The sequence below is a fragment of the Oryx dammah genome, unplaced genomic scaffold (genome assembly GCF_014754425.2).
Source record: "Oryx dammah isolate SB20612 unplaced genomic scaffold, SCBI_Odam_1.1 HiC_scaffold_2, whole genome shotgun sequence".
NCBI lineage: Eukaryota > Metazoa > Chordata > Mammalia > Artiodactyla > Bovidae > Oryx > Oryx dammah.
This window is the reverse complement of record NW_024070186.1, coordinates 15561896-15705508: the sequence shown is the minus strand read 5'-3', so window position 1 is coordinate 15705508 and position 143613 is coordinate 15561896. Positions and strand designations below refer to the sequence as shown.

General features: G+C 46.5%; 3 protein-coding genes across 5 annotated transcripts in view; 2 read left to right on the top strand and 1 right to left on the bottom strand.

Annotated features, from left to right (window-relative positions):
- Nucleotides 1-18996, top strand: part of MX2 (MX dynamin like GTPase 2) — a 39214-nt gene extending 20218 nt beyond the window's left edge. For both annotated transcript variants that reach the window (XM_040232165.1, XM_040232156.1), the window contains exons 9-16: nucleotides 4258-4336; nucleotides 8417-8539; nucleotides 8761-8902; nucleotides 10048-10206; nucleotides 11800-11876; nucleotides 12952-13206; nucleotides 14836-15071; nucleotides 18576-18996. In XM_040232165.1, coding sequence (XP_040088099.1) covers nucleotides 4258-4336; nucleotides 8417-8539; nucleotides 8761-8902; nucleotides 10048-10206; nucleotides 11800-11876; nucleotides 12952-13206; nucleotides 14836-15071; nucleotides 18576-18582 — 1078 coding nt within the window. In that variant the 3' untranslated portion in view covers nucleotides 18583-18996. The remainder of the gene's footprint in view (nucleotides 1-4257; nucleotides 4337-8416; nucleotides 8540-8760; nucleotides 8903-10047; nucleotides 10207-11799; nucleotides 11877-12951; nucleotides 13207-14835; nucleotides 15072-18575) is intronic.
- Nucleotides 18997-33793: 14797 nt separating this feature from the next.
- Nucleotides 33794-66667, top strand: MX1 (MX dynamin like GTPase 1). 2 transcript variants are annotated; one of them, XM_040232187.1, is made up of 15 exons: nucleotides 33794-34459; nucleotides 39738-39814; nucleotides 40570-40666; nucleotides 44472-44664; nucleotides 45182-45319; nucleotides 47617-47771; nucleotides 48372-48510; nucleotides 50580-50778; nucleotides 53193-53271; nucleotides 53584-53706; nucleotides 54098-54239; nucleotides 57995-58153; nucleotides 61413-61489; nucleotides 62821-63060; nucleotides 66065-66667. In XM_040232187.1, exons 3-15 carry the CDS (start codon nucleotides 40577-40579, stop codon nucleotides 66293-66295), a joined length of 1965 nt encoding a protein of 654 aa, XP_040088121.1. In that variant the 5' UTR covers nucleotides 33794-34459; nucleotides 39738-39814; nucleotides 40570-40576; the 3' UTR covers nucleotides 66296-66667. The 2 variants fall into 2 exon arrangements, with proteins under 2 accessions (XP_040088121.1, XP_040088113.1); XM_040232179.1 differs by lacking the exon at nucleotides 33794-34459 and adding an exon at nucleotides 37012-37101.
- A 5033-nt stretch (nucleotides 66668-71700) lies between these two features.
- Nucleotides 71701-117643, bottom strand: TMPRSS2 (transmembrane serine protease 2). Its single transcript, XM_040232193.1, has 14 exons — nucleotides 117444-117643; nucleotides 107955-108025; nucleotides 103025-103247; nucleotides 97032-97118; nucleotides 96269-96382; nucleotides 93671-93797; nucleotides 92699-92809; nucleotides 84325-84368; nucleotides 82812-82983; nucleotides 80819-80994; nucleotides 80057-80152; nucleotides 76183-76325; nucleotides 75838-75990; nucleotides 71701-74111 (listed from the first exon to the last, which is right to left on the bottom strand). Exons 2-14 carry the CDS (start codon nucleotides 107967-107969, stop codon nucleotides 74100-74102), a joined length of 1473 nt encoding a protein of 490 aa, XP_040088127.1. The 5' UTR covers nucleotides 107970-108025; nucleotides 117444-117643; the 3' UTR covers nucleotides 71701-74099.
- Between the last annotated feature and the right edge of the window lie 25970 nt (nucleotides 117644-143613).

Genomic DNA, 143613 nt, shown 5'->3' with positions numbered 1-143613 from the left:
TAGTAGATATAATGGTCATCTGAGTTAAATTCACCCATTCCAGTCCATTTTAGTTCGCTGATTCCTAAAATGTCGACATTCACAATTAGCATAACCAACTGTTTTCGTTAGTTTGGTATTAAATGCATTGGCTTACTTAAATCGTTTTTTCTTGAATTCTGATGATGACATTGATTAAAAATTGAAGTCGAGTATTTCATAGAGCAAGGGTCCCCAACCCCCAGGCCATGGGCCATTGCAGGTCTGTGGCCTCTTAGGAACTGGGCCACATAGCAGGAGGTGACTGATGGGCAAGTGAATGAAGCTTCATCTGTATTTACAACTGCTCCCCATTGCTTATGTTACCACCTAAACTCCATCTCCTGTCAGATTAACAGCAGCGTTAGGTTTTCATAGATGCACAAACTCTACTGTCAACTGCAGATATGAAGAATCTCGGTTTCAAGATCCTTATGAGAATCATCCCCAAACCATTCCCCTCTGTGGAAAAATTGCCTTTCAGGAAACCAGTCCCTGTGCCAAAAAGGTTGAAGACCACTGTCATAGGGCATAGCACACTTTGGTTTCCCAAAATGTTTTCCCTTGCTCTCTCTTTTGAGTCCCACAATATCTTGAAAGACATTGGGATTTTTTTCCATTGAACTGGATACTTTTTTCCTTTCCTTTTATTTAGGAACTTGCTGTTCCTGAACCATGGGGGAGAGGGTAATAATATATAGTGGTCATTCCTACTTTAAGGAGAGACTGGGAAAATGGTGAATTTTTGCAGACCTGGTTTACTACTTATTCTGTGCCTTTAGGAGATGGCTCAACCCCTCTGAGCTTCTGCTTTTTCACCTGCTCAGAGAGTCCTGCTACTGCTTCATGGGATTAGGTTTAGGATTAAATAACATGGGACATGCAGATGGTCTGGCCAGCACACCATAAATATCACCTTGGTTCCTTCTTTCTCTCTGCTCTGGCCCTGAATGAAAGAAACAGAAGGGTTTTAGAAGTATTGAGGGTTATAGCAGAGAAGACTGCCTTCAAGCAAAGAGAAGATTCTGTAACAATCACACACATGGTTTTCAACCTTGAGCAAGCAACAGAATTTGTGGGTTATTGTTGTTCAGCCACTCAGTTGTGTCCAACACTATGTAACCCTATGGACTATAGCATGCCAGTCTTCCCTGTCCTTCACTATCTCCCAGAGTTTGCTCAAACCCATGTCCATTGAGTCAGTGATGCCATCCAACCATCTCATCCTCTGTCATCCCCTTCTCCTTCTGCCCTCAATCTTTCCCACCATCAGGGTCTTTTCCAGTGAGTCAGCTGTTCATATCAGGTGGCCAAAGTATTGGAGCTTCAGCATCAACATCAGTCCTTTCAATGAGTATTCAAGTTTGATTTCCTTTAGGATTGACTAGTTTGATCTCTTTGCTGTCCAAGGGACTCTCAAGAGTCTTCTCCAGCATCACCATTTGAAAGCACCAATTCTTCAATACTCAGTCTTCCTTATGGTCCAACTCTCACATCCTTACATGACAAGTGGAAAAACCACAGCTTTGACTCTACAGATTTTGTTGGCAAAGTGATGTCTCTGCTTTTTAATATTCTGTCTAGATTTGTCATAGTTTTTCTTTCAAGGACCAATTTGTGGGAGAGTTTGTTAAAATTCAGCTACCTGTGCCATTCCAGAGTTTCTGAGTTCTAAGGTAGGCCCCTAGACTTTCTAACAAGTTCCCAGACTTTCCTGGTGGCTCAGCAGGTACAGGATCCACCTGCAGTGTTGAAGACGAGAGACTTGAGTTTCATCCCTGGGTCAGGGAGGTCCCCTGGAGGAGAAAAAGTAGCAACCTACTCCAGTATTCTTGCCTAGAAATCCCATGGACATGGGAGCCTGGCAGGCTACAATCCAAGGTGGCTCAAAGAGTCACATGCAGTGACTAAGCACAAGCACAACAATTTCCCAGTTGAGGTCAACATTGCTGGTCTTGGGACCACACTTTGAAAGCCACTGTTCAAGGTCTTTGGGAAAGTTAAGGCTTGGATGAAAAAGTGTGCTGAAGTGCTTTGTCACTGAACATCTGTGTTTCAATCCTTGTGTGCCCAAGTGCTGGGACTCAGCTCTTTTGCAACAAAGATGCTCACAGTAGTACTGGAATAAATGATCCTACTGCGTCCTTCATGAATTTATGTTAAAGGTGAACACCTTGCAGCCAGACCACCTGGTCTGTGACTCTGGGCAAGCTGCTTAACGTTCCTGTGCCTTTGCCTTTTGCTCTCTAAAACTGATTGTTCAATGATTAAATATTTGTAAAGCCCTTAGAATGGAGTTAGGCACTTAGTATGGACCATGTAAACATTTTTTAAATTTAATTTTATTATGGAAAGAACATTTAACATGAGGTTCACCCTCCTAACAAATATTTAAGTGCACAATGTGGTATTGTTAACTACAGGCACGATATTGTTCGGCAGCTCTCTAGAATGTGTTTGTCTTTCATAACAGAAACTTTTTGCCCTTTCATTAGCACTCTTCATTTCCTCCTCCCCACAACACCTGGCAACCACCATTCCACTCTCTGATTGCCTGAGTCTGACTGTTTTAGATAGAGCACATAAATTGAATCATGTAGTATTTGTCTTTCTGTGACAAATTTCACTTAGCATAACATCTTCAAGGTTAATTCATGTTGTCACATACTACAAAATTTCCTTCTTGTGAAATGCTGAATTATATCCTATTGCATGTATCTACAATTTTTAATCCATTTATCTTTCCGTGAACAGTGAGGTTGTTTCCACATCTTGGCTCTTGTGAACGGTGCTGCAGTGAACAGAGGGGCCCTAATAAATCTGTGAGATCTTGATTTCAAGTCTTTTGAGTAAATGCCCAGAAGTGAGATTGCTAGAGCCATTTTTAATTTTTTACAGTACTTCATTACTGCTTCCCATAGAGGCTGCATCATTTTGAGTTCCCATCAACAGTATACTAGTGTTTCAATTTCTCCACATCCTTGCCAACACTTGTTTTATGTTTTTTTTTTTAATGTCATCCTAACTGATATGATGTGATATTTAATTATGGTTTTGATTTGCATTTCCCAGATAATTAGTGATGCTGATCATCTTTCCATGTGCCTTTTGGCCATTTTTATGTTTTCTTTGACGAAATCTCTATTTGAGTCTTTTATCCCATGTTTACATTGGGTTCTTAGGGTTTATTTGCTATTGAATTGTGGAGTTCCGTGCATTTTTTAAAAATTAACCCCTTATCAGGTACATGGTTTTGCAAATGTTTTCTCCCGTTTTGTAGGTTGCCTTTTCCTTTGTCGATGGCTTTCTTGCAGTACTGAAGTTTTTAGTTTGGCATCGTCCTGCCAGTCTATTTTTGCTTTTGTTGCCTGTGCTTTTAGTGTCATATTCATGAAATCATTTCCAAGATCAATATGATGAAGATGTTCCCCCATGTTTTCTTCTAGGAGTTTTACAGTTTGGGGTTTTACATTTAAGCCTTTAATCAATTTTCAGTTGACTTTTGTGTCTAGTGTAAGAAGAGGCTCCATTTTGCTATGGATATCTAATTTTCCCAACACCATTTGTTGAAGAGGTTATCCTTTTCCTATTGTGTATTCTTGGCACTTTTGCAAAAATCAGTTAACTGTATATGCATGGATTTATTTCTGGGCTTGCTATTCTGTCCCATAGGTCTATGCTGTTGCTGTTTAGTCACTAAGTCATGTCCGACTCTTTGCAACCTCATGGACTATAGTCTGCCAGGCTCCTCTGTCCATGGAATTTTCCAGACAAGAATGCTGGACTATATCTGTCTTTATGCTAGCACCATACTGCTTTAATTATAGTAGCTTTGCAATATAGTTTAAATCAGAAATATGATGTCTCTAGCTTTCTTCTTCTTTATCAAGACTGATACATCTAATCAGGGATAAATATTTGCTATAAGAAATAAAATACTACTTTGGGCAAGTCACTTAACCTCTATGAAATTGTATTGTTTTGCTTTTCCTGAAAAAATGACTTACCACCTGAGTTTATTGGGGCACAAAAAGAAAAAAAAGTAACCTCTCTAGTACTATACTTGCCCAGGTATGATCTTGCTCCTTAATTATCAACTGTCCTCATGTACCACCTGGCTTTTCTGATGGTGTCTGTCACTCCAAGGAACTGAGCTCATCTACCCACTTATAAGGTGCAGAACTGGAAAGTAAGCCTATGGGCCCTTCTTAAATTCATGTGTGCTCCGTCTTGTTTCAGAGTTCTTTTGAATGAAGGAAAGGCCACGGTGCCTCTTCTGGCAGAAAGACTTACCACCGAGCTCATCTGGCACATCAATGTGAGTCAGTAGTTTAAGCTGCAAGCTATAAAAAAAAAAAAAAAAATGACAGCCTTGGGTACTTCCCTGGTGGTCCAGTGGTTAAGACTTAACCTTCCAATGCAGGCGATACAGGTTCAGTCTCTAGCTAAGATCCCACATGCTTTATGGCCAATAAGCCAAAACATAAAAGAGAAGCAGTATTGTAACAAATTCAATAAAGAGTTTAAAAATTATCCACATCAAAAAACAAATCTTAAAAAAAAAATGACAGCCTGTCCAGGTCACTTTCTTAGTCTTGGGTTGACTAGGACACTCCAGTGAAATGTCCAAACCAGTAGATAAATAAGAACATTTTGAAAACCAAATCACTCCTGGTCAGAGGCTCACAAAAGAGCTTCTGAAACAGAAAAGCAGTAACTGCATAGTGTTGAAATAAAGAGTTGAATCTGTCAATTTGGGGCAAGCAAAAAGAGAAGGAAAATGCTAACACCAGGTTAGCAGTGTAAAAAAGAGTGAATATAGAGTTAGCAAATTTTTAATAGTTTGAAATGGCAACCCACTCCAGTATTCTTGCCTGGAAAATCCCATGGACAGAGGAGCCCAATAGGCTACAGTCCATGGGGTCGCAAAGAGTCGGATACGACTGAGCGACTTCACTTCTAACAATTCACAGTATAAAAATCACTTTCCTTTGAGACTTCCTGATGGAACACTGGTTAAGACTTCACCTTCCAATGCAGGGGTGCCGGTTGGATCCCTGGTCAGAGAACTGAGGTCCCAAGTGCTTCGAGGCCAAAAATCCAAAGCATAATACAGAAGCAATCTTGTAACAAATTCAATAAAGACTTTAAAAGTGGTTCACATCAACAAGTCTTTAAACAATAAATTAAAGATATAAATATAAAACATTTTCCTAGCTTCAAACTTTTAGGAAATAAATGTTGTTTTCAGTGATTCTCAAAATAAGAAAACCACAGACAAAGTTCTCATGATGTCATTGAAGGGGGACTCTGGCTTAGTGCTTATTGAGAAATAGAATATTTATAGCCATCACCATCACCACTGTGGGCTCCAGGACTGGGCACCAGCCACTGCACCTGCACACCCCCATCAAGAGGATGACTTGAGAGTTGGACCATAAAGAAGGCTGAGCACCAAAGAATTGATGCTTTCAAATTGTGGTGCTGGAGAAAACTCTGGAGAGTCCATTGGACAGCAAGGAGAGCAAATCAGTCAATCCTAAAGGAAATCAGACCTGAATATTCATTGGAAGGACTGAGGCTGAAGCTGAAGCTCCAATACTTTGGCCATCTGATGTGAAGGGCCAACTCACTGGAAAAGACCCTGGTGCTGGAAAAGATTGAAGGCAAGAAGAGAAGGGTGCGACAGAGGATGAGATGGTTGGATAGCATCACTGACTCAAGGGACATGAGTTTGAGCAAACTCCGGGAGATAGTGGAGAACAGGAAGGCCTGGCATGCTGCAGTCTGGGCAGTTGCAAAGAGTCGGACACAACTTATAGACTAAACAACAACAAATCAAGAGGATAATGGCCAGAACATGCCGAGGAAAGAAGTGGCAGGTGTCCATACTAAAAATAGTCCTCCTGTTAAAAATATTAAACCCATGCAAGCTACTCAAGGACCTTTCACATCAAAATAGCCCTCTGAGACCACAGTAGATAATCATTTCTCCTAAACTCTCTGAGTAAGAGAAATACTAGTAAAATGAAGATGCAGAAGAGCAACTCTCAATTAAAAGGCCAAGAGAATGCCCCTGAAAGAACAATGAAACAGACTTCTTTAGTCTGACGGATGCCGAGTTCAAAAGGGAGATAATGAAAATACTGGAGGAATTAAGAAAGGCTATGGATAGAAATGCAGGTTACTGTAAAAAAAGGAACTAAAAACTATAAAGAGGAGCAAAAAATAAAATTCATTTGCCAAGATGAAAGCTGATCTAAAGACAGTAAATAGCAGAATGAATAATGAAGAATAAACAAGTGATCTGGAAGATAGAATAACAGAAATCACTCAGTCAGAACAATAGAGAAAAAGCCAAATGATAAATGGAATATTTGTCATGCTTGCCTGAACCATTGTACATGAGAAGATGAACCTTGAGAGCAGAGCTGGAACCTAGGGGGCTGGATCCCAGTCCGTGCTAAATTGCATGTTGCATGGAAACAATGCATTCTTTTGAACCAAAAAACGCATACTCAAAATATTTGTTTGTAGAGGGGCAGCATTTCTCAAACTGTGTATGGTGCTTGTGGTAAAGAATGTGCTTGCCAATGCAGGAGACAGATGTAAGAAATGTGAGTTAGATCCCCGGGTTGGGAAGATTGCCTGGAGGAGGGCACAACAACCCACTCCAGTATTCTTGCCTGGGGAATTTTTGCCTAACACACAGTTAAGCAAAAATGTTACCTAGAAAAATTTTTTAAATTCATATTCCTGGGCCCTGGCTGAGCTTCTGAGTCAGTAGGTCTGGGGTGGGGACCATGAATTTGTTTTTCTCAGGTGATCTTTGGGAACATACTTGGAGAAGTACTGATTCTGGTGAAATCCCTTCAGTTTGCAGCAGAGAATTCTAAAAGAAATAACCCTGTCTAAAAACTATGCTGCTAGTACTAAATCACTTCAGTCGTGTCCAACTCTTGGCGACCCTATGAACTGTAGCCCAGCAGGTTCCTCTGTCCATGGGATTCTCCAGGTAAGAATACTGGAGTGGGTTGCTGTGCCCTCCTCCAGGGGATCTTCCCAACCCAGGGATCTAACTCACATTTCTTACATCTGTCTCCTGCATTGGCAAGCAGTTTCTTTACCACTAGCACCACTGGGGAAGCCCGTCTAAAAGCTATATCTCCTATCTAATTGAGAAAAGCATCTTTCTTTAAAAAAGATGTTATATTTTGATGATTTTTTCATACCAGTTCTCAACATTTATATATTGCACTTTAAATTTTGAATTTCAGTTTTGTACTATTTTAAATTAATTTTTAAAATTTATGTAAAGACACAATCATGACCATTTGAAATACCAGGAACAAGATTAATACGTTTCTGACTACAGATACAAACTGTCCAAAGAGAGAGAGGATGAGACCTTATCAACTTTTTGGTACGCTACTCCACAAACTTCCTCTAAATCCCAATAGCTCATTCTGCCTGGCTGACTACGCTAACGTCCTTCACTCAGATATCTTTACCTGCAGTTTTTACCTGCTCGGGCTGTAAAGGTGTGAGCAGCTGTGAAGTGAAGTCTGCGGCTTACCAGTGATGATATCAAACAGTTTGTCTCTCTGAGCCTTTTCCTCTCTTGTGAAAAACAGGCAACGAAGTCACGTCCTTTGTACCACAGCGCCGGGCTTCACTAAGACGTAAAGGACTTGGAATGATGCTCAACCCAAAGACAACCCTCCTTGGTGCCCCTCTCCATCGTTCCTGCTCCTCCATTTTGTTAAACTGTCATCAGCAACATTGACTGCTTTGGACCTTTGCCAGCTGACACCACCACATAGGCATAACCTCTTCCAAAGCACCATTTATCAGTTTATAACAATCAAATGTTATAGGGAACATTTCATTAAAGAAACCTTCCATTACATTCAAAGGTACTTGTTATCTCAACGAAAGCTCTGAGTCATACAAACAAAAAAAACCCAAACTGGTCACCACCGGATTCCCTCCCGACTCTGGTCACATGACGGAACTGCAGAATTCTCAACACCAGATCATTCAAACATTGCATCCCAAGTCCTCCTTGAGTTCTTAGCAGGAATTGCGCTCAACAAGAGTCACAGGATAATCGAAACTGAATGCTTTCAAGTGGGACTCTGCCCATACCCCTAAGAGACCTGTCAGCTAATTTCAGCAGGTGGCAGCATTTCGTTGTTTGCCCTTATTTTGTTCAGGGAAGATCCGCTGGAGAAGGAAATGGCAATACTCTCCAGTATTCTTGCCTAGGAGATCCCAGAGACGCCTGGCGGGCTATAGTCTCTGGGGTCACAAAAGAGTCAGATAGGACTTAGCGACTTAAAAACAAAAAAAGTTCATCAAGCTGTAGCCTTTCATTGCTTGCTCTTATTTTGTTCAGAAATCGCTCCCCTTGTTAGAAAACCAAATAAAGGAGAAACACCAGAGGGCGACAGAGGAGCTGCAGCAGTACGGGGACGACATTCCCAGCGATGAAGGGGATAAAATGTTCTTCCTCATTGAGGTGAGGATTACCCAGGACTCCCTGCTGCCCTGCCCTCCTCATTTCTCAGGAGGTGGCGGGGGTGGGGAGGGGGGTGGGGAGTGGGGGGTGTATGAGGTGGCTGGGGGGTCATCTCACCCCCTTGGAGCCCCAGCCCCCACAGCACCATGTACAGCTGATCCGGATCCCTGCTCTTTAATGTAATTACAGCACAGATTGATGATTTTATCTCATCTTTTCAGAAAATTAAGGTATTTAACGAGGACATTGAAAAGTTAATAGAAGGAGAAGAAATTGTAATAGAGACAGAATCTCGCTTATGTAACAAAATCAGAGAGGAGTTTACAAGATGGGTACTCATACTTACCACCAATATCGAAAAAGGTAAGTCCTGGGACAGGGCTTCTCCAAAAGCAGCATCACGTTTACCAAGACCAGAAGCTACTTCTGGCACATAAAAATTGTGTGAAAAGCCGACTGTGCCCACACTAGGGGCCTCTTAGTATCTATAACAGCTTCCCAGCCATTCTTGTGGAGCACGGCCCTCGCCAATTCAATAGTAGACCATTCCACCACCTACTTCCAACTACCTCCTTTCTTCTGTGTTTTGAGGCTCGGCAGTTTCACTTACCCTGTCTCTTTCCTCCTCTTTACCCCCAGTCCAAATCAGAAAGGTCTATGCTTTGACAACAAACTCCTTACTTCTTCTGGCAGAGTTCTAACTTCTATCTGCTCCAGCCCAAAGGCCAATAGGGTGTGTGCCTGTGTGGTGTTGCAGTGTGTGTATGTGTGTGTATCTTTGCTTTGACACTTTAAAAAATATATTTACTTACTTATTGTTGGCAGCACTGGGCCTTCATTGCTGCACACAAGCTTTCTCTAGTTGCAGAGAGTTGGGGCTTCTTTTGTTGTGGAGCACAGACTCTAGGACACTCGGGCTTCAGTAATCGCTGCATTTGGGCTCAGCAGTTGTGACTCGTGGGCCCTAGGGCACGGGCTCAGTGGTTGTGGTGCATGGGCTTAGTTGCCTTGCAGCATGTGGGATCTACCTGGACCAGGGACCGAACTAGTGTCCCCTGCATTGCAAGGTGGATTCTTAACCACTGACCCACCAAGGAAGCTCTGTTTTAACACTGAGTAAAAGCAGCACTATTCCTTCCATGTTAAGAGCCTTCCAGCTATATGTAGTCTTGGAAGAAGAGCTATAAGGGCCACAAGAATTTTTTGTTTCTATTTTCATTTAATTAATCAGATTTTTTTTTCCTACCAATTATAAACACTCAGCTTCTCTCCTGGCATGATGACTCTCAACTGAAACACATTGAAGTAGAAAAAGATTTTTGTGTCTTAACAGTCAATATTTCTGTGTATTATCAGGCCACAAATAATTATTTTCATGATTAAAAGAAACTCTATTTAGAAACATTGCCATAGGATTCGTTGGGTAAACAAGACTTGAAAAAAGTCTCTATCTTTAAACGGTCTGTGAAATTATTAGAATTTATCCTGGTGGTTTGTTTTTGTTGCAGTTAAAAGTATCCTTAACGAAGAAGTCTCAAAATATGAAAAGAAGTATCGAGGCAAAGAACTTCTCGGATTTGTCAATTACAAGACGTTTGAGACCGTCGTGAAGCACTACCTGGGACAACTGATAGACCCAGCACTCAAGATGCTCCAGAAGGCCATGGGTGAGGAACTCTCAAAAACCTTTCAGATTGTTACCCTTGTACCTCCCACAGGTCTCAGTGCTTGGAGGCAGAGATTGGAATGGAAGTATCAAACACAGCCTGCAGATGTTTGTCCACTTAAGGGGAGGGGGAGAGTGTTGTCAAGGCTGTATGTTGTCACCCTGCTTATTTAACTTATATGCAAAGTATATCATGTGAAATGCCAGGCCAGATGAAGCATAAGCTGGAGTCAAGATTGCTGGGAGAAATATCAATAACCTCACATACACAGATGACACCACCCTTATGGCAGAAAGCGAAAAAGAACTAAAGAGCTTCTTGATGAAAGTGAAAGAGGAGACTGAAAAACGTGGCTTAAAACTCAATATTCAGAAAACTAATATCATGACATCTGGTCCCATCATTTTATGGCAAATAGATGAGGAAACAATGGAAACAGTGACAGACTTTATCTTGGGGGGCTCCGAAATCACTGCAGATGGTGACTTCAGCCATGAAATTAAAAGATGCTTGCTCCTTGGAAGAAAAGTTATGACCAACCTAGACAGCGTATAAAAAGCAGAGACATTACTTTACTAACAAAGGTCCATCTAGTCAAAGCTATGGTTTTTCCAGTAGTCATGTATGGATGTGAGAGTTGTACTATAAAGAAAGCTGAGTGCTGAACAATTGAAGCTTTTGAACTGTGGTGTTGGAGAAGACTCTTGAGAGTCCCTTGGACTGCAAGGAGATCCAACCAGTTAATCCTAAAGGAAATCAGTCCTGCATATTCATTGGAAGGACTGATACTATAGCTGAAACTCCAATCCTTTGGCCACCTGATGTAAAGAATGGACTCTTTGGAAAAGACCCTGATGCTGGGAAAGATTGAAGGCAAGAGGAGAAGGGGATGACAGAGGATGAGATGGTTGGATGGCATCGCTGACTTGATGGACATGAGTTTGAGCAAACTCTGGGAGTTGGTGATGGACAGGGAGGCCTGGTATGCTACAGTCCATGGGGTTGCAAAGAGTCGGACATGACTGAGTGACTGAACTGAACTGAACTGAGAGTGTGTATGAGCTTTATGTAATTCTTACCTAAGCCTGGATGACATGGTGTGTGGAATAATTAGCTGCTAACCCTGCAGAGAGGGGCTCCCAGGTGGCACTAGTGGTAAAGAATAAGCTTGCCAGTGCAGGAGCCACAGATGTCATGGGTTTGACCCCTGGGTCAGGAAGATCCCCTGGAGGAGGAAATGACAATGCACTCCAGGATTCTTCCCTGGAGAATCCCACGGACAGAAGAGCCTGGAAGGCTACCATCCATGGGGTCGCAAAAGAGTTGGACACGACCGAGCGACTAAACAGCAGCAGCAATCCTGCTGAGAATGCATACCCAGGAAAGCACCAGAAGTTGACAGGGTCTGCTTAGGATGGGGGTGGATGTGGGGTCTCCATGGTATTATGTGCCATCCCTCCTTCTCTCTTGGTCTATGATCTGAAGAGCTCAGCACCAGAATGGGGCCAGTATATCATGATTTATCCTCCTGTGTCTTTAACCCATTTCATTCCTGCTTGCATTTTGCTAATGTTTCATTCTTTCCTTGATCAGAAATTATCTGGCAAACTTTCAAGGACACAGCCAAAAAGCATTTTGCTGAATTTTGCAATCTGCATCAAACAGTCCAGGTAAGCACCCACAGTTTGCTTGCTTATAGTCTGCCTGCCAGTGCAGGAGACATGGGTTTGATCCCTGTCTGGGAAGATCCTCTGGAGAAGGAGATGGCAACCCACTCCAGTATTCTTACCTGCTACAAGCATTGGCTGTTATGGGGCCAGGAAAGTTCAAGGGCCTCTGTCCCCTATAGCATCCTGGGATGAACAGAGGTCTGGGTGAGGGATAAACAGAGGTCTGGGTGCAGCTACCTGGCTCCCAGCCAGCCACTTCCCTCCACCATCTGTACCCTCTTCTCCTGAGCCGCCTCAGAAGCCAGGATCTGTGTCCTCCCATAAAACTCCTCTTAGGAAGTGATGCACAGCCCATTTCTGCTCTCAGGGCCCCAATGTGCAAGGGGAGTGGGTTGTCACATACGTGTTTGTGGCCACATACACTCCAATGAAGAACCTGCCGTTGTGAAGCTCTCACTTTTCTCTCTTTTCTGCCTTCAATGCACAAAAATCCCTGTGAAACTCAAAAGTCAACCCAGTTTCACTGAGTCACCTCTCCCTTTCCTGGGATGCCTTTGACCATGTGCATGACTCGGGAGTCACAGGATTTCTGGGAGGCACAGAGATGGAGCTGTTATCCCATGGTGCTCATTAGCACTGGATGCATTCTTGAATGCTTGGATTCAAGCCAGCAACAGAGACAAGAGTGATGGGCTTGAACATGTAGATTAAACCGTAACTGAGGAAGCAGAAAGGCAGTAATGTGTGAGGACGCAGGTTGGGGCCAAGAGAAAGACAGGTGCTTGCTTCGGCAGCATATATACTAACACACAACAGGCAGGAGAGAGGGTGAGCATGGCATGTGCAAGGCGGGAAGCCACAAGATGCAACAGGCGAGGACACAGCGGAGGGCGAAGTGGGAGCTTCTGAAAACTGCTCGAAAAGTCTTAGACCTTCGTTGACCTCAGATTATTTTTAATTCAGTGTTCAACATCATAATACCGTACTATAGTAATAGTAATAATACTTCCTAAGCTGTTTAAACAGCAGGGGAAGAAAAGGAAAAGTAATGTATTTCTCTTCCTTATTCGACCAGAACAAGATCGAAGACATAAAAACAAAACAAATGGCAGAAGCAGCAAATCTGATCCAACTTCAGTTCAGGATGGAGAAGCTGGTTTTTTGTCAAGACCAGATTTACGGTGTGGTTCTGAACAAAGTCCGAGAAGAGATTTTTAATTCCGTGGGAAAGGCTTCAGAGGATCCTCAGTCGAAGCAGCCCTTTTTAAATAATCAGTCTTCAGTTTCCTCCATCGTTGAGATTGGGGTCCACCTGAATGCATATTTCATGGTGAGTATGTAGGGATACAAGTCAGTATGCTCTGGTCCCTACCGAGCAGAAAGCCGGTGTCCTGGTTGACAGCTGCTTAGCTGAGCAAAGAACAGGGCACTGCTGCGTACAAAGCCCTTTAGGCTGTGAAAACCTACTCATTTATCATCTCATCATAGTTTTACAGTAACACTGAAAGGGAAAGAGTTAGTTGCTCAGTCAGGTCCGACTCTTTTAGACCCCATGGACTATAGCCCGCCAAGCTCCTCTGTCCATGGAATTCTCCAGGCAAGAATACTAGAGTGTATAGCCATTCCCATCTGCAGGGAATCTTCCCCACCCAGGGATTCCGCATCACAGGCAGATTCTTTACCATCTGAGCCATCAGGGACAGTAACCCTATCAAGACACTTTTAATTAATTTGCCCCAAATCAGATTTTTCCTCTTAGCAGAATATGTACTCAAAATTGGATAAGGCAATGGCACCCCACTCCTGTACTCTTGCCTGGAAAATCCCATGGATGGAGGAGCCTGGTAGGCTACAGTCCATGGGGTCACTAAGAGTCAGACATGACTGAGCGACTTCACTTTCACTTTTCACTTTCATGCATTGGAGAAGGAAATGGCAGCCCACTCCAGTGTTCTTGCCTGGAAAATCTCAAGGACGGGGGAGCCTGGTGGGCTGCCGTCTATGGGGTCGCACAGAGTCAAACACGACTGAAACGACTTAGCAGCAGCAGCAGCAATACTCAAAATTAATTCCAACTCCAAAGTTAATTATATTTTATTTTCTGCATAAATTCCAAAACTACTATGATCAGAATACAGCAAAACATAAGCACTAACTTTACTGGCTATGTTTTAGCTTTCCTGCGTGTTCTCAGAGGGTACTCAGAGTGCCTCAAACTCAAACTAAGTCCGACAAAGTGGAAGTGAAAAAGCCTGTCCCTAAATTTTGTGGCCCAGCTGACTTCATGGTTTCTAAGGCTTCATCCATGGATTAAAGTATTAGGGTACATGGAAAAGAAGGTAGCTTTTTATTTAGTTGAGTTTTTCTTTATTTATTTGGTTGCATGGAATCTTAGTTGTGACATATGGGATCTAGTTCCCTGACCAGGGATCGAACCCAGGTTCCCTGCATTGGGAATTCAGAGTGTTAGCCACTGGACTACTAAGGAAGTCCCAGAAGGTAGCTTTTAAACTACCCAACTCCTGAAGCCCTTTCTTGATTAGGATAGAAAGTAGAGTGACCCAGATGTGGGGTCCAGCTGTCAGGCAAACTGGAGATGCTGATGAGAGGAGTAAATGAAATAAGCATTGAAATATATCCCGATCATCTCCCAGAAGGGACTCGGGGTTCACTGCCAGGAGGTCCCTCCAGGGAGGAGAGTGGAAATGAGGAAGAGATCCCTTCCAGGAAGGCTGGTATGTCCAGAAGATGGCTGGTTCTGCTAGCCTTCAGGTGGATCTTAGTGTCAGAGGGAATACCTCAGTAGTGAAAATGGGGCAACCCAAATAGATCCTTCCCTTGGTTGGTAGTGACCACTGGAGTGGAAGTGGACAGGACCCCAAGACTTAGCATGGATCCAAGGAACTTGTCTCTGCAACCACAGACCCCTCCAGCTGACCCCTCTTACCTGCTCTTCCAGGAAACCAGCAAACGTCTCGCCAATCAGATCCCGTTCATCATTCAGTATTTTATGCTCCAAGAGAATGGTGATAAGGTGCAGAAAGCCATGATGCAGCTTCTACAGGAGACACAGCACTATTCCTGGCTGCTTCAGGAACAGAGTGATACAGCTACCAAGAGGAAATTCCTGAAGGAGAGGATTTTTCGGCTGACTCAGGCACAGCAAGCTCTCTATGAATTCCCTCATTTCAAAGGGTAAATGCCAAAGGAACAGCAGTACTTCTGGGTTTTGCTTACGTGCATGGTCATTAAGGGGGGTGGTCCGGGAATTGGCCTCTTGTTTGAGGCCAAACCTTTCTGCTGCTGTCTGCATCCATCTCTGCTGTACTGCACTCAAAACAAGAGTTTATACCTGAAGTCCTGAGCTGCTCAGAGCTGTCACCTCCTCCAGGAGGTCTTCCCCGTCCTCTGTGAAGAGGGGTCTTTCCAGTCCTTGGGCCCCGTAGCCCCCAGTTACAATATTCTTAAATACTACTGTCATTCTTTGTTCACTTGTCACCCCTCCCCATTAGATTAGGAGACCTCAGAGATGAAAGGTCACTTCTTATTCTTTTGTATTTCCAGAATCTTGCATGGCCTCTGGAGCATAGTAGTTCACTTAATAAATATCTCATTGAACAAATGAATGATGGGGAATACTTGAGGCTGTGGCTTAAATCCAGTTTGGTTGTTTGGAATGGTGTCCCTTAGCTGGTCCTTTTCTTACAGATTCAGTCGTACCACCTGCTTCCCATCATTTGCTGTGATGGTGTTTCCCAGCCCCTCTAGAGGAAACCGGCTGAGTGATACCATTTTTAATTTAGTTTCTCTGAATGCAGTGAGCTCCATTGCTGTATTGTCTTAAACATTTTTAAAAAAAATATAGAGCTTCATGACAGTGGTCATCTCTAGATTGGGGGATTATGGATAATTTTATTTTCTTCCTCAAACTAAGCTAATGACTTCACAGCAATTTTAAGAGGGTTAAGTGAAACCATTTTTACAAACTATGTGTCCCAAAGCAGGTGTTCAAAACTGCCAGCAATTTTTCCCTCTAATTTTTCTTTACCTCTAGGTCTGTAGAGAAGCCCTCAGCTCTAAGACTCTTCCAGTCAATTCATACATTTAGTTCTTTGATATTTTTTTGACAATTTTTGTATATGATGTTAGATAAGCATCCTTTTGCATGTGGATATTCAGTTTTCCTAGCACCATTTTTGAAATGACTGTTCTTTCCCTATTGATCTTGGTCCCCTTGTCAAAAACCATTTGACCATATATGCAAGGACTTGTTTCTGGGCTTTCTGTTCTATTCCATTGGTCTCTATGACTGTCTTTATGACATTACCATACTGTTTTGATAATTGTAGACTTCTTGTAAGTTTTGAAATCAGGAACTCTGAGACCTCCAGCTTTGTTCTTTTTTCCCATGAGTTTTGGCTGTTCAGGTTTCCTTGAAATTCCCTATGAATTTTAGGATGGGTTGTCCTATCTTTGCAAAAAAAAAAAAAAAAGATCATTGGGATTTTGATAGAAATTGTAATGAATCCATAGATTGCTTTGGGTAGTACTTGCATCTTAACAATATTAAGTCTTTCAATCCATGAACATAGGATTGAAATTTATTTGTGTCTTCTTTAATTTCTTTAAGCAATATTTTATAGTTTTCTGTGTACAAGTTTTTCAATCCCTTGGTTACCAAGTATTTTGTTCTTTTTGTAAATTGAATTGTTAATTTCCTTTTCAAATCATTCACTGCAAATTTACATATATGTAAATTTACATATATCATTTTTATGTGTTGGTTTTATATCTTGCTACTTTGTTGAATTCATTCTTAGTTATAAGTTTTGTGGTATATTTATGGGTTTTCTAATACACACAAGGTCATATCATCTGTGAAACAAAATTATTTTGATTCTTCATTTCTGACTTGGATGCCTTTTATTTCCATATCTTGCCTAACTACTCTGTCTAGAACTTCCAATACTATGTTAAATAAAAGTGGCACAAGTAGGAATCCATGTCTTACAAATTTACTCTGATTTTAAAGAAGTATAATATCAAAATTGAAGATTATGAGAAAATTTAAGAGACAAACATTGGTCTCACTTTAGGTATCATACTTTTCTTATTTTGGGCTTTTCCCCCTCATTTTATGAATTGGATCACAGGTACAAATAGTAGCAGCACTAAAGAAAAGAGAAGAATCAAATCCCTTCACAGTATAAATGCAGTGGTGAACAATGGAATCTGAGAAAAATGAAATCTGGTGTTATCATTTGTGTCATAACTTGTATAGTCAAATCTGCCCCTAAATACTTTGTACATTTCACACATGTGTACACATGCGTTCACACCTGTGTGCACATGCACATAGCCTCAACCAAGCTTTCTCACTTACCACCTCAGGACTGACCCGAAAACTTAGGTGTGAGACATCTAGGGAAGATGCTTAGTATCAAGTGTATGAGTTTCCGGGGACTGCAACACAAAGGCACCACAAACTGGGTGGCTTAAAACAACAGAAGTTTGTTCTCTCACAGTTCTGGATGCCAGAAGCCTGAAATCCAGGTGTGGGCAAGGTTGGGTCCTTCTGGAGGCATTCTTAGTCCACAAGGACAAGCAAAGTTACCCATTTACAGATGCCTGTAGCAAGTGGGTCAGCCACCATTGCTTACATTTTGGCAGAAACTCAAGGACAGGCAGAGGAGTGGGAAAGCTTTATAGTGGGAGGAAGAAAAAAAAAAAAAAAAAAGAAGGCTCAGCTTGCACTGAGAAGCTGCTCCAAAGAGAAAACAGAGAAGCCAGGATGTTTGTGAACATTTTTGCTAGGAAAATCACGTGCATGCGTGCTCATCATGTCCAGCGCTTCGTGACTCCCTGGGCTGTAGCCCATCAGGCTTCTCTGTCCACGGGATTTCCCAGGCAAGAGTACTGGAATAGGTAGCCATTTCCTCCTCCAGGGGATCTTCCTGACCCAGGGATCAAACCCAGCTCTCCTGCATTGGCACACAGATTCTTTAGTGTCTGAGACACCAGAGAAGCCCGAGAAAAATGTGGTCAAGCATAAAATGATTACTGCTGGTCACAAAGAACAGATATCTCAAGTTAATGATTTCAGTGCTTTTCTAAATAGGAGAAGATGCAAGAATCTGGGGCCGTTGAAGCTTTTCCTTAGTGTCCATCTTCACGATTGGTGTCGAAGGGCTGGTGTATCCAAGCATAGAGTGCTCCTTGTTTTCCCCTCCTGTGTTCCCCTCAGGCACACTGTGGGTGGGCAATGGTGGTGCCCAATGGCTTGATCCTTGTAGAACTGGAATGTCAGGCAACAATTCTTTTTCTTTACAGTCTTAAGTTAAAAGTGGGGACAAAAAAGGGAGACTTTATTTGGTAAGGACAGAGTAAAGGGAAGAAGTAGGCGATTAAATAGTTAATCCCACTAAGGGATTGTAAGTAAAGAAAAAGTATGGGAGACCGTTGTAAGTGAATGATCACTCAAGATAGCACTCAAGAGGTTTTCTAAACCTCAAAACCAAGCAGGCTTGCTTAGCAACAGAAACATGAAACATGCCCCAAACAAAAATACAACGAGACTCATCCTCCCCAGTGAGCTCAGTAAGTTAATGATTCCTAGGATACCATCCTCTGCACCCACTAATATATTATATATGGAAAAAGTGACATAATACTAAACCTAAGCTGATTTTCTATTTTTAGCATATGAGGATGAGATGGCTGGATGACATCACTGACTCGATGGACGTAAGTCTGAGTGCACTCCAGGAGTTGGTGATGGACAGGGAAGCCTGGCGTGCTGTGATTCATGGGGTCGCAAAGATTCGGACACGACTGAGCGACTGAACTGAACTGAACCACCTTTTTGCTCATTTCTGTTGTACATGACAGTCCAGACTTGACGGTGTAGGCACAAGAAAACTCGCCTGCCTGAAGTGGAGCTTATGATGGAAGTGTGGCGTCTATTCAAGAAAGAGGAAGAAGGTCGTCTTTTGCCCCTCTCCACTTTTCCTTTGATTATGAAACTGGAGCCCACTAATTTCTTTAGGTGCAGCACCCTCTTACCTGCCTGCTTATAAGTCATTTAAACTTCATATTCTAATAAATCACTTCATATCTATCACATTGCCTCTTGCTGAATTCTTTCCTGCGCTCAGACATAAAGGACTTGGAGGCCCCAGAAATGCCACCTGGTGGTTACATTACAACCAAATTAAAACTGTGCACCCCATTCCTCCTCTGTCCATGGAATTCTCCAGGCAAGAATACTGGAGTGGGTTTCCACTCCCTTCTCCAGGGGATCTTCTCAACCCTGGGATGGAACCTGGGTCTCCCACATTGCAGCCAGATTCTTTACCATCTGAGTCACCCAAGAAGCCCACACAAAAACCAGTGATAAATGGATTATTTCCTGCCATATCAGTAAACAGTGATGTCACAGTGATCAGTGATCGCAGCCACAGCTGATGGTGAACCGGTGTCCCCGAAGGAACTCAGGAAGGAAAAGAATATCTGCCACCTAGCAGCCATCAGACTACAGCTACACCCTAATTAAGCCCTGAGGAAACAGGATGTGAAAACAAAGAATCCTGGCCCCAGATAGGTGAGGTGTATATCAAAAGAATAAGATTTCAATGAGCCCAGACTCTTGCATCTTCCCATACATAGAAAAGTGCTGAACTCCTTAACTTGAGATATCTAGTTTTCTTTTAGTAGCAGTAATCTTTTGATGCTCCTAGTACCTGCCCTTTGCTGCAAAAACTTCTATACATCCTGGCTCCCCCCATTGTCTCCTCAGAGCAGTTCTCTCAGGTTTACTTGAGATCCTGCCTCCCGGACTTGAAGTCCTAAAAATTCCTGCTGAATAAAATGTAACTCTCAACTTTTAGGTTCTAAATAATTTTTTAATCAATGTATGCAACCCAGATGTGCCTCTGCAGAATGCCAATGACCTCACCTTTTTCCTCCATCTCCATCACCTTTCTCTAAGACCACCCTGCTTATCCCATAAATATCCCAACTCCCTCATATTCTGCGAGGTGGATCTGAGACTTGTTCTCTCTTCCCCACTCTTGGCTGCTTTGTGAATAGACTCTTTCTCTGCTGCAAACACACCTGGTTTGGTAACAAAACCCTGGTCATTTGAATCTAATTGTTTCAGGAGTTACTGTTTGACTTCCCAGACTATTGGAAACAGCAATCTGACTTCGTGCAAGTTGGCCTAAGACAGGCTGGCTTCCTTGGTTGGCTACCACAGAAAATGGATTGGTTTCCTAGACAAGTTGCTGCAGCCTGAAGGTCAGATTTTTCACATGTGGTCTGACCATTCACTGTATGTTAAGCCTCTGACAGCTTACAAAGAAGGGGAGGAGGTGAGGAAGTAAAGTAAAAGAGGCTTAAGTCCTGTAAAGTATCTCCTGGTTTCACCAGTCTTGGGGAGGGGTAGGTTAATTTCTTCTTTCCTGCAGCCATTCAGAAGTGGGTAGGTCAGGGTGTCTCCCTGTGAAATGAACAAAAGCAGTTATGTTTAACATTCAGGCAGAGGGGCAGGGTTCCCTGAGGTCCTGTGGGGCCTTTCTTTCTCCTCTGCCCTTGGACACTGCAGACCTGCTCCTACAGATGAAATCTCCTTTGATCAAAATCTGGTGATCTGCCTATGCTTGAATATGATCTCTCCTGAAGCTGTTTCCAGCCTCTCTACCCCCACACTGAATTAATTTTTGGAGACAGATTTGGATGAAGTAGGAAAGAATAGCTTTATTGATTTTCCAGCCAAAGGGGGCCACAATAGCCTAATGCCTTCAAAACCATGTGTCCCAACTTGGAGAGGGTAGTGAGAAGTTTTAGAGTAATGATTCAAAGAGGACATGGTCAGTTTGTGGACATTCTTCTCATTGGTTGGTGGTGAACCAACCTCTGGTTCCAACTATACTGGAGTCTATGCGCTTATGGGCAACATATCACTAATTTCTCCCACCTGGAAAGAGTTTCAGTATCTGCAGAACAGCTCAAAGATATTGTTTTATACATCCCTTGATGGGGAACCAGGACCCTGGTCCAAGGCTGTACTATTGCCTCTCAACTGTTTCTCCCTTGTCTGAGCATCACCTCCCTTCCCTAATCAGCAATTGCTGAAACTCAGGAAGGGAGGCTGAATGAAGCCTATTTTCTGTAATCAAGAAATAGGGGACACAGAAAGGCTTTTGTGCTCAGGAATCCCACAAGATCCTGCTCAGTATCACTCTCTCCCCTTCCTTCCCTTGAGATTCCATATTGGGGTGGAGGTGGGGAGGGGAAGGAATATTCGCCCCAGTCAATGGGGCAGTGATAATAGACAAACTGACTCCGTGTTGGATCTGTTTCTTTTACTTTGACCTTTGCTTTTCATTGCTTTTCTTCTGTCTATAGCTCTGTTGTCATTGTTTAGTCTCTAAGTTGTGTCCAACTCTTTGTGACCCCATGGACTGTATCCCACCAGGCTCCTCTGTTCATGGCACTTTCCAGGCAAGAATTCTGGGATGGGTTGCCATTTCTTTCTCCAGGGGATCTTGCTGACCCAGGGATTAAACCTGAGTCTCCTGCATTGCAAGCAGATTCTTTATTGCAGAGCCACCTGGCAAGCCCATAATGGCCTGCCTTGGGGACCATGCCCCTCTACCTGAATGTTAAACCAAACTGCCTTTGTTCAGCTCACAAAGAGACACCCTGACCTGCCCACCTCTGAATGGCTGCAGGAAAGAAGAAATTAACACAACTCCTCCCCAAGACTGTGAAACCAGGAGATGTTTTGTAAGACTTATGGCCTTTTTATTTCACTGCTTCACCTCCTCCCCGTCTCTGTTCTATAAAAGAAATTAGCATCCAGACCCTGGTAAGATGGTACTCTAGAACTCTAGTTCACCATTGTTATGCCCAAGTTGCGAAATCTCCCAATGACCACCAGGGAGCCGGTATCTGATGCAAAAGCAAGAGAGTTTTTATTACCAACCTCAAGCTGGGGCTCCCACCGTTACTGACACAGCGGCTAAGGAGAGGAGCCCCGAGTTTGGGTTACATTGCTTATATAGGGAATATTCAGGTGAAAGGGGAACAACGGGGGTGTTCAGGCTGAAGGACTACTGATTGGTTACCCTCTTCTATAGGGTTGTGTGTGGATTTCTGATTGATTTTTTTACTTCCATGGTAGATCATTACTTCCAAGGTAAATCACAAAGGTAAATCATTACTTCCAAGGTAAATCACAAAGGTAAATCATTACTTCCAAGGTAAATCACAAATTCTTGAACTTAAAGTCAGGAGGTTTAACCTAAGGGCTGATTGGCTCGTGCACAGTGGGGCAAGTTTAGGCAATATCCAAAGTCTAAGTCTGTTTGCCCGGTACCTTTGCAAAATGGAGTTCTTTTACAAGATGTAATAGCTCAGGCTCTTCATTCCCCTTTTCTCAAGGACCCAAGACAGACCCAATCATGGGTCTGTAGTTAGCTTTATGTTGTCTTTTACCAGGGGTGGGTTTGGTAGGGCTGCATATTGGGACCTAAGCACCATAAGCTGTACCATGTTGATGTGGCCTTTGATAAAATTTACCAACTTATTTAGTAAACACGATCCGAAGGTGAATAGCAAGAGTAAAATGATCAGGGGGCCCAGCCAGAGAAGATATGAGGGTCGTGAGCCAGGGAGATGAACTGAACCAGGATTCAAACCAACTCTGACTTTTCTCTTTGTCTTTTTTCTCTGACTCAGCCCTTCTCTTATCTTGGCCAGGGAATCCCTGACTACCGCCGAGTGATTCACATAAAAACAACATTTTTCCCCTAACGCAGCACATAGGCCCCCTGAGAGACTTCATACTCAAGATACTTCTTGGGAATTGGGGCAGAGGTCTCTTTCTTCTGTAACTTCTTCCTGCTGTGCATGGGCGTAGGCCAGCCTAGCAGAGCGGAAGTCTCTCTCTACCTGATCTAAGTTGGGGTTTTCCACATCTGAAACCAGCTTCTACCCTTGTAGTAACAGCAATTTAGTTGACCCCTCTCAGAGATGAAATAGACAAGGGCCAAACAAGAGACCTAACAGAATGGTCATCTCGGGTCCCTGGAAACAGAAGGCAACATTTGGGGTGAGGGTTGCAGGGTTTGAGACCCCTTCTGATTGGTTGGTGGTGAGGCAACAGGGCTGTGCTCCAGGAATCTTGTGTTCAGTCTGAAGTTACCATCTTCCACCTGGGTGGGGGGCTCAAAGACATTGTTACACATATTTCTTTGAGTAGGAACCAGGACTCTGTCTGGAGGCTGTACCAACCTTTGATTGTTTCTGTTTTTGCATCCCCTCCCTTCCCTGATTAGCAATTGTTTGAATCCACGATTTGGAATTCAGGGAAGGCCAAGGAGGCTGAACAAAGTCTATATCCTACAGATAAGAAATGGAGAACACAGAACAGATCTGTACTCCAGAGCCCCACAGAGTCTTGCTCAGTTTTAGTTTTAGGGAACTGGGCAACTATGACTCTGATAACTTCCTGTCAAAATGGGGCATAGGACTGCCACAGCTTGGAGTATAGACACTGAATTGGAAATATTTCTGAGTTCCAAGTTCTAGATCTGAGTCTTGTATGATAAAAATCCTAATCCCTTGGTCTGCCATTTTGCTGTAAGAGACCCAGTTAGAAGTAGTTGGAGGAGTGATAACTGGAATTTAGTAGACAAAATAAATCTCATTTCTTTTTAGAATAGGCCTGAAACCCAATCTGGACCTGGCACTTCAGGGAGACTTGTAGCCATGTAGCCAGTTGCCTAATTTTATAAAAAGTAAGGTTACTACTACCTTCCAGCAGACATTGTTTTGAAAATGGTGGCATCCAAGTCTGACACGACTCAGAAAACTCAAGCGTTTAGCAATACAAGGTCTAATCTGAAAATACACCCATAGCATCACCTAGTTATTTCCCAGGATATCTGAACGATAGCTACTCTATTTTGACTTTTAATTGTAAACTTTTCCTTAATAGCCAAAGCAGATTTCACCGTTAATGATGTCAATGTTTCTCTAGGTACAAGAAGATGCAAGAATTGGGATTCATAAAATCTTCTCCTGAAAAGATCTAACTATCTGAAGGCCTGTTCTGCCAGTTTTTCCCAGAGCACAGAGTGCCTCATTCCTGATTTTCACCCTGAACTCCTTTCAGGGGCATTGAAAGTCAGCAGTTGCAGCGGCCATGGTTTAATCTTTGCAGATGTAGATGGCGAGTGTCCGTCTTCAGTTGGCAGAGCCCCTTTTTGCTCATAAGCTTGACCATGATTTTGAAGGGGGCATTCATGACCATTTTATCCCATGGTGCTGAGAATGTCCTTTCTCAGGTTTGGCAAAGATTCTGTTGACAGGCCACTCAATGTACTGTTACTGGACTAGGCCATAAAACAGTATCCAAAATTCTCTGGACCACCTGTCTTACTAGCTTCTTCGTCCAGGAAAATAGTCCCTCTTGTTGCTTCTTCCCATGTCCAGAGTTACACTATTACCATCATCGATCTCATATGGGACTATATATTATCCTATTAGAGGCCTCACACACATATTTGACAGTGTAAGAAACAGCAATTTTGTAAAACAGGTGAAATACAAATAACATAGCCAGCAGTATTAGTAAAGTCACAAGTAAGACTTATGTTAAGAACTTCCACTAAATGTAGCCCAGTATATCTTCAGGTCATCTGACTTAGTCTGCCCTGTAGAATCTTTATCTTCCAGGGAAATTATATATTGGCACCATCTATAAGGCACATAGCCCAGTTTTCTAGTGTTACTAGACTGATTATCTTTAGTATGATTTAATTTTTTTTTTTCCAACACAGAGGAGACTTTAAACCTAAATTACTGTAGCCTGGTGTTATCTATATAAATCCATCCCATAGTTGTGGGAGCTTTTCCTCTCCTTTGTGGAAACTTTTCTTGTTCTATTGAGCTTGGGTAATAGAAAACAGCTCAAATTTATAGCCAGAGTCAGAGCAGGCATTATTAATTGGCCCGGTGAGGGGATCCTATCTAGTAATATCACAGTGACCTGAATATGACTATAATTTTTTAAGTAAATTTTCAAGGCCAATCAGTTAGAGTCTGGTAGTAGAGAGATTTACCAAGGTAACCCAGAACTAGACACAGGTAATTGGCCACAAACCCAACAATTGGATTGATTTTTAAAACTAGCATAGGATCAGGCCTATGATAGAAAAGCATATGACTTATATGCAAAGGTCTAAGAAGTCAAGAAAACATAAATGATCATACGAATCAGGTCCAGTATCTTGGGGAAGCTGTCTACCTCTGATGTCGTCGTCTTCTCATCCCGGTGTAGTGTAGTTTTCCTGATAAAAAAGTCCTTCCATCCATGTTAGAGACAGTCCCTTAAATTATGTTTTGTTTTGTTTTGTTTTTTCCAGTCCTGGTTGCAGATCATGAAGCATCTGATCTTCAACCAAAGATAGATTACTGAGATAAGCTTCAGAAACAAACTTAGAGTGTTCTTCAAGAATTTAATTAAATTTTACATTAATATCACATAATAGCAAAGAACTAGCTAAGAGATGAGTCTTACTAGTTGCAGACCTTCATTAATAAACTGGTATTTAACATTTTGAAATATCTTTTTCTCCTTAAAGTTACCCTTATTTTTATTAAATATAACCAAATTAAGGCTAGTTTGTTTGCAAAATAGGTTTGTCCTCACTAATTTTGGTCTGATGATTTTTATAACCATAATTGATTATAGGCTTTTTATTTTGCTGAAACATTTATAGAGTCTCAGACTGAACTTTTAAAATAAAACAGGGCTGGGAAACTCACACCAAAGGCTTATCACAGATTTTGCCTAACAAATCTAGGTGAATTCTTCCCTTTTTAAGGTCTCAAAAATTTCTTGAGATTTTTGTACCCATGAGATAATCTTCCTAACTCATTTGATAAACTTACTGGAAACCTAAGAACTTCCAATTTCTGGAGGAGTCAGATAGAAAATATAATTGTTTTGTTTATAACACTTAATTTTACCAAAGTATATTGTCATAATTAGTTTGAGGGGAAGATTTTCCCTACTCCCTGAAAACATAAGATTCAAACCCATAATTTTACAGATAGAAACCATAAAAGTTATAAGCATATTTGCTGGTTCATTCAGTCATTTTGTTAACTTTTGTGAAGTCAACAGGTTTTCCATTAAAATACCAGGACATATCAGAATGTTAAACACTCCATATAATTTCTAGGATATCTGTATTAGTAATTTTACCATACATTATAACATGAGCAAAATTATTACTCATTTGATAATCTTTTCCATGCAATTTAACCAACCAAATAAACACAGTTTAATATCTCTCTTTGGGATGTTCCTGGGGCCCTCTGAAGCATCCCAAAGTTAGCTAGAGATCAAAAGAACTTCAAAAGAGTTCTATTTAGGAAGTTTTACCAAAGAGATCAATAAAAGGGTTTAGAACATTTGGTCAGATTTTAAGTTACACTAATCTGGAGAGACTATTTTAGACAGATATTTCTAAAGAATAATTATTCTTAATAGAGTTTATATAAAAGCTCATATCTCATTTACATTTTTTAGATTTTTTTTTTCACTTGAGGTAATTTCCTTGTTGACAAACTTAACTTATATTAAACCTAGGTACAATGAAAATATGTTACTTAATGTTAATTACTCTAAGACATGTCTATATTAAATAGGTCAACAAACAAACATTAATATCAGGTATTCAACATTAAATATTTCCCAGTTCACATGAATCTGGAATTTATTGTTTAATTTAGAATTACTTGATTTGTAAGCGCTTACCCTTTTTTTAAGCCACATAAATAGAGCTCATATACAAATTAACCTCAAAAATATTACCCAGAGACAGAGACATACCAAGACATGTTTAGACAGACACAGTGCAAGATCTAGCTTCAAGTCTTTTTTTTCCTTTTAATTTCTACACTGACGTCATGAGCATGCATCTTGACCTCTTTAAAATGCTCAGTCATCAGAGATAGAGGAGTAGGGCTAGATTGGCATTGCCCCAACGTTCCTGGGTCAATCAGGCATTGGTAAATTAACACAGACAATACGAACAACCACACAGACAGACTGAGAGACAGAAAAAACAAACCTTCAAGAGTCTAGAGGCAAATCTGAAAGTAGGACATGGCCGTTCAGTAGGAGCGACCCGCTATTGTCAACAAAGTACAGGGGCACTCTGTCCCCTTCGGGAGGGTCGGGGACGTCTCCCAACGACCCCCACTGGTGACCTGTCAGCGCGTCCGCCTGAGTCATATACCAGTCTCAGAAAATAGGCCTTATCAAAGACAAACAGGAAAGCAGAAAAAAACTTACCGGTTACAGATAACTCTCCAGATCGGTCTTCCCGTGGAGCTGATGGGAGATCCCGGACGAGCCCCCAAATGTTATGCCCAAGTCGAGAAGTCTCCCAATGACCACCAGGGAGCCAGTATCCGATGCAAAAGCAAGAGAGTTTTTATTACCAACCTCAAGCTGGGGCTCCCACCATTACCGATGCAGCGGCTAAGGAGAGGAGCCCCAAGTTTTGGGTTACACTGCTTATATAGGGAATATTCAGGTGAAAGGGGAACAACGGGGGTGTTCAGGCTGAAGGACTACTGATTGGTTACCCTCTTCTATAGGGTTGTGTGTGGATTTCTGATTGTTTTTTTTACTTCCACAGTAGATCATTACTTCCAAGGTAAATCACAAAGGTAGATCATTACTTCCAAGGTAAATCACAAAGGTAGATCATTACTTCCAAGGTAAATCACAAATTCTTGAACTTAAAGTCAGGAGGTTTAACCTAAGGGCTGATTGGCTCGTGCACAGTGGGGCAAGTTTAGGCAATATCCAAAGTCTAAGTCTGTTTGCCTGGTACCTTTGCAAAATGGAGTTCTTTTACAAGATGGAGTAGCTCAGGCTCTTCACCATCTTCTTGGATGGCTAACTCTTTGATAAAGTCACTATTCTTTGTGATAGCTTACGGTGAATGGTGCCAAGCTTGTGGTCTCTAAAGGAGAAAATTTCACTCCGGGACCAAAGACACAGTCTCAGTCACTCAGAGCTTAATGCAGCATATATTTTATTAAAGTGAAAGGATAGAGAAAGCTTTTGACATAGACATCAGAAAAAGGTAGAAAGAGTACCTCTCTTTTTGAGGTTAAGCGAAGCTTTATACATTTTTCAGTTGGCTACTAAGAATAGGTAAAAGAATACTTCAAGGTTGCAAAACTTTTGCCAGACCTCTTTCCCACAACATATATCTTAGATAAAATCGGCGTAAGATTATCCAAGGAGAATGGGCTCCTGGGCACTGTGTCTTCAAGTGAGAAAGCAGTGATATGGGAAAACAGACTCCAAGGCAAGATTTGTTACAAATATAATCATTAACGTGGAGCCTAAGAAAAGCATTTTCCACCAGTAAGATATATTGTGATATATCATTAACTCTGGCCTTAAAGAAAAAAACAATTTTCAAACAAGATATATTGTTGCAATGCAGAGCTTTAAGAAAAGTATGTCCTTGAGCAAGATGTATTGTTGCTTAAAGGGCCCATTGACTAAGGCAAAACAATGTGGAAAAAAAAAAGAATGTTTACCTGCTCCTCATTAAGGGGCCTTGGACTCTCTATCAACCTGCCTAAGCTTTAACTCTCTCACTTGCCTCAACACCTCGTCTCCCAAATTATTGGTCTGTTGTGTAGTGAGCGCAGCAAGCTTGGACTTAGTAGCTATAAGACAAAGGATTATCCACAAGAGGGTATCTACAGGTGGGATAAAAAATGTGGATTGTCCATCTTGTTTCTACTCCTTGAGGTCCTAAATGCCCCCTTTGTCATGCATAGTGACATGGTATAATGGTTATATTTTTACATAACAAATTATTCCAAATTTTAGCCCTGAAATTTCCTCATCATTTCTTGGCCAGGAATTCACATGAGCCTCAGACTGGTGCCTCTGGCCCAGGGTCTTTCCTGAAATTTCAGTCCAGCCGTGGGCCAGTCAGCTGCACTTGAGGCAGGAGACAGATTGAGTTCCAGGTCAGACATTTGAAGATGAAGTTCCAATACCCTGACCACCCGATGTGAAGAGCCAACTCATTGGAAAAGACCCTGATGCTAGGAAAGCTTGAAGGCAGGAGGAGAAGGGGATGATGAGGATGAGATGATTGGATGGCATCACCAACTCAATGGACATGAGTTTGAACAAACTCTGGGAGATGGTGAAGGACAGGGAAGCTTAGTGTGCTTCAGTCCACGGGGTCGCAAAGAGTCAGAAATGACTTAGCAACTGAACAACAATAGGTTAGACATTTACAGACAGAAATAACTTTCAGATAGAAATAATAACAGGAACAAGGTAAATAGCTGGCTTTGCCTCTAGACAGACAATTAAGAGTAATAGCAATGGCATTGGCAAGAGTCCTGTCCAGATAAGAGATAAAGACCACATATTTCTCATCCTCGAGGTCAAGGCAACCTTCTTGACTGCACGTGCACAGGAAGGCTCCTTGGGGGGCGTGGTGGTGGTCAAAAACGGAGGGAGTTGGCACCCTCCCTACAGGTAGTGATGTCAACCTACTTGGGGGCCTCTTAGCTGGAATCCGACTTGGCTAAGAGATGTGTGCACACACGGGCTATACCAGACACAGCCTCAGAATCAGGTAAAGCAAGATGATTGGCCAGAGGAAGCCTGGAAGAAATGCCCTAAGTCATTCAAACTACTGTAAGGGCGTGACTCTGAGCCCACCCGTGTGTGTCTATTCACACCTACTCTTTTTTGTTCCTAATAAACACTTTACTTGGTTCACTTTTTCTGGAAGTTTATTTCTACACAGCCAGTGGGCCGGGGCCTTATCACCAGCCACTGGCCCTGGTGGTCTAATGGCTAGGATTCGGTGATCTCACTGCCAGGGCCTGACCTCACTCTCTGGCTAGGGAAGCCAACCCTGCTGCAAGCCGCTGCAGGCCAAGGCCACCCCAGATCAAGTCCTTTCTCTGAGCTCCATTTCCCATTTGATTTATTTTTGCAATCTTCCAGATCATGTGTGTAGACAAATTAGCCCAATGCCTGTCGTGGTCACTCCACAGATGCTCCGTGATCAAGAGATGGCAATTTTAGCACAGAAATTTAACTTTATTCCATAAAGCATGGAACTCAGTTGCAGGCAGAGGAGGAACTGAGTTGGAATTTGCAGGAATTTGGTATAAAGAACAGCCTGGATGGACCAATTTCCATTTCCCTGGGGAGAGTTCCCCAGAAGGCAGGTAACCTGCACTGTTGCCTCCTCCATTGGAATATCAAACCTTCACCAAGTGATCACGACGAATGCCAGCTGGACAGCTGGCCCTTATCCAGGAAAAAATGATTTGGGAATGGCCACCAACCGTCCCCAGCCACTCCACACTGAGCCACATGAGAGCTTCCCCAGTAGCTCAATGGTAAAGAATCTGTCTGCAATACAGGAGATCTGACAGGAGAGGTGAGTTTGATCCCTGGGGGTTCCATTCCTGGGTCAGGAAGATCTGGAAGAAGAAATGACAACCCTCTCCAGTACTTTTGCCTGGGAAATCCCATGGACAAAGAGTCCAACTGGGCGACTAACACCACCACCAAGCCTCGTCCCAGGGCCACCAACTCAGCTCCACCAGAGTGACAGACCCTGCGTTTCTAGTAAGCTCCAAGGTGAACCCGATACTGCTGGCCCGGGGACCTTCCCTTGAGAAGCACAGATGTATGTCACGCGCACAGATGTATGTCACGCGCACAGATGTATGTCACGCGCACAGAAGGGAAAACGCGGCAGTGACCCCAGACACTCGGTCTTCAGGGGGGACTGACAGGGCCCTGACCAGCCTCAGAGAGGGGAGCATGGCCCTGGTAGGTCGGTTCCCAGGCCCCCCGGAGCCCCGCGCAACCCCGCGCTCCGGAAGAACCGCGACCGGTCTGGATGCAAGGTCCCAGGAGCAGCGCGGCCACAACGCGCTGCGCAAGAGACAGCCGGGCTGCGAAGTGATCCGGCGGGGCGGGGGGCGGGCCCCTAACTCCACCCCCTCCACCTCGGGCGAATCCTTCTCTGTCCTGAGGCTCCGCCCCCTACCCCCGCGCACGGCCCCCTTCTCTCCGGGTCCCTGGATCAGGGTGGCGCCAGTAGGACTTCCTCTCTCTGAATCGGAGAAGAAGAAAGCGAAACTCAACTTGATAGACTGGGAAACCGGAGATCAGAAACTGAAAAGCTTAGGGGAACTCTCCGGAGGTCATGTAACCTCCGGAGTGGTCATGCAGACCATTCTGCAGGAGCAGAGCCAGTCCTCCGACTCTTCACTCACTCATTCTTTCATTCTAGAAACATTTATTGAAATGCTGTGTGTCAGGAACTGTGCTGGATCACAAGGATAGCAACAAACACCACCGACTTGGCCGCCCTGTTGATGGCCTGGTAGCAGACAGGGCGTTCAAAAAAAGACCAAGACTGTGCGATGAAGCCATGGTCCCAGGAAGTCAGGAGCTGGGGCGGGGGCCTCCCAGAAAGCAAGTCTATTAGGTCTGGAGAAGGATGGAGGCTGGCTGACTTCTAGGAGAAGCCCAGGTGGAAGATGAGAGCCCTGAATTGGAAGTTCTTGTGCAGTGAGGAGGCATTACATTCAGGCAATGGAGGTGGAGCAAGGTGAGGCTGGGCATGCCAAGCTGAGCAGGTTGGAATGCCTCTACCCTCTCCCACCCCCGCAGCAGGGCGCGGGGGTCCGTTTGCTTCCCACCGGTATCTGAGGAAATGCACCAGTCACAAGTAGGCAGTGATGCATAGAAGATGGCTCAGCTTGGTTTCCCATTAACACCAGTGCACCTCTCCTCCGCAAAGCCAGGCCAGCAGGTGATGAGAGGGCTGGACAAGGGCCAAAGAGACCTACAGAGCCCTGAGCACCCAGGACTGCATAGGCAGGAGGGGTTCTGGAGTCAGTGTGATTTTTTCAGCCTGATACGCTTTCCTGGAAAAGACCCTGATGTTAGGAAAGATTGAGGGCAGGAGCAGAAGGCGGAGACAGAGGATGAGATGGTTGGATGGCATCTTCGACTCAATGGACATGAGTTTGAGCAAACTCTGGGAGATGGTGAAGGAGAGGGAAGCCTGGCATGCTGCAGTACATGGGTTGCAAAGAGTAGGGCATGACTGAGCAACTGAACAGCAACAAATGCTTTCCTGTGGATGCTGTGTTTTCGCCAGACACTTTAATGAAGTTAGGAAACAGTGAGAAGAGGGTAGGGGGCTTCCCAGGTGGCGTGAGTGGTAAAGAACCCGCCTGCCAATGCAGAAAACGTAAGAGACCTGGGTTCAATCCCTGGGTGGGGAAGAGCCCCTGGAGGAGGACATGGCAACCCACTCTAGTCTTCTTGCCTGGAAAATCCCCACGGACAGAGGAGCCTGGCAGGCTACAGGCCATGAGGTCGCAAAGAGTGGGACCTGACTGAGTGACTAAGCACACACATGATTACTAAGCACTTACTGTTGGTAGGTAGTTAGGCATTGGAGCATCCAAGCGTGATAGACCTTTATCAAGATGACAGCCTCACTGAAGAGGTGGCCATATCTGCACTATCCAGAACATCCATCTGAAATGCAAAGCATCTTTGCTTGAGCTAATTAGGCCCACGGAAGGGGCAAGGTGGAAGAGGTGCAACCCAGGCTTAGAAGGAGCTGTCCAAGGTAGCTGCAGAGACAGGAAACACACAGCTGGGGCTTGGCCAGAAAGGAGAATGTCCCTGGGAGCCCAGGATGACAGTTAGGTCAGTAAAAGTGGGATCAGGGGTGGTGGGTGGTGAGTGGGGTGCTGAGCCTGGAGGGTAACTCTCAAGGGCTAAGAGTTTGACACTTACCTGGTAGAATATAGTGTCTCTCTAGTAGGGGAAGAATAGTTCACAATTCAGGCAAAAGGCTGTGAACCTCCTAAGAGCTTCATCTTGTCAGCTTTAGCATGGAGAAAAGATGCTAGGGAACCCAGGCTTAAGAATAAAAATCTTGATTGCAGTCTAAGCTCCTCCACTTCCTAGTCAAGGGGCCCAAGAGTAACCTAACTTGTTGGCCTGTCTCCTCATATGTAACATGAGTGTGATGATCTTACTCCCCTCAAAGGGTGGTTCTGAAGGTGAGTTATTTTCTCAGGGTGGCACCCACATACTATGGCCTAGAGCATACAAGCTATTATTGTCTTATTATTGAATTACATCCCAAACAAGCCTCTGGGCTCTTTAGGGAACTACCTTCTAAGGTGCATAGAGAAGCAGCAGGTATCAAAATCCCAGGCCAGGAGGCAAGAGGGGGAGGAGTGTGAAGCATCTGGGCACCAATGTTAAGGACACACTTGCCCTACTGACAGTGAGTGATTCTTTAAACACTGAACTCCAGGCACCTCACTCACCTGTTCCTAGTTCTGGCCCAGGCAGTGACTTTTGCCCTGGCCAATTTTCACTATTGCCAGTGGCTCTTCCTGAGTTCATTTCTGTATAGGAGTCAAGGGGAGAACCTCCTGTGGTTTGAAGAAGTAGGATCATGCCTCAGATTTAAGTCTTCACTCTTCTTTGTATCAGCTGAAAAACTACATGCAACCTAAAAGTTTGGAGATATGTGTTATTCAGCAGAAACTTTTAGGACTGCAAGCCCAGGAGACAGCATCTCAAGTGAACCTGAGAAAACTGCTCTGAGAAGAAGGGGACTGGGGAGAAGCCAGGTTATATAGATGTTTTGCAACAAAGAGCATGTAGTTTGAATGCCAAAAAATTTTTTTTTATAAATTACAGAAAACCAGATATCCCAAGTTAAGGAATTTAGCGGGCTTTTCTTTGTATGCACCTAGTCCAAGCTATGGTTTTTCCAGTAGTCATGTATGGATATGAGAGTTGGACCATAAAGAAAGCTGAGTGCCAAAGAATTGATGCTTTTGAACTGTGGTGTTGGAGAAGACTCTTGAGAGTCCCCTGGACTGCAAGGAAATCCAAACAGTCCATCTTAAAGGAAATCAGTCCTGAATATTCATTGGAAAGACTGGTGCTGAAGCTGAAACTCCAATACTTTGGCCACCTGATGTGACGAACTGACTCACTGGAAAAGACCCTGATACTGGGAAAGATCGAAGGCAAGAGGAGAAGGGGATGACAGAGGATGAGATGGTTGGATGGCATCACCGACTCAATGGACATGAGTCTGAATAAACTCTGGGAGTTGGTGATGGACAAGGAGGCCTGGTGTGCTGCAGTCCATAGGGTCACAAAGAGTCGAATACAACTGAGTGACTGAATTGAACTGAACTTGAACATTCTTTGGCATTGCCTTTCTTTGGGATTGGAATGAAAACTGGCCTTTTTTAGTTCTGTGGGCACTGCTGAGTTTTCCAAATTTGCTGATATATTGAGTGCAGCATTTTAACAGCATCATCTTTTCAGATTTGAAATACCTCAGCTGGAATTCCATCATCTCTACTAGCTTTGTTTGTAGTGGTGCTTCTTACGGCCCACTTGACTTCACTTGTCTGGCCCACTTGTCTGGCTCTAAGTGAGTGATCACACCATAGTGGTTTTCCAGGTCATTAAGATCTTTTTTGTATAGTTCTTCTGTATATTCTTGCCACCTCTTCTTAATACCTTCTGCTTCTGTTAGGTCCATGACGTTTCTGTCCTTTATTGTGCCCATCTTTACATGAAATGTTCCCTTGGTATCTCTAATTTTCTTGAAGAGATCTCTAGTCTTTCCCATTCTATTGTTTTCCTTATTTCTTTGCATTGATCACTGAGGAAGGCTTTCTTATCTCTCCTTGCATTTGAACTTTGGAACTCTGCATTCAGATGGGTTTATCTTTCCTTTTCTCCTTTGCCTTTCACTTCTTTTCTTTTCTCAGCTATTTGTAAGGCCTCCTCAGACAACCATTTTGCCTTTTTGGATTTCTTTTTTGGGGGGATGGTTTTGATCACTGACTCTAGTACAATGGTACCAACCTCTATCCATAGTTCTTCAGGCACTGTGTCTATCAGATTTAATCCTTTGAGTTTACTTGTCACTTCTACTGTATAACTGTAAGGGGTTTGATGTAGGTCATACCTGAATGGCCTAGTGGTTTTCCCTACTTTCTTCAATTTAAGTCTGAATTTGGCAATAAGGAGTTCATGATCTGAGCCACAGTCAGCTCCTGGTCTTGTTTTGCTCAGCTTTTCCATCTTTGGCTGCAAAGAATATAATCAATCTGATTTCAGTATCGACCATCTGGTGATGCCTGTGTGTAGCATCCTCTCTTGTGTTTTTGGAAGAGAGTACCATGATGGCTGCTAGATGGCAAGTATTCTCCTTCCTGAGTTTCTTTAGGGCTCACCAGTTCACCGTAAGCTGTGGCTATAATGGCTGGTGACTGTGACATCCTTGTTTACTGATATGGCAGGAAATATTCCATTTCTCATTTGTAACTAGGAAGTAACTGAGGCCTGGATGGGTAAGCAGCCACGCAAGGGTTCCTTGATAATTGCTGGGGAAGCCTGTGTTCTCCCATTAGACCCTAGCAGAGGGCCCCATAGAACATACCAGACTTCAGGCCAGGGAGCTGCTCTGTGCGGCCCCCTCCCCTTCTTTTGGGTGCCACCACATTGAAACTGGTTCCATCCAAGTTTTCCCGATGTGGCTGAAGAATGTCACCTGCCATATCAGTAAACAAAAGATATTGCAACCATCACACCAGCAGCCACTGCATTTTTTGACCTGTGACTGTACGTCCTTCAGGGATTCAGGATGAGGAAAAGCAGGATGCTGGCCCTAGACAACTAAGGTGCACAACAAAAGAATAATTTCAAGGAGCCCAGACTCTTGCCTCTTCCCATCCATAGAATAAGTGCTGAATTCATGAACTTGAGATGTCTGGTTTTTTTTAAATAGTAACTTTGTTAATATTTTCACTACCTGGATTTTGTTGCAAAAACTCCTATATATTCTGGCTCCTCTCTGACCTGTTTGCTGCCGTCCCTAAGAGCAATCTGAGAGGCTGTCTTCCAGGGTAAGTCCTCAGCAAGTCCACCAAGTAAAATATAATTCTCAATTTTTTTAGGTGTGTAGTTTTTTTTTTTTAAAGTCAACATCTGACCCCAGCACTTGGAAAACGGGCAGTTCTGGGTCTTTGTGTAGGGGGCAGGTGACCCTCTATAACCACAGGAGTCTTTGTGGGGAGGATACTTGTTGTCCAGTCTTCTTAGCTGAGCCAAGGAGAATGGAGGTGGGCTTTCCAAAATGAAATTTTACTCCTCATCCCCAAAGCCCTCCGGGAGGGCTCATCTTTGGGTCTATTTGACCTTGGTCCCCCACTTTCTACTCATTTCCACCCTGAAGAAATCAAATGAGCTAAACTTCAAGGAGGGCTTGGGACTTCCCTGGTGGTCCAGGGAACCCTTTGCTTCCAATTCAGGGGGCACAGGTTCGATCCCTGGTCAAGAAACCAAGATCGCATATGTCATGCAGAGAGGTCAAGAGATTTAAAGGTGGGTGGAGGGGGCGGCCCTTGAACAGGATAAGGAAAATTGAGAAAGGAGCCTGATGTAGGTCTGGGTGAGGAGGAGGCTAAGGGGGTAGCTCCCTAGCATGCTTGAGAATCCCTACAGGTGCTGGAATGTTCCCAGTGAACCTACAGCAGGAGTTTGATATCCAGTTATCAGTGCATCTGTTCGAACAACCAAAGGTTAAGGGAGCAGCTAGGTTCCAAGCTACCTTCGGCTTTGGATGACTAGGGGCTGCTTGAACAGAGGTTCTCAAACTGCCTGAAACTTCAGAAGGGCCGGATAAAGCTCGGGTAGCTGGGTCCTGCTCCCGAGCTTCTGGGGCAGCAGGTCTGGGTGAGGGCCGAGAATCTGCATTTCCCGCAAGGTCCTAGAGATGCTGTTGGTGCGGGGCGCATCTAGATTGCTTCTGGGAGTATACAGCTGAGGCTGCTGGGCGCAGCGACCTCGGGAGGCGCCGGTGCTCAAGTGCGCTACCCGTTCGGTTTCGGTTTCCTTTCCGATCCAGCAGCAGCCCTGAAAACTCCACGAGTTTCGTTTCCCCGAGGCTGGGTGGGAGATGAGGGACGGGGAGGCGGGGGCAGCGAGCTAGGGGCGGCGCTAGCACTGCATAAAAGCCTAGGAGGGCCAGCGCCGGGAGCCTGCCGGTCACTGCGCTGGGGACGGGTAAGTGTAGCGCTCCTGGGTCTGGGCACCCTCCACGGGTCGAGGCATTTGGGCGTTTGACTGGGACTTGAGCGCTCTGGGGTGCCGGTATTGCGCAGACTAGAAGGTGATGGCACCCCACTCCAGTACTCTTGCCTGGAAAATCCCATGGACGGAGGAGCCTGGTAGGCTTCAGTCGATGGGGTCTCGAAGAGTTGGACACGACTGAGCGACTTCACTTTCACTTTTCACTTTCATGCATTGGAGAAGGAAATGGCAACCCACTCCAGTGTTTTTGCCTGGAGAATCCCAGGGACGGGGGATCCTGGTGGGCTGCCATCTATGGGGTCGCACAGAGTCGGACACGACTGAAGCGACTTAGCACGCGATAGTGATGATGACATGATGATGATAATACAATGTTGGCTGGGTTCAGAGCATAATTGATGCTGCTTTCCCACCGACACGCTGCTGAGGCTCTTGAGTGATGCATCAAAAGCAGCAGGACGCCCTTCCCGTCCTCCAAGCACTGGCAACTTTGTGCCTGAAGAAATAGGAAGGTGGAGCAGAGCATGTAAAAAGGGTCTTCGAGGGAGCTAAGGAATGCAATCCAAACAAGTCTACGCCGGGGAGGTATCCTTGGAAGCGCAAGGACCCAGGGATCTTCTCCAATCTCGCTGGAAACAGGGATGGTGTTAGCGGAGGGTCTCCGTGGACAGGTTTTGCCTACGGGAGCGTCCCTATAGAGATGGGGCATGCGCAGAAGTGCCCTGCGCGGAGTACAAGTCACCCAGGGGATGGAGAGCTGCTTCCCCCAGCTTGTGCAGCGGGATGCAATGGTGTGGGGCCGGCGCAGTAAGTTTTCCAGGTGGAGCGAGGTAGAACCGTCCTGGGGGCTGGCGGAAAGCCCAGGTATTGCTGAGACCTGCAACCCGCGGAGCAGCCCGGGGTGGCATTCTCGGAATTAATAAGTCAAATTTTAAATCAAGTTTTTTGTTGGACTTAGGGAAGTAGGAGGGGATGTGTTGATTTCTTCTTTATTGTAGTCATTCACAGGCGGCTGGGTCAGGATGCTTCTTGTGAGCTGAAAAAGTGTTTTAGTTTTACATCCTGGCTTGGGGGCCATTGTGCTTACTCTAAGCTGTAGGGAACATCCCTTTAATGATTAACTTGTGGCGAAAGCAAGAGTGTTGCAGGAAGGGGGACCCCTTCCAGGGCCCGTAACTGAGCGCTTATCTAACACTCGGAAATGGATTGTCCAAGGAGACACACACGTGCTGACAAAGCAAGAGATTTTATTGGGAAAGGGTACCCGGTGGAGAGCAGGAGGGTAAGGGAACCCAGGAGAACAACTCTGCCAAATGGCTCGCAGTCTTGGGTTTTATGGTGATGGGGTTAGTTTCTGGGTTGTCTTTAGCCAGTCATTCTGACTCAGGGTCCTCCCTGGTGGTGCCCACCTTTCTCAGCCAAGATGGATGCCAGTGAGAAGGATTCTGGGAGGTAGTTGGACATGTGGTGTCTCCTTTTGACTTCCCTTGAACTCTTTCGGTTGGTGGTGGCTTATTAGTTCCTGTTCCTTACCAAGACCTCCTGTCATAAAACAACTGATGCAAATGGTTACTGGGGTGCCTGGCCAGGGTGGGCGGTTTCAGTCAGTGTCCTTCGCCTAACAATAGAATATAAAGGTAAAAATAAAAGAAACAGATCGAATATGGTGTCAGATTTGTTATTCCCGATTACAATCGTAAACAATTTAAATGTCAGTGAGTTTTTGGAAGGCGAAACACTTCCATGAGAAAAAGCAAATATAAGTTCTTAAAGGATTACCTGGACTGAATTATTTGGGCTGTTCAGTTCTGCAAGTGCAGCCAGGTGCTGAATGTGACGAGTAAGTAAAACACTGATTTTTATTACTGAGATGGCCTTGCCCCAGAGATCCAAATTGATTTTCAAAGACTATCTGAGGTAGGTACAGATAGTTAAGATGTACAGACAAAACTCACAAGACTTGGTTTTCAGAGAATGTCACTTTATGAAACACAGAGAGAGATTTTTTTGTTCTCAAAACACCCATGGTCATCGAGTGCTAGCCCTGGGGATCAATGATGCCACATGACTGGGTACAGTAAGGTCAGCTGAGGTTGTGGTCTTTAACCCGGGGCCCCAGCTCCAGCCTAGGAGTCCCTGGGCACACGAAATCTTTCCAAAGGCATGGGGGTGGTGGTTAGGAAATAAATTGCCAGATTCCATAAGTATTCTTTAAAGTTGATCACCTTTCAAAATCACCTTTCACTATACAATGAATAGAATCCATCCCTCCCCGACAGTTTTTTTCTTTTTTTTTTTTTTTTATGCAAGCTTGCCCTTTCAATGTGTATCCAAAATCCACATAGGCCTTGGGGGAGGGTCCCTAGAGAATATACAAGAAAAGCATCAAAAAAAAAAAAAAAAGTATTGATTCAGTACACTGTCAGCAAGGCTCTATGCTTTATCCTTCAACCTTAGAATTTAAATATTTAACGTTTACAAAAGGACTCAGGGAACTGTGAACTTCCCCTCTGCATCTTCACCATTCTCAGCAATGGGATGTGTGGCGATGAGCACTGTCATGGATTGTATTCATTGGGTTTTGTTCTAATTTGTATGTTTTGCCTAAGGCGGTGTTGGAGGAGAGCTCTGCGTTTCTGCCCACTAGTCAGCACTACATTGTCAAGTAAAAGGAAGGTATATTGAGGTAAGTGCTTTATACTTTTTATAACATTTATTTCAAGTCCTAGGAGAAATATATTTTCATTTACTTTTATCCAAAACTATTACATATTATAAGTCTTAATATTTAGAAGTTTATGGTCCCAGAAAAAAAATTATAATTTTTTAACATATATTCCAGTGGTTAGGACTCAGCACTTTCACTGCTGGGACCTGAGTTCAAGCCCTGGTCAGGGAACTAAGATCATGCAAGCTATACATAGCTTGCATGATATATGTATATATATATATATATAATGTTTGATATATGATATATGTATATATATGATATATGTATATATATGATATATGTATATATATGTGTATATATATATATAAAATGTTTGGGTATTATCAAATATTTAGAGTCCCTCATCTACATTGGAAAGAGTCTTACAGTAATTTTATTTTTAAACATAAATTAAAATGCAGAAATTTCATTCTTTGTTGCTGTTTCAATTTATGGTGAAAAAAATTTTGATGTTCACCGTATAATCATGATGGGAAATACAGAGTTTTAAAAAAGCTTTTGGCATCCAGAAGCATGTCTTTGAAGACCACTGAGCTGGGATGGAGCATGTCTTCATCTGACATTTGGTTCCTTGGAGTTCTCCTGTCGTTTCTTTCTGAGCTCCCACTGTCTCAGTGTGTCTCATGGTGGGTTTGGTTCCATGATTGAATGTACCCAGCTCCTGAATTGTGTTAATCCTTATGTGCTTGATTTATGCTGAACTGATAAAGGAAGAAGATGGTTCTTTCTGACTTGGATATCGAAGAAACTGATTCACCTGAGTCCAGTCTAAATGGAAGTGACGACATGGTGAGGGAACATGAAACTGTAAGTCGATGCCTGAAAACCACTATCCACATTGACGTGAACTGTGTTCACCTGTGGGCTGCCCATTGATAACAGTGATGCCATTGCTGCCCAGGGATGCATGCTTCCTCATCTCTCCAGGGGCTGGATGTGGATGCAAAGATGTGACTCATTCTGCTTGGGCCCTTCTTGCAGCCAAATGCCATTAGTGTTTTGCCTTAGCTGATCCTGAAAGTGAAAGTGTTAGTCACTCAGTCATGTCTGTCTGTGACCCCATGGACTGTAACCTGCCAGGCTCCTCTGTCCATAGGATTCTCCAAGCAAGACTACTGGAGTGGGTAGCCATTCCTTTCTCTAGGAGATCTTCCCAACCAAGGCGTCAAACCAGGGTCTCCTGTATTGCAGGAGGATTCTTTACCATCTCAGCCACCTGGTTGGGGTGCAGTTTTGGTCTGGAAAATCCAGGCAAGAGGCCGATGGGCTGGTGTAAGAATTGGGCCCAGGCACTGGGCCCAAGGAGCCCTGTGAGATCACTTGCCCACACCTTAGTTCAGTCTCGAGCTCAAACCTCCTAAGTGTCACTGTGATATCTCCAACAGTGAAGCCATGTGGTGTCTTTTCTCCCAGGAATGAGACATATTTTTGGTGGGAATCAAACTTGGCTTCTGGAATCAGTTCAACCTAAATTTGATTCCACTGCTGACACTTGCAGCTGTAAGATCTTGGCTGGTTACTCCTCCCTTTAGAAGTCTGGTTTTCCATTTCCAAAATGAAAATAATAAGAGCATTTACTTTGTGCAGCTGTTGAGAGGAGGTAGAGGCTGGGCACTTAGAAAGAGCTCTGTTTATTGCTGTCATATGTTTTAAAGCAATGGATCTTCAGCTTCTTTCCAAATGACTCCATTTTAATCATCAGTGGTTAACAATATTTTAAACAATATTATAAACTATACCAAAGGATGCAGAAAAGTAAGAATTCACCTGTCTTTCCAGCACCATGATATAACTGTTGTCTCTTGCCTGGCTGTAACTGGCAAGGTATAGGGCAGTAGGAACTCATAATGCTCACACCCACGTTTGAATGTTGTTGTTATTCTAGAGAAGGAAATGCAACCCACTCCAGTATTCTTGCCTGGAGAATCCCATGGACGGAGGAGCCTGGTGGGCTCAGTTGCTAAGTTGTGTCCTCCTCTTTGAAACCCCATGGACTGTAGCATGCCAGGCTCCTCTGTCTTCCATCTCCCAGAGTTAAATTCACATACATTGAGTCAGTGATGCTATCTAACCATCTCATCGTCTGCCAAGCTCTTCTCCTTTAGCCTTCAATCTTTCCCAGCATCAGAATCTTTTCCAGTGAGTTGACTCTTCGTATCAGGTGAATCCAGCTTGGCCTTTCTGGCCAGGTTGAACAAGGTATATCTTATGACCCAGAAATTCCACTTCTAGGTGTTGACCTTGGTTCTCAGAGTATGATCCCCAGAGAAGCAACATTAATATCTCTGGGGAAGTTTGAAATGCAAACTATCACCCTCACACACCCTTCCCCAGACCTAGTGAACTAGAAATTTCAGGGGTGGGACCTACCATCTGTGTTTCTACAAGCCTTCTAGGTGATTTTTCTTTGTGCTGAAGTTTGAGATGCATTTGCCATGTTTGTACAGCACTTTTTTATAAGCAAAACCAGAAATAACACAAGTGTCCATGAGTAGTGGAATGCATACATAGATTGTGGTATGCAGTAGAATTCCACACAGCAGTGAAAAGTAATGAGCTAGACTTCCAGGTATCATGATGGCTGGGTCTAAAAAACAATGGTGTGGCTGGTGGCTCTATGGTTTGGGCTCAACACTTTAACTGCCATAGGTTGGATTCAATCTGTGGTTGGGGAACTAAGATCCCCTGGAAGCCACATGGCATGGCCAAAAAAAAAAAAAAATGTAAATAACAAATAAATAGACTGTGGTGAATTCCCCTAGAATCAGCTCACAGAAGAAATATAGTGTATCATTCCATTTATATAAAGATCCAGGCCACCATAATCCATGTATTTTTTAGGGAAAGACGGGTGGGTGGTAAAACGAATGAAGAGCAAGGACATAGTTTTCATAAACCTGGAAATAGAGGGACCCTCTAGAGGTAAAGGGGTTTTAGGAGGAAGGTGCCTGGGGAGGGGTGGACAAAGTGTCTCAAGTACAGGGAGTATGTGTTTTCTTAACCCAGGTGGTTGGCACATGCATTTTGGCTAATTATTGTTCATGTTTTATAAACTCTTGGGAATGAGTGATATAAAGAAGTGAAAACAAAAAGAACCCATAAGGAGGGTGCAAATAGGCCACTGATGCATATGAAGGTACAGCCAGGTATGTGCATAGCCACCACAAGGCTTTCCCTGGGGATTCAAGCTCCAGATCTTTCTTAAGTGTCATTATTGAGAAAGCTCACACAGGACACTTGTTTAAAAATAGTGGGGAAGATTTTATTCAAGACTATTGCAATAGAGGAGAGAGCTTGAACTTAGTGTGGATACAAGGACAAGTGGGCAGGATAGAGGAGAGGAGAAGGAATTGCCAAGAGTAATTTGGGAAGGGTAATGGGAGGTGAAGAATTGATGTTTTCGAGGTGTGTTACTGGAGAAGACTCTTGAGAGTCCCTTGGACTGCAAGGAGATCAAACCAATCAACCCTAAAGAAAATTGGTTACCACAGCTTTAATAATAATTATGGAAATCAGGTCATGTTAACCCTCCAACTCTTTTGTTTTTCAAAGTCATTTGACTATTCTAGGAGTATTTAGACTATTTACATTTACTGTGATTGTTAATATAATTGCACTTAGAAAGATCATTTTGCTATTTGTTTTCTATTTGCCTTATTCTTCATTTCCTCTTTTTCTGCTTTCTTTTGAATTAACCAAGTTTTTTATGCTTTCATTTTATCTCCTTTGTTGGTTTATTGAGTAAAATTATTTTAGGGAGTATATCATGTCTTTAATTTACCAAGTTTACCTTCAAGCACTAATATATTATTTCATATATAATATAAGAACCTTATGATAATGTGTGTCCATTTCTCACCTCCCGGCCTTCATGCCATTTTTGTCATGAGTTTTTATTTTATCAATATTTTAACCCCCCACATTACATTGTTATTCTTTTTGAAATGGCCAATGTCTTTAAAAGATATTTAAGTAATAAAAAAGTATAGTAGTCACCATTTCTGGTGTAAATTCCTTGGTGTAGATTAAAATGTCCATCCAATATCATTTTCCTTTGGCTTGAAGGGCATCCTAAACATTTCCTGTAGTGCAGGTCTGCTAGTGATGAATTCATTCATTTTTGTGCATCCAGAAAAGTCCTTACTCACTTTCTCATTTTAAAAGATATTTTTTTCTGAGTCGTAAATTTTAGGTTGATGATTTTTCTCAGTACTTTAACAAAGTTGCTACACTGTCTTCTCATTTGCATAGTTTCTACTGAGAAATATGCTATAAATCTCATGTTTATTCCTCTGTACATAACATGTCATTTTCTGGCTAGCATTCTATCATTATCACTGATTTTGACCGATTTGACTACAGTGTGCCTTGATACAGTTACTTTATGTTTCCTTTGCTCTGGGCTCACTGAGCTTTGGGGATCTTTGGGTTTTCACCAAGTTTGAGGACATTTTAGCTATTATTTCTTCAAATATTTATTTCTGTTTTACCCTCATTCTCTTGATTGGGGAGCTTTAATCACCTATATACATTAGGATGATTGAAGTTGTCCATCTTTGATGGAACGTGACCTGCAGGCTATGATAGAGATCTCCCATTCTGCCTCTTCCAGGAGTCCAAGGGCAACCTGTACAGCCAATATGAGGAGAAGGTGCGGCCCTGCATTGACCTCATTGACTCTCTGCGGGCCCTGGGCGTGGAGCAGGACCTGGCCCTGCCCGCCATCGCTGTTATCGGGGACCAGAGCTCGGGCAAGAGCTCCGTGCTGGAGGCCCTGTCTGGGGTTGCCCTCCCCAGGGGCAGTGGTAAGCACTTGCCTTCTGTGTTGGTTAGCTCAGGCTGCAGTAACAGAGGACCTCAGACTTGGGCTTAAACAATAGAAGTTTACTTCTCAAAATTTGGGAGGCTAGAAGCCCAAGATCAAGGTATTACCAGGGTTGGTTTCACCTGATGCCTGTGTCCTCTGCTTACAGATGACTATTTTCTCCTTGTGTCTTCTGGGGGATGGTGGAGAATGTTTACACAAGTCTGGTGTTTCCCACTGCAGTGTACCACCTGGACTGATGGAAAACACTGGGGTGAAGCAAGAGATCTAAAGTAGAGGATTTCAAGTCAAATTCCATCTGAAATGTACATTCTAGATGCACATTCGTGAGTCACCCCAGATAGGATGCCTCAGAGAGTCAAAGGGTGAGAACAGGGAATTTGCAGTTTTAGGAGCCTCCCAGATGATTATATACAAATTTAAGAACCACTGGTCTAAGACCACCAGATAGGACTGTTAGCAGCAGAGTATAGACCTGATGAGTAGTGGTTTCCTAGGTATTGTTACAAGATGTCCTCTCGTGCTGAGGCTGAAAAAACTTGAGAATGAAGGCGAGTGGAAAGGCAAAGTCAGCTTCCTGGACAGAGAGATTGAGATTTCAGATGCTTCACAGGTGGAAAAGGAAATCAGTGAAGGTAAGTGTCTCATATTCGTCCTTCATGCCTATTTGGATATCTGGTCAACCAGGTGAAATAGATGGGGTCTGCCTGTCACTGTTACCACTCTCCCCTTTCTAGGCCTGTTCTGATCCCTCAGGAACCTTCCCTTCCCTCCATCAGGCCCCCAGCTCTCTTGTATTTTCTCTCTCTCTCTCTTTTTTTTTTTTTTTACTCTCATTAAGACCAGTGCTTTGGAGAGAATCTGATCTCAGTAATTTATTACTTAGTATGTAAGTACGTATCTGAGCATAATGTGGATTTTGAAGCTTGTCTTCAAATATGGAGTATTTGTCCTTTATTCAAAGGCCTCCCCACTCCACAGATCTGATGTCAGGGTATGGGGCCAGGCGATACCTTCACCTGTTAACCAGCTTTCCAAAATGCTGACTGGAACACCACTGAATCCTGTTCAGAACTGGAAGTCTTTTTCTTCCAAGAGTGGGATGCATGTGCTTGAATAATCCCCAGCTTAGAATAATATATGGCAGGTCTCAGTAAATGCACACCACAGAGATTACTGTATCAATTTGAAACATCTGAAAAGAGAAAATTGATGTAGATAGGGACAAAGTAGTGATACACTTGGTTGCTGCTGAGTGTGAGTGAGATGAGTAAGCAATTTTCCCTTACTGACTTTAATTTCTTCCTAGTGTGCCACATAATTAAGTTCTAGTCATTTGGGGAAGATACAAAAATGGTATGAACTGATATCCAGCAGTAGGAAAGAGTGGATTTGGCTCTATAAAAGTGGAAGCACTAACTACCATTTACTGGCTGTTGTGCAAAAATTAAATAATGTTATCATGAAGATGTTATTGTGTGTTTGTTGGGATTAGGTTGCCTGCAGAAAATGCAAAATTAGTGTGTATCAGTTAGTCCTCGGTGTGTAACAAAACAATCTCAAAACTTAATGGCTTGGAACAGTTTATTTCCTGTGATTCAAAGGATCAGCTGGGCAGTTCTTTTCCTCTAGGATGATTTGTCTGGGGCCAACAGTCTAGGATGACCTCAGGTACCAACCCAATCCTCGACTGGAATGACCAGACCTTCCCATGGTCTGACAGTGGCCTGTCCCCGCAGGTGACTGGGTTGGGTTTTTTAACATGTTGAAAGAAGGGTTCCAAGTACCAAGAGACCTGAGTTCGAAGCTCTGATGTGTAAGCACCTTTCAGTGTCTACTGGAATACATTTTGTAACAACCTGTTACCCAAAGAAATTAATGCACTCAAGCGCAATTTCAAGAAGCAAACTCTCTTGATGGGAGAAGTGGCATTCTTTCTATAAAGTGGCATCCATATGGAGATGGGAAGGAATATAGAAGCCATTTGTGCAAGCAAGTTACTAACACAGTGGTTTAAACAATGTCAGTTTTATGTCTCTCAGAGCTGATGTAAGGGTTCCAAGGTTATGAACCCAGACTCCTGTCTCATTCCTACACTCTGTGTGGCTTCTGCTCCCAAGGCCCCCTCATCATTCAGTCAAGTGCCTATTCCTGCCAGCTAGTCATTGGCAAAGGACCTATCCCTGTCTTAAGCATATTTCTGGAAGTTGCACATAGCATCTTCACATCTATCCCATGGGCCAGACAATTTTATATGACCGCATCTCTGGGAAATGGATTTGGGGTGGTGGGGGGGTGGTGGTGCGGAATTAGCAGATTGTGCTACATATACCATTGTTACTAGTATTTCCTTCTACATTCTTGACTGATATAAAGCATACCAAAAAGACATTTTGGATGTACAAAGTGGTCAAGTGGTATTAGCTAAAAGTTTGATGAAATAAATTCTTATCTTGAAATTTTCATTATTAAGGAGGAAGGGACAGAATTAAATCTCTTAATGGAATATCAACAGCTAATGCTCAGCTTGCCTGAAACAAGCATGTACCACCACTCATAACTTTCCAGGTCATGTTTTAGGAGTCACCATTTTTTAAAATTTATTTTCATTTTACCTCCTTGTTAAGTTCCTAGTATATCAATGGGAGGAATTTAGGTGTGGCACCAGGAAGAACTTACCTGCTCTGCCAGGTTAAGACTGGTGTCACCTACAGAGGTGTTTTCGCTAGTTCTCTCTGCAGACTATTCTGGCCACTAGCAATGCAAATATGGGATTATCCTTTGATGGCCCTTTTTGTTTCAGAGAAAAGAATCTGCTCCAGATATGCCTTACCATTGAATCACAGCAGGTGGGTGTTGCCTTCAGAAGATTCACTGTAATGAGATATTCCATCCCAAGCTCTATTCCGTTTTTCTTTTTCCTCTTCTCTAGCCCAGATTGCCATCGCTGGGGAAGGCATGGGGATCAGTCATGAGCTGATTAGTCTGGAGGTCAGCTCCCCTCACGTCCCAGATCTGACCCTGATAGACCTTCCTGGCATCACCAGGGTTGCTGTGGGCAACCAGCCACCCGACATTGAATATCAGGTGAAACTTCAGGCCCCATCCTGGCCCAGGTCTTGTTGGGGAGGGGCTGCTTTAGAGCATCAGTGAGTCCAGGACCAAGCTTGAGGAGTGGATATGGGGAGGTGGGGGATTTGGAGCACGCAATGGTCGAAATTACTCCACCAAGTTGGATGGAAGCTTCTGTGGGAAGAGGCAAAGTTGGGAAAGCATTTTATTTGTGTTTTATGCAGTGACTCATTTTTGGTTATAGTTACACTCTATGCCATATCTAAATTGGCATGCATTAGGAAAGGGTTTTATGTGGGAAGTGGGAGCATTAGAAGCAAATATAATGATATTCCTGCATCAGTGAATCTCACCCTGTGGATTAAAGACTTAGGGAATAGTCAAGCAATTCTTTTGGCATCTTCTTTTTCATTGTGACCTTCAGATTCGAGGTCTTGGGAAATGATTCACAAGTTGAAACCTCACAGTGTTCCCTCAGAAAATGTAGTTTTTCTGACTTGTGTTGTCAGCTCATTTCTCTGTGTTTGCTTCTTGGAAGAAATACCTCTGGGACTTGGAAGGCCTGAAGCAAGTCAGGACCTGTCTCAGCTCTCATACCCTCTCATTTTCTTACAGATCAAGTCTCTCATCAGGAAGTATATCCTTAGGCAGGAGACCATCAACTTGGTGGTGGTCCCTGCTAACGTGGACATCGCCACCACAGAGGCGCTGCGCATGGCTCAGGAGGTGGATTCCGAAGGAGATAGGACCATAGGTAAGAAGAGTGAAATTGTTAGTCACTCAGCCATGTCTGACTTTTTGTGGCCCCATGGACTGTAGCTCTCCTAGCTTCTATGTCTTTGGGATTTCCCAGGCGAGAATACTGGAATGGATTGCCATTCCTTTCTCCAGAGGATCTTCTTGACCCAGGGATTGAACCCGTGTGTCCTCCATCTCCTGCACTGCCGGCAGATTCTTTACTGTCTGAGCCACCAGGGAAGAATCTAAAAATGGTAGATGGCTTGACAGTGGAAAAGCATCTCTTAAATCCAGTGGGTGTTTCTTGGTACACATGAGTGGGGCCCTACACCCAGCAGATGAGAACCATTCAAGAACCATTGAGGCCAGATGACTCTTGGGCCACAGTTGACTCTTATTGGCCATGGGTTGACCCATAATCCTTGTTTATCTGCTTATAAGAGGCGTTGTGGGTTCAGGGGTAGGGCAGAAAGTAGTTATATCAGTTGACAATGCATTTTATGTAGAATAACCCATGTGTCCCAGAAAGATGAGGGGATACACAGGATGTGAGGTATCCATACAGTGGGATAGTTCTGTGCTGTGCTTAGTCGCTCAGTCATATCTCACTCTTTGCGATACCACGGGCTATAGCCCGCCAGGCTCCTCTGTCCATGGGGATTCTCCAGGCAAGAATACGGGAGTGTGTTGCCATGCCCTCCTCCAGGGGAATCTTCCCAACCCAAGTCGAACCCAGGTCTCCCATATTGCAGGCAGATTCTTGACCGTCTGAGCCACCAGGGAAGCCCAATAATACTGGAGTGGGTAACCTATCCCTTTGCCAGGTGATCTTCCCAACCCAGGAATCAAACCAGAGTCTCCTGAATTGCAGGCAGATTCTTTACCAGCTGAGCTACCAGGGAAGCCCACAGTGGGATAGTATCTAACCTTAAAAAGGAGGGACATTCTGACATCTGCTACAATGAGGATGAACCTTGAAGACATTGTGCTCAATGACATAAGCCAGTGCCAAAGGACAAATACTGCATGACCTCAATCATATGAGGAACCTAGTGTGGTCAGGTTCATGGACAGGAAGTGGGGGAAGGGAGAAATAGGAGTTAGTTTGGCGGTTACAGAGTCTCAGCTGGGGAAGATGAAAAGGTTTTGAAGATGAATAGTGGTCAGGGTTGCCCAACAATGTGAAAGTGTTTCATGCACCTGAAATGTGCGGGTAAAAATGGTTAAAGTGTTATGTTTGAAAAAATGCATTTGGCTGTAAATAGCAGAGAGCCTGAGGGCAGTGGCTGAAACAAACAGCAATTTATTTTCACACCTAACAGGAAGCCTGGGCAGAGGCTGCTCACCTGTGTACCAGAGATGCTGTCAGTCCCTTCTGCATTCTGCTCCACCATCCTTAGCTGCAGGTTCTCATTCTTTGCTTGTCCTGCTGCCCATCCTGCCTGGGATGAGAATCTCTCAGCCAGGGCTGCAGCTACAAGTGGGCACAGTAAACCTCAGAGTTCATCTTGGGCTGGACAACTGCACAGTGCCTCACATGCAGATGGGTCCATGCTCAGTGCAGTGTTGTGATGATGCCATCTTGCAATACTTGTTTAAACAGGCATTCTGCATTTTCATTTTGCAGTGGGTCCTGCAAATGACCTAGCTGATCCTGGTCAGACCCTTATTTTCCCAAGTGTGAGCCAGGCCCCACCTGCACCAATATTAACTGAAGAATTTTTAGAAATGCAAGTCCCTTGATCCCACCGAATCTGCTGAACCAGAATCTCTGGAGCAGGGCCTTAAGGTGGCTTAGATGCACAGGGAAGTTTGAGACCCATTGCATGAGAGTGAACTCCTTTGCTGAACAGGAGGAACATAACGGGCCATTACATGCTGCTATCTCTGTGGCGTGAGAGCCAAGATCTGGGTGAAGTGAACTTAAGGAGCACATAGGGGCTGAGCCTTGCACCTTCACTAGGCGAGCTGCACTGTGGAAGCAAGCCCGGGGCCAGGGGACCTCGCTCCCCAGGAGGGGAGCTGACCTTACTCCTCACCCTGCGAAGATGTGAACATTCTGTAACCAGAGTCTCTGGGTTGCAGGAATCTTGACAAAGCCCGATCTGGTGGACAAAGGCACGGAAGACAAGGTCGTGGACGTGGTGAGAAACCTGGTCTTCCACCTGAAGAAGGGCTACATGATCGTCAAGTGCCGCGGCCAGCAGGAGATCCAGCATCGGCTGAGCCTGGACAAGGCCCTACAGAGAGAGCGGATATTCTTCGAGGATCACACGCATTTCAGGTATGTGCATGGAGCTTTCCCAGGGAGAACCAAAATTAAGGACCTCCTTCCTCACAGGAGAAATGTATGCTGTCCAAGGTTGGCTGTTGAGAGTATCCCTGTGTGTCTATTCCTTTATTTTGACCGTGGGGAATCTGCCTGGAAGAGTAAAGGAGGAATTCACAAAGTAGGCAAAGAATAAGTCTAAAACTTCGGAAGAAGGCGGAGACTTTTTGCAATAACTTATTATAGTTCTGGAAACAGAATATAAACCTAAGTATAACAGGATGGAAACAAAGTGGAAAACCCAGAAATAGACTCAAGTATGTACATTTGGTCTGTAATAAATGTGGCACTTCAAATTCCTGGGCTTTGTCAGTTTCATTATCAATCAGTAGCACTGAAATAATTATTTAATAGTTGGGAAAAATTAAACTGTCCTTACTTAACATGGGGTACCAAAATAAATATCAGTGGAAGTTTAAAATTAAGTACAAAGAAAGTACCACTTCTCAGAAGAAAATATAGGCGGAGAATTAATAATCCCAGGATAAAGGCCTTTCTAACCCTGATGCCAAAAATGAATTTTTTTTAAAAAGGATGATACTGATAAACTGGTTGTTTTGAAATAATGAGAAGGTGTAGAGTTGGTGGAAAAGGAGGGGTGTGGGCTGGCATCTCCGCTACCAAGAGCGCATGCTGAGATCACACAGGTGTCCCTAAGGCTGAGTTCCATTTCTAGGAATTCCACACAGGCAAGTAATCCGAGATGTGTTCAGTAATGTCCCCTAAAGCGTGTTCAGCACAGATTTGTTTTTAATTGTGAAGACCATGGAATGTACATGTTGAAAACCATGGGATTTGTATGGACAAACTAGAATAAGAGATCACAGTGCTAGCAACCATTATAGTGCTGTGCCAAGGAGATGCCAATAAAAAGATCCTTACAAGATGTTGAAAAAAAAGTGACACATTCACTGAGATCCCTTGTGTGTGTACATGTGTATGTGGGAGGAGACACATGCCCTTTGTAAACATTATCATATTGGATGTCCCCAGAAGCTCGCAGAGACACATAATTCAGAAGAGATCCTTGCAGCCCTATGTTCATAGCAGCATTATTCACAATAGCTAAAAAAAAAAAAAAAAAAAAAAACATGGAAGCAAGCTGAGTGACCACTGATAGATAAACACAATGTTTATCCAAAATAGATTAAAGAAATTCCATCCACACAGTGGAATAGTATTTGGCCTTAGAAAGGAAGAAAATTCTAGCACCTGCTATAACACGGCTGTACCCTGAGGGCACTATGCTCAGTGAAATAAGCCAGTCATGAAAAGGCAAACACTGTATAATTCCTCTTATACAAGGTCCCTAAAGGGGTCAAAACATAGAGACAGGACCTGGCGGAGGGGGTGGGGAGATGATTAATGGAAACAGAGTTTCAGGTGGGGAAGATGAGCTGTTTCTGGAGGTAGATGGTGGTGAAGGTCACACATCAATGTAATTGTACTTAATACCACTGAATGTGTGCCTACAGGCCTCCCAAGTGGCACTCACCACTTGGGAGCAAAGAACTCACTTGCCAGTGCAGGAGATGCGGGTTTGATCCCTGGGTCAGGAAGATCCCCTGGAGGAGGGCATGGCAACCCACTCTAGTATTCCCACCTGGAGAATTCCATGGACCGAGGAGCCTGGTTGGGCTACCTTCCATGGGGTCGCAAAGAGTCAGATATAACTGAAGTGACTTAGCTCACACATGTGCACTTACAAATTATTAAAGTGGTGAATTTTATGTATATTTTCCCACAATTAAAAAATTTGACAGGTACAGAAGCTGAAACTTAGGTATGAGTGTACTCTTGCAAAGATATGTGTGAACTCATGTTTCCTGGCTGCCCTTCATCTTAAAAAGTCCTTTAACATGTGGAAAACTGTGTAGTAACTCACTCTACAAACACATATTTGGAAAGAGTGAGAGGAGGGCTTGGTCTCCTTCCCCAAGCAGCTCATGGTTTAAGTTGTCATTTTGGAAAAGTGTGGGTCCCCCAGTTCAGGCTTCATCCATGCACCTCTGTAAATATCTGTCAATATATTTTCATGAAGCCCAATACCACTATGCACTGTGTATACAGAAGGGTATGTGCATGTTATGGAAACATATCTCTAGGTGATATGCGAACTTTTATAAAGACCATTTGTAGTCAGGTGTCATAAGACACATTTACTATATCAGCTGGAAGGGATCATTCTATACCATTTTCGAAATATGCAACATTACAAAAATTCAGTCATGATTCTGTGTGATCCAGTTGCAGGACATGCCATCCAGTGGGAAGTAACTGCACTTACTCTGGCTTTCCCCAGCAACAGAGAGCCAACCTGCGTTTTCTGGCTAGACCCAGGTGGACATGAATGTTGTCTTCTCTTGCAGGGACCTTCTGGAGGAAGGGAGGGCCACTATCCCCTGCCTGGCAGAAAGACTCACCAATGAACTCATCATGCACATTTGTGTAAGTGCACGCAGAGCTGAGCAGAGTCTTGCAAGTGCAAAGCTAACCCATGTTGACACACATGGATCGCCTGGACATCTTGTTAAGATGTGGGCTCAGATTCAGGGGGCGTGGATGTGGCCTGGGATGCTCCCACGGGTGTGGCTATTGCCTGTCAGAGGATCACGTGCTGAGTGGGATGCTGATAAACCACCCACCCGGCCTAATTAAAAATGAGCGTCTTGCAGGCGCTGGCCTAACCCTAGCCCTTTCCCATCGCCAACCGCAGCTCATTCCCTGTTCATATTTATGTCTTTCTGTTGTTTTTCTCAGAAAACTCTGCCCCTGTTGGAAAATCAAATAAAGGAGACTCACCAGAGAATAACAGAGGAGTTACAGAAGTATGGCAAGGACATCCCAGAAGAAGAAAGTGAGAAAGTGTTCTCTCTGATAGAGGTGAGTACTGCCAGTGGCGCCAAGCTGGGGAGTCGTACATCACTGTCCACAGGGATTATGGGTGTTATGCTCATCTGTCTTCACTTCCCTAAAGCTGATCCAAATTCATTCTGCCCACTTAGCACCAAAACGGGCCCGGAGTTAGAAAGCAGGCAGGGAGTGGTGGACCACCCCATGCGTGCCATTGGCTTTTCCTCAAGTGCGCTCCCTCACTGGGGACCCCCCCAGGCAGTGAGGGGAGTTTGGGGTTCTGTGCTGCCCAAGCTTCTTCTCTCCTGTCCTCCCACCTGGCCTGAGAGACAGCAAAGAGGGACTCATCCATGCACACGACTGCCAAACTACCTTGCTCGGTTTAGAATATCTCTGCTGATTCTTTTTTCCTTCTTGGCAGAAAATTGATACATTTAATAAAGAGATCATCTCAACAATAGAAGGGGAGGAACTCGTCGGGCAATATGACTCCCGACTGTTTACCAAAGTACGAGCCGAATTCTGCAAATGGAGTGCTGTGGTTGAGAAAAATTTCAAAAAAGGTGAGTCTGAGGCACCATGGTAAACACGCCAAGTTGAGCTGAGTCCAAGGCTGGGGGAGGTGGGTGATGGCGGTGGTCAAGGATGGAGCAGAGTAAGGACTTGGTAGCGTGAAAGCCACATGTGCTGTTTCAAGTCCCTGGACTCTGGCCAGCAAGCATCAGGTTCCGATTTCAGAGGACACCTAGAAGGAAGATGCAGATTCCATGGCCCCTGCCAATCACAACTCTTAGAAGAATCAGTTTCCCAAAACAGTGAGCAGGTGAGCCTGCCACGTGTGTCATGCCCTTTGTGTTCCCAGTGGTGCTGCCCCTGAAATAATCCAGTGGTTAATCCACTGAGGCCTTGAAACCTGGCGTGTCCTGTGATGGATCTTATAGTCACTGTTTCGATGCCCAGTCATCCGGTGCTTTGCAACCCCACAGACTGTAGCCTGCCAAGCTCTTCTGTCCACGGGATTTCCCAGGCAAGACTAACGGAATGGGTTGCCATTTCCTCCTCCAGGGGAACCTCCCAACCCAGGGGTCAAACCCATGTCTCCAGGTTGGCAGGTGGATTCTTTACCACTGTGCTACTTGGGAAGCCCTTGCAGTTGCAGTGGTGACAAGAAAATACAACAGCATCTTGCATCATCAAATCCTCAGGAGTCTAAGAAAAGTAGAAAATGTGATCTGAAATTTATTTTTTTTTTTTTACTATTTTAAGAAGCCTAAACTAAATCATATATTGACCAATGAGAAAACTGCAGCAGCTGAGGGAACTTTCAATTTGCTTTTATTCCAACAATCTGATGGTGGAGGCAGGCAGTAGGCGATGGTGGTGGTTTCATGATTTATTTAAACTGAGCAGAGGTTCAGATTGACAGTCCTCCTTGGCTTTGAATAATGAACATGGGGAGAGAAATCAAGGGAGTTTCTACATAATTCAGAGGCTGCACCTTTATTCCCTGGCAGAGGGCACAGAGGGCAGCGTAGGATGTGAACCTTGGGGACCAAAGTCCAGGACACTCATTCCTGGGGTGCTCACTTGTCACGAGTCCACAGTCTTTGTGCCACTTGTTGCTATTGCTCAGTTGCTTTGCCGTGTCTGACTCTGCAACCCCATGGACTGCAGTACACCAGGCTCCTCTGTCCTTCGCAATCTCCTAGAGTTTGCACAAACTTGTGTCCATTGAGTCTGTGATGCCACCCAGCCAGCTCGTCCTCTGTCACCCCCGGTGCCACTTACAGAAGTCAAGTCCTTGAGCATAGAGTTGTACACCTGCTGTGCAGTCTGTTCTTATGTCGGGGAGGGGAAGCACCACGCTAACCCCTTTCAAAGAAAACAACAGTCTTTGGCTTCCGGAAGCTCCCTCATGGCATTGCCTGGCCAGGTTTTTATGGAAAAAGTGCTTATGGCAGACAGCCTGTGAGAAAAATGGCTCATTTTTTAAAATGATAAATTCCTCCCAACAAATGATCAGTTCCATATCACTGAGTGTCCAAAAGTAAGAATTAATTTGGACCCCTAATGCACCTCCTACCCAAAAATAAACTCAAAATGGATCAAAAACCAAAGTGTACAAGCCAAAACTGTAAAACTCTTAGAAGAAAGCATAGGTTTAAAACTTTGTGCCCTTGGGATTAGGTAGTGGTCTCTTTACCTAGGACACCTGAAGCAGAAGCAACACAAGGAAAAAAATGATATGCTGGATTTCACCAAAATTTAAAACTTGTGTGCATATCAAAAAACACTATCCAGGAACACGATCAAGAAAGTGAAGACATTCCACAGAATTGGAGAAAGTATTTAAAAATCATGTATATGATAAGGGTCTAGTCTTTATAGGACTTCACTTCCCAGGTGGTGCTAATGGTAAAGAACCTGCCTGGCAATGCAAGAGACCTAAGAGCTGTGGGTTTGATCCCTGGTTCTGGAAGATCCCCTGGAGAAGGAAATGGCAACTCACTTCAGTAGTCTTGCCTGGAAAATCTCCTGGACAGAGGAGCCTGGTGGGTTACAGTCCATAGAGTCACAAAGAGCTGGACACAACTAAAGTGACTTAGTACTCACTCACTAGTATTTACAATATGTAAAGAACTCTTACAGCTCAACAACAAGAAGAGAAATAACTCAATTTAAAGATGGACAAAGGATTGGAATAGACATTCCTCAAAAAAATGAAAAAAGATACAGGTATAGCTAATAAGATTGTCTTCCCAGTGGCTCAGTGGTAAAGAATACGCCTGCCAGTGCAGGAGACATGAGTTTCCTTCCTGGGTTGGGAAGATCCCATGGAGGAGGAAATGGCAGCCCACTCCAGTATTCTTGCCTGGGAAATCCCATGGACAGAGGAGCCTCAGGGGCTACAGTCCATGAGGTGGCGAAGAGTCAGACACAACTGAGCACGCACACACACATGGCTAATAGGAACGTAACAAGATGCACAATATTGTTAGCCATCAGAAATGCAAGTTAAATCCCATCTCACACGTACTAGAGTGGCCCTTATGCTAAGTGGAAGAAGTGAGACACAAAAGGCCACAGGATATACAATTCCATTTACATGAAATGCTCGAAACAGGCAAGTCCACAGAAATAGAAAGTGGATTAGTGGTTTCAGGGGCTGGGTAGAGGGAATGGGGAGTGAGTGCTGATGGAAACAGGGTTCCCTGGGATGGTGGAAATGCTTGAGAATTAGATAGTGGTGATGTTTGCACCACTTTGTGAATATACTAAATATATACTTTAATAATGGTGAATTTATGGTATGCCAATTAAATCTTGATTTTTTTTAAATGCCTTTCAGAAAGTATCTCCTGACCAAAAGAGGATAACCAGGCTACTATCCCTGGTTAGTTCTTCAAAAAGAAGGAACCTTAGTCCTTCTGAATCATCCTCTCCCCACCCCATGAAGGAGGTTCTTCACACCCTAGTTTGTTTAGAGTAAAAAGAAATTCCAAGAATATAGAGAAAAAATTAAGTGCTTTACGTGGTAAACAGTGATAACATATCACATTAATAATCCAACTGTATTATCCCTCTGGTTTATAAATACATTTTACTCCTACTGCAACCTGGGAATATATGCTGAATCACTGACTTCAACTGGCGTTATGATCATTTCTTTATTTTTTTTAAGTGGGTCCACCTCGTGGCATGTGGGATCCTAGTTCCCCAACCAGGGATCAACCCTCGCCCCCCGCACTGTGCCCACAGAGCCCTAACCACTGGACACCAGGAAAGTCCCCATTTCTATTTTTTAAAGTGTCTGCAGGTCATAGTATTCTATGATATAATTTTCTTTATAAAATCAAATTTGATTTACCAAATTTCCTACTCAAGTTACCTTTTCCGGAATATGTCTTGGGACTTCCCCAGTGGTCCAGTGGTTAAGACTCCACCTTCCAATGCTGAAGGTTGAGTCCAGCTGAACCAGGAGGCCCTGGTTCAGTTCCTGGTCAAGGAACTAAGATCCCACGTGCTGTGGTGTGCAGCCAACATTATTTAAAACTCTGTCTTAGTAAGTTTCTGCATTTGCTGTTTTTCAGTGTCCTTCCCTGGCTTTACACGTGCCATCTTGAGATGACTAAGGACAGTTATCTCAAAATCTGTTTCCTTATTGCAATCCTTGAAACTTTTTCAATTTGAAAATCAGATTTGATTTTTTTTTTCTTGCTCCTCTGTATTTTCAGGAAGGTCAGAATGCTGCTGTGTTCAGCCAAACCAGCAAGGTTATTTCTGCAAAATAATTCAGAGCTATCCTTTCCTTCTGTAGGTCATGAAGCCATACGTAAAGAAATAAAGCAATTTGAAAATCGGTATCGTGGCAGAGAGTTGCCAGGGTTTGTGAATTACAAGACGTTTGAGATCATCATAAAAAAGCAGGTCATAGTTCTGGAAGAGCCTGCTGTGGACATGCTGCACACGGTGACAGGTGGGTTCTTGGTTTTACTTTAGGCATTTTATCAATATTTCTAGGATAGGGTCAAATCCAGTACCTCCTGCTGTGGTGTTTTCCAACACAAGCAACCCAACCAGTCTTCTCCAGACTCTAACAGGTGTCCAACAATTCATTCCCCTTCTGAGACTAACTGCCTGGAGTTTGCACAGACCCACAGCTCAGGGCTCAGCTCACAAGACCCGCCTCTGTGGATGGCAGCTCCGTGTCTAAAACTCCTGTATTGCTAAGTGACCAGCTATAAGTCACAGTTCCCACCACCCACTCCTGGGGTTCCATACTCAGCTGGAACAGCTCACAGAACTCAGGAGCATACTCTACTTTACTGGTTTGCTATAAAGGATTTGCTTACCTTTACCAGTTTATTAGTGGGGCTTCCCAGGTGGCTCAGTGGTAAGGAATCTGCCTGCCAGTTCAGGAGCTGCAAAAGACACAGGGCTTCCATCTCAAGGTCAGGAAGGTCGCCTGGAGAAGGGCATGGCAACCCACTCCAGTATTCTTGCCTGGAGAATCCCATGGGCAGAGGAGCCTGGCAGAGTACAGTCCTGGGGTCACAAAGAATGGGACAAGACTGAGTGAGCACACACACGCACCAGTTTCCTGGCATTGGATATAAAAGATTGCAAGTTTGCAATGCAAGTTTGCAAATGAACGACATGCATAATGTGTGATGTGGGCGGGTCACAAATGCTCTGTCAGAGGAGTGGTGAGGGCGGGACCACCCTTTTGGCATGTGGTCATGTTCACCAGCCTGGCTATCTTTGAGCCCGGTCATTAAGGGTTTTTATGAAGGTATAATCAATTATACAGCTTCCCTGGTGGCTCGGATGGTAGAGTCTGCTTGCAATGAGGGTGACCTGTGTTCGATCCCAGCATTGGGAAGATCCCCTTGAGAAGGGAATGGCAACCCATTTCAGTATTCCTGCCTGAAGAATTCCATGGACAGAGGAGCCCCAAGGGCTACAGTCCGTGGGATCACAAAGAGTCGGACATAACTGAGCTATTAACACACATACCCACACCCACACACATACAATCAATTATCCCAGGGAAGCATAATCAATTTTTAATCCAGTCTCCAGCCCCTCCCCTAGCCCCTAGAAGTTGGGGAGAAGGGGGAAGCTGGGTTGGAAGTTCCAGGCTTCTAATCAAAGGCTTGGTCTTTCTGGTGACCAGCCCCATCATGGAGCTGTCTAGTGCCACCTCGTTAGAACAAGCGATGCTCCTGTCACCCAGGATATTCTAAAGGGTTTAGGAGCTCTGTTTTAGGAACTAGGGACAAGAACCAGATGTATGTTTCTTATCATACCTCACCTCCCTCTACTCCACCACTTCGCATACTTCACAATCTCAAAACACTATTGTTTATTCGAAATCTCTGAGAAGTAAGGTTGACTAAACAGCTGTACACGGTGGGAGTGGGCTGAGCCTCTAAAGTGCGGCATGAACCCGAGACGGTGTCACTGTGGTCTCGTGCCAATTGCAAGCCACATCGGCACTCCGGAGGAGAAGCACAGTCCCTCACAGTACTCACCGCCCCCTTCTCCTCGAGAATCTTCACTTCCCAGATTCCTGTTTACTGCTCTGAGCTTACTGAATCTCTTCTCTGTCATCTCCGTGGCGAACACCCTTCTCACTCAGGCTTCAACTGTGTCTCATTTTAGCATCGAGTCATAATCTTGAGGATCCGTGAACTCGTAGGGGTGAAGGGAGGACAGCCTTTTCACAGTTGATAAGACATGTATTTCTTCTTTTTTTTACTTTGACCTTTTATTTATTTTTTACCGCTCAGGGTCTTCCTTGCTGTGAACAGTCTTTCTCAGTTGCGGCAAGTGGGGGCTCCTCTCCAGTTGCCGTGAATGGGCTTCTCATTTCGGTGGCTTCTCTAGTTGAGGAGCACGGGCTCTAGGGCCTGTGGGCTTCCGTAGGTGCAGCACGTGGGCTCAGTAGTTGCCGCTCGTGGGCTCTAGTGGTTGTGGTGTACAGGTTTAATTTCTCCTCAGCTTGTGGGATCTTCCTGGACCAGGGATCGAACTTGCGTCCCCTGCACTGGCAGGCAGACTCTTGTGCACTGAGCCACCAGAGCAGTGCAAGTAGCTTCCCTGGTGTTTCTAGTTCAGTTTTATCTTTGGGCTTAATAACTATAAACCCAAATCTGCAATTGTGTCTTGTTGATCAATTGTGCATTCTTCCTTCAGTCCTGAAGAAAATTCTTGTGTAATACTTCAAGGCTTTCTGAAAATTCTTCAGAAAATGTTAAAAAGTCTATATGTTTATATACCTATTTCTGTTTAGAAAAATGTGATAATGTAGCCAAAAGATTTCCAAGCATAGCAGCCAGTGGTTAACACTGGTCCAGTGGTTAGGACTGGAGAAGGCAATGGCACCCCACTCCAGTGCTCTTGCCTGGAAAATCCCATGGACGGAGGAGTCTGGTAGGCTGCAGTCCATGGGGTCGCTGAGAGTTGGACACGACTGAGTGACTTCACTTTCACTTTTCACTTTCATGCATTGGAGAAGGAAATGGCAACCCACTCCAGTGTTCTTGCCTGGAGAATCCCAGGGACAGGGGAGCCTGGTGGTCTGCCATCTATGGGGTCGCACAGAGTCGGACACGACTGAAGCGACTTAGCAGCAGCAGCGGTGGTTAGGAGTCTGCACTTCCACTACAGGGGTCAGGATTCACTCCCTGGTCAGTGAACTAAGATCTCACATGCCTGACAGTGTGGCCAAAATAGAATTTCCAAGCATAAAGATACTGTACATCACACTAAGATAGCATTCTGTGAGGGAGTCAAGTGGAAATATGAGTTTCAAAAATAAAATGAAATAATGTAAGTTTTCTGATTGAAATGAGTTTGTTCACCTATTGCTTTCAAATGGATAACAGAGCTATTTTGATTCCATTGATGTATTTTAAAAAGTGATGTGTTTTACTATAAATATTAATATATTGATAATAACAGAAATTGCATTCTTTGCAACTATTTATACTTGGGATGAAAATGTAAACATCAGATAAATATTTCAGGGGACATTTAGATTTTTAAAATTCCTCCAGGATGTCTCTGAGTAAAAAAGCACACCTTCTTCCTTCAGAAAGAAAGAGAAGATTGGGGGTGGGGAAGAGGGAGGCAGGGAACTGTTTCTGCTGTTTTTTCCTCTTATTTTTTGCAATTTATGAAGTCACGGGTCCTTCCAGCAAGACTGGACTTCTTTCTCTTTCTTTCACCAGATATAATCCGGAATACCTTCACAGAAGTTTCAGGAAAACACTTTCGTGAATTTTTCAACCTCCACCGAACTGCCAAGGTAAAACTGACCATTAAGTTACTTAAAAAAAAAAAAAAATGTAGGCCTGACACTAGAAAATAGATTTCTTAGATTAAGACTATTCAACCTTTATTATGTATTTGGAGAAGCAAACAGTCAAGATCAATAATGAATTTAAGATATGAGCAGTGATGTCTCGTTAAAGGCAGTAAGAGGGAAAGAAAGAGAAAGAACTCAGAAGGAAAATATTTAGTCACAGGAACAGAGGAAAGCCATAGTAAGTGTGGAACCTGTTACAGCTGAAGAGAACGATACTGAATATGGAAACTCATTGAGGAAACCAAATAGGAAAGACTTGTCCAATCTAGGAACAGCGGCTCCCCTTGTCCTGGCTTGGGCTGCATAACTAATACCACTGCAGACACTTAATATTTCTCATAGTCCAGGAGACTGGAATCCCAGATGGAGGTGCTGGTGGCCTTCTCATTGGTGTCTTCACGAAACAGGAGGCCGGGGGCAGAGGTAGAGAGAGAGCTCCCTGGGGTCTCTTCTCAGAGGGACACTAACCCATTTGTGGGGACCCTACCCTTATGACCTAATGACCTCCCAAAGACCCCCACCTCCAAATGCCATCCTGTTGAGGATTAGGCTTTCAATGTATAAATCTGGTGGGGACACCAACCTTAGACCCAGCACCCAGCAGAGATGGGAAGACTGGCTCTGCCTTTTGCAAGCCAGAGGTCTTAGGGCTTCTTAACCTGCCTGGACCTTTGATTCCTCATCTACAGACTAGGACTTAGAGTGCCCTCTTATTCAGAAGGAACACAGAGAAGAGGATTTAGGACCACACTTGGCATCACACTCTTCCATTCAGTGAAGCCAGGGGGTCCAGGTAACTTTCTGTGTGAAGAGTCCCCTCTTTGACTTTCTGGCAGTCAGTTCCTCTAAACTCCAGGAACATGAAATATGTGGAATTTGACTGATGGAATCTGGCTCCCATCTTATCCCTGTGAGCTCTCTGGTAGAAAAATATTTCTGCTCCTCAGATGGAAAAGTCTGTAAAAGGGAAAAGGAAAAAAGCTGGATATCAGGCCTGAGAACAGAGCCCATGCAGGTTCCCAGGCCCTGGGGATACAAGGTCTGGTCATCTGTGTGGCTCAGGCTTCCTGGGAAATTCTGACCCTCAGCCAGAATGGGAAGTCCCACTCCCTGCCCAGAGAAGCTATTGTGGGGACAGAGGCTGCTCCAAAGCCACCAGCTCTTTTCTAGATGGCACCTGCTAGGGGTGGCCTTTGCAGTGGAGCTATCTTCCTGTGACCCAGTGATTTGTTTCTAGATGGAAATTCTGTTGTGTTTCTCTTTTGCTATAGTCCAAAATTGAAGACATTCGGTTGGAACAAGAAAATGAAGCTGAGAAGTCCATCCGACTACATTTCCAAATGGAGCAGTTGGTCTACTGCCAGGACCAGGTGTACCGACGTGCTTTGCAACAGGTCAGAGAGAAGGAGGCAGAAGAAGAAAAGAACAAAAAATCAAACTATTTTCACCAATCAGAGGACTCAGAGCCCTCCACAGCTGAGATCTTTCAACACCTGATGGCGTACCACCAGGTGAGTCTGCTAGTCTCGGGACAGTGCTTCTCATCCATTCTCTGTCTCTGAGAATGAAGAGCCTGTCTGTTCAGTCTTGTCTCTGTAAGGGGACCACCAGTCCCATCTTTCAGCCCTTGGTAAGCCTCTGTAGGAGCAATTCAATCAGATATGAGAAGGGTTGTTACTTAGAGTCGTTTGCATCTGGTTTGGGCTGGCTGTGTGGCCCCAGTTGAGTTATTTAACCTCTCTGAGCCTTAGCTTTCCTCTCTAAAAGGAGGTAAAATGGTTACCTCCTCCCAGGGTTCTTGTGAATATTCAGCAGGAGGAGTGTAGAAGGCAGTGACCTCTGGCCCTGGAGAAGCTGCTGTTCACGGAGACTTGTACTTTGATTGCTACCCTACATTTTGAGCTTCACAGGGGACACGAGTGGTAAAGAACCCGCCTGCCATTGCAGGAGATGTAAGAGATGTGGGTTCAATGCCTGGCTCAGGAAGATATCCTGGAGGAGGGCATGGCAACCTATTCTAGAATTCTTTCCTGGAGAATCCCACGGACAGGGGAGCCTGGCAGGCTGCAGTTCCTAGGGTTTCACAAGAGTTGGACATGACTGAGCAATGTAGCACATGCACCTTATGTTTCAAATAACTTGAGGGTCCATCTAATTCATCTGGGGAAGGATGTATAACTCAGAGCCCAGGGGGATGTGAAAGTCTGGACAGGAAGACAAATGGCAACCTCCTGGTTTACCAGATGTCTCCATCACTTTCGGCAGAGTTTCCCACACCAACCATGCTCACACATCTCCAGGATCTTCCAGAGATGCAGATGTGGTGGGGTGGGGGCAGGACTGAGATGGGGCACAATTCTGCATGACTAATGGGCTCCCAGAGGATGCCATGCTGCTGGATGGGGATACACTCTGAGCAACAAAGCTCAAACGGTCAAACTCTGCAGACCTTGGGATGTGCACGGGTGTGTGTGAAGCCAGTAAAGGGCAAGGTGAGGGCAGCCCTGTGCCCCCTTGGTTTCTCCTGCAGCCAAGCTCACCCCCCAGTGCTACCTGGCAGAACCTTTGAGAGTGAGCAATACACACACACACACACGTACACATATATTAAAGCCTTCACCTGATTGGGTGAGGCCCACCCACATTCTTGAGGATGATCTTGTTTACTTATTTAAAATTGACTGATCGGAGCTATTAACCACATCTACAAAATATCTCCACAGAGATACCTAGATGAGAGTTCCATTGAATAAGTGGGTCTACAACCCAGTCAAGCTGACACATGAAACTGATCATTATATCTGGGGAAAGGCTAGGGCTTGTTTTATATCTATAAGTATAAACAAAGGAACTGGCTTATACAATTATGGAGGCTGGCTCCTCAAGTCCAAGGTAGGTAGGACAAGCCATGCAGAAAGCCAGGCAGGTGCCGAATCTGCAGACCACCAATCAAAGTCCTTCTTCCTCAGAATTTCTACCTGCAGTGGAGGGGTTGACACCTTTGTGCCTTTAAATTTCCTGTCGAAGAACATCAGGGGACCCCTGCTGCTCCTTCTTAAATATCCTTTTGGGGAGTCTCAAAAGTGGTTTAAAGTCCTCTTTGTGTGGGTGGTGCACACACCTGGAGTTTGTTCCTGCTTCTTTCCCCTTCTTTGTACCTCCTATCAATGAGACTTTTCTTCCATGACATCTCGTTTGTTGATTTCTGTATGTTGTCTTACTTTTGTTAACCATGCTGATTCTCTTAAACTGTCTGTGGTGGTTTTACATCTGTTTCTCCTGAGTTTTCCCAACAAACACTCATCCCTCTGCAGACAGTGGTGGTTTCACACTCTCCCTGATCTTTCCAGTTTTTATACTTCAAACTTTTCTTGCCCCATCTGGTGGTCCCTTCAGTGCAACTTGAACCACAGTAGACCAGCAGACAGCCTTGCCCTGTCCTGACTTTAATGAGAACTCCCTACTTTTCCTATCATGTATGATCCTCACTGGCTAAAGTCAAGGTGTTAGCAGGGCTGGGTGTCTTCCTGAGGGTCTAGAAGGAGAACCTCTTTCTTTGCCTAGTCCAGCAGCAACAAAGGAAAATAGTCAAGTAAAGCAAATTAATATCGGGTTGGCCAAAATATTCATTTGGGTGTCTGCCTTTTTTCATTTATGTGATCAAATTTATTCTTTGGATAAATTTTTTTAATAGACCAAAAGGAAGCAGAGAACATGGGTGAGGTGAGAAGGAGGTATTGTCTCAGGAAGGACTCCCCCAGGAAGAGGGAGAAAGGAAAGTTGAAAGTGACTTCCAGTGTGCTTAGAACTCGGAGGGGCTCCCTTCTGTGGCTTTTGAGAGCCCACCTCCTTTTATGCTAAATAATTTCAGCCTTGATTTAAAACAAAAAAAGAGGTTATAGAATCTTTTAGGGAGAGTTGTAAATAATTTTAAAATGTAGGGGTTTTTTTAATTTTTAATTGGAGGATAATTGCTTACAATGTCGTGTTGATTTCTGCCATACAACAAGAATCATCTGTAAATACACATGTGTCCCCTCACTCTTGAACCTCCCTCCCATTCCCGCACCCCCATCCTGCCCTCTAGGTCGTCACAGAGTATGGAGTTGAGCTCCATTTGTTATATAGCAACTTCCCATTAGCTATCTATTTTACACATGGTAATGCATATGTTTAAATGCTACTCTCAATTCCTCCCGCCCACAGACTCTGTCCACAAGCCTGTCCTCTGTACTTTTTGTACTCCATGCATTTACCTTCCTAGGGCACGTTTTGCCCTCTTCCGTCAGAAGTAAGCATTTGGTGGTCAGGAGAGGCTGGCGGGAGCCCAGAGTCGGGGTTGGTCCCTAGCCTGGTGCTGCCCAGACCACAGAGGATGCGGGTGGGTTTGAAACCCAAGAGGGGACCATGCACCCATTGGGTCTGGGTCCCTGCCGGGGTGCCGGGGTGAAGTCAGGGTGTCCTGGCTGCCACGGCCCCTCACCCTCGTGTGAACTGTGCCTTCCTTCCTCGCAGGAGGTCAGCACCCGCATCTCCAGCCACATCCCCTTGATCATCCAGTTCTTCGTGCTCCGGACGTATGGGGAGCAGCTCAAGAAGAGCATGCTGCAGCTGCTGCAGGACAAGGACCAGTATGACTGGCTGCTGAAGGAGCGCACCGACACCAGAGACAAGAGGAAGTTCCTGAAGGAGCGGCTGGAGCGGCTGTCCCGCGCTCGGCAGCGGCTCGCCAAGTTCCCGGGCTGAACCCGCCCTCCTTCCAGCCCCGGGTCTCCATCTCTCTTCACAGATGCTTCAGTGGTCAGCCTGCAGCCTTAGTCTCTGCTGTCTCTTAGTGGATGAGCACACTGGCTTCAAACAGCAGGTGATTTCGCTCGATGCTTCACGCCCACCCTGCCCCATCCCTGAACTCTCTCCACCCCTCTGTCAATGATCCCCACACAGCACTGTAGAAGGGTCATTCCAATGTAATAGCCTTTCACACCCCATGTTTTCGCAACATGAGTGCCACATTTGTGAATGCATACAGAAGCCTATTTCTTCAATTTGTAATACACTTCTTTCTACCAGACATTTCTCTGACACTTTCTTTTCTAACGTTTATTTATTTTATTGTTATGTTGCTCACACTGGGTCTTCATTGCTGCCCTCGGGCTTCCTCTGATTGTGGAGAGTGAGGGCTGCTCTGCAGTTGTGCTGTGCAGGCTTCTTACGGCTGTGGCTTCTCACTGTGGCGGCTTCTCTTGTGCACGGTTCCAGGGCACGTGGGCTCAGTAGTTGCAGCATACGGGCTCAGTAGTTGTGCTGCATGGGCTTCATTGCTCCTAGGCATATGGGATCTTCCCAGATCAGGGATCAAACCTGTGTCTCCTGCATTGGCAGGTGGATTCTTATCCACTGTGCCATCAGGAAGCCCTCTCTGACACCTTCTTTATTTGAGAGACGTTTGAAAATGACAGCAGGTGGGAATCTGTGGAGCAATCAGTGGACACTAAGGCAGCCCTCTGTACTGGGTCAGGTCAGAAGGAATGGTTGAGCAAAAGAATGTGGTAGGTTATTTATAAGAGGCTAGAAGGGAAATGGGGAATAAAGTTAAAAAAAAAAATGGGACAGAAGGTGAAGCAATCGGCATTTTTGTTTATAATATATGCTGACCAAGCATCCAGGCTGCTTAATTGCTGGCCACCTAGTGTGGAGCTGAAAGGTGAAAGCCTAAGTCAAGAGAGGTCACTGCCCACCCAGGAGGATTTTACAGCAGATGCTGTTCTGGTCTGGGAGGTGAGAAGGCAGAATATTAACCACGGGTTGTCCTGAAGGAGCAGAACGGGTCCTGACTGGCCTCCTTGGACTAGGCAGCCATGGGGACATGCAGACACCCAGCCAGAAAGGGAATGGCTGCCTCATGAGCTGTCCACTCACTCCCAGGCCAAGCTGGACAACAGCTTGTTGGAAGAGGTGGTCTTGCTGCACTGTCCCCTCCCATCCAGCCCCTGCCCCACCCCCACCGCTGGCCCCTTCTGACACTCAGGATTCCACAATCCTCAAAGCCTGGGACAATGCAAGAACTTCTGTACGAGATTATCGTATGGGCTCCAAAATCACTGCAGGTGGTGACTGCAGTCATGAAGTTAAAGGATGGTTGCTCCTTGGAGGAAAAGCTATGACCAACCTAGACAGCATTTTAAAAAGCAGAGACATTACTTTGTTGACAAAGGTCAGTATAATCAAAGCTATGGTTTTTCCAGTAGTCATGTATGGATGTGAGAGCTGGACCACAGAGAAGGCAGAGAGTCGAAGAACTGATGCTTTTGAGCTGTGGTGTTGGGGAGGCTCTTGAAGAGTCCCTTGAACAGCAAGGAGATCAAACCAGTCAGTCCTAAAGGATATCAGTCCTGAATATTCATTGGAAGGGCTGATGCTGAAGCTGAAGCTCCAATACTTTGGCCACATGATTGGAAGAGCTAACTCATTAGAAAAGACCCTGATGCTGGGAAAGATTGAAGGGAGGAGGAGAAGGGGACGACAGAGGATGAGATGGTTGGATGGCATCACTGACTCAATGGACATGAGTTTGAGCAGGCTGCAAGAGACGGTGGGGGACACGGAGGCCTGGCGTGCTGCACTCCACGACATGACTGAGCAACTGAACAAATGCACGTGAAGGGACGCTCTGAGACTTGGAGCTGCTGCCCCCTCGTGGCTGGCTGAGTAACTGCTCCAGTATCTGGCGTCCCATAGAATCTGCCTCAACTAGAAACAGAGGTGTCACTGTGGCCAAGGATTCTTCTTTGCTGTTGTTATAGTTTTCCTAGAGATTCCTAGATAGATGGGGGAAGAAAGCCAATGATATTTCAGAGAACAGGAATTTCCTTGGGGGACAAGCCCATTGAGGACTCACAAGGTGCTCACTTTCCTTTCGTCAGAAAGAGCAGGTGTCCAGGAATCCCTCAGGTCTGTCCTGACTGGCCATCGATAGGGCAGAAGTACACTGTCTCCCCTTCTATCTGTTGAAGAGTCAAGCAGAGGCAGGTCTGGAGTCCACTCTGTGTGAGTCCATCACTCAGAGGGCAGTGGGGCTCAGGCAAGGGACTGAACTGCCCCCCATCCTCCAACCCCCATCTCCCCACCCCAGTCCCCCATCTCCTCTGTGAAGGGCAACACCAGGATCAGAGCCTGCCTCTCCAGATTCTGCTGCCGGCTCCACAGCGCCAGCTTGAAGGTCCATCAACCTGGGCAGACTAAACTAGAAGAGCAATCAGGCATACTCAGGGACCCTCTCTCCAGGCAAGTCTGGGGCTCAGCTGACCCCAGAGTATGGGGCTGAGTTTGGAGCAGAGCTAGGAGAGGAGCTGGATAACATTGAAGTGACAGAACTAGGAAGCCTCGGTTTTCCAGAATACAGGGTCTGCTGGCGCTTAATAAATGCTGTGGGAGGGAGTGGGTATAGGAGATGCCAGGCACATGTCCAAATGACTTGCTGGTTGCTTGACTATCTTCTAGGATGCTACGGAGCAGCTACCTTTATTAGTTTCCTTAAAGCAAAGACAAAAGCAGCCAGCCAGGAAAGTCCCCACAGTCAATTACTGTGTGGGAGGAAAGGAATCCAATCTAACTGGTAAACCAGGAAGCCCTAAAAGCAGCTAATGGGGCACTGACCTTGGCTTTCCAAGGTTCAGTGGGTCCAAGTGATCAGTGGATTTTCAGGGGATTATGAGTTCAGGTTCTTTAATCACAGCAAAATGATGGCTCAAACACCAATATTTATGTGGTTGATTCATTTAAAATGAAATAGCTGGTACATTATGGGCTTTTGCAGGTGGCCTAGTGGTAAAGAATCTGCCTGCAATGGAGTAGATGTGGGTTCGATATCTGGGCGGGGAAGATGCCCCATAGAAGAAAATGACAGCCCACTCCAGTATTCTTGCCTGGAGAATCCCATGGACAGAGGAGCCTGGTAGGTTGCAGTCCATGGGGTTGCAGAGTCAGAGAACGCAGGCACAGCTGGTACATTAGTGACTTTTTAAAACAAAGAATTGATGCTTTTGAACTGTGGCATTGGAGAAGACTCTTCAAAGTCCCGTGGAAAGCAAGGAGATCAAACCAGTCAATCCTAAAAGAAATCAGTCCTAAATATTCATTGGAAGGACTGATCCTGAAGCTGAAGCTCCAATACTCTGGCCATCTGATGCGAAGAACTGACTCATTGAAAAAGACCCTGATGCTGGGAAAGATTGAAGGCAGGAATAGGGGACGACAGAGGATGAGATGGTTGGATGGCATCACCGACTCAATGGACATGGGTTGAGCAAGCTCCGGGAGATGGTGATGGACAGGGAAGCCTGATGTGCTGCAGTCCATGGGGTTGCAAAGAGTCGGACATGACTGAGCGACCAAACTGAACTGAACTACTTTGGAAGTAGCATAAATTGCACATTTTTCTTAAAAACTGGGCACACTGGGAGAAGAGCTCTGGCCTGTACCACATCATACATCACCCTCTCTGTGTCCAGAGCAGAAAAGGACTGTGGCTGTGGGATAGGACTCCAACCAGGAGTATATGTGTGTGTGTGTAGCTCGTCACAAAACCAGGTCCAGGGTGAAGCCTTAGTCAGAAGAATAAAGTCTCTGAATTTCGGGCCAGATCAGGGCAACCCCAGGAGAACCAGGGAGGTGCTGAGAACAGACCAGGTACCTGAATTTAAGGCAGGACTGTGCCCCCTCCCCCATAACAGCACAGTGAGAATCGAATCAAAGTTAATTCATTCTCCACCCTGGAAATTCACCTACTTCCCCAGCTGCAAGAATCCACAAAATGATCAACACAGATTCCACACCTTTAATACATGGCATGTGTCCACTTTAGTATTTTGGGTTAATTTATATTAAGCAAATTAATGTATGTCTCTTGTAAAGGTTTAAATACAGAAATATCTATTTCCCTAGTTTCAGCATTCAGGCTGGATCTTTCTTTGTTGTTTGTTTATATTTATTCATTTGGCTATGCTAGGTTTTAGTTGCCCCACGTGGGATCTCTGGTCTTCGTTGTGGCATACGGGATCTATTCCACCCTGGGATTAAACCCAGTCCTCCTGCATTGGGAATGTAGAGTCTTAGCTACTGGACCACCAGGAAAGTCCCCTGGCTGGATCTTTTAAGTGAAATCAGCTTCATTCAAAATTAAATACATTTGGAGTCCACTCACGGAAGGACTCCAAAATGAGCAATACAACTGGAAAAGATGTCAGCTACCCTGCCACGTGGACACTTTTAGGACACAGTCCCATCTTCATTATTCACAAAATCCTTATCGGTAGATCCACCTACTCATTAAAATTGATTTGTTACCCCGAATGAACACTAGCAGCACTTTTGTGGACACTGGTAGAGGAGCAAAAATATTGAGCTGCTGATTTGAGTTTGAAAATGGCTACCCTGCCTTCCTGTTCCAGCTCAGACTGTAAACAAGTATCCTCTTCAGTATATTTAGCGCCATGTTGTTTAGCATTTTTATATTTTCAGATAGTGATGTCAATGTTGAAACGGCCCCAAGCAGCATGGGAAGTGCTGTCTAATCTCCTAAGTGCAGGAAGGCTGGCTGTACCCTCCAGACAAAACGTGGGCTAGAGAAGCGTCCTTTAGGAATCAGTTATGGGGTTGCTGGCCATGAGTTCAATGTTAATGAATTGACAGTATCTACCAATAAGGTGTCTTTAAGCAAACATACAGTAAACAAAGTTCTATGGCGACCAGGTAACAAAGACTGCTGGCCGGCAGGCACCTGCCCCCACTTGTCCCCTTTTGTTACTGTTGTTCAATCGCTAAGTCATGTCTGATGCTTTGCAACCCCATGGACTGCAGCACGCCAGGATTCCCCGTCCTTCACCATCTCCCGGAGTGATCCGACTCATGTCCATTGAGTTGGTGATGCCATCCAACCATCTCATCTCGTCCTCTGTCATCCCCTTCTCCTCCTGCCCTCCCCTTCTCCTCCTGCCTTCAATCTTTCCCAGCATCAGGGTCTTTTCCAACAAGTCAGCTCTTAGCATCAGGTGGCGAAAATACTGGAGTTGTAGCACAAAAGATTTTAAAGATGGCCCACATCAAAAACAAAACAAAAAATCTTTAAAAAATATAATCTAACAAAATATGTGTTTTCTTTACTTTTTTATTACAACTTTCACCATAAATGTAACACATAACGCAGACAATTCTCTCCAATCATCTGTTACACATTGGGACCTGCCAGATTTGGGCTATTTGAAGAACATGAGTGGATTTCTCTTCCAGGGAGGAAAACATTTACCGTCTCTCTCTCTCCTACCTGTGGTCACAACTCCGGGGGCTGAGACACATGTTAGGGAAGCAGCTCTGCTGCCGTGAGCTCACAGGAATTTTAGGGGAGAAGATGCTACACTCAAGTTTGAGAAGACAGAATCTGGGGACTCTGAGGTCACTGGGCAGAGTTCTAGAAGGGAGTTGGGTCTCAGGGTCCATATCTGGGAGAAATGGGAGGTACAGGTGATGCTCCTTAAGGAGCTTGGTTACCTCCTATAGCAGCGGTCCCCAGCCCCTAGAATCAGTACTGGTCCAGGCTACACAGCAGGAGGTGAGCGCCAATGGGAAACTTCATTGGCTGCTTCCCATTGTTCCATCTGAACCATCCCAGCTCATGAGAAAATTGTCTTCTATGAAACTGGTCCCTGGTGCCAAAAAGTTGGGGACTGCTGCCTTCCCTGGTGGCTTAGATGGTAAAGAATCTGCCAGGAATGCAGGAGACCTGGATTCAATCCCTGGGTTGGGAAGACCCTCTGGAGAAGGGAATGGCTACCCACCCCAATATTCTTGCCTGGAGAATCCCATGGACAGAGGAGCTTGGCAGGCTACAGTCCATGGGGTCACAAAGAGTTGGACACGACTGAACAATTAACACTTTCACACTTTCACTTTGCTGTCCTACAGGACAAGCTGTGGAGGCCAGCAGGCCAGCCAGGAGACCACATCTGCCCCACCACTCCTGACCTCACTCCCTGCCAACCCACCATGCAGCGGCTGCCCTGACATCAAGGCCCAATGCAGAAATGCAGACTGGTTCTGCTTGCCACATGTTTGGAAAAAAAAAATGCATAATTTATTTGTACAGTTTTTCACAATTGAATTTTACAGTTTAAAAAGGATACAAAACAGAGAACAAACAGTGGTCACATAAATTAAAAGAGGCACTAAAGAAGGAATGCTTGCTCACCATGACGACACTTTTAAAAATCTGACTCGGGAGCAGGCAGGTCAGGATGGCCCCTGGGGACCCAATGCTCGTCCTGACTTCCACTCCAAGGTCAAGTCCTAGTGCAGAATCACTCCAGTCGTTCTGCGAAACCAGTGTGTTGGAGAGGAGGCAGGACCTCACAGCACCCGTGTTTACGCTTCACACTTGGTCACTAAAGCCTGACTCTCCCCTGCAGGGGAACTTGAGGAGTGGTTGGAAGGGGCCAGGGGGAGGCCCACGCATACCCCTCTCTCCTTTCTCACAAGCCCAGATGCTGTGCTTCAGGACAACATTTACAGAACATTAAACTGGGAGCAGTCATTTTGTGAAAGCAGCTCAAGTCGGCCACTGTTCACACAAGCAAAGGCAGCAGTAATTTAAAGCTAAGAGTACGACTACGGCCCGGTTTCATGGGCACTGAGGTAGTAACAGGTAGACGCTTTACAGGAAACAGTGTTTCTTTAATTAGTATCCCTGATTTCCCTGGGTGAGCTCGATTTCCAGGTGAATGATTAGCAGGCTTTAAGAGGGTCAGCAGGCACCCCACTCAGGGTGAGGACCTCAGTGGGGGCCCAGGGCATTGCACCATCCTCAAGGGAGGCCAGGGAGAGACTGGAGAGTAAGGCGGGTCTCCCTGGGTGGGGGGGCCCCCAGCAATGCTGGGGGTGATCACATATGTTCCCAGGGCTCTATCTACACACCCCGAAAGAAAAAGGTTTGGGTTCCCTTTCAAGCGGCTATCAAGTCATCATCCGTGAAGAGCTGGTCCCTTTATCTCCAGCCAGCACTCTGGGCTGCTAAGAAGGCACTCAAGAATGTTCATCAAATTCCCTCATGGGGAGACAGGCCCTGGGGCTACCCCAAGTGGCCTCACCGGCAGTGGCCCCAGAGGCTGGCCCCTGCAGGTTCTGCCAGATTTTTCCCCCTCCTTTCTCAAGCCGTCCAGCAGCTGAGAAGTCGCCAGCCCCCTGTGCATCCAAGAGGGGTCCCTGGAGTGGGGCTCAGAGGGGAGGTCCCCGCAGGGCAGACCCCATCCCCTTGCTCTGCACTGGCTCTGCCATCCACGTCCAGCCAGCCTCCCTGGTCAGACGAGGGGTCTGGAAGGGTGGGCCTGGGGGTAGGGGAGCCATGGGGTCTGCACAGAACTGTGGAAAGGGCCAAGACATACAGGATCATGATTGAACAAAAGGACCTGGAATCACTTCAAAAAATACATAATGCATGGGGATTCAAAATCAGCCCCTTCTTTTTCTTGTGGAACGTTGTCAAGGACCCAGGCCATACAGATTAGCTGTTTGCCTGTTCAAAAAGGAAAGAGAAACGATGTTACTTTCTTAAGACAAACAAAGGTAGAAAATTATTTTTCCCCTACACTCACAGGGATGGCTTCCCCGGTGGCTTAGTGGTAAAGCGTCCACTTGCCAACCCGGGAGACGCAGGTTCTGTCCCTGATCCAGGAAGATACCACGTGCTTCGGAGCAATTAAGCCCATGTACCACAGCTTCTGAGCCTGGGATCTAGAGCCTGTGCCCCAGAGCCTGTGCTCCACAACAAGAGGGCACGCTACATTGCTTCAGTCATGCCGGATTCTTTGTGACCTCATGGACCGAAGCCCGCCAGGCAAGAATACTGCAGTGGGTTGCTGTGCCCTCCTCCAGGGGATCTTCCCAACCCAGGGATCAAACTCAAGTCTCTTACGTCTCCCTGCACTGGCGGGCAGGTTCGTTACCACTGGGAAAGCCCCCCATAAGAGAAGCCACTGCAATGAGAAGCTCTCTCGTGCTCACACCACGAGAGAGTAACTCCCGCTCACCACAATGAGAGAACGTCTGTGCAGCAACGAAGACCCAGCACAGCCAAGAATTAAATAAATAAATTATTTTAAAAAATAAGACAAAGGGATATTTTTTTCTACAGCATGAAGGTTGGGTTAGACTGACAATGGAGGAGAATGGTATGTGCAAAGGCCCAGGGACAGGAGGGGCCAGGATGTGGGGGGGGTCCAATGACTCAGCACCGCTGGGACACAGGCATCTCTGGGCCAACCAAGCATGACCTTAGCCACTGGAAGTCATCCACGGTCTATGAAGTCCTGCATTCTACCCCACCTCTTCTGTTGTTATCCCCGCACCCCCCTCCACTTCCTGCTGCTGAGCCACCAGCATTGCCTAGACACACGGTGCCTATTCGTTCTCTCATCCTGGAGGGACAGTCACCCCATGGCCTGCCTCACCTCCCCACTCAGTCTCCCCAGGACCCCCTCCCAGCTTCCCTGCATCATGCAGGCCCTCAGTGGGACAGTGGGGGTCATGAATTTCCAGAACTTGGCCCTTTGCAGGGTGGGGACTGGCTGGGCCCTGAGTCACTTGAAAATGTTAGGTCTTAGGTTTTGGCTCAGGAGAGATGCAGGCCTTGCCTCACCAGGCACTGCCCTCGGCTTCTGCCCCATCTCCTGGCACCTGGGCACCTTTGGAGACTTGAGGGAGACGGGACTTTCACCTGGAACCTAGCCCTGGAAGGAGCCAAAATCTGTGAGCACTGCCCAGTCCCAAGGCCCCTCTGATGGACAGACATCCGGTCCTCACCCAGGATCTGGACAGAACCCAAGACTGGGCCCTGCTGAGTATCATGCACCAGGCCAGAAGCCAGAGGCAGCAGGGGCGCCAGGAACCCCTGGGATCTTTCCCGTCTCATGCCCTCTCCTTGTACCAGAGACCCCAGCTGCTCCCTTGGGTGCCTGTGACAGCCCAGAGAAGGGTAGGCCCGAATCATGCCTGGCAGCCTCGCTCTGCTTTCTGCCCATCCCCAGAAGTTTGATGCAATGACATCTGAGTAGGTGAATGGAGCTATTAGAGCCAGAAGCAAGCCCATCACAGGTAACCCTGGACCCTGCAAAGCTGGGCCCCAGAAGTTTTCATCCAAACGTGTACAGGGAGGGGTGCCACCTGTCACAGGACCACACCTCCTAGACCTCCGGGCTCTGACACAGTGAAGTGGGGAGCCATCAGGAGGATGGAAAGGTTACCCTCATTTGTCGATAGATCCAGTCTGTGAACACTGTCACGTTCCCGTACACTCCCGGTCGGTACGCCTTGGCACAGCCCGACCCCCAGCTCGTGTCTCCGATCAGCCACCAGACACTGCTCTTCAGTGTGACCAGAGGACCTCCACTGTCACCCTGGGGGACACAGCAGGTTACAGAACAGAAGTCAGTCCACAGCCACACAGGCCAGAGGGCAAGAAGGTGGGATGAGGGCTCAGCGGGGTGATGGGAGAGTCTCCGGGTCTCCTCCAACCCCGGGTCCCAGGTAGGGGAGGGATGCACTTCATGGGCCCAGTGGGAGCCAGGCAAGGCCCAGCTGGTCATCACCTGGCAGGAGTCGACGGTGCCTCGCAGGTAGCCTGCACAGATCATGGCGGGCGTGATGAGGTTGTCATACATGTACTTGCTATTGCACTTCCAGGGCTCAATGAGGTGCACCTTGGCCGCGTTCAGGTCATCCGAGGTCTTCCCTGCAACAAAAGACGGCATAGCTCTCACAGGAAGCCTGTCCTCACACGTAGACATATGGCCCCGCCACTCCTCCCAAGCCGGCTCCTGGGGAACCCAGGTACCTTTCAACTGCTGGGGAGTGTGTTTAAAGCAGCTCTAGATTGTGTTTTGGGGAGGACTACCTGCCTCTGGGCTGTGGACCAAGCTCCAGCTGTGTCCTAGAGTCACCTGCTCAGCGCCCAGGCACGTGGTTCCCTGGGATCACTTCTCCATTGCTCTCTCTTCTCTGGACTGTTCCCAGGGTGACACCAGGAGCTCCTGTGTTTCCACATCAAGCACCCTAACCTTTCTCAACCCCACGCGATGCTCCACTCCTGACTGCCTGCCCTGACTCCCTGCATGTGGAGACCTCCAATCACTTGCAGGGCTGTGCTGTCTCCATCACCCACCTGCTACACAGAGGTTTTCTAGGCTCTTTGGGCTTGGGGGCTGAAGCAGAGCCTCTCCTGGAGTGCTCCTCTGCCCTAAGCCAGGCCCCTGATCCTCCTCAACTCGGGAAGTGGCCCCATGCCCCACCATGGGGCTCAGATCACGAGCACGAAGCAGGCCCCCCGAGACTGCTCACTCTCCCGTGACACTCCACCCATCAACAGATTTATGGCTCTGCCCCTACCCCCACACCCACCTCCCTGGTCTGGCCACCTTCTTGTCTCGCAGGATGGGGCAGTGGTCCCCTCACCATGCTGTCACATTTTCTGTGAGTCCTTACTTAGCTGTCCAACCATGTCACTCCCTAGCAGCTCCCTGGCCCACTTGGATTAGAAGCCAGTGCTATCATCATAGCCTACAATACCCTATGCAACCTGACTCCAGACTGCCCCCTCGCGCCTGGTTCATCATGCCCTGGCCACACTGGTCCTTCTGTTCCTAAGACATTCTTGTCATGCTGATTTCAGCTCAAATATCCCCTCTTCCGGGAAGCCCTCCCTGACCACCCCTCACTGTGACAAGCCTCCACTGTTTGAAAGTACCTAGTTTCTCATTTCCTATCTGAGCACAATCTGTCCCCCAGTGCCCATAGGAGAATGTGAAGCTTCTGCAGGCAGAGGTTTTGTTTTAGTTTCCTCACTATTGCTCTCCCAGCCCTTGGAAGGTGCCCCACAGATCATGGCTGACTTTTCCTTTGGTCTTGGCTGCTGGGGAAACTTGCTCACAGCTGGAAGGATCAACCCAGGAGCTTCTCTAGTCCAGATGCCAAGATACTCAGCCCAGTTGCCATCTCTCCCTTCTTTCTCTAAGTCGTTCCACCCGTGTACTATCCACCTTGCTTTAAATCAGTGGTCCCCAGCCTTCCTGGCACCAGGGACCAGTTTTGTAGAAGATAGTTTTTCCATGGACCAGGGAGGTGGGGGGGGATGGTTTCAGGATGATTCAAGTGCATTACATTTATTATGCACTTTGTTTCTATTATTAGAACATTGTGATAATGTGGTGATGAAAGCAATGAAGAGCAGCTATAAATACGATGAAGCTTTGCTTGCTCACCCGCCGCTCACCTCCTCCTGTGTGGCCTGGTTCCTAACAAATCACTGACTAGCACCAGTCCATGGCCTGGGGTTTGAGACCCCTGCTTTAAAGAATTCCTTGTAGGTGTGCCCTAAATACTTCTGGAAGGATGTAAACAATATATTAATATAAATGTACCACTAACCACATCCACACACTCAGCAGTGGCCACAGCACTGGAAAAGGTCAGTTTTCATTCCAATACCAAAGAAAGGCAATGCCAAAGAATGTTCAAACTATCATACAATTGCACTCATCTCACATGCTAGCAAAGTAATGCTCAAAATTCTCCAAGCCAAGCTTAAACAGTGCATGCACTATGAACTTGCAGATGTTCAAGCTGGATTTAGAAAAGGCAAAGGAACCAGAGATCAAATTACCAACCTTCTTTGGATCATTGAAAAAGCAAGAGAGTTCCAGAAAAACATCTACTTCTGCTTTATTGACTACGCCAAAGCCTTTGACTATATGAATCACGACAAAGTGCAGAAAATTCTTAAAGAGATGGGAATACCAAACCACTTTACCTGCCTCCTGAGAAATCTGTACTCAAGTCAAGAAGAAACAGTAAGAACTGGACATGGAACAACAGACTGGTTACAAATCAAAAAAGGCAAGGCTGTACATTGTCACCCTGCTTATTTAACTTATATGCAGAGTACATCATGCGAAATTCTGGGCTGGAAGAAGCACAAGCTGAAATTAAGATTGCCGGGAGAAATATCAAAAAAACCTCAGATATGCAGATGACACCACTCTCATGGCAGAAAGTGAAGAAAAACTAAAGAGCCTCTTGAGGAAAGTGAAAAAGGAGAGTGAAAAAGCTGGCTTAAAACTCAACATTCAGAAAACTAAGATCATGGCATCCAGTCCCATCACTTCATGGCAAACAGATGGAGAAACAATGGAAACAGTGAGAGACTATTTTGGGGGGCTCCAAAATCACTGCAGATGGTGACTGCAGCCATGAAATTAAAAGATGCTTGCTCTTTGGGAGAAATGCTATGACCACCCTAGATAGCATATTAAAAAGCAGAGACATTACTTTGTCAACAAAGGTCCATCTAATTAGATATGGTTTTTCCAGTAGTTGTGTATGGATGTGATAATTGGACTATAAAGAAGTCTGAGCATGGAAGAATTGATGGTTTTGAACAGTGGTATTGGAGAAGACTCTTGAGAGTCAATCAAACCAGTCAATTCTAAAGGAAATCAGTCCTGAATATTCATTGGAAGGACTGATACTGAACCTGAAGCTCCAATACTTTCGCCACCTGATGTGAAGAACTGACTCCTTAGAAAAGACCCTGATGCTGGGAAAGATTGAGGGCAGGAGAAGAAGGGGATGACAGAAGATGAGATGTTGGATGGCATCACCGACTCAATGGACGTGAGTTTGAGCAAACCCTGGGAATTGGTGATGGACAGGGAAGCCTGGTGTGCTGCAGTCCATGGGGTTGCAAACAGTTGGACAGGACTGAGCGACTGAACTGAACTGAAGCACATCCAATGCTCCATATAAAGGAAACAGCTGGACCTCTTCATTTGAAAAAGGTTATCAGAGATGAAACCAAATTATAACTGAAGACAGCAAGGCCAGCCTCCATCAGGAGAGTCTAGAGCCTCTTCCCCTCTGTGTGGTTATGGCAGGAGAACTAGGCTTTGATGACTTGCAGCCAGTCACACAGGCCCATCCTCACCAAGGCCATGTGCCTCTCATGTTTAGGTGCCTCTACACTCCAAAACACAGTTTCCACTCACTGTTCCATTTGATTTGCCTTTTTAATTAATTTTTTGATGTGGACCACTTTTTAAAAAGTCTTAATTGAATTTGTTACAGTATTGTTTCTGCTTTATATCTTGGTTTTTTGACCACGAGGCATGTGGGATCTTAGCTACCTGACGAGGGATTGAACCCACAGCCCCTGCACTGGAAAGTGAAGTTTTAACCATTGAACCACCAGGGAAGTCTTTGCATTTCACCTTAATCAGGGTACTGTGGTAGGTAGGGCAGGTAGGATTTTCCCATCTAACATGTGGAGAAACTGAGGCAAATAGCCTGGGTGAATCACCCCAAAATCATCCAATCACTCAGTGGTAGAAGCAGGATCAAAACCTAGATCTCCCACTTCTGAACCCATGCTCTGACTCATGGGGCCTGCAGACCCCGTGCCAGGAGACTCACCTTTCTCGTAGGTGGCCCCCCACCCGGAAATCCAGCAGGACTGAGTTGGCTCCAGCATCATGCCTGGATTGGGCAGACACACTGGCTTCACTTTGTCTGTTTCATGAGAAGAAAACGCCATGAGCGGGTCTGGTCTAACTGAAGGCCCCAGGTGACGGTCTCCACCTGGACCTTCCCATGTGCATGCACCGGGCCTGGGACCACCAGCCTGTGGCCCAAGGAGACGTCTAGATTCCAATGTGCCTAACATCCTCTTCCTCTCCCTGCCAGGACCCTTTTTCTAAGAGAGGAGAAGTTCATCTCTGGAAGTTAGGGTTTGGGAAAACTGAAGGTCAACAGTCAACAGTCCTGTGATGCAAATAGTTGGCTCTGGGCGCGACAGGGCTGTATCAGCTGCAGACTAAACTGATGATGATAAGGTAAATGATCAGTGTACTATAATCAAAGGCAGTGTCAACTGCCACTTACCAGACCCTGATTATGAAATGACTTTTGTAGACACCTATGTGTGCTAGGTCGTCACTGTGCGGTGGAGGAAAGACGTGGTGACTGCATCGTTCGATGGCCACAGGCACACTTGGGGCGGCTCAGTCTCTGCTAAACCCTCTTCTAGCAGTCATCCCCTCCCCCAGCCCCGCACACGGTAGCTCAATGCACATTTCCTCCATCCAGTCTTCACAGCACGTTTTATTTCCAGTCAGCCTCTTAAGACTTGGTCCAAACTGGTCACACACCCTGGGCTGCTGGAACACAGGTACGCACCGTTGAAAGTCAGAGGCGTCTGCAGCTTCATTAGAGCGATGTCATTGTTCTTGGTCTTGGAATCATAATTTGGGTGGGAAATCACTTTTGCTACTCGGTATCCACTTCCATAGAACATGTAAGATTGTTTCAAGATTCCCGCAAAGGCCGCCCATATCTTGGGATTGTTAAGAGGTCTGGAAGACAGAGAAGAACACCGCTCAGCATGTAAGAATGGCAGACACACAACACGCATTCCACAGTTCTCAAAAGTCTTCAGCCCCCGAGGTGACATGACTTGTCAGAAGCCACACCAGAATGGCCTCAGGCTCTTCTCTCTCCCCATCTTACACAGCCTCACCCTCCCAGACCCCTCTCCTTAACTTCACCAGTGAATCATTTTCCTCCTATATTTCTGTACCAGCCTGCAAACCCTCGCAATTCCAAGAACACTTATGTGTGTGTGCTAAGTCGCTTCAGTCATGTCTGACTCTTTGTGACCCTATAGACTATAGCCTGTAATGCTCCTCTGTTCATGGAATTTTCCAGGCAAGCATACTGGAGTGGGCTGTCCTGCCCTCCTACAGGGGATCTTCCTGACCTCAGGGATCAAACCCATGTCTCTTATGTTTCCTGCATCAGCAGGCAGGTTCTTTACCACTAGCACCACCTGTGAAGCCCAACTTATTCTTGAATCTAAACGTCTCCCTGAGGTTTGAAATCCCATTTCTAGCATGACTGGGTCTTACTTATCGTTATATACTAGAACATCTCCTGGCACACAGTAGGTGCTTAATAAATGTGTACCGGGGAGTAGACTCTGAGTCTAATAACTACCCAGGCACTATCTTCTTTTGGGTGCTTTCTTCTAAGAAAATCCCAAGTCTAACTGCCACTGCTAAGTCACTTCAGTCGTGTCCGACTCTATGCGACCCCATAGACGGCAGCCCACCAGGCTCCCCCGTCCCTGGGATTCTCCAGGCAAGAACACCGGAGTGGGTTGCCATTTCCTTCTCCAGTGCATGAAAGTGAAGTCGCTCAGTCGTGTACAACTCTTAGCGACCCCATGGACTGCAGCCCATCAGGCTCCTCCGTCCATGGGATTTTCCCGGCAAGAGTACTGGAGTGGGGTGCCATTGCCTTCTACAAGTCTTAGAGCCCATGGAATCTGGTGGATGGAAGGAAGGGACACTCCTGAGGTATACACACTCCTTCCTTCAACCTTCCCAACAACCCTCGAAACAGCACACCTGACTTACAGGTGCAGACGCTACTGTCAGACACCTGGGGTGAACTGTCTGAGGCTAATCATCCTGGGACCAGCCAAGTCAGGCCCAGCCTCACTTTAAACATGACAAACAGCTCCCATGAGGGAGGGTTTTTCAAAATATCCATGTGACCAAAAAAAATTCCTTGTTTAAGAAAGAAGGAGGAAGAACAGTATCTTCTACAAAAGCTAACACTATAAGTGATGGCCACCCTCACCCCTCCCCACCCATCTGTATGGGGAACTCTGGGGCCCAGGCTGCTTAATGGATCACAGAGAACCTTCCGGCAGGACAGCCTGAGGTGTGAATGTCTCCAAGATTCTCTAAGTGTCTCTCTGGGGACGAGCACCCAGGGAGCCCAAACCTGTCGAGAGGGCAGTGGCCTCAGGAAGGATAGGACCGAGCTGAGAAGATTGTGGACTGGAATTCGTCCTGATCATAGCATCACCCCAGCCTTACACTGCATCCCTGTGCTGACTCAAAGCGATGGACACACGCTATGGGATGCGTTGGCCACAGTTTCACGTGCTTCACAAGTCATCTAACCCTCCCTGTGACGCCAGGGAGGCGCCCTCAGAAGCCCCAGCTGTCCCCAAGGAAACCGGAGCCCGCAGGAGTCACGGACTTTGCTCAACGCCTCCGGCAGAGCCACCGCAGAAGCCCAGGCTCTGCCCCCTACTCCTCCGGTTCCGCCCCTTCCCTCAGGCCACGCCCCCTTTCTCAGACCCCACCTCCTCGAGACTTACTCCTCTACACAGTGCGCGGCTGTCACGATCCACTCCGGGGTGATGATGGAGCCCCCGCAGACGTGGATGCCCTGCACGTGCAGGCTAACCTGCCAGGGCCATTCGCCAGAGTAAGCATTCGATCCCCCCACGATCCGGCTCTGGCGGTTCGTCTTCACGGAGACCCCGCACTCTGAGAGTGACAAGCACAGTGCAGCCGGCCAGTGAGCAAAGCAGGGCCGCCCCCACCCAATCCCACTACGCCCCCGCTGCCCCACCTTCCTGCCTCCCCCGGACACCTGCCACACTGTGTGCCCAGACAGTTCCCATCCCAAGGTTCCGGCCTGGCTGCAGGGTGACCATTATCTCCTCTTGTTCCTGTTTCTCTGGGCTCTGACTTTAGAAAATGCTGCCTGGTCTCTTTTGGCTGGGGTGGGGGGCCAGAGGATACTCCTCCAGCAACCACCCCCACCCCACCCCCGCAGCCACCCCCAGGAAGCACCACTTCTGATAGCCCTGGATGCCACCTGTTGCTTGGCACTTGTGTGATTCCATCAGCATCTCCCAGATACCCATGTAGCAGGGTAGATAACAAAGGCCCTGGGACCCCCTTGAATGCTCAGAGACCCCAAGATTCCTGAACAAAGCTAAGGAGGGCTTTTCTCCTATGCACTGCTCTCAAACCATCACAAGGTGGACAGTGTGGGCAGGAGGGCAGGGCAGGCACCACGCTCTCCTGGTACCTAAAGAAGCTTGAACCAACCTGTATGGGAAGTTACTGCCAGGACCACTGGGGAATGGTGTTCACCCTGGAACGACTGCCTGCTTCACCTGTTCAAACTGGGAATCCAAGCTTCAGGACCGAGACCCATACGGGAAGAGGATGGGGCCATACCAGAGAAATGAGTTCAGGGACAGTATCCTCCATACCCATAAAAGGTTTGGAAAATGTGAAAGTGTTAGTTGCTCAGTCATGTCTAACTCTTTGCGACTCCATGGATTGTAGCCCATCAGGTTCCTCTATCCATGGAATTTTCCAGGCAAGAATATTGGAGTGGGTTACCATTTCCTTCTCCAAGGGATCTTCCTGACAGAGGGATTGAGCTCAGGTCTTCCACAGTGCAGGAAGATTCTTTACTGTCTGAGCCACCAGGGAAGCCCAAAAAGGTTGGAAACTGTAAGTAGTCCAAACGCTGGAATGGGGACACCCATGGGTCTCCAGCCCCACAATGTGGACACCACAGAGAGGGCCTGTCCGTCTCTGGAGCTTGTCTGTCCTCAGGGGACAGCTGGTTCTTGGACCAAAGCAGTAGGTATCTAAAGTTATCCAGATTCAAGAATGGGAACTCTTGGGCAGGGTACTGGGCATGTCCTGACACGTTACTCCACCTTCTATCTCCAAGTCCCCCAAAGACACACTGGGATATATTTCAGTAAGGTATCAAATTTGATACTATTTGATTTTGGTATCAAATGGAATACCAAAATGTATCCCATTTTAGAAACACAAAACAGAAAACCAAGAATCACTTACCTATACAGCGTAAAGAAACCACTGTTTTTGAAGAACAGACATCGCTGCAAAAGAAGAGGGGGAAATTCTGATCACTATAACAATCAAGACACTGGATTCTCAAAATACTTAGAAATAAATATTTTCTTCCAATGCCTTTCTTCTCCCTGCCTCTTTAGATATAGAAGAGTTTGCAATTGAAGACATGAATAGAGAAAGGAAATACATAGGGGGACAGTAGTAAAGAGTAGACACCAAGTCAAACTGGAAAGTTAAAATCCAAGCTGTGTGACCTTGGGCAAGGCACTTAACCTCTCTGTGCCTCGATTTCCCCATCAACAGAATGGGCTAATAATAGTACCATAGGTGGCTGTGAAGACAATCACACAATGTGTGTGTGTGTTTATGTTAGTCATTCAATCGTGTCAAGTCAAAGCACACATCATATCAGCTGTTATTTTTTTTTCTTGGAGTTTAAAATCATCCTTTAATTTTGTAAGGAAGACTTTTGTAAACTTCCAGCTTCTTGTAACTGTTTTATATCAACTGCACAGAAAACTTTACAACCATTTGCCTGGGAACAGAAGAAGAGTTACTCCTTGGGAGGCAAACATTCCAGGTTACAGATGAAAAAGAACTAACCAATGCATTCCACTGTACACTGAATTTTCTCCAACATGTTGAAAAGAGAAGCTGCACTGATGCTCAGGTATTTGAAGCTGGCAGTGTTCCTTTTTTTTTTCTTTCCTTTTTTATTTTTTAAATTATGGAAGTATGATAACACATTTACTGCAGATTTGGAAAGTACAGAACACAGTTACATATAGTTCCACTATATACTACAGTTATTTTTAAGTAGATAAAGATTTTTTGTTGGAATTTCAATATCAAACTCTCAAAAATTAATGGAATGAATGGAAAAGTAGAAAGATTTAGTAGACCTGAAAAGTGCTATGTACTGAATGCTCTCGTGACATGCTGAGAAGGAAAGCGGTGCTGACACCCAGGTGCTTGAAGCTGGCGAGGTTCTTTGGAACATAATCAGTTCGTGTGGGGCCAGATCAGTGTTACATGTCAGGGCAGGACACAGGCACACCCATCACACAATCCCAGGTGGTTGTTCAGTCGCTCAGTCACATCCGACTCTGCGACTCCATGGACTACAGCATGCCAGGCTTCCCTGTCTTCACTATCTCCTGGAGTTTGCCCAGACTCATGTCCTTTGTGTTGATGATGCCATCCAGCCATCTCATCCTCTGTCACTCCTTCTCCTCCTGCCCTCAATCTCTCCTCTGATGAGTCTTTTCCAATGAGTCGGCTTTTTGCATCAGCTGGCCAAAGTATTGCAGCTTCAGCATCAGTCCTTCCAGTGAATACGCAGAGTTGATTTCCTTTAGGATTGACTGGTTTGATCTTGCTGTCCACGGGACTCTCGATAATTTTCTCCAGTGCCACAATTCAAAAACATCAATTCATTGGCACTCAGCCTTCTTTATGGTCCAGCTCTCATATCTGTACATGACTACTGGAAAAACCGTAGCTTTGACCATATGGACCTTCGTCAGCAAAATGATGCCTCTGCTTTTTAATATGCTATCTAGATTAGTCATAGCTTTCCTTCAAAGAAGCAAGCATCTTTGAATTTCAAGGCTGTAGTCACCATCCATAGTAATTCTGGACCCCAAGAAAATAAAATCTATCATTGTTTTTAGTTTTCCCCCATCTATTTGCCATAAAGTGATGGGACCAGATGCCATGATCTTCGTTTTTTAAATGTTGACTTTTAAGCCAGTTTTTTCACTCTCCTCTTTCACCCTCATCAAGAGGCCCTTTAGTTCCTCTTCACTTTCTGCCATTAGAGTCATATCATCTGCATATCTGAGGTTGTTGGTATTTCTTCCTGCATTCTTGATTCCAGTTTGTAATTCAGCCCATGAACCTGGTCCAAACCTCACAGTGACAAACAGCCCCCCCTGCTGGCTGGCACGAGTGACTGCGCTTCTTTGCCAATCCCAGCAGTAGCCTGGCTTCATGCCAACCCACCTTCTGAGAAAAAAGCATTAAGGTACCAACTATAGAATCACGACCTCATTTCTGGACAGCATCCAATCCATGGCCAAGCCTAGCTTCCTGGAACCTTCCCCAAATGACTCAATACAAGCCCACATCCCATTATAAGTCCCTTCTAACACCCTCCCACTGAGACACCCATAGTTTCAAGACAAGGTGTGTCCTGGTGGTCTCAGGCTGGGTAGCACGAGATGCCAAGAGGAGACACGCTCCCATTAAGAGCGGATGTTTTCTAAGGATCGTCAGGTCATCCTCCCTGTGTGGAGGCACACTGTGCAGCCATCAGACCCTGATGCTGGGAAGGACTGAAGCAGGAGGCAAAGGGGGCAACTGAGAATGAGATGGTTGGATGGCATCACCAACTCAATGGACATGAGTTTGAGCAAACTCTGAGAGATGGTGAAAGACAGGGAAGCCTGGCGTGCTGCAGTCCATGGGGTCACAAAGAGTCAGACACGACTAAGCGACTGAAGAAAAACGCAACCTCAGGGCACGAAGCAATTGCTCAGACAAGCCCTACCGGGAGCCCGAGGTTCAAGTATCAAAGTGCTACATCTGAAAGCAAATGGGAAAGAAGTCCTCCCACCCCGCTGACGAGCATACATGTGCCAAGCAATGACCTCTTCTTCCCTCCAAAGTCTGAAGCCATCTTACGAGTTACCACAAGATGGCAGCCTTTCCTCCCTTACTCAGCCCTGGTTCCAAGTAACCAAGCAAGACAAAGAGACGGTATTTACAAAGAGCCCAGGCAGCTGTGTTCAGCTTTTCAGGGGGGCAAACCACCGCCGGCTGTTTTGATGGCCACACCTGGCCATGGGCACCCTTCCTCCTAGGCTCAGCCTGTCACATTCTTGGGGACGGCCAGGCTCAGGTGCCCCGGGCAGAAGTCAGCCCCCCCGGGCCACCAGGAACACAAACCTGCTTCTGTCTCCCACTTACAGAAAAAGAGGGGGAAGCTTGACTTGTCCTTCTTCCCTAAACACAGCACCTGGCACCTGGCCAGCAGGGAGGGGATGGCATGGTTTGGATGAGTGATGGGGAACTGGGAGCTGAGGAAGCTGAATGCTGTGTGTCTTTCCATTTGAATAACAGTATTCTATACTCCCTGCTGGCTCAGTGGTAAAATATCTGCCTGCAATGCGGGAGACCCAGGTTTGGTCCTTGGGCTGAGAAGATCCCCCTGGAGGAGGGCGTGGAAACCCTCTCCAGTATTCTTCCCTGGACAATTCCATGGACAGAGGAGACTGGAGGGCTACAGTCCATGTGGTCGTGAAAGAGTCAGACATGACTTAGTAACTAAGTAACACCAGCATGAATGATTCTAGGAAGACTGCAAACATTTTAAACATATGCAACACAAACTGAGTAGCTTAAGCCTAGCCCTCTCCCCCACCCTCCTAACTAGTCAAACGATCAACCGTGGGACCAACTCAACCGTGGGACCAACTCAGGTTCACGTCCACCCACTGGACACACTGCGACCTTCCCAGCATTGCAAGTTGGCCTCCAGGTACAGGAAACACTGGTGTACTGGAGTAGCTGCTAGCTCTCAGGCCCACCCCTCACACAGCAGCCTCTGACTCTATGGCTCGGGCTGGGGGAACAACCTTCCCCACTGCCTGGGTTGAGAGGACCTCTGGGAAGCAGAGTTTCCAGTGTGAAACCTGCAGGGTCCTGCAAAAACCAGGATGAGTTGACCACCCCAGTGGGGAATCACGAGACATTCTTCTGGACCCCTAGACACACACCCTGACACACACTAAGATGCATCTCTAGTGTCTGCAGAGAGAAGAAAATCAGGAAAGAGGAATCTTCATTCTGTAATGTTACCCAATACCCCGGAGGGCAGAGGGCACACACAGGTGGCCAGTAGACCACAGCTGCTTCCCAAGGTGGCGCTGATGGTAAAGAACCCACCGGCAATGCAGGAGATGTGAGTTTGATCCCTGGGTCGAGAAGATTCCATGGGGGAGGAAACGGCAACCCACTCCAATACTCTTGCCTAGAGAATCCCATAGACAGAGGAGCCTTGAAGGCTACAAAGAGTCAAACATGACTGAAGCGACTTAGCACAAACGCCTCCCTAGAACGAACCCAAAGCTGCTCAGAGTGATGGGTCCTACTTAGAGTCCAATCTCCTCCCTGTGAGGAACTCAGACAAACTCTTACCAGCAAGAGAGAAATCAAACTCTAATGGTGATTCTCCCAGACATCCCCTACTCATTTGCAGTTTTTGAAAGGAAAAAAGAAACAACCATGCCCAACACACCCGTGAAAAGATGTTCAACATCACTAATTATTAGAGAAACGCAAATCAAAACAACGAGGTATCACCTCACACTGGTCAGAAGGGCCATCATTAAAAAGTCTCCAAATAACAAATGCTGGACGGGTTGTGGAGAAAAGGGAAACTTCCTACACTGTTAGGGGGAATGTAAGTTGGTGCAGCCACTATGGAGAATAGTGAGGAGATTCCTCAGTTCAGTTTAGTTCAGTAGCTGAGTCGTGTTTGACTCTTTGTGACTCCATGGCCTGCAGCACACCAGGCTTCCCTGTCCATCACCAACTCCTGGAGCTTGCTCAAATTAATGTCCATCGAGTCAGTGATGCCATCCAATCATTTCATCCTCTGTTGTCCCCTTCTCCTCCTGCCCTCAATCTTTCCCAGCATCAGGGTCTCTTCCAGTGAGTCAGTTCTTCCCATCAGGTGGCCAAAGTATTGGAGTTTCAGCTTTAGCATCAGTCTTTCCAATGAATATTCAGGACTGATTTCCTTTAGAATGGACTGGTTGGATCTCCTTGCAGTCCAAGGGACTCTCAAGAGTCTTCTCCAACACCACAGTTCAAAAGCATCAATTCTTCAGCACTCAGCTTTCTTTATAGTCCAACTCACACATCCATACATGACTACTAGAAAAACCACAGTTTTAACTAGATGGACCTTTGTTGGCAAAGTAATGTCTCTGCTTTTGAATATGCTGTCTAGGTTGGTCATAGATTTTCTTCCAAGGAGCAAGCATCTTTTAATTTCATGGCTGCACTCACCATCTGCAGTGATTTTGGAGCCCAAAGAAATAAAGCCTCTCACTGTTACTCCATCTATTTGCCATGAAATGATAAGACCAGATGCCATGATCTTAGTTTTCCGAATATTGAGTTTTAATCCAAATTTTCACTCTCCTCTTTCACTTTCATCAAGAGGCTCTTTAGTTCTTCTTCACTTTCTGCCATAAGGATGGTGTCATCTGCATATCTGAGTTTATTGATATTTCTCCCAGCAATCCTGATTTCAGCTTGTGCTTCATCCAGCCTGACATTTTGCATGATGGAGTCTGCATATAAGTTAAATAAGCAGGGTGACAATATACAGCCTTCACGTACTCCTTTCCCTATTTGGAACTAGTCTGTTGTTCCATGTCCAGTTCTAACTGTTGCTTCCTGACCTGCATACAGATTTCTCAGGAGGCAGCTAAGGTGGTCTGGCATTCCCACCTCTTGAAGAATTTGCCAGTTTGCTGTGACCCACACAGTCAAAAGTTTTGGCGTAGTCAATAAAGCAGAAGTAGATGGTTTTCTGGAACTCTCTTGCTTTTTCGATGATCCAACGGATGTTGGCAATTTGATTTCTGGTTCGTCTCCCTTTTTAGCTTGAACATTTGCAAGTTCACGGTTCACGTATTGTTAAAGCCTGGCTTGGAGAATTTTGAGCATTATTTGCTAGCGTGTGAGATGAGTGCAATTGTGTGATAGTTTGAACATTCTTTGCCTTTCTTTGGGATTGGAATGAAAACTGACCTTTTCCAGTCCTGTGGCCACTGCTGAGTTTTCCAAACTTGTTGGTATATTGAGTGCAGCACTACCACAGCATCATCTTTTAGGATTTGAAACAGCTCAACTGGAATTCCATCACCTCCACTAGCTTTGTTTGTAGTAATGTTTCCTAAGGCCCATTTGACTTCACATTCCAGGATGTCTGCCTGGGTGATCACACCATTGTGGTCATCTGGGTCATGAAGATCTTTTCTGTACAGTTCTTCTGTGTATTCTTGCCACCTCTTCTTAATATCCTCTGCTTCTGTTCGGTCCATACAATTTCTGTCCTTTATTGTGCCCATCTTTGCATGAAATATTCCCTTGGTATCTCTAATTTTCTTGAAGAGATCTCTAGTCTTTCCCATTCTACTGTTTTCCTCTATTTCTTTGCATTGATCACTGAGGAAGGCTTTCTTATCTCTCCTTGTTATTTTTTGGAAATCTGCATTCAAATGGGTATATCTTTCCCTTTCTTCTTTGCCTTTAGCTTCTCTTCTTTTTTCAGCTATTTGTGAGGCCTCTCCAGACAACCATTTTTCCTTTTTGCATTTCTTTTTCTTGGGGATGGTCTTGATCACTGCCTCCTGTACAATGTCAGGAACCTCTGTCCATAGTTCTTCAGGCACTCTGTCTATCAGATCTAATCCCTTGAATCTGTTTGTCACTTCCACTGTATAATCTTAAAGGATTTGATTTAGGTCATATCTGAATGGTCTAGTGGTTTTCCCTAGTTTCTTCAATTTAAGTCTGAATTTGGCAATAAGGAGTTCATGACCTGACCTACAGTCAGCTCCCAGTCTTGTTTTTGCTGACTGTGTAGAGTTTCTCCATCTTTGACTGCAAAGAATATGATCAATCTGATTTTGGTATTGACCATTTGGTGATGTCCCTATGTAGAATCTTCTCTTGTGTTGTTGGAAGAGGGTGTTTGCTATGACCAGTGCGTTCTCTTGGCAAAACGCTATAAGCCTTTGCCCTGCTTCATTCTGTATTCCAAGGCCAAATTTGCCTGTTACTCCAGGTGTTCATTGACTTCCTACTTTTGAATTCCAGTCCCCTATAATGAAAAGGACATCTTTTTTGGGTGTTAGTTCTAGAAAGACTTGTAGGTCTTCATAGAACCATTCAACTTCAGTTTTACTGGTTGAGCCATAGACTTGGATTACTATGATACTGAATGGTTTGCCTTGGAAACAAACAGAGACCATTCTATCCTTTTTGAGACTGCATCCAGGTACTGCATTTTGGACTCTTTTGTTGACAATGAGGGCTACTCCATTTCTTCTAAGGGATTCTTGCCCACAGTAGTGGTCATCTGAGTTAAATTCACCCATGCCAGTCCATTTTAGTTCACTGATTCCTAAAATGTCGATGTTCACTCTTGCCATCTCCTGTTTGACCACTTCCAATTTACTGTGATTCGTGTACCTGACATTCCACATTCCTATGCAATAGTGTTCTTTACAGCATCAGACTTTACTTCCATCACCAGTCACATCCTCAACTGGGCGTTGTTTTTGCTTTGGCTCCATCCCTTCATTCTTTCTGGCGTTATTTCTCCCCTGATCTCTAGTAGCATATTGGGCACCTACTGACCTGGGGAGTTCCTCTTTCAGTATCCTATCATTTTGCCTTTTCATACTGTTCATGGGGTTCTCAAGGCAAGAATACGGAAATGGTTTGCCATTCCCTCCTCCAGTAGACCACATTCTGTCAGACTTCTCCACCATGACCCCATGCATCATGGCCCTACATGGCACGCCTCATAGTTTTGTTGAGTTAGACAAGGCTGTGGTCCATGCGAATAGTTTGATTAATTTTGAGATTCCTCAAAAGACTAAAAATAAAAGTGCCATGTTATCCTGCAATCCCACTCCTGGGCATAGACCCAGACAAAACTGTAATTCAAAAGGATACACGCATCCCAGTGTTCACTGCAGCACTATTTACAGTGTCAAGACATGAAGGCAACCTAAATATCCAGGTATCGATGAGCATAAAGAAGATGAGGCACATATACACAATGGAATACTACTCAACCATAAGAAAAAAAGAAATAATTCCTTTTGCAGGAACATGAATGGACCTAGAAATGATCCTACTAGGTGAAGTAAGCCAGACAAAGAAAGACAAATGCTATATGATATCACTTATATGTGGAATCTAAAATATGAAACAAATGAATTTACCTATGAAACAGACAGACTCACAGACGTAGACACAGACTTGTGGTTGCCAAGGGGAGGGAAAAGCAGATGGACTGGAATTTCAGGATTAGCAGATGCAAACTGTTATATATAGGATGGATATAAACAACAATGTCCTACTGTATACCACGGGGAACTATATTCAATATCTTGTGATAAATCAAGTGGAAAAGAATGTGAAAAAGAATGCATATATTTGTATAACTGAATCACTTTGCTGTTTGGTGGAAATGAACACAACATTGTAAATCAGCCATACTTCAATAAAACAAATTTTTTAAAAAAGAAATCGGCAAATTAAATACCTGTGGTAGAGTTTTTTATAGAGATCGATATCATTGGCACTTATGTTCAGCTTCATAAAGCTTGTGGCTCCGCTGTCATCTGCTATTCCTTGGCTAGAGTAAAAACTATTCCTAAAAAAAAGACAGAAAGTCTTACTTAAAATAATAGTTTTGCTGCGAGCATTTGCAAACCCTATGCTATAGCTATATCATAGTACTTCTCTTATACGACACGCAGGTTAAGAGCATTTTGGAAAACAAAAACACAACTTCTAATTAAGTGACACCACATTATAACCATCCAGTAACCCTGAAGTGTCAGGGGAAAGTCCTCTGTCAGTCGTGTTTCGAATTTAATGTGGATCAGGATAAAAAAGCAGTAAGAATATAGATGTGCGAGGACATATAGTGTAACCAAACATATAATGTAACCAGACGTCCAAATGCTCCCAGTGGTAAAATGCAGACCCTGAACCACGATGAGACATCCCTACGTCATTCATAGTGACACACACTGCAACTAGGGGGAGTGGCATTTGGAAGCAGGTCCCTAGCTAAGATGGCAACTTTTTTATCCAGTGATAATTCATTTTGAAAACTAGCATAGGGTGAACAGGCTAGATTTGCAGAGAAGTCACATGGGGACACGCCCAAGGAGGAGATGAGGCAAGCTGAGTCAAGGCTTCCACCTTGCGCTGGAGTCTCCTCAGGAAATGAGTCTCTCAAGGCCCTCAGCCAGCACCTGGGACCCTGGTGACCTCGGCGCTGGACAGCCCTGAGGAACCAGGAGCAGATGGAGGCCGGAGGAGGTGGGGCTGGGGGTGTGGGGCACACGCTCCCCTGCTGGGTCCCTGGGGCAGGCAGCTTTGGGAAGAAGACAGAGGTGTGTGGTGTCTGTGGGCTGGCACTTCCGGAGAGGGGCAGAGAGATGCACTGATTCCATGCTCTGTGCCTGTCACCATCACCAGGGAGGACGAGGGGCTCGGAACTCACCGGTAGCCCATGTCCTGGCAGGCCGCCCTCCCGTAGCTCTCACTCCAGTCATCCAGGCACACGGGGTGCCAGGACTTCCTCTGTGCTGAGTACACCTGAAGAATGAAGTTCGGTCCATAGAGGCGAACTGCGGGAAGGGAGGCTCTGGTGAGTCCCAGACTGTGACCTTCATCCTGTCCTCACGCGGGCCCCACCATCCCCGGACACAGAGGCTCCAGAGGGCTTGGCTCCCTCTCCCCAGCTACACACAAGAGATGCCCAGAATCTAGCCTTTCCTCCCAAAACGTGCCCTTCACCCGACAGAGCTGAAAACAGGTATTCAGACAAAAATGAACATCGTGCACACATGTTCGTGAGAACATTATTCACAAGAGCTCAAAGTGGGTAACATCCAAACGTTCATCGGTGGAGGAACACGCAGAATGCAGTCCTTGCGCACAGTGGAACGTTATTGTTCCATGAAAGGGGATGAAACACTGACACGACACAACAGGCATGAATGTTCACACGTGACTGATATCCTCCTGACTGAAAGAGGCCAGGCAAGGGTCCACACACCGTAGGACCCCATTTCTATGAAACATCGGAGAAAGAAATCTATGGAGATGGAAAGGAGATTAGTTGTTGCTTAGGGCCTGACATCCAGGCTCAGGCTGCCATGGAGCAACCAGCTCATTTCCTGATGCTTCCGTGGTGAGCGATTCCATCCACCATGTGAGTGGATAAACCAACTATAAGGGCATCCAGACAGTGGAATATGATTCAACCCTAAAGAGAAATGAGCCATCAGGCTGCGAAGAGACATGGAGGAAGCGTAAGTGCACATCAGTCAGTGATGGAAAAGGCTACATACATCTGGTAGGATTCCAACTCTACGACACTTGGGAAAAGGCAAAACCATGGAGACAGTAAAAGGATCAGCGGTTTTCTGACAAGAAAGTGGTTTCAAGACAGCGGGGTGAGGGGCTGAAAGCTTCTACTCAGTCTTTGAGGTGACCAGCGCCCACAGGAGCCATTCAGGAGCCACCCAGAATCGCCTTGTAGAACAAAAGACCCTTCTATCACCCAGGAAATGACAAGGGCCTTAGGAGCTCGGTGTCAGGAGCTGGGGTCAGGGACCAAATACCAGAACAAAAGATGCACCAGGTGGTCTCACCACTTGAAAATCACCATGGTCTCAGGAGCTCTGTGCTGGGAACTGGGGTCAGAGACCGGCACCTGTCCTCTATCTAATCTCACAGTGTATGAGTGTATGTGTTAGTATCTGTGAGCATGAGACTGTGTTTGAGTGTGTTACGTGAAGTGGTAGGTGAGATTTTTCACTCCGTACCCTTAGCTACTTCCTGAATTTTGATCTATTTGAAGACATTAACTCTTAACAGTATTTAAATAGATACAACTTCGACATTAAGAAGAGAAAGTCTCTCCAGGCAACATCATGAGTTGGTCTTGCTAGAGTTATTGACATGTGAGTGGACACAGGTATTACAACATCAAACACCATTCCATCCAATAGAGTAACCACGTCTGCTCAACCTCAGAAACTCTCCACTTTAGTTAAGAAAATGGTGACAACAAATATACTATCACCCATAAAGGCAAAGCACTATGTGGATACTTTGCAGAGTGAGTGAGTCTGCCAAGTGCAAATCCTCTGCTGTAGGCGAGAACTCCAGGAACTCCCAGTGCAGGGGAATCCACGGGCAGAACAGCAGTGTCTCACACAGGTGCCCTGACCTGGACTTGGGGTGTAAAAGAGAACCATCTCCCCAGGATGGCCACAGAGGATGGACAGCTCTAGGGAGGAGCACAGCCTCTGTCTGCATCACTTGCACTCAAAGTTAACGGCTCCCAGAGCATGCAGCAGGCTTTAGGCTTTGGGTAGGGCCTTCAGCGGATATCAGCGCAACCTCCATCCTCAGGCATCATTTCCCTGCTGCACCTACTTTGTGTTCAGTTGCTCAGTCGTGTCTGGCTCTGTGCGACCCCATGGACTATAATCTGCTAGGCTCCTCTGTCCATGGGATTCTCCAGGCAAGAATACTGGAGTGGATTGCCTTTCCCTTCTCCAGGGGATCTTCCCAAACCACGGACCAAATGCATGCTTCTTGCATCTCCTGCGCTGGAATGTGAACTCTTTACCACTAGCGCTACCTGGGAAGCCCACAGCTACTGAAAAATTCATTGAAAATAAAAGCAGAAGCAGTGTCTACCCTGTGACAACACACATAGGCCACCCGAAAAGCAGCTTGCTTAGAAAACACAGAGCCCACTCCCAACTTGCTATTTTAAACAGTTTGCTGTTTTAGTCACGTCCTGTGGCAGCTAGGGCATGAATGTGGCCTGGCCCTAGGCTGTGGTCTCCCATCCCCTGGCTGTGTGACTCCAGGTGGGAGCTCACCCCCTCTGAGCCTGTCTCCTCATCTGAAAACTGGGCTTGCATGCAAGGTTCAGCCTTCAGGAATGGAGTCGGTGATGGAGTGATTGACGTGCGGGATACAAGCCTGGCATCGTGTGCCTGCCTTGCTGTGGCCTCTGTGGGGGCCACCCGGTGCCCGGGCCAAGCGGCCCCCTCCCACAAGCAGCCCTGCCACTCACCGCAGCGGTTCTCGTCCTCGCCACTGGGGCAGTGCAGGATGCCATCGCACCAGAGAGAGGGGCTCACACAGGTCCCGGAGGAGCTGCACTCCATCCCTGAGCACTCGTCCTCCGCTTGCGGGGAAACAGAGGGAGATGCCCATCAGGTGAGAAACCAAGGAAACTCCCAGCCCTGGGGACAAGAGACAGCAAGCCATACCCCTCTATTTTAATATGTCAAAGGAAGCGGGACTGCCCACAGCAATGGTGAATCTCCCAGGTTTATTACTTCCGGTCAGAGGCGGATCCCTAACCTGGGATATGGACAGCAGTTCCCGCACCCCCTCCACACAGGTGAGTCCTGTGACCCATGATCCCCGGCCCAGGCTGGTGGAGGAGGCCTGGCCGTAGGTATAGGAGTCCCCTGGGGAGGGTGGCCTCCAGCCACCTCCATGTACACTGAAAAGCAGGAGACAGGTGTGCCCCGAGGTACGGGTGCTCACGACTGCCAGGCCCCACCCAGGGTCCTAAAGCACAGGGTGAGCTCAACATGCTTCTCCCCCACGTGTCAATACCACACGAAGGACATGGGATCTTGACAACCCACAGGCGAGGAAGTACACCAACGGGACTGGCGGCTTCCAAGAAAGGTTTTCCGAGCATCTTATAGTCAAACAGGAAAGAGACAGGAAACTTCATGAGGGGCTGGGGGTGGGCCCCCGGTCCAGGCAGCAGGGCTGCTGAAGGGCCAGCACAAGGCAGCTCAGCCCTGGCCCGCACTTACTGTACTTCCAGAGGAGGACGGCAGCAAGGATTGCTCCTGCCAGCAGGGCCACCAGGGTGAAGGTGATGCACAGGGCTTTCTTAGTCTCTGCAGGAAAGGCAGTGAGTACACAGCTTAGTCACCTGGTTTCTTAGACTCTCAAATTTCATGCACTACTGTCATGGTGTATTTTATCAAGGAATAATACACTTAAATGGGGCTTCCCTGATAGCTCAGTTGGTAAAGAATCCGCCTGCAATGTGGGAGACCTGGGTTCGATCCCTGAGGTGGGAAGATCCCCTGGAGAAGGGAAAGGCTACCCACCGTAGTATTCTTGCCTGGAGAATTCCATGGACTGTATAGTCCATGGGGTCGCGGAGTCGGACACGACTGAGCAACTTTCACTTACTTACTTACTTATACACTTAAATATTATTCAGCCATAAAAAGAATGAAATTGAGCCAGCTGTAGTGAGGCAGATGAACCCACAGCCTATCACACAGAGTGTGAAGTAAGTCAGAAAGAGGGAAACAAATAACATATTTTAAAACATATCTATGGAATCTAGAAAAACGGTGCTGATGAAACTATCTGCAAGGCAGGAACAGAGTTGCAGACAGAGAACAGACTTTCGGACACAGTGGGGGAAGGGAGAGTGGGGCGAACGGGGAGCGCAGCATGGATATATACACACCAGCACGTGTGAAACAGCTGGTGGGGAGCAGAGCACAGGGAGCTCAGCTCGGTGCCCTGAGGTGGCCAGAGGGGTGGGGTGGGGGCTAGGTGAGAGGCAGGGCCACGGAGGGGACACATGTCCACTTGAGGCTGCTTCTCATTGTCGTACAGCGGAAACTAACACAACATTGTAAAGCAATTACATTTCCATTTTTAAAAAAGTGACTTTTCTCTTTAGGAACATATCCTGGGAGGCCTTATTTCTTCCATAGAGTTGAACTAAAACTAACTTTTTGGAGAACCAAAGCAGGCAGCTGTGATATAAAGCAAACATACACTGAAGTTAAGCTCTTTAAAAAGTAAGATAGTCTTTTGGTCTCAAGATAGTCCAAAAAATGATGAATGTAAAAAAGTGGTTGAATAAAGGAAATATACCTTGCTGCAGTAATTACAAGCATAAGCAAAATAATAATAACACTCCCCAAATTGTCATCTCCAGGGACATCCCTGGCTGTCCAATGGTTAAGACTCCAAGCTTCCAATGCAGGGGGCCCATGTTTGACCCCTGGTTGGGGAGCTAAGATCCTGCAAGCCACAAAGCACAGCCTTTCTCTCATCTCCATGTCAGTGATATTCGAGGCAGAGAGAAAAAAGCCTCTTCCTCAAGGCAGTTTAGGGAATGGATGGGCCAGAGTCACATTGACTCACTGACTCACAGTCACTGGCCTCAGGTGGCTATTTTCACCTTAATTAATTCTCATGTTAAATGATACTAAATCATTCTGTAAATTCAACTGCTCCATAGTCCCACACGGCCAGTGGCTGCCTCGCTGGACCGTGAAAAGGAAGGATGATCTATCACTGTGGGAGTATCTACAGCACCGGGGTCGCCAGTGCTCACGTTCCAGCTAAGAAGACAAGCTGTAGGACAAGGTCACCAGTGTCCTCTGCTGCTGCTGCTGCTGCTAAGTTGCTTCAGTCGTGTCCAACTCTGTGCTACCCCATAGATGGCAGCCCACCAGGCTCCCCCTTCCCTGGGATTCTCCAGGCCAGAACACTGGAGTGGGTTGCCATTTCCTTCTCCAATCATGAAAGTGAAAAGTCAAAGTGAAGTCGCTCAGTCGTGTCCACCTCTTCGCAACCCCGTGGACTGTAGCCTACCAGGCTCCTCTGTCTATGGCAGTTTCCAGGCAAGAGTACTGGAGTGGGGTGCCATTTCGAAACAACACACCGCTGTTGTTCAGAGCCTAAGCCACAAGTCATGCCAAGCTTCAGAGTAAGACGTCCACCACCGCCACCCCCAGCAGTTCCTGTGCAGAGAGCACCCCAGGGCCAGTGCTTCGCTTGGGAGATGGGTGGACAGGCAGAGGAGAGGAGAGCCAGGGCCAAGGCTCTTATACAACCTACTTCTCCTTAGCTCCTACAGGAGGACACCAGGCAGCAGAGGTGGAGCCCATGGGGAGGCCCTGCACCCCACCTGTGCCCATTTTTCCTTCCAGAAGTCCACCAGACCAAGAAGTCCAGTTTCTGGAGTCAATCGAACCACTGGATCTGGGCATGAACCCTCACCCCTCATTTTGTTACCACATTCTGCAAATTCCACAGTCTGTGCTCAAACCGGCTTAGGAATCACCTGGGGAACCTGTTACCCAGAGATTCTGACTCAGCTAGGGGACAGGAGGTGAGTCTCAGACCTACGGCTCCTGGGTGAGGTCACGGCCGCTGGTCTGAAGAGTGCCATGTGACACCAGCCATGTGTTATCAGGGCTTGGTTCACGGTCAATGTGTCTGGCAGCAGGCAAGGTGGGGTCACCAAGGAGGCTCAGGGGAAATTCCAAATGGTCAATTTGATCCATCAGTAAAGGGTGATTTCTTCCTTTGGGTGACTTCCCTGTGTGTCATAGTATCCAAGATAAGATACCATGCTGGTGAGTAGAAGGATGTTAAACCAGGTGTCCTGAACCTTTCGTTGAGAGGGTATCCTGAACTAGGTGTCCTGAACCTCTCCTGGACAGGGTGGCAACCTGCCCGGCTTTCGCTAGGAGTGTGGGCAGTGGGGGCCCCAGATCTAACTGCTGGTGGACAACTATTTCGGGATCAGTGTCTGGTCGATCAGACTGGACTGGGAGCTGGTTTGCAATTGTACCTATTTGGGTGTAGGTACGACTGACTAATCATTTGCTGTTGTTATTGTTCAGTACCTAAGCCATGTCCGATTCTTTGCAATTCCATGGACTGTAGCATGTCAGGCTTCCCAGTCCCTCACTATCTTTTATAGTTTGCTCAGACTCATGTTCATTCAATTGGTGATGCTATCTAACCATCTCATCCTCTGCCACCCTCTTCTCCTGCCTTTAATCTTTGCCAGCATCAGGGTCTTTTCCAATGAGTCAGCACTTTGCATCAGGTGACCAAAGTATTGGAGCTTCAGCTTCAGCATCAGTCTTCCCAATGAATATTCAGGGTTGAATTCCTTTCAGATTGACTGGTTTGATCTCCTTGCAGTACAGGGACTCTCAAGAGTCTTCTCCAGCACAATTTGAAAGAATCAATTCTTTGGCACTCAGCCTTCTTTATGGCCAAACTCTCACATCTGTACATGACTGCTGGAAAAACCATGTGCGTGTGTTACTCACTCAGCCATGTCCAACTCTTTGCGACCCCATGGACTGTAACCCTCCAGGCTCCACTGTCCATGGGATTCTCCAGGCAAGAGTACTAGAGTGGGTTGCCATTTCTTTCTCCAAGGGATCTTCCCAACCCAGAGACTGAACCTGGGTCTCCCACATTACAGGCAGATTTTTTACCATCTGAGCCACTAGGGAAGCTTCTGACCATATGGGCCTGTGTCAGCAAAGTGATGTCTCTGCTTTTTAATACACTGTCTAGGCTTGTCATAGCTTTCCTTCCAAGGAGCAAGCATCTTCTAATTCATGGCAGTCACCATCCGAGGTGATTTTGGAACCCAAGAAAATAAAATCTTGTCACTGCTTCCACTTTTTTCCCCTTCTATCCACCATGAAGTGATGGGACCAGATGCCATGTCTTAGTTTTTTTAATGCTGAGTTCAAGCCAGCTTTTTTCACTCTCCTCTTACCTTCCTTGTTATCAATTGTTGATGTAGCCCTTCTGTGACCAGTGTCAACTATTTGCCTCACAGGATTGTTGACCTTCATGCCTCCCAAACCCAAACGCTAACACATGTATTAAGGTTCAGTGTCAAAGATCTCTTGCTAAAACAAACAGAACCAGGAAGATAAAAAATCCCTTGTACTCTCGCTGAGGAGTTCTTGACTTTGTGCTTTTTTAAGTCACTTGCAAAATACTGTCAGGCTCTGACAGGCTATGTACTGCTGCATGATTCCAACTCTACACTCTAAAAGAGAGAAAATTACGGAGACAAATCAGTGGTTGCCAAGAGTTAGGGAAGGATGAGCTAAGACCATGAGGGGCTAAGACCAGCGGTCCTCAGCCTGGGTACCATGGACATCTTGGCTGAGCCATCCTTGGTAGTGGTCATTCTGTGCACCGGAGGAGGTTCAGCAGCATCACTGGCACCTCCCGAGTAGATGCTGGTAGCAACCCCACCCCAGTTATAGCAACTGAAACTGTCTCCGGACATCGCCAAATGCCCGAGGGCCAAAATCACCCCATTAGGAGCCACCGGTCTCAATCTAACAGCCACCGCCAGAAGGACATCAGTGCAGAGACAAGTAATTTCTTGAACCAAGATGAACTGATGGAGGGAAAGAGAACCACACAGGAAAGGGGCAGGAGTAATTAAGGAGAAGGCATCACAAAGGGGTAGAAAACACAGGAATGGAAGAGAGTAGTGGTCGGGAGAAGGAAGGATGGAAGAGCCATCTGTGAAGCATGAGGGAGACAAGAAAGGACAGAGAGAGAAATACAAGAGGGACGGCACTTGTGAAGAAACTCCGGGAGATGGTGATGGACAGGGAGGCCTGGCGTGCTGCGATTCATGGGGTCGCAAAGAGTCAGACACGACTGAGCGACTGAACTGAACTGAGGGAGGTCTGAGGAGAGGAATCTTCAAAGGGTACAGATAGAACCTGATGCCACTGTTTATGGCAGCGTTGTTGGCCTGTGGAAATTCACCCTGTCATAGATCTTTAACTGTGTGGGCTGTGTGTGAGGCTATGTGTTTCTCACAAAATAAAATAAAAATGTCATCAATGAAAATGTTCCTTGGGCCAGCCCCTATACTAGCTCTGTGCTCATATAACTGGCTGTACTCGTCCTGCCCGGGGAAGTGCTTACCACATCAACTTGCCTCCATTACAAGTTAGGGGAGGGGGCATAAAAGGAAGGGATCTGGACGGAAAGAAGATAAAATGAAATGTAAGGAGGGCAGACAAGGACTTCCCTGGCAGTCCAGAGGTTAAGACTCCGTGCTTCCGATGCAAGGGGCACGGGTTCAATTGCTGGTCGCAAAACTAAGATCCTGCGCGCAGCATAATGGGGCCAAAACAATTAATTAATCAATTAGAAGTTTGAACTACTAAAAAAGAAAGCAGACAAATGAGAGGGCATGAAAGACATGGAATTAAGGTGGTGGGCAGAAGACACACAACCTGCAGTCCCTCACCCTCTATAAGACCTTTCAAGCCATGAGAAAATGTTGCAGATGCTTCTGGGTGACAACCCCACCAGCCAGTTCCTTCACTGAATACACAGTACTCATCAAGCACCTTGATCGCGACTTGTAGCATCCAGGAAATGGGTACGTAGAGAAAGGCTGTTTCTTCCTGCACTGGGGGCTTACCATCTACCCAAGATGACACAGTGGTAAACCACGCAGACAAGAAGCAGTTCAGAGAGACTGGGCTGGAAAGACCACCCTGGGTGGTACAGGCCAAGCTGGTACAGGAGCGTTGGTGGGAGATGAAGGTCTTAGCTGCTGTGTACGTGTGCTGTGTGCTCGGTCATGTCCGATTCTGTGTGACCCCATGGACTGTAGTCCGCCAGGCTCCTCTGTCCACGGGATTCTCCAGGCAAGAATACTGGAGTGGGTTGCCATGCCCTCCTCCAGGGGATCTTCCCGACCCAGGGATCGAATTCATCACTCTAGCATATCCTGCTCCTGCAGGCAGATTCTTTAACACTAGCGCCACCTAGCTAAGAGGCTCCCGAAGGCCCCCAGGAGGTGAGAACCAGGGTCCACAACTTTGACACAGAGATGCGGAAGGGAGAGGCATGCACACCAGTCCTGCAGACAGAGGAGAGTCGGCACCGAGCTGGTGGGGGCAGAGGGCACACTGGAGAAGGCAGACCCCAAACTCGGCTCCATTAGAGAAAATACAAGCAAAAAGGGTCCTACTTGAGGTGCACGCTGTCCTGGATGGAGGTTTGGACTGCCTGTAGATTACAGGTGTCGAGGTGTACGTCTGAACCCTTGGGGTGTACTGGGGCACCACGGGCTGGTAGTACTGAGCGGGGTACACCTCGTAAGCAGGGGGAGCCGTGGGCAGCTGCTGAGGGTACAAGCTTTCCGGCTGGTATCCATGGTTCTCATAGTAAGGCCCAACACCTGGTGATGATCCCTAAACGATTAAAAAGAAGATGAATGATACAAAGCTGTAATTATTCCAAAGCTTAAAGAAACATTCCACGGCACTCAGTCAATTCATGGGTTCAGCACTGCAGACTCCTATGTGAAAGTGAAACTCTTAGCTACTCAGTCATGTCTGACTCTTCCCAACCCCATGGACTATAGCCCGCCAGGCTGATATTCATGGAATTTTCCAGGTAAGAATATGTGGGGCCCTAAGTGGGAAACCTTAAAAAGAAGGGCTAGCTTTGTGGTTTAGAGCTAAGATGGCGCCTGGCGGAAGAGATGAGGGCTCGGCTTAAGTAGTTTGTCAAAACTTTTGATTGGCTTTCTTGATTTCTGTGCACGTGGACAACGCGTGATCACCATAGACCCCTGTCATGATGTAACCACGTGGTAATCTGAACTTTAACTTGATTGGTAGAACTATGGAAAGTCCCTCGCAAAACCCCCCTGCTTGCCTATATAAACCAAGAGCTTACTACAATAAAGCGGAACTGCTTAGACAGAACCCCTGTCACGTATGATTGTCTCTCCCTCGCCCAGGGGCTGGGTTGGCGGACAGCAGGCTCACTTTTCCTCGGGACCCCTCAGCTCTGCTGAGGGAAGTTCCACTGCCTCTCTCTTTCTGCGGAGCGCCCCCCGCAAGAATACTGGAGTGGGTAGCCAATCCCTTCTCCAGGGTATCTTCCTAACCCTGGGATTGAATCAGGATCTCCTGCCTTGCAGGCAGATTCTTTACCAAAGATACCAGGGCATCTTTAATTATGCCAAACCCTCACCTAGAATGAAAACTCACCAGGGTGTCCAATTAATTGGCAATAGTGTTTGGTTTTGTTTGTTTGCTATTCATTTTTTGAAATAAAGAAAACATAAATGGCTGACATTGAGACTGAGTAAGAAACTAAAGAAAAATTGTGTAGAAGTCTGGGAATGAGCCGGTACCCCAGCCCCTGGGGTACCAAGTTATAGACTAGCAATACCAGAATTACAATGAGAATAATAAAAGCTAACATTAGAAAACTTATCAACTTGGGCATCTGTATTCAAGCCTCCTTAGAGCCTGATCATAACTTCCTAAGATGGTAGAGGTGTGATGGGTATACTCAGACAGGAACGTGAGTGACAGAGGCTATGAAATCTACCTGAAGGATTTACAGCTGGGGGCAGCTAGCAGCTCTGCTGCCCCAGGCATCTTTCCATGGCACAAGTGTCTGTGTGGACAGCACGTGGACTCTGGCGGCTCCACCTCTGAGTGGTATTTCTCTGGTGTAGTGTACACACACAGAGACATGGAAGGGATGCCCAGTCGCTGCATCGCACTCTCAGCTCCATCCTTTGGCTGGTTCCTGTCTGATTTTCTTTTCAAATCTATTCTCTTTGTACCTAGCATTGTTTTCTTATCTAGTTGCTTAAAATTCAACATTTTGATAACAAATAGGAACATTTTTTTCATGAAATGGTAATGATCTGGGGGGAAGGTGTATCTGCTATGCCATAAGTTCTTTCCTTGGAAATCTTGTTTCAGCAATGCTGCAGTTGGCAACATTGATAAAGGTCCAGGGTTTTCCAGTGTTTATAATCAGAGTTATGATTATCAAAAAAATAATATTTTATTTAACAAGAAGTATTGGTTTATGCTTTTTACCAAAGTTTCTGTTGGAACCTTGTGTGTGTGCTAAGCTGCGTCAGTCGTGCCCAACTCTGTGTGACTGTAGCCTGTCCTCTGTTCATGGGATTCTCCAGGCAAGAATGCTGGAGTGGGTTGCTGCGCCCTCATCCAGGGGATCCTCCCAACCCAGGGATCGAGCCCGTGTCTCCTGCTCTGCAGGTGGATTCTCCACCCCTGGGCCACCAGGGAAGCCCGTTGAAATCTTCAGTTCAGTTCAGTTCAGTCGCACAGTTGTGTCCGACTCTTTGCGACCCCATGAATCGCAGCACACCAGGCCTCCCTGTCCATCACCAACTCCCGGAGTTCACTCAAACTCACGTCCATCGAGTCAGTGATGCCGTCCAGCCATCTCACCCTCGGTTGTCCTCTTCTCCTCCTGCCCCCAATCCCTCCCAGCATCAGGGTCTTTTCCAATGAGTCAACTCTTCGCATGAGGTGGCCAGAGTACTGGAGTTTCAGCTTTAGCATCAGTCCTTCCAATGAACACTCAGGACTGATCTCCTTTAGAATGGACTGGTTGGATCTCCTTGCAGTCCAAGGGACTCTCAAGAGTCTTCTCCAACACCACAATTCAAAAGTATCAATTCTTCGGCACTCAGCTTTTTTCACAGTCCAACTCTCACATCCATACATGACCACTGGAAAAACCATAGCCTTGACTAAATGGACCTTTGTTGGCAAAGTAATATCTCTGCTTTTTAATATGCTATCTAGGTTGGTCATAACTTTCTGAAATCTCAGTGTTCTACCAATTAATTTTTGTGAACACTCTATGTAGAAAGTGGTAAATCTTTTCTTAAAATGTATTTTCTAGCTTGTCATTTGCCTTTTAATTTTGGTTTTACTTGTTGTTGTTTTTGTTTTCTTCTTTTTTCCCACTTCTCTCCTCCCCTTATGCCTACTTAAAATCTGCCCTCTCCAAACCCCAACCCCCCAAGGCAACTGGGGACCCCAGGAGCTTGAGAACTTGCTGTGCTTCAGACCCACTCCTGCCCCCACGGCCCACCCACTGGCTAGGCCACCCTGGGAGCCACACCTGCCCTCTTATCTAAGTGTCCACTTGCAACACTCCTCCCCACTCAGTAAGGCCTCCCCTTGTTCCTGGCTCTCTGAGAGCTCACAGAAGACTAGTATTCTGATCATAGGTGACTTAATGCTGAGAATTTTAAATGAGGCCTCCAGGGCAGCATGGTTAGAAAACAGTGAGCCAATCTTGAGTTTAATAACTCACCAACGTGCCCCTTCCAGAGTCTGAAGATTGCACCCAAGACCAGAGCAGTAACAGAAAGGGAAAACAAGGTAATCTCTCATCTAAATGAGGAAGCCAGAGGCCAAAAAGCAGAACAGATCTCCATCTGAAGCATCTGAGAACACGCTGACCTTCCCAGGAAAGGTGGCAGCGGGCACAGCGGTCTGACCCTGTGAGTTCCTGTACTGTGGGTTTGGAGTTTTAAAAGGATCCAATGGAAACTATCAAATACAGGAATGGGGCAAGCAAAGGTCTGTTTTCCAAATAGAGAGATCTCTGTTGTCAACCACAACTTTTAGTAATCTAAATGTAAGATAAGTGAGATGCGATGGGGAAGGTATAGCCAGTCAGTCAGTTCAGTTTCAGTTGTGTCTGACTCTTTGTGACCACATGGACTGCAGCACACCAGGCTTCCCTGTCCATCACCAACTCCTGGAGCTTGCTCAAACTCATGTCCATCGAGTCAGTGATGCCATCCAACCATCTCATCCTCTGTAGTCCCCTTCTCCTCCCGCCTTCAATCTTTCCCAGCATCAGGGTCTCTTCCAATGAGTCAGTTCTTTGCATCAGGAGGCCAAAGTATTATAGTTTCAGCTTCAGCAACAGTCCTTCCAATGAATATTCAGGACTGATTTCCTTTAGGATTGCCTGGTTGGATCTCCTTGCAGTCCAAGGGACTCTCAAGAGTCTTCTCCAACACCACAGTTCAAAAGCATCAATTTTTCAGTGTTCAGCTTTCTTTATGGTCCAACTCGCACATCCATGACCACTGGAAAAACCGCAGATTGGACTAGATGGACCTTTGTTGGCACATCTTTTCTTTTCTTTCTTTCACCTTTGTTGGCAAAGTCATATCTCTGCTTTTTAATATGCTGTCTAGGTTAGTCATAGATTTTCTTCCAAGGAGCAAGCATCTTTTAATTTCATGGCTGCACTCACCATCTGCAGTGATTTTGGAACCCAAGAAAACAAAGTCTGTCACTATTTCCATTGTTTCCCCATCTATTTGCCATGAAGTGATGGGATCCAATGCCATGATCTTTGTTTTTTGAATGTTGAGCTTTAAGCCAGCCTTTTCACTCTCTTCTTTCACTTTCATCAAGAGGCTCAAATGTAAGGTACATTTGTATCCAAAGTGTGTGTGTTGGGGGGTGTTTCAGGAGGGGGAGGCCAGCCCTTTGCTTCAGCTATAGCCTCTCCCAGGCTTCCAGCAAGTGAGGCTACACTGTGCTCGGCTGGTAACTGTGTCACAGGCACTCTCTTTTAACTGGGAAAAAATCGTCCTGCAATGTGGGAGACCCGTGTTCAATCCCTGGGTAAGAAAGATCCCCTAGAAAAGGAAACAGCCACCCACTCCAGTATTCTTGCCTGGAGAATCCAATGGACAGAGGAACCTGGTGGGACACACAGTCCCACCAGGGGGTCACAAAGAGTCGGACATGATTGGGTGACACACACACACACACTCCCTCTCACCACCATCCTGCCTCTGTCTGTCCCCACATCTCACCCCTGCCCCCTGATCCATCCTGATCAAAGCAGGAAGAACCTCATCACCCACACAATCCCTGCAACTGTACAATTGCCACGCGCTCCCCCCGCCCCGCCCCACTCCTGGCTCACCCTTGAACCCCAGAATGCCTTCACAGCATCCCAAGCGGCACAGGCATCCAGCAAGCAGCTCTGACAGTGCTGACCAGCACACGCTGCCGCCGCTGGAAAGAGCAGAAGGAACCCAGGACAGGGCAAGGCCAGGGAGGTAATGATTAACCACTTACTGAGTTTAAAGCCATCCTGATGTTATCAGCAGCATCGGGTAAAGGGAGGTATTTGGAACGTTCGAGTTGACCTAGAGGAAAGAACGACAGGACTGTTTTGCTTCTGTGCTGGTGAGTTTGCTTCTGTGCCGGTGAGTTTGCGGGAGATGAGATGGGAAAGAACCTGAACGAGCCATATGAGGTGAGAGGGAAGTTCAAGAGGGAGGAGACATATGTATACGTATGGATGATTCATGTTGATGTTTGGCAGAAACCAACACAATACTGTAAAGTAATTATCTTTCAATTAAAAATAAATAAATTTTTAAAAGCAGAAAACAACAACAACACACACACATACAAATAAGCCGCATAGAGTCGCTGCAACCTTAATCAACACAAATGTATAAAAATTCTATAAAACACATTTAAACTCACTTGATACACCACTTACTATTCCCAAATCCAGAAAAGAAGGAAATCTAGGACTAACCACTTGAGTGGTTTCTAAGGATATCAGTCCAAGAGACTTTTCAAGCAAGAATACGGGAGTGGGTTGCCATTTCCTCTTCCAGGGGATCTTCCCGGCCCAGAGATTGAACCCACCGTCTTCTGTGTCTCCTACACTGGCAGGCAGATTCTTTAGCACTGAGCCACCTGGGAAGCCCTATACAATATACTTATCAATATATAAGGAAATTGGTCACGAAAAATAAAGCCCTTGGTCACTTTGTTTGCAGACGTTTCTGAACAGTGGTATCTAGGAAGACCATCAACATAAAAAGCTTTATAGTAAAGGCCCATCTGATGTCACTCTTCCCATCATAAGCAAATAATGGCTTTTGTCCACCACTCCTGGCTACCTTGAATCGATCAAAGAGTAACTCCAAGAAACAGCCTTCACAATCACCCATCCACAGGACCTGTCCCGGGTGAGAAAGCTCTGGGCTTCAAAGCTGGCAGATCTGGTCAGAGCATCTTTCATCTGTAAAGTGCCTGGTGCACAGCCTATAAGGGCAACAAGGCAGGATGATTGAGCCCATGACTCCTGGGACCAGACTCTGGATCCAAACCAAACTCACTCACACTAGCCATGACCTGGGGGCAAGTCTAATAAGGCTTCCTCTGTAAAACAGTGAAATGGTTTAATGAATCAATAGGGTTGGTTTGCCTAAGTCACTGCTTTTTAAAAGGGGTTTCACTGTACATAATACAGAAGTTATCTAAGACATACTAGAAACCTTTCAGAAGAATGTAGTTTGGTATTTACTTAGTATAAGATGTTTTTGCACAGTGTAACATAGTGTTTACAAACCTGTTTAAAAAAAAAAAAAAGGAGGGGGAGGGGATAACAATGGCACCCAATACAGGGTTGAAAAAGAAATAAAAGGAATCCAAATTGGCAAAGAAGAAGTGAAACTGTCACTGTTTGCAGATGGCATGATTCTTACTATACACAGAAAACCCTAAAGATGCCACCAGAAAACTATTAGAACTACTCAATGAATTCAGTAAAGTCACAGGAAACAAAATTAATACACAGAAATCTCTTGCAGTCCGATACACTAACAATGAAAGCTCAGAAAGAGAAATTAAGGAAACAATCTCATTTACCATTGCAAAAAAAAGAATGAAATACCTAAGGAATAAACCTACCTGAGGAGGCAAACTGTGGAAAATTCTTAAACAGATGGGGATGCCAGACCACTTTACCTGCCTCCTGTGAAACCTGTATGCAGGTCAAGAAGCAACAGTTAGAACCAGACATGGAACAACAAACTGGTTCAAAATTGGGAAAGGAGTACATCAAGGCTGTACATACAGAGTCGACTCTGTAGCCCACCAGGGTCCCCAGTCCATGAAATCTTCCATGCAAGACTACTGGAGAGGGTTGCCATTTCTACTCTAGTGGATCTTCCTGACCCAGGGATCAGACCTATATTTCTTGAGTCTCCTGCATTGACAGGCGGATTCTTTACCATTAGTATCACATGGGAAGCTCTTAAAATTGATCATAAAGCTGATAAATGTTAAACAGCCCATAGAAGCAGGATGGGCCTGATTGGCAGCATTTATAGATTCGCAGATCTGCATCTGGAAAGAATGCCCAAGATACCAACAAGAAATCCACCAGCTCTTAAAAACCCACTGGAGCTCCTGCTGGCACTGCCTCTCCGAGTACCAAGCAAAATTATTATTTGACTCGTTACACATTTTAAAAAAACCTCAAACATTAACTTGGATACATAAAAATATAAGTAAAGGTGTTTAATCTCAGGAAAACTTGTGGAACAAGTCACAAGAAAGATGTACCAGATCATTCATTTACTTTTCATGTAAAGATAAAAGAACCAGTTCGTGCTGACAGCTTTGAGATTTTTTAAGATTAAAAAGAAGAGTCAACATGGTTCCAGGTATGAGGAAAAAAACCTGACCCATACACAGGAAGATGAGATCAGCATGTAGAATATACATCATGTTTACATCTTTACGTGGGTGTGATGATCACGTATTAATAACTTTCCTACTTTGGCTCTGTAACGAGAGACGTTTCTGAGACTTGACAGCAGGACAAAATCCTCTCGTCTAAGCAGGAAAAGCTGGCACCTTCCTCGGATTAGTTTCAGGTGAGTCCTGCCCTGGCCAAGGTTCTCAGCCCTGGTTTCTTTCCCCTCAGTGGCAGGCACTCCCCCGGCCTCTGAGCTATCTCACCAGTTATAGGTTTGGTTGGAGTTTCAGGAAATGAAAATCCGATCTCACTGGCAGCTCTCCCAGTTTGAGAGCTCTCTGAAAGGAGTGATGAATCAGTGCCCGAAATCCACGCTCCCTAGTCATTCAAGATCCCAAACAGTGAGACCAGGAAGCCAGGAGCTCAGGGGCACCGGGAGCCACAGCCGTGAATCGTCCCCTAAACGCCCAGGACCCAGAAATAACTACAGCACAATCCTCTCTCACCCAGAGATCCCACAGCTGGCAGATCCTGAGGACCCAGGACACCAAATGAGCCCAGACGGGCTGCCACGGACTCTAGAAGAGAAGACGAGTCACAGTGCTCCTAACTGTCAGTGTGTGTGTGTTAGCAACTCAGTCATGTCCAACTCTTCGAAACCCCATAGGCTGTAGCCTGCCAGGCTCGTCTGTCTATGGAATTCTGCAGGGGGAATACTGGAGTAGGTTGCCATTCCCTCCTCCAGGGGATCTTCCTGACCCAGGGGTTGAACCCAAATCTCCTGCACTGCAGGCGGATTCTTTACCATCTGAACTGCCAGGGAAGCCTAACTCTCGGTGGCCAGAGACAAAGCCAGGAAGAAAGGTCTCCCCTGGGCCCAGATCTGATGGAGACGCACCGCACCGCTGTCCAAAAAGACCAGGGGCTCACGTTCTGTGCGATTAATTTCCCAAACAAGCAATTCCACTCCCATACGAGGTAGCAACACTCTTTAGCTGGTTTCTGAAAGGAACAAGACAATCCAGATGGCAGAGACAACACCACCTCTCGAATGTTCTCTCCGGTCATCAGAGGACACCCGTGAGTGCTCTTGATTCCGGAAAGCCAGCCTCAGGGAAACGGTTTTCCCCAAAGTGACCGAGACTCACGTGTGGTGAAGCTCTGCCCTGCTGCTTGCTCCTGGCGTGCGTCCACTTCAATGTCGCCCTCTTAAGTCACACAGCAGAGCATGACTGTCCCAGGCCACCATGGGCTCTCCTTTCAGGGGACTGACTCAAGCCTCAAGTCACCTGCCTGGCCACCACTCAACAGGACGGTTTTGTGGAATACCACCTGTCTCCCATGACAAGATGAAGCTATTTCTAGACAAGGAGGGTCCCTCCTTACAGTATGTTTACTCTGGACCTCAGAACACATTTGCTGGAGATTTATTTTGAAAACTACCAAACCAGTGGAAATGAGGTCAGAGAGGTAGATACCAATGCCCACACAGGAGTCAGGGGTTTTCCCTATTATGAAGGCTCCACTGACTTTCCCTCACACATCATTCATGCATGGGCGCCTGCACCGGGCCCCTTCTAATGCCTTCCAGATGCCAGTCGTGTGATAAGGTGTGACGGGTAGAAGAAACCCCACCTTCCTGATCTCGAATTCGGCATGCCTTCTTCAAACTCCAAAGCAAACACCACCAACAGATACTCCCTATCTGAAGGTCCATGATCAATGGAGCCCCTTACGTCTCAGCCACTGCATACAATCACCTTACATATGGAGAGGTTCTCGTGTCCCATTTGGGGACAAAATGCACTGTGAGAGGGAAGTTAACAGAGACAGTGGTGGATTTAATTAACAGTTCAATGCAAACAAATATAAGACTATCAGAGAAATGGCACACACAGTGACTGATGCAGGAAGGAGAAAGACAGAGGGAGGGAGAAAGCCGCTCAGGAGAGGTACTGCCTGCATCATCCAAGTTTCTTTTTCTATGAATGCCTCATTGTCCAAACGAGATTGCAAACTTTTTAGGGCAGGAATTGAATCTGGTCCTTTTTTATTCAGTCTAGTTTTGTACCATACACAGAAAGTGTTCCAATTTTTTTTTTTTTTCCATCCCAAAGGCCAAATGAGTAAGATGAAATTTAAGACAGAGAGAGCCAGAAAGCCTGCAGCTAGACAAAGCAGACACCAAATTGAAGATGTGAGTGACCTTACAGGTCCAGGAGCACAGAGCTGACCGAATGCCAGCAGGCAGGCTGGAGAGGTTGCCTGTTCCGCGATAAAGTACAAAAGCCACTGTCTAAGGTTTGAAGAACTTGCCTGAGTCGATCTGTGAAATGGGCATGCGTGCAGGCAATGCGTGCTGAGTCACACAGTCATGTCCAACTCTTGGCGACCCCATGAACTCTAGCCCGCCAGGCTCCTTTGTCCATGGGATTTCCCAGGCAAGAATACCAGAATGGGTTGCCATTTACTTCTCCAGAGGATCTTCCTGACCCAAAGATAGCAGATAAATGGGGTTTTGTCCAGATTAAGTGCGTTCATGGCCTAACACCATGCCTATCACATGATGAGCCCTCCAGAATAACATAATGACAGTAGCTAAGGGACTGATGTTTGGGAAAAGGACTCAATTTTTTTTGTGTGAAGATCCAAAGGAAGAACTCAGGATCAAAAAGTTCAGAAATTTCAGGAGGGCAGATTTAACTCAATCCAGGGAAACCAAGTTCCAACAATGAGGAAGTTTCAGTATCCACTGGGTTCCCTTGTGAGAAACAGTTCCTCAAACCAAAAAAAAAAAAAAAAAAAGTTTGATCCAACACTGGAAGGCTGTGTCTACAGCACATTCTAGAACCAAACTGGGCTTTCACTGAGAGGCCAGACATGATGATCTTTTATTTTTTGTGATCAGAAACACAAACCTATCCCTAGAAAGCACAGGCTCCACATGCCTGGTGTTCAGATCAAGTCTCAGATGAGGCCAAGTGTTTGCCCTGCCAGGCGGGCCCCTCCAAAATCAGGGAGCTTAGAGCAATGCTGATGTGAGGTGACATCCAAACAAGCCACCATAAAAGCCTGGGCTTCATCTCACCTTCCAGATCAGAGCTCCCTAGAAAATATTTCTCTAATGGACGTCCACTAGAAGGCCAACGGAGCTCCCAATGATTCCGTCCACTCTGCTTTTGCAGAAGGTTCCGGACTTAAGCTTTTGTTGCTGTTTACTTGCAGCTAGCTGCAAGAATTAATGTGAATTGCAGGGCTTCCTTTGTGGCTCAGATGGTAAAGAATCCGACTGCAATGTGCGAGACCTAGGTTCAATCCCTGGGTTGGGAAGATCCCCTGGAGGAGGGCATGGCAACCCACTCCAGTATTCTTGCCTGGAGAATCCCCATGGACAGAGGAGCCTGGCAGGCTGCAGTCCATGGGGTTTCACAGAGTCAGACACAACTGAGCGACTAAGCACAGCACTTGCTAAGTCATGTCCAACCCCTTGCAACTCCATGAATTATAGCCCACCAGGCTCCTCTCTCCAGTAATCCAAGAATATGGGAGTGGGTTGCCATTTCCTTCTCCATGCCTTTCAAACATTTCCTGCTTCCTTATCACATTTCCGCACCCTCGTCCCTCCTGTACCCCACCCCTACACACAACATAAATGCCTGGAGTTTCCACTCATGGCAAGTCCTTCCCTCCTTCTCCTTGACTGACCTCTAACAAGAGCATAAAGCTCTGCTTTGAGTCACCTGCCCTCTTCAAGATTCACACTGTTCACAGTTCAAGGAGCTGCCCACACGCCCACCAGAAAATCAGGGCCTGCCATTCTCCCTGGATGTCTCTAAGACTGCCCATGACATTTTTCATGCCCCTGGTTCCTCTTCTCTGGACCTCTGTCCAGTGGCTGGGGTAGACCAAGTCCGAGGTTACCTCCCCTTCCTCCTGATCTCGAGTTCTGCCTCTGGGTTGTTCCTCAGACCTGTCTGTGTGATCAGCTGAGCCCTCTGCTACTGCATTTGGGACCAGGCTGGCCATCGGCATGGTGGGGGCAGGGGCACTGGGAGTCCCCTCCCCCACATCCAGGCCCACGGTCCCGAGTGGCTTGCAAGCCAGATCCCCCAAAATGGCCTATACGTAAGGATCCCCAACCTCAAGCTAGGAAGGGACTCACCAAGCCTGGCCCAATTCACATCTCAGTACCCAGGTGTGTGACACCTCCCATTCCCTCCCCAGAGGCCCCTTAGCTCATCTTGGGGGTCCCCTAGGGGGTGCCAGGAAGAGCGGCAAAGACCGAGCAATTGTGCGAAGCAAGACCACCCAGCAGACCCAGAGCTGAGAGAGCAGCAGAGGGTGGATGAGCCCTGAGGGCTCCACCGCCACACCAACAGAGCCGGCTTCCCCTCCGTAAGTAAGCAAAGCTGACCAGACACTACTTTGACCCAGTCGCCTTTTCTTTTTCTACTTCCATGCCTAAGGATTGCATAATTCTGGAGGGCTTCAAAAAATAGATTTCCTATTCCATCAGAATCTGATGCAGCAACTGAAACCAGGGCAATGACCCCCAGTGGTCACAGAGGCCCCCAGGACTCCTGCCACACGCCTAGGTGGAAAAGAGGGAGACGCACCAGCCTGGAGCCCTGGTTTACACATCCTGGTAGACCCCGTGTCCCAGGCTGGGTCGAGTCTCTGCAACAACCATTATAGTGTCCTTCGTGTGTGTAGGCTTCACTGCCTACAAGACTTTTGCACCTTGGCCGCATCACCAGAGATGGTCACCCCTCTGCACTGCCCCATAAAGGTACAAGATCTCCTGCCCAGGTCACCCTGGAAGTGGGCAGCTTGGAGCCAGCGGGGCAGGGGTAAGGGGGAAGGGAAGAGGCTCTGCTCTTGGATCATGAGGAAGTCAGCCTGGCCCTAGAGCCACCCTCTTTCCCACGAGGATTCCAGGCCTCACGAAGCTTCCCTGGAGCCATCTGGCCTGCCTGCACCCCCGGTCTCCCTACAGGTCATGGGATCGCCTGGGGCAAGTTATTTCCCCTGTCTGCCTTAGTTCCTCACAACTGAGTTACGTGCATCATAAAGAGCCTGGAAGGATGCCCAGTTGGAAGTAAAGGCCACATCCACATGGGCTGTTCCTATGATAACAGGGGTGCAACCCAATGTTCTCCTACAATTAAAGCAGGAGTCCAGGATGGAGCAGCCCAGGGTGAGCGGAGGCCAATCACCAAGCAATACTGAGCCCTGTAGGCTCCAGGCAACTACACAATCTTGTAGGAAAAAGACTGACCTTGGAGGAGTCAATAAGAAAGGCCTCCCAGTCAAGAACAAAGGGCTCCTGCTGCTAGCCAGCTCACGGTTTTAAAACGGAGAGGGAGGTGTCCATAGCCAATCTCCAGGCAGAGCCCTCACCGCAGCTCCCTGACTCCTGTGGTGTGGCCTTGCTGGTGCTGCCCTGGCCTCTCACATTGACCTTAAGGGTCCAGTAAGGTTGGCCGTGGTGGGTGGGTGCAGGCAGGCCCACCTCCGGAAAAGCTGTGGAAGGCGGGAGCAAACCTCCACCACCTCCCTGGGTTCCCCAACCCCTGCACCTCACTCAGCAGCAGCAGCAGCGGCGCCTGCGCCCCCAGGAAGCTGGTTAATGTAAGCCGGGCTCCCACTCCCAGCCCCCGCCCTCCTCCAGGGGAGATTGGCTCTGTCCCCACTTCCTGGAGAACCTTCCGAGACTTCCCAGGCTAAGTCAACAACACTCCCCTCACTTCAGGTTTTCTAAACACCTTGAAGCTCTGCTTAGTAGCCTTTGTAATTTTCCATCAGTTGGTTGGCTCTCTACAGCCCGGAGCCCAGGGCGCCTGCTGTGTGCCCCAGTACTACCACGCGGGTCTGAATCCGGCGGCAATCGGGCGGGATTCGCAGGCTCGAGGCAGAGACCCGGGTGACCCCTGCCCAACAGGCAGGTCTCGAGTCGCTCTCTTTTCCCTCCCAAACTATCCACTGGGATTCCACTTGACTGGCCCGCAGCCACCTGCGCGTCCGAAACGGAATTGCGGATTTGGGATCACCGGCGTGGTGGGCCCTTCCCAAAAGCCGGGGCGCAGGCCAGGGTAGGCGGCAGCCCTCAACCCGTGCTTCCCCTCTGGGGCCCGGAAGCGCGAAATTGGGGGCCATAAGGCAATTCTTATCGGTGCCCACTGTCAAGCTGGTACTTTCAGCCGCGGTGCCACGGCCCGGGGTCCTGCCGGATGGCATGCGGTGGACCGAAGCGCCCAGGTGTCCGGCCTTGTCCCTGGCATGAAATATGCGCGGAGAGACCAGGACCGCTCCTTCCGGCACTGGAAGCTCGGGGGACCGGAGCGGAGGCGGGGGGCGTTGCCGGCTGTACAGGCGGCCCAGCCCCGATCGTAGCCTCCGGGTCGCCGCACTGGGGCCAGGGTCGTGGGAATTGCCTTCCTGGGGCCACCGAGTGGTTCCCACCTCGCCCGGAGGCCCTCCAGGCCAGTCACCGCCGCGCCGGCGTTATCGCCCCCGGCATCTCCGAGAGTTTCCAGTTTCTCTCCACTTTGGGAGGGAACCAAGAAGCAGGAGTTCAGGTAACACTACGAGGCTGCAGAGATTTTCCCGAAACAAAGAAGCGGATGGACAACCTTCCCTCCCTCCCTCCTCGTCCCCGAAGGGACAAGGCGCACCCCTCGTTCCCAACTCGGAGCTAAAGAGGCCAGGGGAGCATGAGCCGATTTCAGCCAAGGGGACCGACTCCGAGGCACCTTTCCGGCTACCAATTGGCTAAGGACCGGCAGAGCAGCCTGCACCAACCCAGTGATGCCAACAGAGCAGCCGGGAGGCCTCTGACCCCCGCGCCAAGGCGTCCCAGGCGCGCGGAACCCTCCCGACCTCACGCAGGTCGCTTTGCACGGCTCAGCCCAGTGCGTCCCGACGGCGGGAGGACGGACCCACCGGGCCGAAGCTGCTCACACCTGGCTTCACATCCGCTACTCCCACCCAGTCCGGGCGCCCAGGTACTCCCTTGCTCCCGCGATCTCCAGCACAGAGAGCCCGTCGCGCGAGCCGCTTACCTGCTGCCCTCCGGGGCAGCTCCCCTCCCCTCACCCCTTCTTCCTCCTCCTTCTCCTCCGCCTCCTCTGGAGTTCACTTCTTCCTCGGCCCAGCTCGGAGTCCCCGATCCTCCCCGGCTCTCGCTTTAATCCTGGGAGGCGGTGTCCGAGCGCCCAGGGCAACACCCCCAAGCGCCGGTCCCGGGTCACCTCGGACAGAGGGAGGGGACGGACCGGAACGGCTGTCCCGGGCGGGGCTGGTCGGGGCGAAGGCGGCTAGAGGAGGAGTTTCCTCCAGGGAAAGCCCGGCACGCGCTCCTGGAGGGACCCAGAGGGAGCTCGGGGGCCGCTTCCATCCCCGGCGGGCAGTCTAGGGCTGGGGAGGAGCGCGTCTCCCTCCCGCATTCCCCGGGACCGAGCCGGTCGCTGGCGCCTTGTGCCCGAACGCTCAAGTTTGGGTTCGGCAACGGGATTCTGGGGAGCGCTGACTGAGTCTCCTGTAAACCGGCCGAGCCCTGGCGCAGGGGATCTGCCTGATCTCTGTGCCCTAGGCGAGGACCCAGGAATCTGCTTCCGGAGGCCGCTGGCCCGGGCGCTAGAGCCCAAGGGCCCTCCCCAGTCCTCTTGGGGGGCCTTTTTCTGCCCTCAGGTCCCAAGTCCTTCCCCTTCCCTCAGAACGTCCCCAGGAGTGGCTTGAGGTCTTCTTGCCCCGACTAAGGCAGAGGGTGAGGGAAAAGGGTTAAATAAAGCTTAGCTTTCTGCTTCCTTTTAAGAGGCTCTTCCCAATGTCGTTTGCAATACACAAATATATCTGGATTGCTTTAGAATCAAGTAGAGGCAGAAGAAAGCCCAATTCATGCCAAGTCATGTGCTGCCTTGGCACGGCATTCCTTCCTGAGCAGGTGTCCTAGGACTGGACTTGCCTAGTAAGTTCTTCCCAGCCTCTCCTTTGGCTCCCACCCTTTGGCCCATCCCATCTCCCATCCTTCGCGATGTGCACGTTGTCCAAGTAGAAGACCCTTGAGGACTGCTTCAAGGTCAGTGTCAGCTCACTGGCAGGTTAGGTGGTCTTCTGGTGGTGACGCATCTATTGCTGTTTTGAACGATGCCTTTGGAGTCTGCTGGAAACAGCACCGTTGTTCACCAAAGCTCAGTGTCGACTACACACCAGGCACTACGTGTCTCTCAGCCTTCATCCCTTTAGTGGTTGTTTTCTCACTATCCATTTCCCCTTCTTTCTGCAACTTTCTGGAACGTTTGTTCCCAGGAGCAAAGGACTAGCTTGGGGAACCACCTCAGTTCTGGAGGTGAGCACATGACCAGTGCCTGGCTTAGCAGCTAAATCTCATCCTTGCCTGGATTTGTGCTTCAGGGATGAACACACAACCCACCTTTGCACCTGAGTCTAGGGTTAGCCTGGGGAAGCTGGGATTTTTTTCTCTTCTACTGGAGCCTTCAGAGACCCACTCCCTTGTGCTTGGAGGAAGAAGCAAGTAGTCACAGGAATCGTTGATAGCTGTCTTTCCATCACCAGGGAGCTAGTACCACAGCAAAGATAGCTTCTCCACCAAGAACCAGAGCATACACCTCACACCAGCCAGAATGGCCATCATTACAAAGTACAAGTAATAAATGCTGGAGAGGGTGTGGAGAAAACGGAACGTTCTTACACCACTAGTGGGAATGTAAGTTAGTGCAGCCACTGTGGAGAACAGAATGAAGGCTCCTTACAGAGCTAGACAGAGCTACCATGTGATCCAGAACTGCCGCTCTTGGGCATGTAGGTGGAGAAAACTCTAATCTGAAAATAAATGTGCATCCCAATGTTCACTCCAGCTCTACTTAAAATGGCCAAGATATGGAATCAACCTAAATGTCCATCAACATAGAAATATATAAAAAAGATGTGGTACATATATATAATGGAATATTCAGTTCAGTTCAGTCACTCAGTCGTGTTCGACTCTTTGCAATCCCATGGTCTGGTATTCCCATCTCTTTCAGAATTTTCCACAGCTTATTGTGATCCACACAGTCAAAGGCTTTGGCATAGTCAATAAAGCAGAAATAGATGTTTTTCTGGAACTCTCTTGCTTTTTCCATGATCCAGCGGATGTTAGCAATTTGATCTCTGGTTCCTCTGCCTTTTCTAAAACCAGCTTGAACATCTGGAAGTTCATGGTTCATGTATTGCTGAAGCCTGGCTTGGAGAATTTTGAGCATTACTTACTAGCGTGTGAGATGAGTGCAAGAGATGGGAATACCAGACCACCTAACCTGCCTCTTGAGAAATCTGTATGCAGGTCAGGAAGCAATAGTTAGAACTGGACATGGAACAACAGACTGGTTCCAAATAGGAAAAGGAGTCCATCAAGGCTGTATATTGTCACCTGCTTATTTAACTTATATGCAGAGTACATCATGAGAAATGCTAGACTGGAAGAAACACAAGCTGGAATCAAGTCTGCCAGGAGAAATATCAATAACCTCAGATATGCAGATGACACCACCTTTATGGCAGAAAGTGAAGAGGAGTTAAAAAGCCTCTTGATGAAAGTGAAAGAATAGAGTGAAAAAGTTGGCTTAAAGCTCAACATTAAGAAAATGAAGATCATGGCATCCGGTCCCATCACTTCATGGGAAATAGATGGGGAAACAGTGGAAACCGTGTCAGACTTTATTTTTGGGGGCTCCCAAATCACTGCAGATGGTGACTGCAGCCATGAAATTAAAAGACGCTTACTCCTTGGAAGAAAAGTTATGACCAACCTAGATAGCATATGCAAAAGCAGAGACATTACTTCGCCGACTAAGGTCCGTCTAGTCAAGGCGATGGTTTTTCCTGTGGTCATGTATGGATGAGAGAGTTGAACTGTGAAGAAGGCTGAGCGCCAAAGAATTGATGCTTTTGAACTGTGGTGTTGGAGAAGACTCTTGAGAGTCCCTTGGACTGCAAGGAGATCCAACCAGTCCATTCTGAAGGAGATCAACCCTGGGATTTCTTTGGAAGCAATGATGCTAAAGCTGAAACTCCAGTACTTTGGCCACCTCATGCGAAGAGTTAACTCATTGGAAAAGACTCTGATGCTGGGAGGAACTGGGGGCAGGAGGAGAGGGGGGACGACTGAGGATGAGACGGCTGGATGGCATCACGGACTCTATGGACATGGGTCTGAGTGAACTCCGGGAGATGGTGATGAACAGGGAGGCCTGGTGTGCTGCGATTCATGGGGTCGCAAAGAGTTGGACACGACTGAGTGACTGAACTGAACTGAACTGAACTGAACTGAACTGATAGATTCACGGACAGAGGAGCCTGGTGGGCTACCATTCATGGCATTGCAAAGAGTTGGACACAGCTGAGTGACTAACACTCACTTGTAGATGCCTACACCAGATAATTGGCCAGAGGCTTTTCCAGGTTAATTATTTGAAACAGTTAAGAAACACAATATTCCAGTCTTTCAAATGTTTTTTTTCCCAAGGAATAAGGATATAGAAAATAATCTCCAACTCATCAGTGCCTAAACCAGCAAAGAAAGTTCAAGAAAAGTTATAAACCAATCTAATTCATGAATATAAATGTGAAAATCCTTTTTAAAAATTAAGAAAAAGAATCCAACAGTGTATAAAAAGATTATGACTAAGTTGGGTTTATCCTAGGAATGTAATACTGATTTAACATTAGAAAAGCTGTTCATATGATTAGCACAATAACACATTAGACAGAAAATTTGTCTAATGTGTTAAATGATAAAAAAATTTTATTCAATAAAACTAAAACACATTCATAATAAAAGTCCTCTGCAAAGATGAAATAAAAAGAAGCTTTCTTACCTGATAAAGTATATCTGTGTGTGTGTGTCTGTGTGTCTGTGTTAGTCACTCAGTCGTGTCCAACTCTTTGTGACCCCATGGACTGTGGCCTACCAGGCTCCTCTGTCCATGGGATTCTCCAGGCAAGAATATTGGAGTAAGTTGCCATTCCCTTCTCCAGGGGATCTTCCTGACCCAGGGATCGGACTTGGGTCTCCTGCATTACAGACAGAGTCTAAGTCCCCTGGTGGCTCATATTAAAAAAAAAAAAAAAGGATATTTATAAGTGTCAAAAAATATCCTCAGTGATAAAAGATTTATGATTAGCACCATTTCTGCTCAATATACTGAATCCTTTAGCCAGGGTTGCTGCTGCTGCTGCTAAGTCATTTCAGTCGTGTCCGACTCTGTTCGACCCCATAGACAGCAGCCCACCAGGCTCCCCCATCCCTGGGATTCTCCAGGCAAGAACACTGGAGTGGGTTGCCATTTCCTTCTCCAATGCATGAAAGTGAAAAGTAAAAGTGAAGTCACTGAGTCGTGTCTAACTCTCAGTGACCCCATGGACTGCAGCCTACCAGGCTCCTCTGTCCATGGGATTTTCCAGGCAAGAGTACTGGAGTGGAGTGCCATTGCCTTTTCCATTAGCCAGGGTAATAAATAAGAAAAACAAAATTAAACTAATAAGAATTACAAAAGAACACAAGTCATTATTGATTGTGTATCTAAAAGACCTCAAAGAAGCAAAGAAAATTATTAGAATTATTAAGAAAGTTTGGCTATCTATATTTACATTTGATAAATACAGAGGCAGTATACAAAAATAATTTGCATCCTTCTACACCTCCAACTCCATGCTCAGTAAATCTTTAATCCAATTTTCTGTTAATAAGTGGGGCTGTGTTCCCTCCTTAACCTCAGGCCAAACTATGGTAGGGGTAATGGCTGTAATGGTGAACTCCTTCAAAAGGATTTATGCCATGCAGCTGCAACAGTGCACAGAGCATGGCAGAGAGGAGTTACCCCACCTCCGAGGTCAGGGGCAGAAGCCAAGAGGACCCCATGCCCGAGGGGTGGCAGCCAAGAGGAGTTACCCCACATCTGAGGTCAGGGGCAGTGGCCGAGAGTGTCAGGCTGTGACAGCTCAGGAATGGCCAAGAGGAGTTACCCCACATCCGAGGCCAGGGGCGGTGGCCAAGAGGAGCTACCCTGCGACCGAGGAGACATGGCTGCGTGGGCGCAGTAGGGCCTAGAGGAGCTATTCCATGTTCAAGGTCAAGAGGGGTGGCAGTGAGGAGATATCTCTAGTCAAAGGTAAGGAGTAGTGGCTGCGCTTTGCTGGAGCAGCTGTGAAGAGATACCCCATGTCCAAGGTAAGAGAAACCCAGTAAGACGGTAGGTGTGGCAAGAGGGCATCAGAGGGCAGACACACTGAAACCATAATCACAGAAAACTAGTCAATCTAATCACACTAGGACCACAGCCTTGTCTAACTCAATGAAACTAAGCCATGCCCATGGGGCCACCCAAGATCGGCGGGTCATGGTGGAGAGGTCTGACAATGTGGTCCACTGGAGAAGGTAATGGCAAACCATGTCCGTATTCTTGCCTTGAGAACCCCATGAACAGTAGGAAAAGGCAAAATGATAGGATACCAAAAGAGGAACTCCCCAGGTCAGTAGGTGCCCAATATGTTACTGGAGATCAGTGGAGAAATAACTCCAGAAAGAATGAAGGGATGGAACCAAAGCAAAAACAATACCCAGTTGTGGATGCGACTGGTGATAGAAGCAAGATCCAATGCTGTAAAGAGCAATATTGCATAGGAACCTGGAATGTCAGGTCCATGAATCAAGGCAAATTGGAAGTGGTCAAACAGGAGATGACAAGAGTGAACATCGACATTCTAGGAATCAGCGAACTAAAATGGACTGGAATGGGTGAATTTAACTCAGATGACCATTATATCTACTACTGCGGGCAGGAATCCCTCAGAAGAAATGGAGTAGCCATCATGGTCAACAAAAGAGCCCAAAATGCAGTACTTGGATGCAGTCTCAAAAACGACAGAATGATCTCTGTTCATCTCCAAGCCAAACCATTCAATACCACATTAATGCAAGTCTATGCCCCAACCAGTAACGCTGAAGAAGCTGAAGTTGAATGGTTCTATGAAGACCTACAAGACCTCTTAGAACTAACACCCAAAAAAGATGTCCTTTTCATTATAGGGGACTGGAATGCAAAAGTAGGAAGTCAAGAAACACCTGGAGTAACGAAAATTTGGCCTTGGAATGCGGAATGAAGCAGGGCAAAGACTAATAGAGTTTTGACAAGAAAACGCACTGGTCATAGCAAACACCCTCTTCCAACAACACAAGAGAAGACTCTACACATGGACATCACCAGATGGTCAACACCGAAATCAGGTTGATTATATTCTTTGCAGCCAAAGATGGAGAAGCTCTATACAGTCAACAAAAACAAGACCGGGAGCTGACTGTGGCTCAGATCATGAACTCCTTATTACCAAATTCAGACTTAAATTGAAGAAAGTAGGGAAAACCACTAGACCATTCAGGTATGACCTAAATCAAATCCCTTATGATTATACAGTGGAAGTGAGAAATAGATTTAAGGGCCTAGATCTGATAGATAGAGTGCCTGATGAATTATGGAATGAGGTTCGTGACATTCAAGACCAACCCCATGAAAAAGAAATCAAAAAAAGCAAAATGGCTGTCTGAGGAGGCCTTACAAATAGCTGTGAAAAGAAGAGAAGCAAAAAGCAAAGGAGAAAAGGAAAGATATAAGCATCTGAATGCAGAGTTCCAAAGAATAGCAAGAAGAGATAAGAAAGCCTTCCTCAGCGACCAATGCAAAGAAAAGAGGCAAACAGCAGAATGGGAAAGACTAGAGATCTCTTTAAGAAAATTAGAGATACCAAGGGAACATTTCATGCAAAGATGGGCTTGATAAAGAACAGAAATGGTATGGACCTAACAGAAGCAGAAGATATTAAGAAGAGGTGGCAAGAATACACAGAAGAACTATATACAAAAAAGATCTTCACGACCAAGATAATCACGATGGTGTGATCACTCATCCAGAGCCAGACATCCTGGAATGTGAAGTCAAGTGGGCCTTAGAAAGCATCCTTATGAACAAAGCTAGTGGAAGTGATGGCATTCCAGTTGAGCTGTTTCAAATCCTGCAAGATGATGCTGTGAAAGTGCTGCACTCAATATGCCAGCAAATTTGGAAAACTCAGCAGTGGCCACAGGACTGGAAAAGGTCAGTTTTCATTCCAATCCCAAAGAAAGGCAATGCTAAAGAATGCTCAAACTATCGCACATTGCACTCATCTCACATGCTAGTAAAGTAAGGCTCAAAATTCTCCAAGCCAGGCTTCAGCAATATGTGAACTGTGAACTTCCTGATGTTCAAGCTGGTTTTAGAAAAGGCAGAGGAACCAGAGATCAAATTGCCAACATCCGCTGGATCATGGAAAAAGCAAGAGAGTTCCAGAAAAACATCTATTTTTGCTTTATTGACTATGCCAAAGCCTTTGACTGTTTGGATCACAATAAGCTGTGGAAAATTCTGAAAGAGATGGGAATACCAGACCACCTGACCTGCCTCTTGAGAAACCTATATGCAGGTCAGGAAGCACCAGTTAGAACTGGACATGGAACAACAGACTGGTTCCAAATAGGAAAAGGAGTACGTCAAGGCTGTACATTGTCACCCTGCTTATTTAACTTATATGCAGAGTACATCATGAGAAATGCTGGACTGGAAGAAACACAAGCTGGAATCAAGATTGCCAGGAGAAATATCAATAACCTTAGATATGCAGATGACACCACCCTTATGGCTGAAAGTTAAGAGGAGTTAAAAAGCCTCTTGATGAAAGTGAAAGAGGAGAGTGAAAAAGCTGGCTAAAGGTCAACATTAAGAAAACGAAGATCATGGCATCCGGCCCCATCACTTCATGGGAAATAGATGGGGAAACGGTGATGGACTTTATTTTTTTGGCCTCCCAAATCACTGCAGATGGTGACTGCAGCCATGAAATTAAAAGACGCTTACTCCTTGGAAAAAAAGTTATGACCAACCTAGATAGCATTTTGAAAAGCAGAGACATTACTTTGCCAACAAAGGTCCGTCTAGTCAAAGCTATGGTTTTTCCAGTGGTCATGCATGGGTGTGAAAGTTAGACTGTGAAGAAGGCAGAGCTCCAAAGAATCGATGCTTTTGAACTGCGGTGTTGGAGAAGACTCTTGAGAGTCCCTTGGACTGCAAGGAGATCCAACCAGTCCACTCTGAAGGAGATCAACCCTGGGATTTCTTTGGAAGCAATGATGCTAAAGCTGAAACTCCAGTACTTTGGCCACCTCATGCGAAGAGTTGACTCATTGGAAAAGACTCTGATGCTGGGAGGGATTGGGGGCAGGAGGAGAAGGGGCCAACCGAGGATGAGATGGCTGGATGGCATCATTGACTCAATGGACGTGAGTTTGAGTGAACTCTGGGAGTTGGTGATGGACAGGGAGGCCTGGCGTGGTATGATTCATGGGGTCGCAAAGAGTCGGACACAACTGAGCGACTGAGCTGAACTGAACTGATTGGAAGGGAGATTGGCAGGGGGTACAACTGAGGGACTCTGGAGAGGCTGCTCCTCAGCACGTCCCAAAGGCGCTATCTGCTGAGCCCCAGTAGCTGTTACACAAGCCGGTGGGGGTTCTTCTGTCCTTTCTCTTCTCTGTGCTAAGGATCAGACCAATGAAACTGAGCACCACTTAGATATTTAGCAAATTTTCCGGCGGGCTATGAAGGGAATTCCTTGGCACGTTTTTCCCACTGCTTTTTCCTCCTGTCCTTCAGCCCTCTCTGAGGACTTGAGCCCAACCAAAACCCAGAATGGCTTCGGATACTTAATAAAGCTCAGGCTCTGAGTTCTCATTGCAAAAATTCATTGAGAATCAAAGCGATAGATAAGAGGTAGACTTGCTAAGATCCAGAGAGAAGAGCCCACTCTTCAGGGTACTGGTCATGGAATGTGGCCTGGCTAGCTTTTGTGAGGGGGGTACATTCATATGCTATGAGTGGGAGGATCATCACAGCCATGGGGGAACCACCCACTCCTCTGTCTTTTGCCAGTTCCTTAGAGTGGTTCTGCCACCTCTGGGTGTGTCTTTTGGCTTACAGATAGGAGATTAAGGTTTACTTGACTTGACTTATCATCTTGGACCCAATTGATTTTAATCGGTTTACGTTATGCTGTGCTGTCATTCTTTCAAAGGTTGTGCCCTGCCCCCTTCCCTCCTTTTTCATGCTCCTTTCCTGAGCCCTGTCCAGGCCCATTTGTTTCCTCTACAATCTTCTAGAGGGACAATCAGGAAATAGATGGCCCTTGGGAGGCAAATTCTGTATAATACCCAATCCTTCTAGATATCCAGGCCTTCATCTTCCATGTTTCCAACATGTGCAACATTAGCATCTCCCAGTGAACCTGCTAGGGAGGGCAACAGGCACACAGTGCCTGCTGGAAGTCCATCGGCTGGCATCCCTTCAAAAATGATTGGGCCTCCAGGGATAAAGTTTGCCACTTAGGGAGTTAGCCCTGCAGGCTGTTTGGGCCCAAACCCTTACCACTCTTCTCCTAAAGTTACAAACATATCCCCGGATCAAATCTCCACTCCACTTTTATGGAACATCTGGTCTGTTGCCTCTTAACAAATTTGTTCTTAAGCCAATTACTAACTCCTATAATTAGGATCCTTCCCCTTGTAGGCAACATTGCTCTATCCAGTTCAGTTCAGTTCAGTCGCTCAGTCGTGTCCGACTCTTTGCGACCCCATGAATCACACCACGCCAGGCCTCCCTGTCCATCACCAACTCCCGGAGTTCACTCAGACTCACGTCCATCGAGTCAGTGATGCCATCCAGCCGTCTCATCCTCGGTCGTCCCCTTCTCCTCCTGCCCCCAATCCCTCCCAGCAACAGAGTCTTTTCCAATGAGTCAACTCTTCGCATGAGGTGGCCAAAGTACTGGAGTTTCAGCTTTAGCATCATTCCTTCCAAAGAAATCCCAGGGCTGATCTCCTTCAGAATGGACTGGTTGGATCTCCTTGCAGTCCAAGGGACCCTGACCTGCCTCTTGAGAAATCTGTATGCAGGTCAGGAAGCAACAGTTAGAACTGGACATGGAACAACAGACTGGTTCCAAATAGGAAAAGGAGTACGTCAAGGCTGTATATTGTCACCCTGCTTATTTAACTTATATGCAGAGTACATCATGAGAAATGCTAGACTGGAAGAAACACAAGCTGGAATCAAGATTGCCGGGAGAAATATCAATAACCTCAGATATGCAGATGACACCACCCTTATGGCAGAAAGTGAAGAGGAGCTAAAAAGCCTCTTGATGAAAGTGAAAGAGGAGAGTGAAAAAGTTGGCTTAAAGCTCAACATTAAGAAAATGAAGATCATGGCATCCGGTCCCATCACTTCATGGGAAATAGATGGGGAAACAGTGGAAACAGTGTCAGACTTTATTTTGGGGGGCTCCCAAATCACTGCAGATGGTGACTGCAGCCATGAAATTAAAAGACGCTTACTCCTTGGAAGAAAAGTTATGACCAACCTAGATAGCATATGCAAAAGCAGAGCCATTACTTTGCCGACTAAGGTCCGTCTAGTCAAGGCGACGGTTTTTCCTGTGGTCGTGTATGGATGTGAGAGTTGGACTGTGAAGAAGGCTGAGCGCCGAAGAATTGATGCTTTTGAACTGTGGTGTTGGAGAAGACTCTTGAGAGCATATTTCACCACAAAAACAAAGATACCAGATCAGCAAAAATTAAAGTTACTCAGTACCATGTGTGGCCCAAACTGAGTCACCTGAAAGGGAGGGGAGGATAAAGGGAGAGGGTGTAACTGGAAGCCTTTTCAGAATTCTGCAGTAACACTGAAGTTGTTGAAAACCCTTCACCCAGCAATCTCACTCCCAAGTATGTGGCCTGAAGTATTCCTGTGAAGTTTCTACAGAAATGTTTACAGAGGCACAATTGCTATTGCAAAAGCCTGGAAACAACATAAATATTGACACGAAAGCCCTGTGAGTTCTTCTCATGGGAAAAGAAATGAGTATGTGTTGGTCTAATTCACATGATGCAGTGAAACTGGGCAAATGATAAGGGTGTGCTTTACCACCAATGAATCTCACAAAATGTGGAGCAAAAAAGTGAGCTGCAGAACAACATATAGAGGATTCCCTTTATGTGAAGTTCTAAACATTCAATGTTAAACAATGTTTTTAGAGGTATTTACATATATGGTGAACTGTGTAAAAGAGAAATAAGAGAAAAAAGTGTAAAAGAGAAAGAAGAAAAAACTCCATACTGCGGTTTTTCCCCAGTGGGAATGGATGAGGTTCAATAAGGAAAGATGCAAGCTGAGGAGATTGGACATAATGCATAATGTATTGATGACAATATGTTTCTAAGCCTGGCTGGTGATGACAGACGTATTCCCTTTATATGTTATTTATAGCATTTTGTATTATATATATACATATATATATATATTTTTTAAAGGCTAAGTGCTAAAGAATTGATGCCTTTGATCTATGGTGCTGGAGAAGACTCTTGAGATTCTTTTGGACAGCAAGGAGATCAAACCAGTCCATTCTAAAGGAAATCAACACTGAATATTTATTGGAAGGACTGATGCTGAAGTTGAAGCTCCAATACTTTGGCCACCTGATGCAAAGAGCTGAGTCACTGGAAAAGACCCTTATGCTGGGAAAGATTGCAAGCAGGAGAAGGGGACAACAGAGGATGAGATGGTTGGATGGCATCACCGACTCAAAGGACATGATTTTAAGCTAACTCTGGGAGACAGCGAAGGACAGACAAACCTGGCATGATGCAGTCTAGGGGTCTCAAAGAGTCGGACACGACTGAGCAACTGAACAGCAGTATGCTATTGTTGGGGCTTCCCAGGCGGCTCAGTGGTAAAGAACCTGCCTGCCAGTGCAGGAGACATAAGAGATGCGGGTTCAATCCCTGGGTGGGAAAGATCCCCTGGAGGAGAGCAAGGCACCCCACTCCAGTATTCTTGCCTGGAAAATCCCATGGACAGAGGAACCTGATGGGCTAGTCCATAAAATGGCAAAGAGTTGGATATGACTGAAGAGACTTAGCATGCACGCACACATATGCTATTGTACGTATGGAGCATTTCATAATTTTACAAATGATGTATGTGTCATTAAACTGTTTTGTTTTGCTTTTAGAATGTGTACAGCTGAACATGAATGCCTTTTAAAAATATTTATTTCTATTTATTAAGCTGTGCTGGATCTTAGCTGTGACACACTGGTTCTTTAGTTGGAGCATGTGGAATCTAGTTCCCTGACCAGGGATCAAACCCAAGCCCCCTGCATTGGGAGCACAGAGGCTTAACTGCTGTACCATTGGGAAGTCCCTGAACATGAATGCTTTGATGAGAATGATGAAGCTGCTCACCGTTTGGCGGTAATAAGACCATCTTGGCCCCATGGTGCTTCAGATGGAGAGGGTAATTCTGTGTTGTGGTTTTGATGTTCACCAGAGTCCCCTGGGTGCCTAGAGTCAGAAGGAGTAAGAAAGAATCAAGTACCTTGAAAAACAAGGATGCAGGACACACAGGATTTATTCCGAACCAAAATGACGAGGAAGACTGTGCAGAAGCCTTACGATGCCATGCCCAGTGAGCTCAGGACTTCGGGCCCGTCCTTCCAGAGTTAATGAAGCCCCTCATCAAACACCACTGCTGAGCAAACAGCATCTCTAGCGGTCTCCATGCTTTCACCAAGTTCTTTGGGTGAGCCCAGATCCCACTTGTTCACACAAGGAAAAAGTTTTCAGCAGTTGTTGTTTCTCGTGACCGAAGCCAGTAGTAAGGCTTTGCGCCAAGGCTCAGCAAGTCCTGAGTCTCTGACCGTGTAAAAACAATTACCTTTCATTAAACATTTTCTGCATCAGTCATCACGCTGGGGTTTACACTACCCCATTGTGAGAGAGGGGCATTGATTTCCCCAGTTTTTACAACTGAGGGTCCTGAGGCTCTGGGAGACGGGGTGCACCAGACCTTGCTTCAGCACACAGGTGGGGCTAAGACCAGAACTGGGTCTCCGGGCTCGGCCATCTCTTGGGCGGAGCTCCTGGTACCCGGATGTGGGCGGGGCCTGTGTTCCCATCTGTTCCAGGTCTCTGGGCTCCCTTTGCCCCAGAACCCAGAGGGAGGCAATTGCAGGGGCAATGGGTGTGTGGGGCAGGCGGGCAGGGGGAGGGGTGGGGGAGGGGGGGACGCCCACAGCAGCTGCAGTGAAGAAGGAGCAGCCCTCCGTCAGCCTCCTCCTGGGCCCTGGGTCCCCTGCCTCCTGCCTGGTCCTCCCGCCTCCATGAGGAATCACCCTGCATCCAGGGACCTAGGCTGGGGCACTGGGCGATGTGCATTCACTTAGGGCAGCAAGCCTCCTTGGCTCTGGGGGCTAAGTTCCCACTCTGTCCCTAGAGGCAGCAGATTCAGAACAACGGAGCAAAAACAGGACAGTGCGGGCCGGGGCGCTTGCAAAGGGGAGGAGAAGCAGCAGCATTTTATTTGGCGCCCACCTGGCTGTGCCTTCCCGCCGTCCCTGCCCTGCTGTTCTGGGAGGTGCTGGTGGCCCCAATTCTGCCCTGGACCCACTTCCTTTTGCCAGGTCAGGGGGAGGCTTTACGGTTTTTCTCTGCTGGATGGGGCATCACTGGAGGTGCAGACTCCAAGTCTATGGCCGGCTTGCTGGGCTTCGATTTCCATCAGTCAGTTCTGGTCAGACAGGCTAGACTCAGGCCAGTCCTTGGCTCTGACTGGCCACTGTCCTGGTGAACAGAGGAAAGAGTGCTGGGGAGGGGTCCCACCACCTCCCAGGGCCTCCCCTGAGCAGGCCGGACCCGGTGCCTGAGCCACAGTCTGGCTCTTTCCATGATTCTGTGACTTTCTCTCCCTTGATGTTCTTTCTCCTCTGGAGAACATGAACTCCTGAGCTGAGAGGTTTATACTGAGTGTCTTCTCTCACAGCCATGAAGAGACAGCCCTGTAACCCTCTAACTGCAGTGCCTCAGAACACACCAGCTCTTCCATGGGGTCCTAGGTGGCTCCTGACCAAATGCCCATCTCCAGCCTGGGGTGCCAGATCCCTTCCCAGGACCCTCCTCTCCCAGGACAGCATCTGCACCAGTGATCGGTGGGTAGTAGCCCCCACTCCCTGGGGGGGTGGCCCAGGCCTCTGGGGTGATGGCACCACAGCTTAGACCTTCCCTCCATCCAGACCTGCTTCCTTCAGCCCCAAAATGTTTAACACTCCTGAAGAAACTTCCTGTGTCCAGGGAAGCTGACACAGGACAGAAGTCATCTAATCTCTTAGGGCTACAGTGGAAAAGCCATAGAGAGAAAGTTGGGTTTAAATGAGTAATGGCATGTAAAAGGTTTAGAAAGAGTATCACTATTACGCAGTTATTACTACTGGTGCTAACTGGCTTTGCATGTAGTGCTCGTGGTAAAGAGTCGCCCGCCACTGCAGAAGACACAAGAGACACAGGTTCCATCTCTAGGTCAGGAAGACCCCAAGGAGGAGGAAATGGCAACCCACTCCAGCATTCTTACCCGGAGAAGCTCATGGACAGAGAAGCCTGGCGGGTTACAGAGTCAGACACAACTGAGCAACTAAGCATTCATGTACTACTGGTAGTCCTGCTCCTAATACTCAGGACACACCACTGCCTCCTAGCCCATGACCTGCTGTAGCTCGAGCAAAACCCCCACGCTGACTCAAACCCACATGCTCATGCCGATGTGTTCTAGATGCTCAAGATGTACCCATGCATCTAAGAACCATAAATTAAGGATATTCACCGCTTACATATGTGAACTCATCCATTTCTCATTAATCGACTATGGCATTAACCCCCTGATGGAGGAACCATCAACCCCAGTCTGGGGAGTTTCAAGCTCTGTCTCTCGTCAAACCACATTTCCAACTCGGAGCACCGAAAATCCTGTTATCATCAGAGCCCCCTATATGGACCTTCTGTCAGGAGCCCAATGGACTGTGTTCACACTGCCTTAGGGACTTGAAGATTTTTTCATCAGGTCAAGACTAATATTTCCATCACATTGTTGAATGCCAACACTTTCAGACAAGAAACCGGAGCAGAAGAGCAGGTAAAATACAAATGCCAGCACATAGGTTAAAGCATTTTAGTAGATGGCCCCCTGCTCTCAGAATAACAATTTATTGTTTAACAAACTTCCCTAAAGGTTGGCCGTCAGAGTTAGTTTCAAGCCCACATCTTGGATTTTCTGAAAACCTCAGAGCTGAATAAAAGGCAAGGTGCTGAGGCATTAAAGGGCGGGACAGTTTTCGGGGAGGTCGTGGTCACAGATCCTTTCCTTTCAAGCTGCATGCTTTCAGAAAAGTGAGACCAGCACACGTGCTGGCCAGCTCATCCTTTGGAGGCTGTCCAGAGGCTGGGAGTTCCCAACCGGGACCAGGACTAAGGCTGACAGCCTCGGCAAGGTGGGGGAGGTGGGGACCAGTGAGTGGCTCCAGTGGGCGACAGAGACTGCACGCAGGAGCTGCTTCTCCCCTTCCCCAGGCAGGGAGGCCTGGGACCACCGCATATGCTAGGGGAGGCCCAGGTCCCGTGGGGTGTGGAGGCCGAGGTGGGGCCATCCGGCTGATCTGAACTCTCCTTTTCATCCACTAGGTCTGCTGGGGCCATCTTGCAGCATGTGCAAGATTTCACTGGAAATGTGCTGCTGCTTGAGAAACCTTTAAATGTGGGCTGAGTCAGACTTCCCTGGTGGTACAGTGGATAAGAATGTGCCTGTGCCAACACAAAGGACATGAGTTCGATCACTGGTCCGGGAAGATCCCACATGCCCCAGAACAGCTAAAGCCCATGTGGTACCAACCACTGAGTCCCTCGAGCCTAGAGCCTGTGCTTGGCAACAAGAGAAGACTCCGCAATGAGAAGCCCACACATAGCAACCAGAGAAAACGTGTGCAGCCACAAAGACTCAGCACAGCCAAAAATAAATCAATAAATAGTAAAATTTTCAAAAAGTGGACTGGATCAAACCTCAGAGACCTCACAGACCTGTTCAAAGAACTTAGTTGGACCTCAATGCAGGGGCATCCTTGAAGAGTTTAAGATGGGAGATGGGATGGATTTGCGCCCCTGGTTTCTGCCCCCACCCCTGCCCCACCAGGTACGTGACAGGAAAGGGAAGGTGCTTATGGGGGAGGGGTGCTCAGTGAGATCAAACACCCTGGAGACTCCTGATAAGTTTCATTTGCTTAGCAAATAATATTCCACCCCTCTTACTTTTAGCATTGTATTAAAATTTGTTTCTAAATGAGCTATATAGTTTTTATTATCTTTGCAGGACACAGCTTAATGTCATGGGAAATCAAAATGTTTTCATTACCAAATGCGGCGTATTTGCAGGAAGATTTTCTGATGAAACCAGCCCCACTGAACCTCTATGTGAGCCCTGGGTCTTCACCCTGCTGACACCCCCACGCTACAAAGAGGGGTATCACTGATCTGGATAGTTTTCTTCTTTGAAAAAGAGAAAAATTAGAAATGTTATTCCATTAGTAGTAAGTTCTTAAAGATCTAAAAATCAGAGGTTTTGTTTTTCACAAGTATTCCTCATTCTAAAACATGCTTGATGTGACTTCCCTGGCAGTCCAGTGGTTAGGACTTTGCCTTCCAATGCAGGGGGGTCTGATCCCTGACTGGGGAGCTGAGATCCTACATACCTCAAGGCCAAAAACCAAAACACAAAACAGAAGCAGTGTTGTAACAAATCCAATTAAGACTTTAAAAATGCTCCACATCAGAAAAATAAAAACATGTGGATTTAAAAAAAAAAAAGAGAGAGAAAAGGCTTGATTTTTTCATATTATACCTGATTTCTCTCTTCTGGCTCAAATCCAGGCAAGTAAATTTTTTGGAAAAGATTAAGCCTGGCCAGTGATGCTACACGTGCTCTTTTTGGTACTCACGCTTAAATGCCCTTTCAGACTTTGAGAAGACACTGGGGATCCTCAAGCTTCCATGCTCATGCCTTGGCACTGGCTAAATTTACCTCCCCCAGTTCCCTCCCTCTACCAAGAGCCCCTGATGCCCTGAGTCAGGAAGGCAGCTTAGCAACCTGCATCTAATTTTTTTTTTCCTGGTAATGGCTGTTCAAAGGTTCATAAAACCCTTCAATCTCTTTCTCCCCAGAGAAACACAATGTCCAGTCGTGAATCTATGCACAATGTGAAAGAGACAGCTGCTTTGTTGGGTTGGGGGCCACAGGCTACAAAGCAGAACAAGAGCAACCTGGGGGTGGCTGGCAGCTTCAGGACTGCCTGGTCCTTCTCCCACTTCTTCAGGCTCAGGGATGCTCTGAGTGTGGCTACCTGTGCTCAAGAAATGAACTGTAACCAATCAATATGCTGCATGGTTCATCTGGTCTCAAATGCCTCTAGTTCAGTTCAGCTGACATGTGTGACCCCGCTGAACACAAGTTCAATATCTATGCACGTGTGTGTACTCACAGGGCTGCCCTAGGTGGCTCAGTGGTAAAGAACCCGACTATCAGTGCAGGAAACATAGGAGATGTGGGTTCGATCCCTGGTGGGGAAGATCCCCTGGAGGAACCAACCCACTCCAGTATTCTTGCCTGGAGAATCCTGTGGACAGAGAAGCCTGGCAGGCCACAGTCCACTGGGTCGCAATGAGTTGGACGTGACTGAGCACAGACGAAGCCCTGTCGTTGTGTACACACATAGCCTTGCCATGTGTACAGATACGTATGTGTGCATAAACCGATACACGTGCAAACACACACATCTATACAGTATATGTAATGTGTGCGTATATATATGTAAAAATGAAAATACAAAGATGCACCTTTTTCTCACTGATTTTTAGAAACTGTAGCTGCTTCAGTGACTCTGTCCTTTAAAATATGAACACTGAAGCCCCCATGCCCCATGTCCATGCCTGTCTACATCAACATGATTTTATCCAACACCTTCGTTAGCATGGCTGCTATTCCAGGAGGCTTAGGCAAAAGACTTGGTCATTCATTCTAGAAACCTCCCAAAAGGCCCACTTTCAGTAGGACGTGTCAACAGACAGTTCATGCCCTGAGGTTCTATGAACCCCTGCCTTAAACTCCCTGCCTGGCTCTTCCCACCAATGTGGCTCTGGTAACATGATCTACATCTAACCCTAATCATACCTGTGCCCTCCGGCCCCCCACCTCCTAAGAGCCCCCAACTTCCATTCCAGGGCAAATCTCATCTGCCTCCCTCTGCCACAGGGGTGAGCTCTGCCTTATCACCAGGACTAGCAAGCTGGTGAGTGAGTGGTGTTGAGGAGCCTGAGCCTGACATTAATGGACCAATTTTCTGTAGTTGGACAGAGATAAATTATTCAATAGGGCTAATACTGCAGTCATGTTCCTGGCTGCAAAGATCTTTCAGTCCTGGGTACAAATCGTCTGCTGTGAAACAGTAAGTTACTGTGCATTAAACACGAAAGAGGGGACCTCCCTGCTGGTCCAGCAGCTAAGACTCCACGCTGCCAATGCAGGGGCCTGGGTTTGATCCCTGGTCAGGAAACTAGATCCCACATGCCGAAACAAAGACCTAGGCAGCCAAATCAATAAATATAAATATTTTTTTAAAAGATGGAAGTAGACAGCAACCTCTTTTCTCCTTTACCAACTATGACCTTCAACAAGGAAGTTCCCAGTTCCCCCAGACATCCCCAGGCAGTGCCCTGGGAGGGACTGGAGATGGCCCCCAGTGCATTCTGGGTGCCAGAACGGGACTGAGAGAACCAACTACCCAAGAGATGGAAGAGAAGGCCCAGAGACACCAGAGTGGGCCCTCCCAGGCCTCCAGGGATCCCTGTGGTCAGAGCACTGAAGTCTGCGCTCCCTCTGCTTCTAACTCCTTCTGTAATCTCGTAGGCAAATTGCTTACCTAGTTCCTTTATCCACAAAATAGGCAAAACAACATATTTCTGTGTCGTGGAACATTAGATTAACCAATGAATGAGGAGAGACTTTGCAAACTGGGAAGAGCTAGGCAAATCCAAGGGTTCATCTTTTCCAAACTGGTGTCCCTCTGGGACGGGCTGGACAGAGGCCGCCACACCTAGGGTGTCATGTGTGGTTGTGCAGGTTGTGGACTGCACAACTCCAGGGGAGCCTTTCACATGTGTAGGCATGCGAGATGCATACCTTTAACATGACAGCATCCAGCAGCTGCCAGAAAGGATGATTTACTCTAATTCATGTGAAGTGCTGAGCAAGCTTGGGCTGAGGTTGCCTGTCCAGCAGCATCTTGTAAGATGGGAGGAACGAACCCAACGGCAATATCTCCTCTACCAGGTTTGCAAAGTTAAATCACTGTTTTAGTGTCCTAACCGTTCTGTGACTTAACTATATGGCTAGAGGCCAGAAGGAAAACCATCAATCACTTTAAAACTGTGTCAAGTCACTTTAGACTGATCTAGAACCAAGCTCCTAATTGTCGTGGTCAATCCAGGTGTGACTCAAAACACAGAATTCTAAAATCATTTTGAAACATTTTAAAATAGGGAGACTTTGCAGAAATCCAGCCTTTATCTTTTCTTGAGTCATCTGGCTGCTCGGGCCCCATCCCTTTTAGATGGAGCAGGAGTGGCCCCAGCTCCCCTGAACCTGTCAACTCAAAGAAAAAAATGCAAGGCTCCCCAGGTGGTCTCGTGGTTAAAAATCTGCCTGCCAATACAGGGGACACAGGTTTGATTTCTGCTCCAGGAAGATCCCACATGCCACCGAGCAAGAAAGCCCTAGAGTGCTACAACTACTGAGCTTGTGCTTTAGAGCCCGGGAGCCGCAGCTACTGATAGCCCTCATGCCTAGAGGCTGTGCTCCTCGACAAGGGAAGCCACTGCAGTGAGAAGCCGGTTCACCTGCGCCTCAAAACAAGAGAAACCAAGAGCAGCCCCCACGGGCTGAAACAAGAGAAAAGCCTGTGTGCAGCAACAAAGACCTGGCACAGCTAATAATGAACAAATAAATCTTTTTTAAAAAGAAAGAAAGAAAAAAAAGCAACACAGCAGAGCTGAGTTTAAGTTTTATCCAGGGACTTCCTGAGTCCAGGAGACAGCCTATAGCAGCTCTGAGTGAACTGCCCCCAAGAGGTTGGGGAGAAGCTGGTTTATACATTATTTTTTGGCTGGAAAATACCTGCAGTCAATCATAATCTTGGTAAAAGTTTATCCACTGCTGGTCACAAAGAACAGATATTTAGAGTAAGTGATGTTAGTACTTTTCTATATATGGGAAGATGCAGGAACCTGTGGTCATTGACATTCTTCCTGAGACATGCATGGAGCTATCTAGGGGTAGCTTGTCCACAGTACAAGGCATCTCTTCCCATGGGTACCTTCCTTCCTCTCAGTGCCCAGTCAGTGGACACTGCCATAGGTTGCAACTCCACCCTTGTAGAACTGAGTGCTGAGCAGTCTTTGCTGTCCTCTATGTGGGCATCTGTGTGGCTGCTCCTGGCATGGAGGACCCTTGGGACCACTGGACAACCTGTTCCAGAAGCTCTGGGGTCCGGTCAGTGCTGAACATACAGCACTGAGCGTCAGATACCTGTCTCCCTGGAGCCTGAGACCAGAAGCTGCTGCCAACGCCCCCACCTTCTTCTGTGTAGCCTCCCTACTCCTTATGTCCTTACTTAGTGGGACGAGGAAAACAGAGGAGGGTCCCCACCCTCACGCCTGCTTATGCTCTTGGACGCCCCCACAATTACTGAATATCTGCCGCGCCAGGCTTGTGCTGGGGGCTCAAGGAGGGCTTGTCCTTGTGCAACTGTTTTTCCACCAGAAAAGGCTGAAATTCACAAGCAATAAACACATAGTATGGAGTGGGACTCAGAGCAAAAAAACAAAAATTAAACCAGGGCAAGGGGGCAGAGAGAGGCTCCTTCTCACACTGGAGTCAGGGAGGCCCTGACAAGAGGCTGGAGAGAAATGGGTGCCCCTGCGTAAGGCAATAGCTTTCCAGGTAGAGGCTCAGAGAGCAGCCCTAGGGGCTGCATGGAAAACAAACAGGAACCATGAAAGATGAGATAAGAGATGGGAGATGGAGGCAGGTTGTGGGAGGTCTTGGGGCCTCGGGAAGAATGCGGGATACATTCCAAGTTGGATGGTAACTGAGACATCACAGGGTTCAGTTTACACTTGGAAGGAGCACTCTGCTCTCTGCCATGTTCAGAATAAATTGCTGGTGAGCCACGTGGATGAGGGAGGTCCACAGAGAAGCCACATTTGGTGGGGCCAAGAATGTTCAAGGCTGAGACAGTGACAGAGTGATGGGATCGGCCTTAGTGAGTGGATGTGGGTGAGAGGCAAGTGGGGAGTCAGAGAGGACCCTGAAAATAACCCCTGGAAGGGAGGGGCCTTTTACCGAGATGAAGAAGCAAGTCTGGGGATGGTTAAGAATGTGGTCTTGGGAAGATTGAGTTTCAGGTGCTTTTATGGGCTGAATTGTGTCCATTCACAATTCATATGGTGAAGCCCTAACCCCCAGGACTTTGAATGTCCTGCATTTGGAGGTTGGCCTTTAGAGTTGATTCAGTGAAGATGACTCTAATCCCATCTGATTGGCATCCTCAAGAGGAGGAGAATCTGGACACAGAACAGGGATATGATAGAGAGAGGACCACTGAGGACACAGCGAGAAGACAGCTACCCACAAGCCAAGGAGAGAGGCTCAGGAGAAGCCAGACCTGCCAACACCTTGAGCTTGGGTTTCTGGCCTCCACGTTGTAAGGAGCTGTGTTGTTCAGCTCTTCAGAGCACATGGTATTTAGTGACGGGTCCCAGGAAATTGACACAGCTGCCAACTGAGCCTCTAAGTGGAGACGGTTACTCTGTGTCAGAGCTGAGGGAAAGGACACTCAAAGCTGGAGTCACCAGCAGAGGATGCTACTGAGACCCCAGGTCTCAACGGGCCCCTGGGTAGGAAGTGTCCCCCATGAATGGAACTGATGTGGGGCAGGGGGTGCTCAGGGGAAGGAGGATAAAAGGGAAGAGCCTGAGATGGGGGCAGGAGGGACCAAGCGGGGAGAAGTCCCAGGAGGCAGAACGAAGAACGGGTTCCAGGCAGAAGGAGCAGCTGGCCTGTGATGTGAGGGTGGACCAGTTGGACCCCAGCCTGATCCAGGGACTACGGTGAGGGTGATTCCAGTGACGACACAGATCTGGTTGCCGGGGAGTTGAGAGAATGAGTGGAAAGGATGAGGCGACACCTCAAGTCCTTTAGAGGCACAATTTACAGAAGGAAAACCCAGACTAGGAATGGGCACTGCTGTGGGCTCTCCCTGCGGACGTGGACCCCTCATCACACACAGTCTTGTCTGTGTCTAGTGAAAGGATGTATCTAACCTGGTTCTTCTGGGAAGGACCATCAGCTCCCAAGAACTGCTGGGCTGCCCCCATCACCCTTGGTTTCCAGGAAGCTCAGAAACAAACTTGCTGTGTTCACCTCTACAGTCTGGGTGCTCTGCTTCCTCTTTATCCTTCCAGTTTGCTTGTTTACTCTAACTTCCTTATTGCTCAGATCTTTTTATTCTCTTTTGCAACCTTGCATCAGACTTTTGCGACAGGTGGCATATAAACTAATCCCAGCAAATGGAACACCTGTCCAGTCCACCCAGGCCTCCTTGGAGGGACTCTGAATCCTGGGTCTTCTTTTCAGAATGTTTCATTATCATGATGACTACATTAAATTCTCAAATTTTCACATCAAATGAATCTACTTATTTCAATATAAAAATTTAAAAATAGATTCCAGGTCCCTCCTGCCTCCAACCACAGGCTCTACCGTCTTATGCTGTCCCCCTGGGTTCCCCCGACACACCAGTGCCATCTGTGGTGGCCATTCCCTTCCTGGGGTCCTGTCTAGACCCTAGCTCTCAGTAGCATCTTCTTCCCTGGGGATCCGTTGGTTAAGACTTTGTCTTCCTATGCAGGGGGTTCAGGGGGTGCAGGTTCGATCTCTGGTTGGGCAGCTAAGATCCCACATGCCTTGTGGCCAAAAACAAAACAATGTGTAAAACAGAAGCAATATTGTAACGAATTTAATAGACTTAAAATGACAATAATATTTTTTAAATAAATAAAAATATATACTGTGCAACCCCATAGAAAGAAAGGTACAAAGGTAAGGAACAGTTGGAGATAAGGAATCATTGCTGGTAGCAGCCTCCATGGGCCCCATGGTACTGGGAGACGCCCCATCTGGGGAAAAGGCAAAACCGGCAGAACCACAGTACTTACTAGTCAGGATGCCCGACTGTGTAACTGTCTCAAACAGAAACCCAGATCCCCGTGAAGAAGGTGACCAGAGGTCTATAAAGAGGAAGCAGAAACGCGCCTCTCTGCTTAGAAAAGGGCAGAGTATAGACACAAAGCACCGCACCCCAGTCCTCTCATCTGCTTCTCAGCAAATTCTCTCCTCCTTTCAGTTTACAGCCTTTTAAAAGAATGCTCCATAAATAGTTCTCCTAGGGGTTTAGACTTTGGAACTAAAAAACAAACAAACAACAACAAAAAAAACAGAAAGAACCACTCTGGTCACTTCTCTCCATCTGCCACCTCCTTCTCCAGGAAATAAAAGTCCACAGCCAGCTCTAGCCAGGATGAGGTGGGAAAGGGGAGGTGTAAGAAAATATGAGTTAATATCTCAACATATGTAATCTGGAAAAGCTACTGAAACCTCTAAGCCTGTTATCTCGCCCATGATATGGGACAAGCAGCATCTGCCACCATGCTGCTAAGTCACTTCAGTCGTGTCCGACTCTTTGCGACCCCATAGACAGCAGCCCCCCAGGCTACGCCATCCCTTGGATTCTCCAGGCAAGAACACTGCAGTGGGTTGCCATTTCCTTCTCCAATGCATGAAAGTGAAAAGGGAAAGTGAAGTCCCTCAGCCATGTCCGACCCTCAGCGACCCCATGGACTGCAGCCTACCAGGCTCCTCCGTCCACGGGATTTTCCAGGCAGGAGGCTGTTGCAAAGACTGAAGAACACAGGCTGTGTAGCAGCCATGGTGCTGTGCTTGCTAGGCTCTGTACAAGCAGCCTGTTATTACTGTACGTGGACAGCATCTGACGATTCTTTCACTCTGTTCTCAGGTTCTATTTAACCTAAGAGGATGGAGCCATAAGGAAAGGGTCTTACTACCTTGAGGAAATAACAGTGATGATGGTTTGATGCAGAACAAAAGGATAGGAGCATGTGGAGTACCAGCCTGAGAATCGAAACACCAAAGGCCAGGTCTCAGGAAAGAAGCCTGCGGTCCAATTCTCAAGACCTGGGCATTTTTGTCTGGTTTCAGCAACATTAAACTCATCATCTCACCCCCAGCGTTGGTGATGTGACCATCGACCAGAGCTCCTACCTAATGGTAGTTTGACTTCCACGTATAAAGTATCTTCCCTCATCCTGAAATTTAACCAAGAGAAGTGAGAGGAGGACCACATGTGTTATGGTTTCTGGCAAAGCCTGGACTAATGTAATTTCCTGTAAGAAGGCATTAACTAAGCATCATTTTATCGGGCAGGATTTTCGGAGAATAAATGAATTTCCCTCTTGGTTCTTATTCGGTGTTAGCAAACAAAGGACACCCAAAGCAATGGGAAAAGTATTATAGAAGGGAGGGGTTTTAAAATATTGAAAAATAATTTATTTTATTTTTTAAAAATATTTGTTTATGTATTTTTGTGGTTCACTGGGTCTTCATTGTGGTGCATGGGGTTCTCTCTAGTTACCCCATTGCATGTGTGATCTTAGTGCCCTGATCAGAAATCAAACCAGTGTTCCCTGAATTGCAAGGTGAATTTTTAACCACTGGACCACCAGGGAAGGTCCCATGGTCAATATTTTTGGAAAATAACAATCTTTTGTACCAATGGTACTAAGTAACAACAATAAATATTCAAATTTCTATTTCAGATTAAAAATTCTCATTATGTATAATGGAATTGTAATCACATAGGTGCTACAGGTTCGTTTGAAAGTGTTAGTCATTCAGTCGTATCCAACTCTTTGCAAGCCCATGGACTTTGTAGCCCACCAAGCTCCTCTGTCTGTGGAATTCTCCAGGCAAGAATACTGAAATGGGTAGCCATTCCCTTCTCCAGGGGATCTTCCCAACCCAGGGATTGAACCAGGTCTCCTGCATTGCAGGCAGATTCTTTACCATCCGTTCCACCAGGGAAGCCCATAGGTTTGTTTGTATGCCCCCAAAATTCATGCGCTGAATTGTCAACCAAAAATATATATATACAAGAACCTAGAGATTGTCGAGTCCCACAGAGAAAGACAAATATCATGTGACTTCACTTATATATGAAATCTTAGAAAGTGATACAAATGAACTTATTTACAAAACAGAATCACAGACATAGAAAACAAACTTATGACTACTGAAGAGGAAGTGGGGAGGGATAAATTTGGAGTTTGGAATTAACAGATACACACCTGTATATACAAAATAGATAAACAACAAGGACCTACTGTATAGCACAGGGAACTACATTTAATATCTTGTAATAACCTGTAGCAGAAAAGAATCTGAAAAAGAATATATCTATATCTATGTACTGGAATCTCTTTACCACAAAAAGCAAGTAGTTGGAACACCAAAAGATTACTGTTAATTTAGTGCTTTTCTTTATATGGGAAGATGCAAGAGTCTGGGCTCATTGAAATCATTCTCTTGGTAAACACCTTAATTATCTAGGGCCAGGGTACATGGAGGTGGGGGACAGGCTGCTGCACTGGCTGATGACTTGGTGGCCATAATATCCTTTGTTTCACTACCCAACTTCAATCCTATAAAGCTACAGTGAAAGAAGGCTGAGCACCGAAAAATGTATGCTTTCGAACTGTGGTGCTGGAGAAGACTCTGGAGAGTCCCTCGGCCTGCAAGGAGATCCAACCAGTCAATTCTAAAGAAAATCAACCCTGAATATTCATTGGAAGGGCTGTTGCTGAAGCTGAAGCTCTAGTACTTTGGTCACATGAAGCGAAGAGCCAACTCATTGTTAAAGACCTTGATGCTGGGAAATATTGAAGACAACAGAAGGGGACAACAGAGGATGAGATGGTTGGATGGCATCATCAACTCAATGGACATGAGTTTGAGCAAACTGCAGGAGACAGTGAAGGACAGGGACGCCTGGGGTGCTGCAGTCCATGGGGTCACGAAGAGTTGG

Coding starts and splice junctions, on each gene's coding strand:
- TMPRSS2 (XM_040232193.1), bottom strand. Junction 93,798..96,268: donor CGAGGACGAGAACCGCTGCG/GTGAGTGGCAGG, acceptor CCCTTCCCGCAG/TTCGCCTCTATGGACCGAAC. Junction 82,984..84,324: donor GGTTTCTTTACGCTGTATAG/GTAAGTGATTCT, acceptor TGTCACTCTCAG/AGTGCGGGGTCTCCGTGAAG.
- MX1 (XM_040232187.1), top strand. CDS start 40,577: ATGGTTCTTTCTGACTTGGATATCGAAGAAACTGATTCACCTGAGTCC. Junction 53,272..53,583: donor AACTCATCATGCACATTTGT/GTAAGTGCACGC, acceptor TGTTTTTCTCAG/AAAACTCTGCCCCTGTTGGA. Junction 63,061..66,064: donor ACCTGATGGCGTACCACCAG/GTGAGTCTGCTA, acceptor CCTTCCTCGCAG/GAGGTCAGCACCCGCATCTC.